Below are 144179 nucleotides of genomic sequence, written 5' to 3' on the forward strand. Positions count from 1 at the left end.
CCTTATTGCACAGCGCGACTCGCGCATGCGCAGTAGGGAACCGGGAAATGAAGCCGAAAGGCTCCACTTCCTGATTCCCATACCCAAGATGGCGGCGGCAGCACCCGAGAGACGATCGAGAGATTGGCTTTGGGTGCCGACATCGCGGGCGCGCTGGGCGGGTAAGTGTCCTTATTTTAAAAGTCAGCAGCTGCAGTATTTGTAGCTGCTGGCTTTTAAAAAAAAAAAACGGCGGGACTCCCGCTTTAACATGGCCAGTGCCCATGTTAGTATACACCAAGTGCCAGTTCTCCCCACAAAATCATCCTCCAGATCCGTTCTGGATGCTTTTTACCACATTCCAGTACAGTTCTGTGCAGGAAAAAAGCAGCAGGTTGCACTTTTTTTTGGGGGAATTGAAAAGCACTGGAATGTACCGTGCTGGTGTGAATGAAGCCATGGAACCCATATAACAGGGATATGCAATTAGTGGACCTCCAGCTGTTGAAAAACTACAAGTCCCATCATGCCTCTGGGTGTCATGCCTGTGGCTGTCAGAGTCTTGCTATGCCTCATGGGATTTGTAGTTCTGCAACAGCTGGATGTCCACTAATTGCATATACCTGCCATATAACCTACTTTCCGCGCTTCTTTGATTCAGGAAAAAAAAAAGCAGTGCTCAGCATGTGGTGTGAGCGGTCGCCAAATGCAACCCATTGAAATTACCAGCACCAAGCTGCAAACATGAGCCAAACTCTTAGCTTGCACTTCAGTATTCCCATTCATTATCCCTGTTCTGCTGCGAAAAAGAAAAAGCATTCAGGACTCAGGAGGTGGCAGCATTGCTTATGGAATGCCTGGCAGCCACAGCTCTACTCCTCTGAATAGCAATCCATTGGAGATTGCTTTTCAGAGAGTCATAGTATAAAAGAGCCATTATAGTCACTGGGTTGTCTGAAATGTTCTCTCACAAACATACTTTTATCTGCATCAGTCAACTCACTTTCAAGGCCAAAACTTTAATGAATGATAAATTGAAAGTCATTGTATGAAGAATAATGGAGGACTCCATACAGCACTCCGGCTCAATCCTGTTCAGACTTTTCCATTTTCAATTTGATCCTACAGAATAAGCCAATAGTGATGGGGGAAAACAATAATTGCTGATCGGAATATCAAGATGATCTTTCATCATTTGGATCATTATGTGTATGGATGAACGTTGGAGATGATGCAAACAATGCACCAAAAAAGTATTTTATCTCAGAACAACCATGCCTGTGCTGCAAAGGTGAAAGGAGTCTGGCTGGTTGTCATAGGCAACCCACATATTCCTATTTGGCACCTTCAGCACACACCAGTTCCACACTGCAGTTTACAGTTAAAAATGAAAGGGTTCTGGCTAGTTGCTATGGAGCCTGGCTAGTTGATATGGGCAACCAGCATACTTGTTGGCAGCATCCGTTTCACACACCAGTCCAGTTAAAAAAAATGAAAGCAACCAGGTTGGTTGCTATGGGCAACCAGTTGTTCTATATTCAGCATCTTCTACACACACCATTTCAGTGCACAGTTGAATAATAAAAGGCCTCTGGCTGATTGCTACAGGGTCTGGCTGGTTGCTATTGACAACCAGAAGCCCTCTAGGCAGCTTCTTCCTCTACTGCACAGTTGAAAAAAATAAAAGGCCTCTGGCTGGTTGCTATGGGCAACCAGATGCTCTTTAGTCAGCATCTTCTACGCACACCAGCCCCCCATTTCAGTGCACAGTTAAATAATGAAAGGCCTCTGGCTGATTGCTATGGACAACCAGATGTTCAGCATCCTCTACACACACCAGCCTCCCATAGCAGTGTCACGTTGAACATAAAAGGCCTCTGGCTGTTTGCTATGGAGTTTTGTTGCTATGGGCAAACAGATGCTCTTTATTCAGCATCCTCTACCCACACCAGCCTCACATTACAGTGCACAGTGGTATATAAAATGCCCCTGGCTGGTTGCTATGGGGTCTGGATCGTTGCTATGGACAGCCATGAGTCCTCTAGTCAGCTCCTTCCTCCATTGCAGTGCACAGTTAAATAATTACATGGCTGTGCTTGGTTGCTATGGGAAACCAGATGTGCAGCATCCTGTACACACCCCAGTCTCCCATTGCAGTGCAGTTGAAAATGAAACTGCTATGGGTAACCATAAGCCGCATAGCCTGCTCCTTCCTCTACTGTATGCACAGTTGAATACTAAAAGGTCCCTGGCTGGTTGCTACGGGCAACCATAAGTCATCTAGCCTGCTCCTTTTCTCTACTGTAGGTACAGTTGAATAATAAAAGGCCCCTGTCTGGTTGCTATGGGCAACTAACAGTTTTGCACTCCGCCCTTTCCCCACATCCTAGGCCGAGATCCTGGGCTCCAGCCAGAACTCCCAGAAACTGGCCCCCTCCCTGGGCTGATCGCGAACACCTGGGACCATCTCCCCGCCTCCCCATTGGCTGGCCAGAGTTGTTGTTGATCTTCCACTGCCCGGCCCGCCCATCGAACCAGCCCAGAGTAGCGGATTGGCCGTGCGGCGAGCACACGCTCCGGCCACGCTCCGGAGACTGTCACCTACGACGGCCAATCGCCTTCGCACGCGGGACCTAGCGTCCGGGAAAGCCAATAGGCGAGTTGTACAGAGGAGAAGGGGGCGGGACTGTAGGAGGACGTGTGCGCGCTGCTGGTAAACACTGAGCGCCTCGTGTGACAGAGAAGAGAGAAGGAGGCTGCACAGCACAGGGGATCCGCACACCAGACGCGGGTAGGGGGAGTGGACGTCTCCTTTAATTCCTTCTATTATAGATATGAAGTGTGTATATAGACCGTATGTAATTTGTTGTACTTTTATCCCTGTGAGAGTTTTTTTTTTCTTGCAGCCCACAGAAGGAGACATCTGAGACCCCGCACAGCAGATTTACATTGGGGGGAGGGGTCAGTCTGCAGTGATCTGGTCATACATGAGTAGATGGCCTGTGTGTAATAACTGCTGCTGGGGAGTTGGGTAACCCATGGCAATGCCCACGTCTGATAGATGGGCGGTCTGGGCTGTTTCTGACCCCACTTGTCATTCAGAGGCCACAGATCGGTCATCCCAAGCCCCCCCGTGTCCTGACAGATTCTGTCCTGAAGGACCTCCAAGGGGGAAACTGCACACAGATGGCGGAGGAAGTCCAATCATCGCCATACACCTTACAACCTGATTGTAAGACCTCCTTTACACCTGATGGCTTCATACAAGTTTAAAGCGGAGGTCCACCCTAAATTGGCACCTTTCAGGGGGGAGGTGGGTGCAGATACCTGTACAGTACAGGTATCTGCACCCACTTCCGGCATAGATATCTGCAGAAGGTACACCCCTTTCCGCAGAATCCACGCCCCTTTCCGAAAGTCCCCCGATGTCTGCTGGGAAACACACGGATCCCAGAGACAGCGGGGACCATCCTTATTGTGCAGCGCGACTCGCGCATGAGCAGTAGGGAACCGGGAAATGAAGCCGCAAGGCTCCACTTCCTGATTCCCATACCCAACATGGCGGCGGCAGCACCCGAGAGATCGGCTTCGGGTGCCGACATCGCGGACGTGCTGGGAGGGTAAGTGTCATTATTTTAAAAGTCAGCAGCTGCAGTATTTGTGGCTGCTGGGTTTAAAAAAATCGTGTAATCAGTACAGTATGTGTCCGATAAAAGTCGTTCGACACAGACCACACATGCTCGGAAACACGAAAATAAACCAGGACACGGGCCACACGTATTTGACATCATTTAAAATACATAGCTACGTACAGCGGAAGATTTTTCCAGAATCGTACGCCAAAAATCTTACACACCTTTTGCACTGTTCTATTCGATCTTAGTTGGATGTAACAAAATGTGAATGATCTGTGTTACGATAATCGGAATGTGTGTATGGGGCATTAGGAGCTTGTACAATCAGATTGTAAATTGTATGGTCCGCTTTAGATTGAACAAAGCTATGTAATACAGGGACTAGACAAAACCGTCCAATCGGTTAGTCTGGGGTTTGCCAGGGTAAAAAGTTGTAAAGGAGATTGTACAATCAGATTGGGTTTATGTGCATTGTCTGCAGATTTCTGCATGTATAATCCTCTTAAAGGAAACCTGCCTGGAAGGAATCCTTCTATGTGTCCCCCATTTATTTAATGGCGGCTCCTTGGCTGCTGTACAGGTTCTCTGTCTTCCCACTTGAAGCTGCTGACCTGGAACCAGCATAGGGATCGAGGATCTCAGGTTTTCTCTGACTCCCATTTGTTGTGATTGTTCCAGGTCTGACTCAGAAGTAATGAAGACAGCCAGGCAGCTAGTATTTTCCAGAGGCAGCGAATGGTGGTGTATCTCTCTATTGTAGTTTGTCTGGTGCTGCAATCCCTGAGGTTGTGCTGATTGCAGTCTGTCAGTGTACGAATTTACGTGTAATTATATGGGGGGGGGGGGGTCCATTCTACTTGCTGGACTTTGTGGCGTGGGGGGGGGGGGGGGGTGGAGAGAGAGATCAGGAGGATTAATTTGGTATTAGAAGATTTTAAGCTGCGGATAGTGAAGATAGTTAAGACCCTCTCCACGCTGATGTTCTTTTGCTACATTAAAGTGCACCAAAAACGCAATAAAAATACTTCCTATGGATCTCTTCCCATCAGTGGGCTAAAAAGTCCCGCATGCTGCATTGTTGGTGACTTTTATAGGAAACGCCTCAAAAAGCACCCATGGTGCGTTTTTTTGAGTGACATGTCCAAGTTTCACAGGTGCATGCTGGGAGTCAGGAATTAAAAAAAAAAAAATGTGTTGTATAATAATCCATATTATGCTTTTTAAGCGCACCATTGTGAAAGGGCCTTCTCACATTCCCAGTGTTGAGATTTGGAGATTTTTGTACAGTTTTTTTTTTGGGAACTTTTTGTAAATTCATTTGACTAAGGGCCCGTTCACACCACATGCAAGTCCAGTACGTTTTTTTTTTTTTTTTTTTTTTTTTTACCTGCATCAAAAATGCATGGAAAGTAGGTTATATGATTTCCAATGGCAAAGTTTACACCAGTAAAGTCAGTTCAAGGGCTTTCCAGTTCCAGAAAAAATGAAAGGATTCACTAGAACGCTTAAAAAACGCAACAGACCCCAGCACTGTGAAAAGAAATGGAATGCATCCGGAAACGCATCAAAAATGTGCATGCCAAAACGTGTCTGGAATGGATCTGGAGAGAGGTTTTTTATTTTTGTGGCGTGAACCAGCCCTAACAGTACCCAGGTTGTCACCTTCTCCTATAGCGGTGGTGGTCAGATTATTTGTTATAGGAGATCTCAAGTCCATCCCCCGACCCCGCCACAGGGCTGCGCATAATAATTCAGTTCCATGTAATGTTACAAAAAACGATTTGGGACGGCAGGCCTGCTTCTGTATATGGCCGGAGACTGACGTACTACAGAGGACTCGGCGCGTGATTGAGGAGATGTTGGAGATGGTCATAGACTGAAGACAGGTTACATGAAACTGATAGAGATTACAGCCCTTCCGATCCTCGCACAGTGGACCGATTGGGTCTACCTTTCCATTTCTCAGGTGGACCCAATCGGACCACCCATTGTTCTCTATGGAGTGGAGGATGTTGGCGGACATGTCCTCTGGCATCCAGTCCGCTAACGGATGGATGGGGATATATTCATTATCCATCAGGCAGATCAGATGGAAACGGGCAGGGGGTCCGTTTCCACCTGACCGCCCCATAGAGAACAGTGGGCTGTATTTGCTCTGCATAGCGGAACAGGCACAAACCTGTCACCCACCTACTCAGTAGGGATCGGAGTAGAAAACCCCCCGCAACCCCCCCCCCCCCCCCCTGCTGAGCAGGCAGATCTGCTTGATGGAGTTCACCCGTCTGAAAGGGGCCCTTTACAGGTCAATAAATCTCTACTACATAGAACCCCTGAAAAGATGCTCCAGATCTTAGGAAAGATTTATTCATATTGTTTAGAATGTTTTAACAAATAAGTTGGAGCAGTTTATTCATAATTCAAGATGATAAATAGTACAGCTCAGTCATTTTTGAAAAATGAGGACTTGCAGGACAGCGGAGTGGCAATGCGGTGTGACCCTTCCATGTACTGTGCAATGTATGATGGGTCCTCGCAGATCTGTCCATACCATCTGGAGGGGTGTGGTGTGCTTTGTGTACAGAAACATGCTGGCTGCTTTATTTTCTTCTCTGCAGAGTTTAAACCTGTTTTGACGGAGAGATGTGACCAGAAGGAGATGACATGCCCAGGCTGACATTCCTGCAACTTTATCATTGCTTCAACACCGATACAGTTGAAGCAGCACATAAAAAAAGACAGTGTAGATTACATTGTTCTGTGTGGCTGGGTAACTTGAACAAATCACTTAGTCTTCTGGGATTTTATTTTTTTTCTTTATAAATTTGGCACTTGGCCCTGGGTTAGTCACTGTTGGCAGAGCCTGGGGATAAGTCTGACAGAGGGAGCTGTGAATCTAGGGCAGACGTGTGTGTGTGTGTGTGTGTGTGTGTTACACAAGCAACAGTTTCAGCAGTACTCTCACACTGACACTCCACAACATTAGATTTGTAATGCAATGAGCACCTTGTCCCATGCAGTCCGTCCTCCTTCCCCTTTTTTGTTTTTTAATATATGGTGTCACAGTGACGGGTTCATTGGATGCCATGTGGTCTTCTGACCTTGGCAGCTCGATCTGTTCAGCTACTCCACTCATGAATGTACTTAAAGGATCACTAAAGATAAATATAGATAATTTTTTATTTTTATTTTTTTAAGTAACAAACATGTTATACTTGCCTCCATTGTGCAGCTCGTTTTGCACAGAGTGGCCTCGAACCCGGTCTTCTGGGGTCCCTCGGCGGCTGTCTCGGCTCCCTCCGCAAGGACTCCACAACTTCAGGCAACTCCCTCGCATGGTGTGGAGTGCTTGCGGGTGCGCTCCCGTGATACAGCCAATGGCTGCGCTGCTTTCAATCCATCCACCGTAACCGATCAGCAACCAGGCTGATCGGCAAAGAGGATGTCGGGGACGAGCACGGGACTTTCGAGGGGTCAGATAAGTATAATGGGGGGGGGGGGGCAGTATTGTCCGATGTGTTTCACCTTAATGCATTAAGGTGAAAACTTTTACCTTTACAACCCCTTTAACTGCTTAAGGACCCGCCTCATGCCGATATACGTCGGCAGAATGGCACGGCTGGGCACAATCGCGTACCTGTACATTGCCTTTAAGTGCCCAGCCGTGGGTTGCACTCACGACCTGAGCTCCGTGACTGTAGGACCCACAGACCTGATCGCCACCGGTGTCCCGCGATCGGATCACAGAGCTGAAGAACGTGCTTCCTAGCGAGGCTGTCACTGATCGTCTGTTCCCTGTTATAGGGAAAGACAATCAGTGATGTCAGACGCCAAGCCACACCCCCTACAATAAAAAAAAAACACACTTAACCCCTACACTGCCCCCTAGTGGTTAACCCTTTCACTGCCAGTGACATTTTTACAGTAATCCGTGTATTTTTAATCGGACTGATTGCTGTATTTATGCCAGTGGTCCCAAAAATGTGTCAAAATTGTCTGACGTGTCCACCGTAATGTCGCAGTCAACAATAAAAATCGCTGATTGCCGCCATTACTAGTAAAAAAAAAAAAAAAAAAAAAAATTAATAAAAATGCCATAAAACCATCCCCTATTTTGTAGACTCTATAACTTTTGCGCAAACCAAGCAATAAACGCTTATTGCGATTTTATTTATTTGGGGAAAAAAGTAGAAGAATACGTATCGGCCTAAACTGAAGAATTTTTTTTTTTTAAATATATTTTGGGGGGATATTTATTATAGCAAAAAGTAAAAAATATAGAATTTTTTTTCAAAATTGTCGCTCTATTTTTGTTTATGGTGCAAAAAATAAAACCCGCAGAGGTGATCAAATACCACAAAAAGAAAGCTCTATTTGTGGGGAAAAAAAGAACGCCAATTTTGTTTGGGAGCCACGACGCACGACCGCGCAATTGTCAAAGCGACGCAGTGCCGAATCACAAAAAGGGGCCTGGTCCTTTAGCTGGAAAATTGGTCCGGGGCTTAAGTGGTTAAGCTGAAGTACATATCTCTTCCCCAACCCCCCCCCCCCTCCCCCCTCTTCTTCTTTTTTTTTTTTTTTTTTTTTTTTTTTTTGTTTGTTTGTTTAACCATTGGGCTGTTGGGTTTTCAAGACATGACCATGCGACAAAAGCTGGTCATTAAACCAGCTTTTGTTAAACAGCGAAGAGTACACGCATGCTGAAAGTTAGCCGCACACGTCTTTCCATATGTGTGTACATGGGCGTTTTTACAACCTTTCCTGAATGATTTAATTTGATAGATAGTGACCCACGTTTTAAATGTTCGTTTAGCCACATTTGTGTTTAGAGGAGTTTCAAATGCTTCTAACCTCAGCGTCTGAACTAATTTTTTTGCTTTCCAAAAAAAGGGCTCTAAACTCAACTGCCAAAAAACTGCATTAAACAAACCTGTGCACATGTACACATTGGATGAATTCAGGGGCAGCTGAAAAAAGCATCCAACTGCCTCTGAGCATCCGTTTACCAGGAGCAGTGCACATGGGGCCTAATACAGGTGTCTGTACACGTCACAATGTTCAATATAGCAATTGTTTAGATGACTTGTACAGTGCATTCAGAAAGTATTCACAGCGCTTCACTTTTTCCACATTTTATGTTACAGCCTTATTCCAAAATTGATTCAATTCATTCTTTTCCCCATCATTCTATAAACTATACCCCATAATGGCAATGTGAAAGAAGTTTGAAATCTTTGCAAATTTATTAAAAATAAAAAAAAATCCCATGTACATAAGTATTCACGGCCTTTGCTTAATACTTTGTTGAAGCATCTTTGGCACCAATCACAGCCTCCGAGTCTTTTTTTTTGGAGTATGATGCTACAAGCTTGGCACACCTATTTTTGGGCAGTTTCTCCCATTCTTTGCAGGACCTCTCGAGCTCCATCGGTTGGATGGGGAGTGTTGGTGCACGGCCATTTTCAGATCTCTCCAGAAATGTAAGATCAGGTTCAAGTCTGGGCTCTGTCTGGACCACTCAAGGACACTCAGAGTTGTCCTGTAGCCACTCCTTTGTTATTTTGGCTGTGTGCTTAGGGTTGTTTTCCTGTTGTAACCTTCGCCCCAGTCTGAGGTCCAGAACGCTCTGGAGCAGGTTTTCATCAAGGGTGGCTCTTCATCTTTCTCTCGATCCTGACTAGTCTCCCAGTTCCTGGTGTTGAAAAACATCCCCACAGCATGATGCTGCCACCACCATGCTTCACTGTAGGGATGGTAATAGCCAGGTGATGAGCGATGCTTGGTTTCCTCCAGACATGACGCTTCCATTCAGGCCAGAGGGCTCAATCTTTGTTTCAACAGACCAGAAAATTTGCTATCTTGATTCAACCCCCTTCACAATCTTAATCCGGCATGCAGAGCCGTTCTCTTCTCGCAGCTATCAAAAAAAAAAACTTTTTTTTATCACATTTCTCATTTTGCAAATTTAAAAAATAAAAAAAAGATTTAAAAATTCTTTCATGTTGCCATTATAGGATATTTGTAGAATTTGAGGAAAATGAATGAATCTAATAAATTCTGACATAACGATGTGGGAAAAGTGAAGCGCTGTGAATACTTTCCGGATGCACTGTATCTTCCAGAAATTGGTTGTGTTAACTGGCCAATTTGATTAGTAAACAATTGTTTGTTGTGGTGCAAGATGAATTCAAATACAGCTACATTTTTTTCCCCAGTGTTATGAAGTGAAAGAAGACAATGGGGTTAATTTACTAAATCTGGAGAAGGCAAAATCTGGAGGCGCTGTACATGGTAGCCAATCAGCTTCTAGCTTCAACTTGTTCAATTAATCTTTGACCAAAAAAAAGAAGCATTTCCTCCGATTCAGTGCAGAGTTTTCTGCTCAAGCTGACAAAAAATATGCGTAATTTCACACAACATTGCTAAAGAGAAACCTTGTAACATATATAATATATATACTGTATTATTTTACGGTTCAAATTTTGAAAGAATTTTCTTTCGAAAATAGTTTCCAAGAATTTTCCTATGAATTTCGCACCATTAGTGGGCTGCAAAAACAGCCGATTTTCGTGCGGAAATCAAACTTGAGGAATCGGACATGTTGGAAATTTTTGGAAAAACTAACGATTTTCTAATCAATGATGGGAGAATCGTGCGAGGAATGTAATAATAAAAGAAAATTTAAGGAGAGAAAAGAAGATTCCCGGTCACAAAAATTTTCTGTAGCAACATGAGGTGAAATTGAAGGCTTGGTCAGCCAAATTTTGAAAATCAATGGTGGCAGGATTGGATCACAAAAAAAAAATAACTTTCTGATTTTGAAAAGAAAATTTGTTTGAAATTCGGCCATGTATGGCCTGCATAACACACACTCCCCCCCCCCCCCCCCCCCTTATAATGGGGGGGGGGGGGGGGGTTAGAGAGAACATGTGCACGTGTTATACGCCGATATAGGCTGACACAGAGGGGAAAGAGGGGCCGAGTGCAGCCGAAATAGACAGAGCCGGATCTCCTGTGTATTCTGCTTGCAGTCACTCAGTCCCGCCCCCTGGACAGCTCCTAGCATTGAGGTCCCGGCATTGGACCAGAGTTATGTCCATCATACGATCTGGGCGTGATGCCGAGTACACAGGAGATCCAGCTCTATTTTGGGAAGGCTGCAGATGGACACTTATCAGGCTGTAGTGAGGAGCAAGGCTGCATTGATGCTCACTGACCACTATTTTGCTTCAAATTGGTTTATTTAAAAAAAAATATTTGTATAATTTTTTTTTTCCCCGAAACCTCCCTCTTAAATTGGGGTGCGTGTTATACGCTGATAAATACGGTATTTTTCTTTTAGATCAAATGGATAAACCTGCCTGTAATGGCCAGTTAACATGATCTGAAAATCGGACCTAAAATGCCACTTTCGATGCACTCGTATGATAATTGGATCGTTGGTACAGAGCTTTCGAGAACCGATCACAACAGTTCATCTGATTATTATCTGATGGGACAAGCACGAAAAAGTTTTTTTGTATGATACCAGACCATATGATTTTTTTTTTTTTTTATTATTTTAATCTGTAGAGTTGTCACCCGAAAACACAATACAAATGCACTACAACACATCATGTCCATTTTTTTTTTTTTTGTAACTTTAGTAACCTCTCCATTTTTGATATGCGACTAGCATGCAAAAAAAAAAAACCAACAAACTGATGATCTGTCGTCTGATTTTTGGATCGTGTGTATGGGCCATTAGGCTTCATGTACACTGCTGCTGGTAAACGGACGTTTAGGAGCAGTTGGGTGTTGTTTTTTTTTTTTTTTTTTTTTCTCTCTCTCCTTCAGCTGCTCTGGACCTCTTCTGTTCTCTTATCTGTCCATGTACACAGGGTCGTTTCTAGGCAGTTGAGTTTAGAAGCATATTTTTTTGGAAAGCTAAAAAATGCGTTCAGAACGCATGTTCAAAGGCATTTGAAACTCCATATGCGTGTAAACTCAGTAACTTGCGTTTCGTTTTACAGGCGTTTTTAATGAAAATGCATTTTTGACTTCTTCCTCCTTGCGATGTTGACAAGACGCTCTCTGGCCGCAATGGCAGGGGCTCGTTCGGTGACTTATATAGGGGTGGGGTCACTGGGTGATGTCACATGGTGACCCCCCCTTTTGATGTCACAGTCCCGGAGGATACTGTGACATCATAAGGGAGTGGGGGGTCACCATGTGACATCACCCAGTGACCCTGTCCCTTGTCCTTATATAAGTCGCCACACAATGCGACCCTGCCATTGCAGCGAGAGGAGAAGACCGGGCTCCTCCACTAGTAAAAGCTAGCAGAAGATAGCTGACGAGTTCGGCGAGAAGACCCCAAAGACGGAAGAAGACCACTGGAGCTGTGTAATAAATTATTTTAAAAACTTGTGTGTGTGTTTTACACTTCTTTTTTTTTTTTCACCAGGTGAATGGGTAGGGGTGCATTGTACCCCATACTCATTCACATAGGGTGGGTGGGGGCCGGTATCTGGGGGCCTCCTTATTAAAGGGGGCTCCTGGATTCTGATAAGCTCGCAGACCCTGACAACCAACAGCCAGGGTTTTTGGGAAGAGGCCCGTGTCCTCATCAACATGGGGACAAGGTGCTTTGGGGTGGGGGGGTCCGCAGGGCCCCCTCTTCCCCAAAGCAGCCCCCCATGTTGAGGGCATGCGGCCTGGTATTGCTCAGGAGGGGGGACCTTGCTCGTCCCCACCCCCTTTCCTGACTGGCTGGGCTGCATGCTCGGATAAGGGTCTGCTATGGACTTCCCCATGCCATTTTTTTTTTTTTTTTGGCTTCCCCTTTAAATCCATACCAGGTGACGGGGCTAGCAAGGTGTCAATCTCGCTGATGGAGGCGGCGACGTTCACTTCCTTCGCTAGTCCCGGCTACCTAGAGACACGTTCAAAATGAACGGTCTTTACTCCGTGTGTGGGCAAGTCCGTTCATTTCAAAAGTCCGGTGGAATCCCGCCATAGTCCGGCGGATTGTCTGCCGGAAAAATCCGGTTGTGTGTGGACAGGTCCGCTCGTTTGGAAAGTCCGGCGGACCTCCACTGCAAAGTCTGGCGGGTTGTCCGCTGGACTAAGTACGGCGGGTTGTGTCGATCTTGTGTACGAGGTATCAGAGGGGAGGACAAAATTAGTAAACAAGTTGTGGCCAGAAAAAAAAGCTGCGGGAGGCCATCATTTTACTGTTCACATTTGTGTATTGTGGCACCCCAATGCACTGTACAGTAGATTGTGATGGACTGCAGCACACCACTACCATATGCTGTGTGTGTTTTTAACCATTGTGGTGCATTGATAGCCCATTAAAAATGAATGAGCCCTTTTAAAGAGATTGGACATTAACCCATTGAAAAAAAAATGCATTAACGCACGGTAGCAGTTCCAATAGTGTGAATGGGCCCTAATAGAATTTTGTTCTGAGCCTTGCCCATCTAATGTTTTTGTCAGGGTGCTTAATTGGTGTGCTTTTGATATGTAGAGGGGGCGGGGTGTGTATGTATATGTGAAAGGAGATCCTTGTAGCCTATCCGCTCTTATCTTGCTGTAGAATTTATGCTTCAATGAAATGCATTTCAAATGAATTCCATGTGGTTGCTTCACGTCTCTGTAGGAAATTTTGGAAGCATGCCTTTTTATCCCACAATGCTGTATGGCTCTGATTGGGTATATATTGCTGAAGAACCTCTGCAAACATGGAATCGGGGGGCATTCCAATCGAATCGGGGGGCATTCCAATAAGTTTTGCAATCTAAACTGTAACAGTTATGTATGCAGAGCTAGAATATGTGAAAATATAGCTGTGCAGCAATTGCAACACTATAGATCATGCAGGCGTGTCTTCTAATGCTCCTTTCAGTAAGTCAGGAGGACGCTGCTGAAGTTCTGCATTAGTAAGGGCTCGCTCCTCATTGCACACGCTGTTTTGGGTGGTTGGGGAATGAGTGGCAGTAGCAGGAGGGACGTCTGTTTGCTCCCGCTCCCTTAGATACATTTGCCCTTGTGGTTCCTAACCTGGTGTCTTACAGGTCTGTATTGTTGTGATTGGCTGTGTTCCCACCTGGCTTATAAATGTCAGTGCTTGTTGGGATGTTGGAGAGGTGCTTGCCAAAGGGGAGTGTTGCAATGGATTTGTTTTCTCTCCCTTTGCTTAAAGTAACATTGCTGAACAGGGATTTGTGACTTTAGGTTTCGAGCAAAAAGGTGGCGCTAAATTGTTAGACTTCATTCTGCAGTCGTTGCAGTAAAGTAAGTTTGGCCATCATATGATGCTGTTCTTATTAAGGTTCTTGCATTTAATTTATTTTTCAGAGCATTGAATGTTTGCCCAGATATTACCCTCAGGCACCCATTTTTCCCCTCTAGTGCATACTGTATCCTAGCTTTAATAAATATTAAAGCTAGGATACAGTATGCACTAGAGGGGAAAAATAAAATAAATAAAATAAAAATTATATATATATATATATATATATATATATATATATATATATATATATATATATATATATATATATATATATATATATATATATATATAATATAGTGTATGTAATAATACTTATAATATTTTTTTTATAATGGAGTATTATTACATACACACTTATTTTTTATTTATTTTTTTCTTATACCTTGTTATTGTGAGAAATGGCTTCTATGACGGGCAGACACTTTGATTTGCTGGGACTCCATGTATGAACTTAAGGTGGGACATGGGAGGAGTTCTGTAGTCCCACAGTTGGTTTCTTTTTTTAGTGCATTAGAAGCACTGTGTCAGCCCAAGAAGGATGTTAGGCTCTCAATGGATGTCTAAAGTCAGCCATAGATGGATCAAATCTTGTCTGGTTTGGCAGGAACATATCGCTCCATCAATCAACTTCAGTACAACTAGCTTAATAATTATTTTTTTTTCTTTCTTTTTTTTCTTTTTTTTTTTTTTTTTTTCTTTCATGTAATGATCATTATGTTCTGCCAGCAGAACACAATAGCGCTACGGGAGGGATTCCCCCTTCAACTGTGTTAGGGGAATTGCATGATTCCCCATGATTCACCTGTGGTGAAAGGAGAGTACTGCATAATCTATGGGCTACTTAAGGGAGAAGTTCACTTTTAAACAAAGTAATGCACACATTTTTGCAGGTAAAAGAAAATGTATTTATTAGCATCCTGTAAAGCATCTCGGGCTCCAGTAGACTGTCAATGTAGCTGTCTGCCTGTACCTCCTACTATATAACAGGAAGGATCAATGAACTACCAAGAGCGCTCATTAGTGTGCTGGTAGTTCATTGAGAACTACAAAGTATCAGCTGAAAAGGGGTTACCTGGGTGACAGTGGGTGCAGGGAGAAGATCCCTGTCCTGATGTCATGATGGGGGGTGGCGGGTGAAGAGGCTGCTCCGTTAATAACCTGGTACACCCGAACTATGGGTGTAATGTGAAACGTGTCCCTAGAATTGGACTTATCCTGTTAAGAATTCAACAGGCTTTGTTACAGTGCCTTGCGAAAGTATTCGGCCCCCTTGAACTTTACAACCTTTTGCCACATTTCAGGCTTCAAACATAAAGATATAAAAAAATTTATTTTTTGTGAAGAATCACCAACAAGTGGGACACAATTGTGAAGTGGAACGAAATCTATTGGATTTTTAAAACTTTTTTTAACTAATAAAAGAAAGAAAAGTGGGGCGTGCAAAATTATTCGGCCCCCTTGCGTTAACACTTTGTAGAGCCATCTTTTTGCTGCGATTACAGCTGCAAGTCGCTTGGGGTATGTCTCTATCAGTTTTGCACATCGAGAGACTGAAATTCTTGCCCATTCTTCCTTGCAAAACCGCTCGAGCTCAGTGAGGTTGGATGGAGAGTGTTTGTGAACAGCAGTTTTCAGCTCTTTCCACAGATTCTCGATTGGATTCAGGTCTGGACTTTGACTTGGCCATTCTACCACCTGGATACATTTATTTGTGAACCATTCCTTTGTAGATTTTGCTGTATGTTTGGGATCATTGTCTTGTTGGAAGATAAATCTCCTTCCCAGTTTCAGGTCTTTTGCAGACTCCAACAGGTTTTCATCCAGAATGGTCCTGTATTTGGCTGCATCCATCTTCCCCTCAATTTTAACCATCTTCACTGTCCCTGCTGAAGAAAAGCAGGCCCAAACCATGATGCTGCCACCACCATGTTTGACAGTGGGGATGGTGTGTTGAGGGTGATGAGCTGTGTTGCTTTTACGCCAAACATATCGTTTTGCATTGTGGGCAAAAAGTTTGATTTTGGTTTCATCTGACCAGAGCACCTTCTTCCACATGTTTGGTGTGTCTCCCAGGTGGCTTGTGGCAAACTTTAGACAAGACTTTTTATGGATATCTTTGAGAAATGGCTTTCTTCTTGCCACTCTTCCATAAAGGCCAGATTTGTGCAGTGTACGACTGATTGTTGTCCTATGGACAGACTCTCCTACCTCAGCTGTAGTTCTCTGCAGTTCATCCAGAGTGATCATGGGCCTCTTGGCTGCATCTCTGATCAGTCTTCTCCTTGTCTGAGCTGAAAGTTTAGAGGGACGGCCAGGTCTTGGTAGATTTGCAGTGGTCTGATACTCCTTCCATTTCAAAATGATCACTTGCACAGTGCTCCTTGGGATGTTTAAAGCTTGGGAAATCTTTTTGTATCCAAATCCGGCTTTAAACTTCTCAACAGTATTGCAGACCTTCCTGGTGTGTTCCTTGGTCTTCATGATGCTCTCTGCGCTTTCAACAGAACCCTGAGACTATCACAGAGCAGGTGCATTTATACAGAGACTTGATTACACACAAGTGGATTCTATTTATCACCATCAGTCATTTAGGACAACATTGGATCATTCAGAGATCCTCGCTGAACTTCTGGAGTGAGTTTGCTGCACTGAAAGTAAAGGGGCCGAATAATTTTGCATGCACCACTTTTCTTTTTTTTTTTTTGTTTGTTAAAAAAGTTTAAAATATCCAATAGATTTCGTTCCACTTCACAATTGTGTCCCACTTGTTGGTGATTCTTCACAAAAAATTTAAATTTTATATCTTTAACTTTGAAGCCTGAAATGTGGCAAAAGGTTGAAAAGTTCAAGGGGGCCGAATACTTTCGCAAGGCACTGTATGTACTGGCTGCATAAGATGTTGAAATGTACTTTTTTTTTGTCCTTGAAATACTTTTATCAGGTAAAATGTTGGGGGGATTTTTCTCCTTCCATTGTACAGCTGCAGTCAGGCTTGGCAGTCATACACGGTCCAATACAAAACATCTAATACGAGTATTGAGTAGAAGATGGGACATTTAAGACTGAACTCCTGAGCAGTAATATGCACTTATGACATTACAAGTTCTCCGAGGATTTTTCATAACATGATTTGTGATATACAACTGATCAGCAATTCTTCCCATCTCTTCAGAGGTAGCCGGGGTCACATAGAAAAATCAACTAATCTGGGGAGGGTTTGGTGTCCCCAACTTATTTAATTAAAGGATTTGGTAAGGCTAGCCATACATGCTTAGATCTCTCCTGCAGGCTAAGTGAGAGAAATCGATCCTCTGTGCTAAATGGCCTAGATGAAGAAATCGCCATTGTCAACTTTTGTATTCAGCTGTCTAAATTCCTGAACAGTGAATGCATCTGATTGGATGCTGTCGCTGTTTAGTCCACCTTTATCCACACGGCTCAGTGGAGTTTTTTTGTTGAGCTGAGTGGTGCTGACATGACAACCTACAGCTGGGGGGGGGGGGGGGAGGAGAGGGGGGGCGCAGACATTTCTCAGCTTGAACAGTGCTTGTATCCAATCAGATGCAGCGCTGGTCAGGTATACTGACAGCTGTGGGTGTGGTACTGCAGATTTGTCCTGTTTATGGTGGATGGGGGGGAATTGAGTGATGTCCTTCATTTTAGCCCAAGGGGCTCACAAGAGAAATCATAACATTTTAATTATATTTAAAAAATTAGCTAGGTCACAGTTTACTTTTTTTATGTAATGTGTAGTTAAATGAGGCTGTAATCTGCTCCAGATTCTCCATCAGACTTTGCTCTGTTTGGGGAAAAGCTGGTTAATAGGATTAAGAAGGCTTTGGGTTTTTTAATTATTGACTATAGGGTGTTTGATCAGGAGTGAGTGCTGGCCGTGGCCATTAGATAAGGTCAGAAAGTTCAGTATTTTATTCATTGTGTTGTAATTAAAGGAAAAATAGATGCCTAATATAAAAGCTGCTTTTACCTATGCACGAAGTGATCTGTCACTGGGGAGAAAAACTAAAACCAAACCTGCCTTGAACCTCGTCTGCTTTTGGAGTAAAAAACTATCCAAAGATGGTTTTCTATTTCAGATACATTAATAATTTAGTTTATTCAGCATGAAATGGAGCTTGGTTATGTACCACAAGGCTGTATATTCTGCAATATTTCAGTTTTTGGTAAACATTTAATGAATCCACGTTCTGCAAGCTGAGATAACAACATGCACTGCATTGATGCATTCACACAATTTCACAGTAATCATGAGATAAAACAAAGTTCAGGAATATTCCTTTATCCCGTTGTTTTGTATGTACACTACAAACTGTATGATTGAATCAGTTTTGATATTGCTGTTTTACTAATCTGATAAATGGGGAAACCTTAATTTTGTTTGAAAATATTAAAGATTATAACTACCAGCAAGAACAAGTCCTTACATTTTAAAGAGCCCCTGTCATTTCTTATCCATCATGGCAGCGCCTGTTAGCCGTTATCCACTCCCCTGCTGCCGCCACGTCCCTCACCTTGTGTCCCCTCCGCATTACCAGCCGTCCCATTAAAGTGAATGGGACTGTCAGTGAGTCAACAGCGGGTCAGAGGAGGAGCTGCTGTGGGACAGAGATGACAGTTGCTCTATAAAAACTATGATTTAAATAGAGTTTATTTTAAATCAAGTCTTTTTACTAGTGATTTAAATCAAATCCACCCTGTACATAACCAAGCTCCATTTCATGCTGAATAAACTAAATTATGAATGCATCTTTAAATAGAAAACAATTTTTATTTTATTTTTTTATTTTTTTTACTCCAAAAGCATTTTATTAAAATTTGATTAAAAATCAGATTTTCTATAAAAAGAAATCCTGTGTGTGTGTGTGTGTGTGTGTGTGTTTTATTTTTTTAATCGATTTTTAAATTGATTTATTTGTAATATATCCACCCTGCGCGCCGAACTAAGCATGTGCAACTTGCTCTATCAGGAGATGGACTGGGGACAGTGGAAAGGGAGGAGGATCAGAGAAGGCAGGATCAAACATACTCTTTACACAATGCTGAGGATTACCTTCTCTGCTGCTCATACTGCCTGTTAAAACAAGATAAACGGCTAAATATACACAGTTTTCCAGTCCTTAGATTAACGCTGACCTATGTGACCAGGAGGGACCTGATCTTGGTCTCCTCCCCACCCTGTGACTGGACAGTGATAAGAGAAGCAGGACACTAATGGAATGCTAACACTGTATGTCACTCTGGTCTCTCCTCTTATCAACATGCTCATTGCCCTGCAGCACACCTGATTGTTTGTGTCCTCCTCCTCCCTCATGTTTTCTGAGCCCTGCTGTATAGGGACTGATGGAATTTGACAGCAAGTGAAATACCAGTACTTGCTTTGCTTACATAAAAAAAAAAATTAAATAATTTGCATTAATGAATACAGACAGGGCTGATAAGGGGATACCACCTGTTGGGTGGGCCTGGGGTATGGGAGGGGGTCCTGGACAGTAGGGGGGAATTTGGATGTTGGCAAGATTGGGGGGGGGGGGGAGGGACAATGACAATGACGACACAATAACAATATACCTGGAGTTCAGAATTGGAAGATTGGTAGTGTCTATCGGTGGCTTGTCATACAGGTGTGATCTGAGCTGTATTCAGCGCTATGAAAGAATAGATCCGCTCTTTTGCTGACCTCTTTGCTGGGAATTGAATAGACAGCGGTATTTAGCTGTGAAATTCCAGACCGGATTCTGTTTTTTTCCACTCCTAGACTCTCATTGGATTTAAGCACTAATGATTCTATTTTTAAGCGGTGTTAATTAAGGGCTTAATTAGGGCAGAGTATGTTTACTTTTTTTGCTTTTATATAAATAGATGACCTATACTTTTGCTAATGATTTTGCCCTGTTTTGAAAAATTGCTTAATGATCTAAATTTTAAATGTAGATAGGGTTTTTTTTATTTTAAATTCTAGAATATGATTTTATTTGGGTTAAAGGGTAATTCCATCTCTCTGCTTTTTTGTCACTTAGTTGAGCCATAAAAAAAAAAAAAAGGGGGGGGGGGGGGGGCCTTTTTTTTTTTTTTTTTTTGCAGCACTGTGCCTGCGCTGCAAAGGATCATTTTTACTATTTTTCTCCCCCTAGATTTGGGCTTTACGGACGGTTCACACCAGAATCACATGAATGAGGTCTGTGTTGCTGTGCGATTTCCTGAGCATTCCTCTGCAGTGTGATTTGACTAGGCTGCAGATTGTACCAGAAGACTGTGATGGTCACTTCAGAACCTTCACCTTTTTCTGCTGTAACCACTGAAGGGTCCACTTGTGCTTACGCTCATTGAAGAGTTGAAGCGCGTCTTGTGTGCGGCTTTCATGCAGAAGAATGCAAATTGTCCGCCAGTATTTTAAGATAACACGCTGCATTCATCTTGCCATCAATTTTCACAAGATTCCCTCTGCCTTTTTTTATTTTTTATTTATTTTTTATTTAAAGCGATCACACTCCCACTCCATGGTAATCTTGTTGCTATAGGCCTGTCGACCCCTCCCCAAACCTAGCGCTTATGGTTGTGACCATTAAAGCTCTATTTTGCTCTTGTAACTCAAGATTAGGGTGCTGTGAGGCATGTCAAGGTGTTATCGGGCATACGGTAACCAGGCTTTTTTGTGGAAAAGGCTTCTTTCTGACAACTTGACCATGAAGCTCATTTGTGTTAAGTATTGTCATTTTGGTCCTTGAAACAGCCACAGCATCATTTTGCAGATCCGCCTATATTTCTCTTGAGGTTACCTGTGGGTTTTTTTTTTTTTTTTTTTTTTCTTTGCATCGCAAACCATTCGTCTGGCAGTTGTGGCCAAGCTTGGTATCGAGATCCCCCCCAAAATTTCCACTTCTTAAGTGATTTGAACAGTGCTTGCAAAAAAGAACTTAAATCCTTGTGCACTAAAACTGTGGGTCATACCTTCAAAGTTAGAGTAGTAGTAGTACAGCTGGCCAAAAACACATGGAGATGTGGTATGGAAATGAACCATACTCAATGTGTTGGATATCAGGACAATGAAATAAAAACAATGGTTTTTATTTCTTCAATAAACAATCGTGATTTAAAAAAATGATAAATAATGAAGGTAGTATTGCCTTGCTAATTTTTATAGCTGACCAGAATTCAGCATTAAAATTCAATCACCATGTATAGCCATTAGACCCGTGGAAAGGGCGGGTGGATCTGGATGATGGACGGTGTTAGCCGGAAGTGCGGAGAGGGTGAAGACCCAGGAACCAGCGTGGATTGCAAGCTCGTCTGTTGCCGTGATGTTGCGTTTTGTGCGGCGCATGCGCCTTGTCATAGTGTCTATGGTGCTGTCCATTAATAGTTAATTTGAACAGTACTGGCTGGCATGTTCAAGGCTTTGGTTAGCTCTTTATATCCTTTTTCCATCTTTTTATAATGTCCTATTGCCTTGTTATGCAGGTCATTTGACAGTTAATTTCTGCGCCACATGGTTCATTATCTAGCCTGCTTGGTGCATCCACATGAGAGCTAACAACAAAGACTAAACTAAAAAGCTAACAAAAGCCAGAGTTGTGGAAAATTTAAAGAGGAACTGCAGGCTCCATCAGGAAAAAAAAAAGTAAGCTACAAATACTGTAGCTGCTGATTTGTAATATTAGGGCACATACCTGTCCAGAAATGAGTGCACTAGAGTTTCCCTTTAAATCCCAATTCTTTATCCCCAGAAAGCAATGACTTGTACTAACCAGGATCGCCTAAATAAAAGAAAAGAAATAAAGCGCAGCGCTTGGCCACTAAATATGAATGTGGCCTAATAAATGTAAAACAAAACAAAAAAAAAAACTGAAGTCAAATATACAAATATTGTGAAAAAACATTAATATAAGATGCTTCTGAAACTCAAGTGTCCAATAGAATCAAAAACGAACTGTGAATCCAAATGATCATAGATAAATTGATGCAGCAAAATAATATAAATGTCCCATGTGAATAAGAAGCAAAGGTAGCTAATCTTGTTTGTTCAAAAATAATAATACTTGACCACATGGACCCTTCACCTCTATAGATCACTAATAAATGTATCACCTAAATGCCATAATAACAGAGCAATTTCCCCTAAAAGTAAAGAATTGCAGAGCTCGGAGCGCTTCTCCCCGCTCTGTCCTCACCCGAGCCAATTATTCAATTGGCTATCAGGTGCTGCAGGCGCCATCTAGACTTGGGGAAACCGAAAAAGACAGAAAAGCGGAACTTTCCCTTTTGGGTGGAGCTCCGCTTTAACCTTTTTAATTACCGTTTTTAACCTGTGTGTCTCGCCTTGTGTGTCCGTACCAAGGTCAAGCATCCCAGGGTATGGAAACTTTTGATCCGGACCATTTTTGTGCCGGTTCACACTAGTGCGATGTCTGTGCGATGCGATTTCAGTCATACAAACTGGCTGAAACCGCATCACAATCTCACACCAAAAAGGCGCAGGACCCTCTTTGTTTTGGTCTGCACTGGAATCATATTGTATGGGTGTTCACACCTATGCGATCCGATTCTTGCACCATTCCACAGTTCGCACCGCGATCTGCAAACTGATCTGGGGGTGTTATGAACTGTACATTGACACCCAAAGCAGTTCACAGATCTCAGAGTGAACCCCGTTGCGATTGTGGTGTGAAGTGGGATACGGCACTGAATCGCAGGGTTTCCCGCTTTGCACCAGTGTGAACCTTAGGGTGATTTCTGTTGGGAGTGAAAAAAGAGCCAACAACTATATAATTCTAATTCATTTGATCATGAACCTTGAATAAAAGCCAGTTTTCTTGGAATGATCAGTCATATTTTCAATATCAATGATATCCACACTTTTGAGCACAACTGTAAAGATGTAACTGTAGAAAAAACTAAAGACAAAATAACGAACAAAAGGGAAGCTTGTTGGGGTTTACATTTAATTTTAAAATTTGTACCAAAACATTCAAACCCTTTTAGGGGGGTACAAGGCAGACACAGGCACTTGCCTCTGGGAAAAGATTTGGGGTGCAAGAAATGTAAAGATCAGAATTTCAGCGAAGTGATGCAAGTTTGTGTGTTTGGATGATTAATGTTGCAGCATTTTGTGACTCCAGCCGTCTGCTCCTCACACGTAGGTTGTGACTACTACCTTGTGGAAGTGTGATACTCCGCACGTTCAGTCTAGTGACTTCATACCCTGTGTGCTCTCCTCCTGCAAAACCCTTCAGTATTCTGCTTTGTACGTGTGGCCAGACTGCGGGGAGAAGCGCTCCGAGCTCTGTAAGTCTTTACTCTTTTAGGGGAAAATGCTCTGTTATTATGGCCTTTTAGGTCATCCCGGTTAGTACAAGTCATTGCTTTCTGGGGATAAGGAATTGGGATTTAAAGGGAAACTCTAGTGCACTAATTGTAATTGTTAACGGGGGTATTCGTACAGCTTGGGGGTATTGGAACTAAATGGTAGTATAGATAAAAGGAATTCTTTGCATTGAATTTGCCATTAAAGTGTAGAAATTGTCTTTGTATCACAGGGGAATGTAATATTGTCAGTAGCTGGACATGTTCCGTGGCTCCTTCACAACAACAGAAAATACAAGTTGTGATCTTGGGTATCTGTGATTTTCTGTTTATATTTAATAGAAGTGATTAAACCCCCTTTAACTGCTTTGTTTCTAGTTCTTCAGATTTAAAGAAAAAACGCTTTTGAAGTTATTTTTGTACCCAATAGGACTGGTGATAATTTTGACAGTAGGAGCTATACAGACACATTGGGCAGCCCTTTGTATTTATTTTCTAAAGAAAAGGCTGAATTGTAATCTGCTTATAGTTTGCTGCCTTTTTTGTTCCTCTGTCCCTCTCGACACACTGAAATTGGAAAAAAAACCTTATTAAAAAAAAAAAAACAGTTATCACTGGGTGCTCCTCTATGCAATGCAGGAAGATCATAACTAGTGGGGGGGCTGGCATGGTGCAGTACATGCCTTCCTGAAAACATCAGTGCCCTGCCACAGTGCTCCCAAGTGCCCTCCACTCTGATGCAAGCAATGGGCTGGCGTTATGCAAATATGAAAATACCTTGATGGGTGGATCTGAGTCTGGAGGAGGGGGTCGTTTCTTGGCCAGTGGCATTTGCATGTAGAGCACTCTGGCAATGCCCACATGTGATGCTGAGCCTCCATGGTTGAAAGAACTGAAATCCAATAAAGTGGGTGGTGGGCCTGTTATAGTTTGAGGACGAAAGGACTAGATCTGATGTGCTGCATCTTCTAATGCACACTGTAATAATCTCACAGTGTGCAGTGTGATGAAAGTGAGTAAGCAATTTCAGAACCACTGACATAGTAGTGTTTTTTTTTTTTTTTTTTTATTATTTTTTTTTTTACATTGGAATTGCCATGTCCTCCTTCAGTGCCCGTTCACACTGTACTATGGAACCATTCTAATAGGAGCGACTCAAGTCGCTCCGACTTAGAAAACAGGTTCCTGTACTATTTTTGGGGCGGCTTTAGGCGACTTGCATTGACTTCTATACAGAAGTCATTTTGCAAGTTGCTGCTGAAGTCGTGTGCAGGTCGCGTCTGTGAGTCGCGCTGCAAGTCGTGTCGCCCCTGTGTGAACCGGCACTTAAGGTAACCTTTATTTTATTTTTTTTGCTTTCAACTGTCACCTTTTTCATGATTGAATTTAGAGGCACTGTCAGCTTGTCCATTAAAGCGGTTGTAAAGCTTTTTCACCTTAATGCATTAAAGGGGTTGTAAAGGTAAATGTTTTTTCACCTTAATGCATTCTATGCATTAAGGTGAAAAAACATCTCACTGCCTGCGCCCAGTCCCCCCGTTTTTTACCTGACCCCTCGAAAGTCCCACGCTCGCCCCCGCTGTCCTCTTCGCCGCTCAGCCTGGCCGCTGATTGGCTGGAGTGGATGGATTGAAAGCAGTGCAGCCATTGGCTCGTGCTGCTGTCAATCGCATCCAATGATGCGGAGCGCCGGGGGGTGGGGCCGTGTGATACAGCCGGCGGCTATATCACAGGAGCGCGCCCGCAGATGCTTCTCACCATGCGAGAGAGCTCACATGAACGTTAGAAGTACTTGCTGGAGAAAGCAGACAGCCGCCGAGGGACCCCAGAAGAGCAGGTTCAGGGGCCACTGTGCAAAACGAGCTGCACAGTGGAGGTAAGTATAACATGTTTGTTATATATATATATATATATATATATATATATATATATATATATATATATATATATATATATATATATATATTTATATTATATACATTTTTTTTTTTTTTTTTTTTTTTACTTTACAATCCCTTTTTAAGGCAGTGGTTCTCAACTCCTTTTCTCAGGGCCCAATAAAAGGTCAGCAAGATGACTGAAATACATACAGGTGATATAATACTTAAAATCTGGCCTGTTAGTTGTGTGTCTCGCTCTCGCTCTCTCGCTCTCTCGCTCGCTCGCTCGCTCTCTCTCTCTCTCTCTCATAGATTGATAGCAGCAGAAGTCATTGGCTTCCACTGCTGTCAATCAAATCCAGTGACGTGGGGGCGGGGCTGAGTCCCACTGTCTGTCGATGGACGCAGCAGCAGGACTCATATTCCGCCCGCATGGTTGCTCCCAGATAAGGGCCTGGAGCGCCAGCTGGGCTGAAGAAGAGGATCAGGGGCTGCTCTGTGCAAAACTATTGCACAGAGCAGGTAAGTATAGGCATGTTTGTGTTAAACATAAGGATTTACAACCTCTTTCCGGGCAGAGTGATGGTGTCTGTGCGGTGGGCCCCTCTGTGACACATTTCCCAATTGCTTGTTTGCTGCTTCTGGATATGGGGGATGACAGCATTCGAATCTCTCTGTAAAGCCAAATTTTCAGCATTTTTATGCAATATTACTCAACTGTTACTCAGTTTGTGTTCTTGGTGTCGCACTAGGGTGGGGTAGAGTGACTTTATCAATGGAGACCATTTATCTAAAGCTGCATGCTTGTTTTCTAGTTTTATGAACAGCTGTGTTTTCCAGGCTTGTTGATAATACGTTCGTTCAGAGTTCAACACATCTTGGGAACCAGGTCCCCTATGTGCCTAAAAATTACAGATATTTATTTTAATTGGATATTTGATTTTTTTTTTTTGGCTGCTAACTATGCTGGTCTCTGAGGTTCCCTAAGGGGGGGGGAGGGGGCAGAGAGAACTTTACCAAGAAACACTTGATGGCTGCCATTACTCTTCATTCTGTAATGCTGCTTGTCTGGCTCCCTCAATCGTCCTTTTGGTTCAATGTTTGGGGTAGTGACCCTAAGCGAATATACAGATGAGTGCTTCTGAATTTGTTAGGGCTTTTTTAATGGCCTGTACACACGATCCAAAAATCAGATGGTTCAGGTTAATAATCGAATATACAAAATTATTAATAATTGTCATTTTTGGTTTTCGGCTGGGGCATCCTGCCTTTTCGGGTACCAAAATTTCCATTTGGTGCACCTCTACTAAAATCTCATCAAACCTTTCCCATATTAATGGAAGTTGTTTCAATCCTTCAATGTATCCTCCATTCACATTACCCCTGGTGATCCTGCCATGAAGAGCAGGCAATCTTTTATTTTATTTTTTATTTTTTTTTTGTTTATAGGTTGACAGTTTCTGTCTCCCAGTTGTGCCCCTGCGTTGCCAAGCTGTCCCACCCTGGTGTAGGCCGGGGGCTGTGCTAACACACATTGCTCAGACAAGGTTCACTGTCCTCACTATCAAGAAACTGGTCTAGAACAATGGTGTACAGCAGATGTAGGAGTGTGCATATAGACAGAAAGTGGCTGAAAGCGGTTGGAGGAGATCAGCGGTAGAGAAATGATAAAATTACGAAAGGTGAAATCAACAGTTTGTGGAATTTAAAAATAAAGTGAGGGTAGCTGTTAGTTGCAATGGTTTAGGACGATTTCCCAGTTGGGGTTTAGATCTACTTTAAATACATGCTGCTGTGTGTGATACAAGATAGTAACCTTTTTGGTCTAAAACATGAGGGGACATTAACGCCCCAACCAGCACTGGTAAATGTCATAAAATGGTTCATAAACTTTTCTTCAAATAAAAACAGAACAAAACCTTTTTTGTTTTTCCCCCCAAACGTTTGTAATAGGTTTTATTTATTTATTTATTTATTTATTTATTTATTTTTTCTCTTTTCTCATTTCAGCAGGTGTGGGAAGTAGCAAACAGCCATCATGGCGGGAGACGCAGTCAAGCTAATGCGAGGCCTGGCTAAGCTCAGTAAAGCCATACTGGAAGTACAGACCGGGCAGCTGAGGCAAGCAGCGATGGGCACAAATGTTGCCAACGTGGCCAGAAGCTGGCAGGTGGCTGCAGAGGAGCGTTTCAGTGCTGCTATGGGTAGAGTACAGGTGAGTTCTGTTTTTTGGGCTTCAGCTAATTAAAGTGTAACTCCAGCCAATAATTTGTTTCCCAGTTTTGAAAAGCATGCAAATTGGACCCCTGTTTATTTAATTGCTGTCTGAGGCTCCACTTGGAAAAGTCCAAAACTTCAGTTGTCACCTCTATGGACACCGGTATGGCAGAGGAATAATTTAATCAATACCTGTTTTGGTGATGGCTGTCATTTAGGATTCTTCCTTGTTTTCCAAATTTTAAAGCCCTTTCCTGATCTGTCTTCAGGACAGGAGGTGCAAACAAAGTCAGATTTCAGCAGAGCTACAGGCGATCATCCATTTTCATTAAAGTGATTGTAAAGGTTTGCTTTTTTTTTTCTAAAATAACAAACATGTTATACTTGCCTGCTCCATGCAAGGGTTTTGCACAGAGCAGCCTTGATCCTCTTCTTCTGGGGTACCCCACCAGAGCTCCTGACTTCTCCCCTTAATCGGGTTCCCACACGGAAAGTCACTTTCCCTGGGGACACCTGTGTGGGCATGTCCCTGAGTCCCGCTGCTGTGTCCATTGACACAGCGGTACTTGGCCCCGCTCCCATGTCACTGGATTTGATTGACAGCAGCCGGAGCTAATGGCTGGTTGGGAGAAACGGCACCTGGAGCATCCCATATGTCCCAGCGAGGAAGCAAAAGCAATGCAACCTCACCATGCTAGCTCAAAATCTGCTTCTGTGCTTAGTGTGGTCAGGAATATCTGGAAAAGGGGATGTCTCTGAAGGTTGCTGGCAGAATCTCAAGGTGTTTACTGAGCCTTATATGCTAAAGCGTAACTCCACTTTTGGAGAAAAAAAAAAATCCCTCTCTGGGTGATCTATGTACATTGCAAGGATTATAACCTTTTGTTTCAGATTTCTACCTTTTTGTTATTCTGTAGAAATCCCTGAGTGGGTCTAATGGGAGTGGTTTCATAATTATCTCTCAGCTGTGCACCTGCAGAGCACTTATGAGGAAATCTGCTGGGCCTGCATCCCTTTAGAGTTCCTATTGGCAGTATCTCACCAAAAAGGACATTTTTGTTGCAGGGGATGCCTGAAATCTGACTTGTATCTTAATGCAGATTTTTTGGAAAATTTGGTGAGCCAATCGCACAAGCAGGAAATGTTGGAATGGTCAGTACACACTGTACAGAACAACTCCAGGTAGCCATATTGCTCTGCAAAGTTACAGCGGCTGCAGATTGAAAAGGAAAGATTGATTTTAATTACAATATGACGTGTCCCAATTGTATACACTATATTATTTCTTTACAATTCCCACTTCCCCCTCCACGAAAGGAGTTGCCATTTAAATAAAACCTCAGTATGTGGTAATGCTGAGGGACAAAGAGTAGTCCAACATTTTTATAATTAAGAGAAGTATGGGATTTTTTTATTTATTTATTTTTTTATCCAAGACTCCTACTTGCCTCACTCGATACAGCATCTGTCCCCCGCCGGCTCTAAGACTGAGACCCAAGCAAACACTCCGATTGCTCAAATCTCAAAGCTCCCTGAGCAGAGAGCTGGTGACTGTCAGTCACTGGCTCTCTGCTGTGCTCCCCCCATGCTCATTGGAGTGCTGGGCTGTGGAGGGGGAGGGAGCAGCTGACTCAGCCTCTCAGTGGATTGCTTTGCTGATCCAGGCATGTGGGTGGATCACGACCATATGGTTGGGATCTTGCTCAAGTCTGGATCGGCCCTGTGAGGTCAGCCTGCTGTCTGCTAAAAACTGGTCACGGGAATGCAAAACAAACTGCACTCCTGTGATCCGCAGGAGAAGCACAGCCAAACAAGCTTTTCTGTACCTCTCCTTTTTAAGGTTATTGTACTCCTGGTCTTGGGCTGAACGAAAAAAATTAAACTGAACTGCACAGGAGGAGCGGCTGTATTAACAATCTGATCTTTCCTGCTGTGCTATTGTGTTCTGACAGGGAGACCCTCCCCCACCAAAACACACTGATCCGCCATTGGCTGAGAGCGCTGATCAGGTGCTAATTAGCAGACCTTTTTCAGGTCGTGCCATTTTGACACAAGCCAGCTTGAAATGCTCGGCTTCTGTCTGACCGGCCTCTGCACACATGAGCCGCCTTTTGACCTGGCTGATGCTACCCGACGTTTGACCCATGTGTATAGCCCTTAGAGAGGAAGTGTAGATGGAAAAGAGAAGGGGTCTGAGGACAGGACCTTGGGGACCCCTTCCGAAAGAAGTGGGTAGGAGGCATACTGTGATGGGTAGGAGGAGAACCGGGAAAGAGAGCAGAATCTGTGAGGTCGAGGGAATGGTGTATTTAGAGGCGGAATGGGTGGTCAACCACAACTGAAAGGTCTAGTAGTGTGGGTATGGAGTATTCATATGAAGATGGTGCAGTCTTCATGGAATGTACCCCTGGCTGATGCATGTTCTTTGGCCAGTTTTTTTTTTTATTTTATTTTTTTGGCTGGGTTCCTTGGGTTGGAAGCAGTTGGTGGGACAGCAGCTACTTCACAATTGGGTGATATTTTTTTTTTTGCAGGCATTTGGAAAAACCATGACTGCTTTTATGCAGCTGTATCATCTGTTATTGAGCCTATAAATAAAACCTTAATTGTGCGCATGCTTTTATCTCTTTGAAAAATGTTAAACCCCCCACCCCCCTTATAAATAAGGAACAGAACACTGTATCCCAGCCAAAAGCTTTTCTATGCACCCTGTGTACGTTTTCTCATGGCTGCTGATCTCTCAGTACAACCACTCTGAGAACAGATGGATAAAAGCAGGATTTTGGAATGAATGTTAAAGTGCACTTGTCCAGGTTAGCAGTGTTTTTGTAAAGGAGCCGTACAAACATTTTATAAGGTACCTGCACTTACATTTAGAGCTCATGCACTTGGACATTTGTGTCCAGTGCACATGGACCATATTGACTATGCCCGCTTAGAGCTGACCTGTAAATATCAACGATATGTAGCCAGCTATGCTGCTTATTGCACACAGTTGGTTTTTACATCTCACCCTGAATAAGTCCTTCATATTGTGGCTTAACCGCAACTGATTCTGAAACTCTAGAGTAGAGGGTCCATATATGCATGTGCCATTAGCATATTCTTACATTGTAAAAAAAAAAAAAAGTCGGTGTGCAGGACAGTGTCGACACACCTTTTTATTAAAAGAAAAGTATGCGATTTGTCAAATTCTCATTCTTCATCTGTCCCCCCGCCGGCTCCAGACAGAGACCAGAGAAATCAAACACTACTTGTTCAGCTCTTTAGTCTTCAGGTTGCAGAGAGTTGGCTGTGGGGAGAGGCGTGGTGGGAGTAGATGGCTCCGTCTCCCAGCGCCTTGTCGAGAGGCTGAACCAGCTTCCGGGCAAAGCATCTGGGTGGATCCTGACCATATTTCAGAGCCTAGATCGGCCCAGAGCAGGCTTTAGCTCACTGTCGGCTGAAAGCTGGTCACAGGAGTGCAGACCAAACTGTACTCCTGTGGTCCATAGAAGTACAGCCAAAAAAGCTTTGGCTATACTTCTTTTACAGCGGAAGTAAAATTCCGGGGTTTAAAAAATAAATAAAATTCTGACCTGCATAATGTGCTAGTAATGCACATTGTTAAACTTACCTGCAACTGAAGCCCTCGTCGTCCCGCTGGAGGCCGCATCCATCTTCTCCTGTCTTTCTTTCGTGTCCATGGTCTCCGGCTATGTAACTAGCTGGAGCCATGTGACATGCCACAAGGTTCTGATGGGGGGGGGGGGGGAACAAAAAAAATGGGTGGCCATTCCTTCCGAGCCCATGCACCAATACTTAGCTGAATACAGAGTACATATCTCCAAAACTGCACACATCTAGGAGATATTTACAGTACCTACTATAGGTAAGTCTTCTTATAGACCTGCCTATCGGTACAAATAATACACATAAGTTTACTTCCTCTTTGTTTTGTTTTGTGCAGCTACCCACTCTGGACAACAATTCATTTGGCACTTAGAGGAGTGTCTGATGCTTGCTGTGGTTTTCTTCCTGCTAAATGTGTCATGTGGTGACGTAAGGGTTGGAGGATTGAAACCACAGCTAAAGGTGGGGTGCACAGACAGACAGTATGTAATTGCAAGTCAGTGACTGGATAGGAAATTAATGTGAGGGATAGTGATGGACGAACTTCCGACGGGACGTTTCGCGAACGCGAAATGCGAACGGACCCAAACGTTCGCGAAACCGACCGTTCGCCGCGGGCCCCATTGACTTCAATGGGAGGCGAACTTTGCAAACCTTCATGTCGAATTTGCGGCCACGTGGTAATTATTAGGGGGTAAAACGTAGTCCCACCATCTGGACAATGACATAATACATGTATGAGGTGAATTTGGGATCGATAACTACAAGCATTTTTATTTTATTTGGGAAATTGTTCTAACAATTCAGGACTATGGAGCTAATGAAGGCAATGGAGGAGAGGGAAGGTCAGGGACCAGGGTAGGCAAAGAAGAGGGTGCAGGAGATGATCACCAGCAGCGTGACATACCGGAATGACACATGCACCGTGATAGAGGCATCTGACAGCAGCACCGTAATACAGAGCACTGACAGCAGCACCGTGACATACAGCGCTGACAGCAGCACCGTGACATACAGCGCTGACAGCAGCACCGTGACATACAGCGCTGACAGCAGCACCGTGACATACAGCGCTGACAGCAGCACCGTGACATACAGCGCTGACAGCAGCACCGTGACATACAGCGCTGACAGCAGCACCGTGACATACAGCGCTGACAGCAGCACCGTGACATACAGCGCTGACAGCAGCACCGTGACATACAGCGCTGACAGCAGCACCGTGACATACAGCGCTGACAGCAGCACCGTGACATACAGCACTGACAGCAGCACCGTAAGCAGCCCCAGGAGGAAGTCAGCACAGCACAGGGATGGTGTGATCCCCTCATAATAAGAACCCCCAGGAGGAAGTCAGCACAGCACAGGGATGGTGTGATCCCCTCATAATAAGAACCCCCAGGAGGAAGTCAGCACAGCACAGGGATAGTGTGATCCCTTCATAATAAGAACCCCCAGGAGGAAGTCAGCACAGCACAGGGATATCATAAGCAGCCCCAGTAGAAATATGACACCGCTCAACCTCTTCAAAGAGGAGGGTAGGGGCATATAGTACGGTGTGCTTTTTTGGGTCAAGGAAGTGAGCCAAATGAATTAAGAAGGTCTGTGTGCTTGATTAAAAAAATAGTTTATAGACATATACATGGTCTACTGGTCACATGTGTTGAATTCCTCCGAGATCCATGCCTCATTCATTTTTAGAAATGTGAGGTAGTTAACACTGTGGTGAGCTAGGCGAGTACGCTTATCGGTCACAATCCCCCCTGCTGCGCTGAACGTCCTTTCGGACAGGACACTGGATGAGGGGCAAGCCAACAGTTCGATTGCAAATTGGGCAAGCTCTGGCCAGAGGTCAAGCCTGCCCACCCAGTAGTCTAGGGGTTCATCACTCCTCAGAGCGTCCACATCGGCCGTTAACCCAATGTAGTCGGACACCTGACGGTCTAGGCGTTCCCTGATGCTGGATCCGGATGACACCTGTCGATGGGTCGGCTGAAAGAATGACCTCATATCCGAAGTCACCAACACATCTTCAAACCGGCCTCTTCTTGCAGGCGCTGTTGGATTGGTACCCGCAAATCCTTCTCTGGGAGTGGGAATTGCTCCTCTGCCAGCGCACGCAAAAGCAGAATGCAGCATTTCTCGAAGCAAGGCCTGGAAGTGCTGCATTCTGACAGCCCTCTGCGACGGCGGTAACATTTCCGCCATTTTGTGTTTGTACCGGGGGTCTAAGTACGTTGCCACCCAGTACTGGTCCTTGACCCTCATGCTTTTTATACGGGGGTCCCTATTAAAACACTGGAGCATGAAGGCCCCCATTTGCACTAAAGTGGAAGCGGTGTGGTGGCCTGGCTCCTGCTCATCATCCAGGATAATGTCGTCCTCTTCATTCTCCTCTCCCCATCCTCGCACAACAGGGATCCCAGAAAGGTTTAAAGCATGCTCTTCTTGCTCCTGCTCATCCGCCCCGGCACCATCCTCCTCTGACTCCTCATCAGACTCCTGTTGTTGACTTGTCTCAGATAGAGTAGCCCCCCCTGGGAATTCATCCAGCATTGCGACTTCCTCATCTTCCCGCTCCTGCTCCTCCACAGCCTGATCAATGACACGACGCAATGCACGCTCCAGAAAGAAGGCATAAGGTACCATGTCACTGATGGCGCCATGGCTGCGACTGACCAGTTTGGTGATCTCCTCAAATGGCCGCAGAAGTCTGCATGTGTCGCGCATGAGCAGCCACTGGCGCGGTGAAAAAAAACCCAGCTCCCCAGAACCGTTTCTTTCGCAGAGTTCATACAGGTAGACGTTAACTGCACGTTTCTGCTGGAGCAGCCTATCAAGCATATAGAAGGTTGAGTTCCATCGCGTCGGGCAATCGCAAATAAGACGTCTGACCGGCAGATGGTGTCGCCGCTGAATGTCAGCAAGGCGAGCCATGGCCGTGTAAGATCTTCTGAAATGGGCCGAGATTTTCCTTGCCTGCCGCAAGATGTCCTGGACCCCAGGGTATTTGACAAGGAATCGCTGCACGACCAAGTTTAAGACGTGTGCCATGCACGGCACGTGCGTGATTTTGCCCTGTTTCAATGCGCTAAGCAGATTGGCACCGTTGTCACACACCACTTTACCAACTGTCAAATTGAGCGGTGTTAGCCACTCATCTGCCTGTGAACGCAAAGCTGAAAGGAGTGCCGGGCCAGTGTGGCTCTTTGCTTCCAGGCACAACAGACGCAGCACGGCATGGCAACGTCTCACCTGGCATGTGGAATAGGTTCTGGGGAGCTTGGGCGGTGCAGTGGAAGAGACGCTAGCAGCGGAAAAGGAGGAGGCAGCTGAGGAGGAGAGGGAGGAGGATGGAGTAGGAGGAGGAGAAGAAGAGTCAGGCCTGCATGCAATCCGTGGCGGTAAAACCAAATCTACACGGGTGCCACGGGTTACATGCTTGACGGCCGTCAGAAGGTTCACCCAGTGGGCAGTAAAACTGATATACCTTCCCTGCCCGTGTTTGCTAGACCACGTGTCTGTGGTCAGATGTATCTTGGCACCGACACTGTGTGCCAGAGATACATTCACTTGCCGCTGAACATGGCCATATAGCTCTGGGATGCCCTTCTCTGAGAAATACTTCCTTCCTGGGACCTTCCATTGTGGTGTTCCAATGGCCACAAATTTGCGAAAGGCCTCCGAGTCCACCAGTTTATATGGCAGTAGTTGGCGGGCTATGAGTTCTGACAAGCCAGCCGCCAACCGTTGGGCAAGAGGGTTATCCGGCGTCATCATTTTTTTACGCTCAAACATTAGGCCCACGGAAGCCTGCCTTTTTGCAGAAAAATGTGAGCTTGGCGTGATGGAAGGTGGAGTGGAGGACAATTGTGAGGAGAGAGGAGAAGGAGAAGTAGAAGACGAGGCTGGACGGTGAGAGCCTGCAGTGTGGCTTTGTGTGTTCCGTTGCTCCCACTGGGCTCGGTGATGGCTGCTCATGTGCCTTCTTAAGGCGGTCGTCCCTAGGTGAGTATTGGGCTTACCGCGACTAACGCGTTGACTGCAAAGATTGCAGATGGCAACGCTATTGTCAGCAGCGGACACGTTAAAAAAAGCCCACACTGCGGAGCCATGTGCCGGTGTCCTGGGAGCGCCAGATGTGACCGTACATGGTCGATGACTCGCTCCTGATACATTTGCAGTCTGCTTTGTCCCTGCTGTGCAATGTAAGTCATTGCTGCTTCTCCTCCCTATCTGCTGGTCCATATCTCCCTCTGAACTCCCCTCCTCTTCCTCTCTTGTGGGCACCCACGTGACATCACTAGACACGTCATCATCAACGTCACCTTCCCCACCGCTATAAGTAGAGATCTCGGAGTAGGCAGCAACACCGGGGACCAACCTCCTCCTTGGGCTGATCTGGGTACTGGCGTCAGACTGCTGAGTAGCGCTTGTTGCTACCTCCTCTTCCTGATCCAATACCAAGAGTGGCTGCGCATCAGAAATGTCCTCTTGATATGGATCGGAAAATAATTCCAGTGACTCAAGCGGAAGGTATGTGGTGGTGGTGGTGGTGGTCGTGTTGTTGGTGGTAGTGTCTTTGGGGGTGCACATAGCAGAGAGTGAAGAAGAGGGTGCAGATCGAGAGGATGAGGAGGGTGCAGAAGAGTAAGGCTGAGCGAGCCACTCAACCAAGTCTGGTGCATCCTTTAAAGTAATTGAACGCACCTTCTGCAACTTCCCACTTTGGCTCAAGCCTGTTGCTCCTGCCCTACCCCTACCACCCCTGCGGAAGGGCCTGCCTCTTCCTCTGCATGTCATTTTTTAAATGACCCTGTGACAAAACTCTTAGTCCCTATACCGCTGAAGGACTGCTGCAGTATAGGTGAGCGGTCAGCAGTGGTGCACGTCAACCCTATCTATTGTGGACCTATAGCGGTCCTTACAGAACAGCAGACTGTACCGCACTCAAGCCTATGTACCGTAGCACCCTATACCAAGTTACCAGTCCTTATAAGAACTTTTGTGGACCAAGCAGGTTGTGTATTAGTGTTTAGCAGACTGTACGTCAGTCCCTATACCGCTGAAGGACTGCTGCAGTATAGGGCAGCGGTCAGCAGTGGTGCACGTCAACCCTATCTATTGTGGACCGATAGCGGTCCTTACAGAACAGCAGACTGTACCGCACTCAAGCCTATGTACCGTAGCACCCTATACCAAGTTACCAGTCCTTATAAGAACTTTTGTGGACCAAGCAGGTTGTGTATTAGTGTTTAGCAGACTGTACGTCAGTCCCTATACCGCTGAAGGACTGCTGCAGTATAGGGCAGCGGTCAGCAGTGGTGCACGTCAACCCTATCTATTGTGGACCGATAGCGGTCCTTACAGAACAGCAGACTGTACCGCACTCAAGCCTATGTACCGTAGCACCCTATACCAAGTTACCAGTCCTTATAAGAACTTTTGTGGACCAAGCAGGTTGTGTATTAGTGTTTAGCAGACTGTACGTCAGTCCCTATACCGCTGAAGGACTGCTGCAGTATAGGGCAGCGGTCAGCAGTGGTGCACGTCAACCCTATCTATTGTGGACCGATAGCGGTCCTTACAGAACAGCAGACTGTACCGCACTCAAGCCTATGTACCGTAGCACCCTATACCAAGTTACCAGTCCTTATAAGAACTTTTGTGGAACAAGCAGGTTGTGTGTTAGTGATTAGCAGACTGTACGTCAGTCCCTATACCGCTGAAGGACTGCTGCAGTATAGGTGAGCGGTCAGCAGTGGTGCACGTCAACCCTATCTATTGTGGACCGATAGCGGTCCTTACAGAACAGCAGACTGTACCGCACTCAAGCCTATGTACCGTAGCACCCTATACCAAGTTACCAGTCCTTATAAGAACTTTTGTGGACCAAGCAGGTTGTGTATTAGTGTTTAGCAGACTGTACGTCAGTCCCTATACCGCTGAAGGACTGCTGCAGTATAGGGCAGCGGTCAGCAGTGGTGCACGTCAACCCTATCTATTGTGGACCGATAGCGGTCCTTACAGAACAGCAGACTGTACCGCACTCAAGCCTATGTACCGTAGCACCCTATACCAAGTTACCAGTCCTTATAAGAACTTTTGTGGAACAAGCAGGTTGTGTATTAGTGTTTAGCAGACTGTACGTCAGTCCCTATACCGCTGAAGGACTGCTGCAGTATAGGTGAGCGGTCAGCAGTGGTGCACGTCAACCCTATCTATTGTGGACCGATAGCGGTCCTTACAGAACAGCAGACTGTACCGCACTCAAGCCTATGTACCGTAGCACCCTATACCAAGTTACCAGTCCTTATAAGAACTTTTGTGGAACAAGCAGGTTGTGTGTTAGTGATTAGCAGACTGTACGTCAGTCCCTATACCGCTGAAGGACTGCTGCAGTATAGGTGAGCGGTCAGCAGTGGTGCACGTCAACCCTATCTATTGTGGACCGATAGCGGTCCTTACAGAACAGCAGACTGTACCGCACTCAAGCCTATGTACCGTAGCACCCTATACCAAGTTACCAGTCCTTATAAGAACTTTTGTGGAACAAGCAGGTTGTGTATTAGTGTTTAGCAGACTGTACGTCAGTCCCTATACCGCTGAAGGACTGCTGCAGTATAGGTGAGCGGTCAGCAGTGGTGCACGTCAACCCTATCTATTGTGGACCGATAGCGGTCCTTACAGAACAGCAGACTGTACCGCACTCAAGCCTATGTACCGTAGCACCCTATACCAAGTTACCAGTCCTTATAAGAACTTTTGTGGAACAAGCAGGTTGTGTGTTAGTGATTAGCAGACTGTACGTCAGTCCCTATACCGCTGAAGGACTGCTGCAGTATAGGTGAGCGGTCAGCAGTGGTGCACGTCAACCCTATCTATTGTGGACCGATAGCGGTCCTTACAGAACAGCAGACTGTACCGCACTCAAGCCTATGTACCGTAGCACCCTATACCAAGTTACCAGTCCTTATAAGAACTTTTGTGGAACAAGCAGGTTGTGTATTAGTGTTTAGCAGACTGTACGTCAGTCCCTATACCGCTGAAGGACTGCTGCAGTATAGGTGAGCGGTCAGCAGTGGTGCACGTCAACCCTATCTATTGTGGACCGATAGCGGTCCTTACAGAACAGCAGACTGTACCGCACTCAAGCCTATGTACCGTAGCACCCTATACCAAGTTACCAGTCCTTATAAGAACTTTTGTGGACCAAGCAGGTTGTGTATTAGTTTTTAGCAGACTGTACGTCAGTCCCTATACCGCTGAAGGACTGCTGCAGTATAGGTGAGCGGTCAGCAGTGGTGCACGTCAACCCTATCTATTGTGGACCGATAGCGGTCCTTACAGAACAGCAGACTGTACCGCACTCAAGCCTATGTACCGTAGCACCCTATACCAAGTTACCAGTCCTTATAAGAACTTTTGTGGAACAAGCAGGTTGTGTATTAGTGTTTAGCAGACTGTACGTCAGTCCCTATACCGCTGAAGGACTGCTGCAGTATAGGTGAGCGGTCAGCAGTGGTGCACGTCAACCCTATCTATTGTGGACCGATAGCGGTCCTTACAGAACAGCAGACTGTACCGCACTCAAGCCTATGTACCGTAGCACCCTATACCAAGTTACCAGTCCTTATAAGAACTTTTGTGGACCAAGCAGGTTGTGTATTAGTTTTTAGCAGACTGTACGTCAGTCCCTATACCGCTGAAGGACTGCTGCAGTATAGGGCAGCGGTCAGCAGTGGTGCACGTCAACCCTATCTATTGTGGACCGATAGCGGTCCTTACAGAACAGCAGACTGTACCGCACTCAAGCCTATGTACCGTAGCACCCTATACCAAGTTACCAGTCCTTATAAGAACTTTTGTGGAACAAGCAGGTTGTGTGTTAGTGATTAGCAGACTGTACGTCAGTCCCTATACCGCTGAAGGACTGCTGCAGTATAGGGCAGCGGTCAGCAGTGGTGCACGTCAACCCTATCTATTGTGGACCGATAGCGGTCCTTACAGAACAGCAGACTGTACCGCACTCAAGCCTATGTACCGTAGCACCCTATACCAAGTTACCAGTCCTTATAAGAACTTTTGTGGAACAAGTGAGTTGTGAATGTTTAGCAGACTGCAGCAGAAGGGCAGCAGTCAAGTATAATATCCTTTCTATATTTGGAAGAAAGAATATTATACATGTACAAGCCTATTACTGTACCACTGATACCAGTCCTGAAAAGAACCTTTGTGGAACTAATAATAACAGCAAGTCTTTAAAATTACCCTCACTGCCTGACAACACTGCTTCCTTCCTGTCCCTATACAAATTGGCAAAAAAAGAGAACGATTAGTGGTTACTGGAACAGCTCTTTTGTGGACCTTGATAGTAACAGCTAATGATGATGATGATGATGATGATGATGAAAGACTAATCTGGCTGTCCCTGTAGCATACACCGTCCTTTCCCTTTCTCTAAACTAACAAAAGACACTCAGGCTGCTGCAAGAATCAGCAGCACAGCAAACCTATCAACACCTAACACCTATACCAGTCCTGAAAAGAACTTTTGTGTACCAAATAGCTAGTGGTTTATCTCTCCCTACTCCACACAGGAACCTGTCCCTATCTTAACAGAAGAAAGAATGTAAAATGGCCACCGGATCGGGTGTATTTATAGGTTAGGGGGAATGTACAAGTGTCCATGTGCTGTCATGTCTCAATTGGCTGTCCTGTATCACATGATAAACGTGTCACCAAAGGTTAAAGTTCTTGTATACATTAAACACGTAAGTCCGCCGCGGCGAACGACGGAAAAAGGCGTTCGAACGTGCGGACCGCGAATGTCGGAAATTCGCCGCGAAACGACCGCCGGGCGAACCGTTCGGCCATCACTAGTGAGGGACAAGCATAATGGCACCATTCCCTCTTGATGTGTTATCAGCCATGCAGTCAATGCATGAACTACATGCTCTTGTTGAAAGTGTCAGTGTAACCTAACCCCTAGGTCCAGATTTCACCCATAGTTATCCTGTTATGACCTTGTAGATGTTGACATTTGTGTAACTTTATTTTTTCTCCAGGAAGTTGGCGGGCAGCAGGAGAACCTGGCTGTGGAGGACATTGATAGTTTTTCAGGACTGACCTCGGAGATTGCTGGCATGGAGTACTCCCCTTCGTCCGGCCACACTCATGAAATCCAGCATGCAGAGGCACAGTCCAGCCAGGAGGACGTCTACAGCAGCCAGGGTCAAGACACCTATTCCTTCCGACCAGACCCCACCTCCAAAATGGACAATGGAACTATGTTTGGAAATCTCAGGGACACTGCGGGACCTTTTGCGGCCACTGGACAGAAAAGAGGCTTTCACCAGGACCACACTTCTGTCAGTGGGCTGACCGCAGAGGACATTGATAAAGCCAGGGAGTCAAAGTCCACTCCAGAACAGAAGCCCTACAAACAGATGGTATGTCTTGCGTGTTTATGCATTTACTAATGTTTGTTGGGGACGTGTTGGGAACCGGGGGGGTTGGGACCTGGAGTTCAACTTTTAAGATTTGATGGAAAAAGTTAGGTTCACTAAATTTTCTTGCTCTGTAGATGCTGTAAACGCCACTTTATGGGCTGCTGTAATATTGAAAAAAAGTCAGACATATATTTGAAAAGACTTCTTCCTTTTTTTATTATTCATTCTGGGTCACTGTAGCCCTTGGGTTTCTTTATGTAGTCTACTCTGGAGAAACGCTGACATAGTTACTAGTCGGTACAACCACTTTTTTTTTCTCTCTGCATCGGGTTGTTAAAAATAGAGAACACTTAACAGCTGGAAAGGACATACAGGCAGGATATCTGACATGAAAAAGGTCATTATAAAAAAATTGTCATAGGGACTATACATATGATTTTAAAACTTTGTAGATTTAAATACTCATTAGTTTATTGGAATTTTATCTGCCTTTTAAATTTAGCAGTAAGTGGATTATATTTATTAAGAATTCAATATAATTTATATTTAAAGCAGACCCATACTCAGCTGTTTGAGGCTAAAGGTTAATCTCCTTATATTTTGCCCTGACATGCATACACCATAGTTAATGAAATGGCAGTCACTTTAATGTTTAGGTCCACCATCAAGTTTATTATTACAGTCATAATTTGGCAAATTTGTATTACAAGGTAAGAGTACTAGCTATCATGTTGCCATACTGTAAGGATTCTCGGAGTGGGTAACGCAGAAATTTTGCTAGCTATGCTTATTATAAAAATATATTTTCAGTATAAATAAGAGACAGTCCAATTTAAAATTTGATAGAATTCCTCTACTTTATCTAATGATATTATGATCTAATGAAGACTCCAAATGTGACCTAAGCAGCAGACCATTAGTTTGCATCCATTAGTTCTGGACTGGCAATCTGTCTGTGAGGAGGACAAGCACAGCCTGGCTCGCTCGGGTCTCTCCCACAGTCCTTCTGCCCACACAGCCAGTTGTAAGAGGAGTCGCCCCCCAGTAACAGCCTGTGTGCAACAGTGAGCCGAGAAGGAAAAAAATCTCTGGGGACTGCGACTCGAACACGTGCTGGTCTCCTCTCTTGTGTTGTCCCATCAAAATAGCTAAAATATTTATAAAAATGTGAGGGGTGTAATCACTTTTGTGAGACATTGTGTGTATGTACGTACATATCTCATGCGTATGTGTGTGTGTGTGTGTGTGTGTGTGTGTGTGTGTGTATATATATATATATATATATATATATATATATATATATATATATATATATAAAAAAAATTTATTAATCTCTATATAAAAAATCTATATCGAGATATATAGATTATTTTTATTTTTTAATACACGTGTATATTGAAAGCAGGAAGTGGAAATGCCCACATGTGATGCAGAGCAAGCATGATTGAAATCCAATGAATGTAAGGAGTGGGCCAGGGATAGTCAGGCTGGGGAGGAAATGGCTAGATGATGCAGGATGTCCATCAGCCATGACTTGCTGCAGCTTCTAATGCACACTATGAGAAACTCTGTGCAGTTTAAGCAATTTTAGTACAGAAACGCTATGTTGTCATCTGTAAAATATCGTAGCTAAAGAATAGTTGAAATTCTTGCTTTTGGTGACATTGTTATTCCCGGCTCCTTGGCGGTGGTGGTCATGTGCCAAAAACCCTGGGCATTTGGTCAAGTGAACTTTTGCTGCAGGATCAGTAATCTTGACTCTGACAGTCATAAACCACCCCTTTAAAAGGTAATATTAATTCTAGGTTTTTTGATAGGGTTACACCGATTTAATAGATTTGTTTTGGCGAGGTACGAGTGCTGATACCGAGGGCCTATACCCTTTTCCATGAGATTTGAGACCATACAATTGCCCCATTGCCTAGAGCTGTGTTTCTCAATGCCAGTCCTCAAGGCGCCCCAGCAGGTCCTGTGTTTTCAGGCTTCCCATTATTTTGCACAGGTGATTTGATCCGTTTCACTGCCTTAGTAATTAACACAGCGGCTACATCTGAGGGAAATCCTAAAAAACATGACCTGTTGCGGCACCTTGAGGACTGGAGTTGAGAAATGCTGGCCTAGAGCTCCACTTTAAGCCAGCTCTTGTCATATAGTAACATTTAGGATTTTTATTTTATCCCCCAGTGCAAATATGTCCATAATTGGCTTCTTCATTCTGCTGAGAATAGTCCACATTCAGCAGTGCCTCCCCCCGATGTAGATGTAAAGGCTGGTACGTGTCGGGCAGATTACCCGCTCTGTGAAGTCTGATGACTCGGGAAAACAGTTTTCCAAACATGTGCCATGCTGCACGTCCCCGTGCCACATCATTTATGTCTGCTGCATCAAACAGGGTGTGAAATCTGAAAGGGGTTATTGGGATTTCCCCTGTGATGTGAGCTACTGACGCTTCCCAGTACTTTTCTATGTAAGGTTTACTTTGATTAAGTTTTTTTATAAGCCTCACATGGCTCATTGATTCCCAGGCAGCCGGTCTATGTACATGGTTGGCAAAATCCAGCACAGGAGGCTCTTTAGCCACTTTCAGACCGGACCATTTTGCTGGTAAATGACCAGAGGTCTTTTTACACTTTGGCACTGCGCTGCTTTAACTGGTAATTGCGCGGTCATGCAATGTTGTACCCAAACAAAATTTGCGTCCTTTTCTTCCCACAAATAGAGCTTTCTTTTGATGGTATTTGATTGCCTCTGCGATTTTTATTTTTTGCGATATAAACGTAAAAAGACCGCAAATTTTGAAAAAAAATGATATTTTCTACTTTTTGTTATTAGAAAAATCCAATAAACTCAATTTTAGTCATACATTTAGGACAAAATGTATTCAGCCACATGTCTTTGGTAAAAAAAAAGTCAATAATTGTATATTTATTGGTTTGCGCAAAAGTTGTCACATCTACAAACTAAGGTACGTTTTCTGGAATTTACGCAGCTTTTAGTTTACGACTGCCTATCTCATTTCTTGAGGTGCTAAAATGACAGGGCAGTACAAAACCCCCCCAAATGACCCCATTTTGGAAAGTAGACCCCCTAAGGAAATTGATAAGAGGCATGTTGAGCCCATTGAATATTTTATTTTTTTGCCTCAAGCGATTGAATAATGACAAAAAAAAAATTTTTTTTTTTTTTTTACACAAAGTTGTCACTAAATGATATATTGCTCACACATGCTATGGGCGTATGTGAAATGACACCCCAAAATAAATTCTGCTGCTTCTCCTGAGTACGGGGATACCACATATGTGGGACTTTTTGGGAGCCTAGCCGCGTACAGGGCCCCGAAAACCAAGCACCGCCTTCAGGCTTTCTAAGGGCGTCAATTTTTGATTTCACGCCTCACTACCTATTACAGTTTTGAAGGCCATAAAATGCCAAGATGGCACAAAACCCCCACAAATGACCCCATTTTAGAAAGTAGACACCCCAAGCTATTTGCTGAGAGGCATGTTGAGTCCATGGAATATTTTATATTTTGCCACAAGTTGCGGGAAAATTACAAACTTTTTTTTTTTTTTTTTTTTTTTTCACAAAGTTGTCACTAAATGATATATTGCTCATGCATGCCATGGGCATATGTGAAATGACACCCCAAAATAAATTCTGCTGCTTCTCCTGAGTACGGGAATACCACATATGTGGGACTTTTTGGGAGCCTAGCCGCGTACGGGGCCCCGAAAACCAAGCACCGCCTTCAGGCTTTCTAAGGGCGTAATTTTTTGAGTTCACTTCTCACTACCTATTACAGTTTTGAAGGCCATAAAATGCCAAGATGGCACAAAACCCCCACAAATGACCCCATTTTAGAAAGTAGACACCCCAAGCTATTTGCTGAGAGGCATGTTGAGTCCATGGAATATTTTATATTTTGCCACAAGTTGCGGGAAAATTACAAACTTTTTTTTTTTTTCACAAAGTTGTCACTAAATGATATATTGCTCACGCATGCCATGGGCATATGTGAAATGACACCCCAAAATAAATTCTGCTGCTTCTCCTGAGTACGGGGATACCACATATGTGGGACTTTTTGGGAGCCTAGCCGCGTACGGGGCCCCAAAAACCAAGCACCGCCTTCAGGCTTTCTAAGGGCGTTACAGTTTTGAAGGCCATAAAATGCCAAGATGGCACAAACCCCCCCCCCCCAAATGACCCCATTTTAGAAAGTAGACACCCCTAAATTTAGGGGTACACTAGTGAGACTAGGTAATAAATGGCGGGTGCCCTGAAACTATAAAAAAATAACTAACCAACCAGCGTCACCTGTAACAGTTATATGGTGATCACTGGTGAAAGGGTTAACTAGGGGGCAATCAGGGGGCTTTATGCGGTAGTATATGGGGGTCCCTGGCGCTATAAAAAGCTGCGGCGAACCTAAATACCTACCTGCCTAACTAGCGTCACCTGTGACACTAATACAGCGATCAGAAAAACGATCGCTTATTAGGCTGGGTTCACACTGGAGCGATGCGGGAACGCCACGAATGCGCGGCGGGTTCCCGCATCGCATGCCTCCCGGCGGCAGTTCACACTGCCCTATGCGAACTGCTGGGAGTGTCAGTGAAATGTTAATGACACCCCCAGATCAGTTCGCATATCGCAGTGCGATCTGCAAACTTGGATCGCATGGTGTGAACACCCATGCGATCCGATTCTGCTGCGGACCAAAAAAAGGGTCCCGTGCGAGTTTGCGGCGGGTGCGACACGAATTCAGCCATACTATCTGTATAGCTGAACTCGAATCGCACAGAGATCGGATGTGATTTGCACTGCAGTGCGGTGCGAATCACATCCGTTCTCATAAACCGCTGCAATGTGAACCCAGCCTTAGTGACACTGGCGACGGGGGGTGATCACGGGGTTAAACCTTTATTGGGGGGGTTAGGGGGGTACCTTAGAACTAAAGGGGGCTAACCCTAACTGCCCTAACAGTTATTAGTCACAAATGACACCTGCCGGGTGATCAGGGGGTTAAACCTTTATTAGGTAATAAATGGCGGGTGCCCTGAAACTATAAAAAAATAACTAACCAACCAGCGTCACCTGTAACAGTTATATGGTGATCACTGGTGAAAGGGTTAACTAGGGGGCAATCAGGGGGCTTTATGCGGTAGTATATGGGGGTCCCTAGCGCTATAAAAAGCTGCGGCGAACCTAAATACCTACCTGCCTAACTAGCGTCACCTGTGACACTAATACGGCGATCAGAAAAATGATCGCTTATTAGGCTGGGTTCACACTGGAGCGATGCGGAAACGCCGCGAATCCGCGGCGGGTTCCCGCATCGCATGCCTCCCGGCGGCAGTTCACACTGCCCTATGCGAACTGCTGGGAGTGTCAGTGAAATGTTACTGACACCCCCAGATCAGTTCGCATATCGCAGTGCGATCTGCAAACTCGGATCGCATGGTGTGAACACCCATGCGATCCGATTCTGCTGCGGGCCAAAAAAAGGGTCCCGTGCGAATTTGCGGCGGGTGCGGCGGGTGTGGCGGGTGCGGCGGGTGCGGCGAATGGCTGAACTCGAATCGCACAGAGATCGGATGTGATTTGCACTGCAGTGCGGTGCGAATCACATTCGTTCTCATAAACCGCTGCAATGTGAACCCAGCCTTAGTGACACTGGCGACGGGGGGTGATCACGGGGTTAAACCTTTATTGGGGGGGTTAGGGGGGTACATTAGAACTAAAGGGGGCTAACCCTAACTGCCCTAACAGTTATTACAGTCACAAATGACACCAATGCAAAAAAAAAAAAAAAAAATGACATTGGTGTCACTGTGACTGGGGGGCAGGGGTAATTGGGGGGGTGATCGGGGGGTAAAGGGGGGGTGTGAGTGTGCCTGGCATGTTCTACTGTGTGTGGGATGTGTTGGTGCAACTCACTGATCCGCTCTCCTCCGTGTCGGAACGAAAAATACCGACACGGAGGAGAGAATACATCACTTCCTCTCCTGTGTTTACATTACAGGAGAGGAAGTGATGTCACCGGGGATTTCCATTCGTCGGGAGCGATCGCGAGGGGGTGGCCATGAATGAATGGCCGTCCCCTCGTCCGGGATCGCTCCCGAACGAAAACCGACCGCCGCAGGCACCGGGCGGGGGCCCGATCGGGCCCCCGACCCGCGGGAGGCAAAGGACGTACATATATGTGCTTATGCCTGCCCGTGCCATTCTGATGACGTACATCGGCGTGAGGCGGTCGGCAAGTGGTTAGATTTACTGTCAGATTTAGTTAATGTAGAAATCGATATGCAGTTTTAACAATTTATGTACAAGAACAGTTAATATGTGCCAATTAAGGTGATGATGATTAAGATATAAAGCCACATTACAGCACCATAAACCACCTGGCACTAACCTAGCGCTGCCTGGGGCGACGCAGACCCTATCTGACCCTAAAACCTAACATCAGGGGGTGAAAGTGTGCCTATGTGTCAGTGTAGTGTTGGTGCACACTTACTATGTCTTCTCTCCTCGCAGTGCGGTCAAAAAGACTGCCTCGAGGAGAATGACATCACTTCCTCCTGCCTGTGTTTACACTACACAGGCGGGGGAAGCTTCTCATTCGCCAGGAGCGATCGCTCATCCCGGATCGCTCCTGAAGTGAAACGGACCGCCGCAGCCAGCGGGAGGGGGTCCGATCAGACCCGCCACCCGCTGGAAGGCAGGAACGTACGGGTACGTGCTTGTGCCTGTCCGTACCATTGTGCCGACGTATTTTTACATGCGGTGGTCTTAAAGTGGTTAATGATATTGAGGTCAGACTGAGATGCCACTCCAGAATATTCACTTTATTCTGCTGTAACCAATGACCGGTTGACTTGGCCTTGTGTTTTGGATCATTGTCATGTTGGAATGTCAAAGTACGTCGCATGGGCAGCTTCCTGGCTGATGAATGCAAATGTTCCTCTGGTATTTTTTGATAGCATACTGCATTCATCTTGCCATCAATTTTGACCAAATTTCTGTGCCTTTGTAGCTCGCACATCCCCCAAAACATCAGAAATCCACCTCTGTGTTTCACAGTAGGAGTGGTTTAACTTTCATCATAGGCCTTGTTGACTCCTCTCCAAATGTAGCGTTTGTGGCCAAAAAGCTCAATCACTCCAAATGACTTTGTGCCAGAAGGTTTGAGGCTTGTCTCTGTGTTTGGTGTATTGTAAGTGGGATACTTTGTGGCATTTGTGTAGTAATGGCTTTCTTCTGGCAACTCGACCATGCAGCCCATCTTTCTTCCTCCTTATTGTGCATCTTGAAACACACCACATTTTTTTTCAGAGAGTCCTGTATTTCACCTGAAGTTATTTGTGGGTTTTTCTTTGCATCCCGAATAATTTTCCTGGCAGTTGTGACTGAAATTTTAGTTTGGTATAAATTTATCAAAAGTATTGGGACACCTGCCTTTACACGCACATTAACTTTTAATGGCATCCCAGTCTTAGTCTGTAGGATTCAATATTGAGTTGGCCCACCCTGTGCAGCTATAACAGCTTTAAAGCGGAGGTCCACCCTAAAGTGGACCTTCCGCTCATTGGAATCCTCCCCTCCGGCGCCACAATTGGCACCTTTCAGGGGGGAGGGGGGTGCAGGTACCTGTACAGTACAGGTATCTACACCCACGTCCGGGATAGCTCTCTGCGGAAAGGGGCGTAGATTACGCCCCTTTACGAAAATCCCCCGCTGCCTGCTGGGAAACACAGATCCCAGAGGCAGCGGGTCCATCCTTATTGCGCAGCGCGACTCGCGCATGCGCAGTAGGGAACCAGGAAATGAAGCCTGAAGGCTCCACTTCCTGATTCCCATACCCAAGATGGCGGCGGCAGCACCCGAGAGACGATCGAGAGATCGGCTTCGGGTGCCGACATCGCGGGTGCGCTGGACAGGTAAGTGTCACTATTTTAAAAGTCAGCAGCTGCAGTATTTGTAGCTGCTGGCTTTAAAAAAAAAAAAAACCGCAGACTCCCGCTTTAACTCTTGTAGCAGGCATATGCAATTGGTGGACCTCCAGCTGTTGCAGAACGACAAGTCTCATGAGGCATAGCAAGACTGACAGCCACAAGTATTTCCAGAGGCAGAGGCATGGTGGGACTTGTAGTTTTGCAACAGCTGGAGGTCCGCTAATTGCATGTGCCTGTCTTATAGGAAGGCTGTCCACAAGGTTTAGAAGAGGGTCTATGGAAATGTTTTTAACCATTCTTACAGAAGCGCATTTGTGGTCAGGCACGAATGTGGGATGAGAAGGCCTGACTCGCAGTCTCCTCTCTAATTCATCCCAAGTGTTCTATCGTGTTGAGGTCGGGACTCTGTGCAGGCCAGTTAAGTTCCTCATGTCTTTATGGACCCTGCTTTGTGCCTGATGATAATGCTGGAATATTAGTGCTGTCCAATCAACTGTGTTCTCAGTGTTGTTGACTCTGTTCTGTTCACCTTGGACTACAGAACACCTCCCCCTGTTTGCTATTGATCCAAGTTAAAGGAGAGGTGTTCTGTAATCAAATCAAGAGCAAGCAGACTAGGGTGACAAATTCACCCCTATAGATCCATAGAACACTGTGCATTGAGCGTATGGTAGCACACTTAAGATAGGCTGGCAGGATCACCAGGTGAAAATAAAGGTGGGGGCGGGGGGGGGAGTTGAAAAAATAAACTTGTATGGTCACAATATATAGGAAGTGGTATACTACAATATATATATTATATTACATTTTTGTTCTTGGATTTTGATACAATTGAAATGACAGATTAAACTTATGGTGTCTCCACCTGGTCTGTAAATGGAGCTGGACAGTTTGTACATCTATAAAAAAACTAAAAACTAAAGTGACAACAGTGATATGAGGTAATGTTTATTTACATGTCCCAATGTACCTTTTCACATAGGATAAGCTTGTATGTTACCCAACTCTGCTTCATTTGTGCTCTTGACTTCACGTGTGACTTTCCCAGACTTGTTTGCTGTAAGGGAGTAATGCCAATTCTGACACTCGATAAATGGACACCAATGAGAGCAACAGGATCCCCGAGACCCTGGAAAGCTCATTCTCTGTCCCTACAGGGATCTGATGTATCGCTGGGACAAGAAAACCTTAAGCTTTTAGGCTGCCGATCGACAAATAAAAAGATTACCACATTTTTTATTTAATATTTTTTTTCAAAATTGTCACTTTTCTGTTTTTATAGGAGAAAAAACAAAACAAAAAAAACGCAGAGGTGATCAAATGCCACCAAAATAAAGCCCTATTTGTGGGGGAGAAAAATGACATACATTTTATTTGTGCATATTGTCGCTTGACTGCACAATTGTTAGTTAAATTAACGCACTGCCGTATCACAAAAAATGGCCTACTCGTTAGGGTGGTTAAAATAATTAGTGCCATCATCCACAAACAGAAATAGAAGGTGAATTTAAATTGAACAGCATGTGTTTAGTACCACTTTAAAGTAGATCTATCAGTAAATTTTACAAGTCTGTCTATCTGAATACATTTTCAGACCTGTCACAATATTGTGAAACAGTCTAAGGTTTCCAAAGCTTCACACTTTTTCAGTAAAAGCCATTGTCTAGTTCCAATCTGGGGACTTTGCCTAGGGTATGGTTATCTGTCTTCAGGCTATTGTCCATCTTGCCCGTCTAGGAATCCACCAAATCCAGTTTAACTGCCTGAAGGCAGAGTTTCCACCAAGTTTGGCTTTACCCATCTCAGGCTAAGCCACTTTACTCCAAAAGTGATTATAAAGTCTTGTTTGTTATTTTTAATAATAAAAAAAAAAAAAAAAAAAAAAAAGTTGTACTTGCCTGTGCTGTGCAGTGGATTTGCAAAGAGCAGCCCTTATCCTCTTCTTCTCTGGTCCCTCTTTGGTGCTTCTGGCCCCTCCCCTCCTGTTGCATGCCCTCTTAGCAAACAGCCTGCTATGGGGGCACCCGAGCCGTGTCACATAGTCCATATAGATGCATTTAGACGCCTTTCTATTCTCATTGGCTGACTGACTTCGACAGCAGTGGGAGCCAATGGTGCCCCACTACTGTCTCAGCCAATGAGGGGAGTCTCGGGCAGCCAAGACATTCCTACAATGTCACTGGATCTAGATCAGGGGTTCCCAAACTTTTGAGGAGGGAGGGCCACTTTAGCGACTTGGTAACGGGTCACGGGACACAATGAGCGTATAGCAGGTGTGCCCACTCTGCATATGTAGAGCAGACACAGATGCAGCCCGCTCTACCTTAAGGGCCCTCTGATCTGCCCAGACAGGCAGATCAGTGGGTGTAAGCAGACCTCAGTCAGTTTACATCTGCCACTCTATAGATGTGAATGGAGGGTCTGATTTGGGTCTGTCTGAAAAATAGACAGGCAAACCCGATCCTACCGATCGTGTGAAAGGGGCCTAAGGCTGCTTTCTCACTGATGCCCAGCGGTTTACCTGCATCTCGAATGACCTTGATCTTCACTTCTTCCTCAGGATTCCTGCAGCTGGTTGCTGCTGTCCCCCAGGTGGTTATAACTGGTGGCTGCTGCTGGCTGTCCTCCAGGGCTAGTACTGCTATTGGATACTGTGGACAGGTTCTGGTACCTTTTGGCAGGTATGCTGGCGGGTACTGCTGGCTGATGTCCGAGATCGCTGGTTCCTGTGCATTAGTGGGACAGAAGCATGCGGCTGCAGTAGAGAGTAGGGCCAATGCTTCCTGTCACAGGAGGAGTACATTTGGTATCGCTCTGTCTGTGAAGGAGCCAGTGCTATACAGGAAGCATCAGCTCTACTTCTCTAGCGGCGGCTCCATTCTTTGCGCTGATGCCTGGAACCCCGCAATCTGGGCTTGCTGACCCGCCATCTTAGAGTAAGACGTGGCGTGCCGCGGGCCACCGGTTGGGCACCCCTGATCTATATGTACCTTATGCAAGTATTGGAGGGCTGCAGCACACAAGGCTTTTTATCTTAATTGATCGAATGCATTAACATAAAAAAACTAGGGCTGTTACTGATTAAAATTTTTGTGAACGATTAATCGACTAATTTCGATTAATTATAACGCACATACAGATCCAACTACTTTTAGCTGATCTCCTTGCATTACAACTCTGCATATGTCAGTGGTGAATGTGGTATACACTATATACAATCACCCGACACTAGTTAGTTTCCACAATCCATGACTTAACTTCACAGTTCACACAAACATTTTAAATTCAAACTGTAGCACTGACGTAAGTAATTTTTATTTATTTTTTTCCCACCGTAGCGTGACAATCCCTCCACCTCTGGTCTAACTAATCACTCTCACCTTATGGCATGGACCCCTGTGCAAACAGGTGGTCATGCATGCGGGTATCAAAAGGGTTAACACGAACCATAAACTTCTCTCACAATCTCAGGTCATGGGTGGAAAGAAAAGATCTAAGTGCTCACCGCTTATGTATAATATTACATTTTTGTGTTCAAACACAAACTACTCGCATAAAGATGAAAAAACACAGCATGTAAAGCTGACAATCATGTTAGTTCCGTAGGGCAGCAGCGGGTGGCGTCATGCGTAGCTCCTCCCCCGTACACGTTACGTTCAATCAGAAACTTCAACTTCACCGGACTCCTCCCCCCCCTTCCCTTAGTTAGCAGATGGAGGCACTTGGGGAAGGGGGGGAGGAGTCCGGTGATGTCACCGGATCTCTGGCGGAACTCCCTGAAAACCCGGGAAGTCGGCGGAGAGGTGAGTACCGGTCAAAAGAATTTTGATCGATCAAAAAAATTAACGATTAATCGAGGAATTAATCTTTAATTTTCACAGCCCTAAAAAAACCTTTCCAATCATTTAGGGCCTTGCATTGTGTCACTGATATTCTCTAGATCAGGGGTGTCCAAACTTTTTTCAAAGAGGGCCAGATTTGATGAAGTGAACATGCACGAGGGCCGACCATTTTGCCTGACATTCTTTGAACCATTAAAATTCGGTCTAAGTGTGTTCGTCCGAGCACTAATACAGGGCCCAACAAGAATTCTCTTGCCTTTGTGGCTGTGTGTGTTGAAGAGATAAGCTCGGGTGTGTTATTTGGATATACCGTATTTATTGGCGAATAAGAGGGAAGTTTCAGGAAAAAACCTTAAAATTTTAAATAAAAAAACTGTGAAGCAAAATAAGGGTCAGTGCCCATCTGCGCGCCCACCATTGGCCAGGAATGCAGCCCCCACCATTGGCCAGGAATGCAGCCCCCACCATTGGCCAGGATTTCACTCACCATTGCCATCAGTGCAGCCTTGGAGGTGACATGGAGGGGGCTGGACGAGCGCCAAAGAACAGGAGAATCTCCTGTTTACACAGCGGCCTCTTTAAGAGAAAGTCCCGCCTCCTTTGATGGACAGAACAGTCGTCCAATGGAGGAGATGGGACTTCCTATTACAGAGGCTGCCGTGTAAACAGGAAATACTCCTGTGTGCACGGCGCTCGTACAGCCTCCTATCTCCAATGCAGCCGGACTATATATCTTTTGTGGCCCCGGCGCTGGGAGATTGTCGGGGGCCACAAAAGATATATAATGTTTAGATTACCAGGCGGGCCGTTCAAAACAGGACCGCGGGCCGGACTTTGGACATGCCTGCTCTAGATAATGAGGAGCTGTTCTCTATTAGAACAGGTGACTGAATTCTTTTATTTTGTACAATGAAGCCTGTGTTCCTAGTATGACCATAGTTCCCACTGGTAATATGTCGTCTTCTTGATCCAAGCTTCCCCTTAAGCATTGGCAACAAACTGCTGGTACTTCAAAGATTCCTCTTGTCCTGAGGAATCTAAACTATGGTCTGCGTTCCGCATGCTACTGGCTAAAAGAGTTGATCTGGCCAATAGCTGATATGCGGGGAAAGCTGCAGACTGAATTTCTTTTCTTTGCCCTTTATTGGTGGCTCAAATTTATTTGAAATTTGCTCAGTTTTTTTTCCCCCCTGTTTTGAATCATAACATGCATTTAAAAAAGCTCCAAACAATATTTAAATGAATACATTCATTTATAAAACTGATTTATTTTAAGCCTGTGAATGTTAAATGTAGGCCCTTGTACTGAAATGTTTGTAGACCCTTCCTCTAGTCCAGTGATGGCAAACCTCTGACCCCTGGCTGGGGCTTCAGCTCCTTCCATTGTCCCTCTAACTGAGCGAACCACTGCTGAACAAAATCTTTTCCAATAGTGTCTTCATCTGCACCTTTCTTACCTGTGGCCAGCACACCTCAAATAGCTGGCTCATAGGCCTAAACTGTCGTGTGTGTGTGTGTGGTTTTTTTTTTTTTTCTCAGATTCTATATTTCAAAGCCAACCAGGAGTTGAGTTTGAAAAGCAGGATGTTTGTGGAAACCTTGATGGACTCATCACTTGCTTCTAAAGTGACAATGCATAAGGAAGCGTATGAGAGAGCCCTTACCTGCCAATGGATTTGATTGGACAGTGAAGGAGCAGACTTGAGGGAATCTGTTCTCTCCACTGGCATGTGGTGCACTCAATTGCTTCAATCTCCTCTACATCTCTGCTAAATTGTTGCAGTGAGATTGTTGTTGCAAAGCTCTAAACCCCCCCCACCCCACCCCACCCTTCTTTCCTCAATCATCTGAGTCTGGATCATGCCAGGCTGAGATTGTCACTGCAGGCAGAAGTAATCATTTCCTTGCGCTCCTTTTCCCTAGTGATCAGACTGCAACATTGTAAAGTCTGTAGTAAGTCACAAGTTGAAGGACTAAAGCAATGGGACAATGCTTATTTACATTCTGTTGAGCTCTCAGGAGACCTGTGAAGTCGCAGTAGTGGGTATTTATCAGTTTTTGTGTAAACCCTGAAAATGGCAGAAAAGATTGATGATTTAGTGAAGTTGCATAGGCATCTCCACTGTGTTTTTAGGTGTATGCTTGGAGCTCCGATTTATGTAAAATATGAAGATAACAAATGATCTGTATTTTCTTATATTTGGACACAATTGTTAATAATATATTCCCCCCCCCCTTTTTTTTTTTTTTTTTTTTTTTTTTAGCTGAGTGAACGAGCCCGAGAGAGGAAAGTTCCGGTAACACGGATTGGCAGATTGGCCAACTTTGGAGGTAAATGCAGCCTGTACATGCTAAAATAAATTCTGGACACCTTTTTAATAAATGGAAGTGTCGCTTTACCAATGATGGGGTACAGTAAGTGTCTCTAGCATAACTGCATCTTTTGTTGAAGGCAGTAACCTGTAAAGTGTTTTTATCAGGTCAAATGAGACTTCCTGGCTTTAGGTCACTTATCCCAGAACCTGGAACAGTGCAGGACCTATTTTTGGCAGATACAGGTAGAGATGGGCTCGAGCGTGTTCGGGATCCTACTCCCAACCCACCTGCCCAATCCTGCCAGGAAGGCGACATTGCACACTGCTAATCGCAGGCATCGACACGTTTCCCGGTCTGTGCAGCTGTGGGCCGGGAAATGTCTCGCTGCCTGTGATTTAGCAGTGTGCAATGTAGTCTTCCTGGCTGGATCAGGCAGGTGGGTTGGGACTAGGTTTCAGAACAGGCCCGAGCTAATCTCTAATGAAAGGTAGTCATTTGAACTGTTAAACACTTCTGGCCTGCCTCCCCAAGACCTGCAGACAAGCTGAACTCCAAGCAGATATGTACAGAAACACAAGTAGGGGAGCTCTTACCTGCCAATGGATTTGATTGGGCAGTGAAGGAGCAGCAACAGACTTGTGAGGGAATCTGCTCTTTGCTCCCTCCTCTTGCATGCAGTGCACTCAATTGGCCCCTAGCCTCCCACACTCTCCCAGTTTGGCACTGCTGTATAGTTCTTTGCAAAAGTGTGATATCCTTGATTAAAGAATAGTCCGCTTTTTACAAAAAATAAAAATGAATGCACTCACATTGAAGGCTATGCATTTACAACTTGGTTGCATTCAGGCCTACAAAACATTGCAACAGTATTTAATGGATTGTGGGTGTAATGCTCTGGTTACAGCAGTATATCTCTCCAGCTGCTGGTCCATACTGGGATATGAACTTTGAGTTCTAAGGTTAGAGGCAGTATTAATGGATTTCAAGTGCTGTGATGACAAAAAATTGTAATGCAGCGTACACACGATCAAACAATCCGGTGGAAAAGTCCGGCGGACTCAAGTCAACTTTTTTTTTTACCCAAAAGTCCAGCAAAACTAAGATTGGAGTTTTGCACATCCATCTGTCCACCGGACTCGCATTTCGGCGGACAGTACGGCCCTGTGTGTGCCAGTCCGCCGTACTTTTGAAATGAACAGACTTTTCCCGCCCGGAGAAAAGTCCGCTCATTTTGAGTGCGGCTCCAGGTAGCCGGGACCAGCGAAGTAAGCGTCGCTGGCCCCGTCACCTGGTATGGACTTAAAGGGGAATTCCTACGCCGAGAAAACGGCGTGGGGGTCCCCCAGGTCCATATCAGACCCTTATCCGAGCACACTACCCGGCCGGCCAGGAAAGTGGGTGAGGATGAGTGAGCGCCCCCCCCCCCCTCTGAGCCGTACCAGGCCGCGTGCCCTCTACATGGGGGGGGGTGCATTGGGTAAGGGGGGGGCCGCGCGGTCCCCCAATCCCAAAGCACCTTGTCCCCATGTTGATGAGGACAAGGGCCTCTTCCCGACAACCCTGGCCGTTAGTTGTCTGCGGGCGGGGGGGCTTATCGGAATCCGGGAGTCCCCTTTAATAAGGGGGCCCCCGGATCCCGGCCCCCCACCCTATGCGAGTATGGGGTACAATGAACCCCTACCCATTCACCTGTTTAAAAAAAACACAACACACAAGGGTTAAAATCGTTTATTGCACAGCTCCGGGGGTCTTCTTCCGTCTTCGGACTCCTATCTTCTGCTATCTCCTTTACTAGCGGAGGAGCCTGGCTTTCTTCTTTGCCACCGCCCTCTTCTTCCGACTTCGGGGGTCTTGTCCCCCTCTTCGGTTGTTCTTGCCGGGCCACCGCGCCTTCTTCTAGCTCTTTTACAAGAGGTTGCCCGGTCTTCTGTCGCCGCCGTCTTCTGTTCTTCTCGTCTTTTCTCTTCTGGAGATGTTGCCTCATCGCTGTCTCCGGTCACTATGACAGGACACGTGGCGTGCGGTGATTTATATAGGGACATCACCGGATGATGTCCCCGCCCATTATGATGTCACAGTCCCAGCATCCTCTGGGACTGTGACAGAAGACTGGGCCACCGCTTGTAAAAGAGCTAGAAGAAGGCGCGGTGGCCTGGCAAGAAGAACCGAAGAGGGGGACAAGACCCCTGAAGTCGGAAGAAGAGGGTGGCAACGAAGAAGAAAGCCAGGCTCCTCCGCTAGTAAGAGCTAGCAGAAGATAGCGGAGGAGTCCGGCAAGAAGGAGCTGTGCAATAACTATTTTAACCTGTGTGTGTGTGTGTGTGTGTGTGTGTGTGTGTGTGTGTGTGTGTGTGTGTGTGTGTGTGTGTGTGTGTGTGTGTGTGTGTGTGTGTGTGTGTGTGTGTGTGTGTGTGTGTGTGTGTGTGTGTGTGTGTGTGTGTGTGTGTGTTTTTTTTTTTTTTTTTTTTTTTTTTTTTTTTTTTCACAGGTGAATGGGTAGGGGTACATTGTACCCCATACTCATTCACATAGGGTGTGGGGGCCAGAATCTGGGGGCCCCCTTATTAAAGGGGGCTCACGGATTCCGATAAGCCCCCTGCCCGCAGACCCCGACAACCAACGGCCAGGGTTGTCAGGAAGAGGCCCTTGTCCTCATCAACATGGGGACAAGGTGCTTTGGGGTGGGAGGCCGCACGCCCCCCCTTCCCCAAGGCAACCCCTCTGTTGAAGGCACGCAGCCTGGTACGGCTCAGGAGGGGGGGGGCGCTCGCTCATCCCCACCCCCGTGCTCGGATAAGGGTCTGATATGGACCTGGGGGGGACCCCACGCCAGTTTTTCGGCGTAGGAATTCCCCTTTTAAGTCCATACCAGGTGACGGGGCCAGCGACTCTTACTTCGCTGGTCCCGGCTACCTGGAGCCGCACTCAAAATGAGCGGACTTTCGTGTGTGTGTGTGTGTGTGTGTGTCCTTTCGTTTCAAAAGTACCGCGGATAGTCTGGCGGACTTACTCCGCCGTACCTAGTCCGCCGCAAAAGTACCATGTGTGGGCAGGTAGCTCGTTCGGAAAGTCCGGCGAACAGTCCGCCAGATAGTCAGTCTGATACGTGTGTACGTGGCATAATTCCCCACTTGGCTACCGATCTGGTAAATATTTAACGTTTCTAATAAAGGATCTCTTTTCTCTCTTCTCCTTCTCCATTTTTTTTTTTTTTTTTTTTTTTTTTTATTTAATCTATCACCAGTTCCTGTAAAGCACAGCAGAGTAAAATGCCATAAATCAATGTAGGACAGCCAAATCTGTTTTTATTCTGCTGTGTTGAGACTAAACAGAGTGATGTGGAATACAGAGGATTCTTTTCTCTCTGGTCAGTAAAGGTCAATTTTAACAATGTCTTATCGGCCTTCAGAATGTGCTGAACAATGGAGGCTTTTCACATTGCAGTATGTAGAAACGCGTAGCTTTTGTTATGATTGAGACTAAATGGTTGAGAGCACACAACAATACCCTTTAATTGTAGGGAGATATAGAAGATAACATTGTTTCTGTTTTGGTTTGTTTTATATCTGGAATGTTGGTTTCAATGGTTGAGAAGTTTTCCCCTTAATGTGAACAAGTCATCGGGAACTTTAAAGTGACCATGATTCTAATGTATGAATTAATAAAAGGAGGCCTGCCTGTAAAGAGAAACATTAATTGTTATCTGCAATGCTTCTTACGTTGCTGATCTTCACTGTCTTTAAAGGGGAACTTCAGTCCTGTTTCAAAAATATTAAGATGGCAGCTACAAATACTGTAGCTGTTGACTTTTAACACACTTGCCAGCCTAGGAGTCCAGCGCTGTCTTTACTGTAGCTGATCCTACACTGGGCTTTGGATTCCTGGCACCACTATTTTGGATGTGGGTGCCAGATGTGTCTTCCTGTGGTTTTACAGCTGGCTTACTCCTGCTCATGTGGAAGATTGCGCTGTGCTTTCAGACTAGTCCCGCTGCCTCCTGGGATGTGACATGTTCCAGGAGGTGGGTAGTGGGCTAAGCTAAAGGAGTTCTTGCCTAGGTAACAATTTCAAAAGTGGGAGCAGGTATCTGTTAGAAAAAAGGTACCCATTCTCAGAAAAAAAAAAAGCACCTATTGTGTTTGAGTGGAGAGGGGATATTACCAAAACTTTTAAGTGCATTTTCACTTTAAAAGGGAAGTATGACAATTGGGGGGGATAAACATTTTATACTTGCATGGGTAGATCCAGCATCGGTCTGATGATGCATCTGTCTCACTCGAGGACCTAGAACTGAGCAAACACCGCTGATCTTTGTACTTGATCTTCAGTGAGCCTATGACTGTCAGTCACCTGCGCTCTGCCCCTCTGCCGGGCTGTGCATGGGGTTTGTTAGGCTGGCTCAGTCTCCCAACAGCTCACTGAGCAGCTGGGCTAGTTGCTATATCTACCCGACATTTAAGTCTGGATCAATCAAGAGCCTGGGCTGGCTGAGTGACGTCAGCGGACTTCAGCCTACTATCGGCTGAAAATGGGGCAATTCATTCTGTCCTCCCTCCCTCCCTCCCTCCCTCCCTCCCTCCCTCCCTCCTCCTCCTCCCTCCCTCCCTCCTCCTCCTCCCTCCCAATACATACAATGTGCCCTCTTCCATCCGACATCTCCAGCAAAGTGCTGAAGTGTTCGGGTAGTAGGTATGTAAAGCTTGGGGAGTGAGATACCACTGTGTTAGGAGCTTGTAATTGGTTTCCTGCACTTTCGTACAGATAGAGGATTTAAGGGCAGATGTTATGATACGCTGAGTCTGGTTCGAAGTAAGCGTACAATTTAATTCCCTCTCCCATTTTCTCAGGAAGGTCAGGTGCGTGTCATCTCGAGGGGCGACAAGAAGGTTATACATGGTGGACAGCGTTCTCGGGAGTACACCACTTTCAGAGCAGTATCCTTCAAAGGTAGTCAGGGGTTCGTCGAACCCTTGCAGGGAGGGCAAAGAGGTAAGGAAGGGTCTGAGTTGGACTGCGGTCCAGAAAGACAGTTTGAAGGGGCCAGAGGTATCCCTCAGTGTCACTACGCAAGGCCAAGAACCATTAGTCCTGAAGTGTCGTGCCTGTGTACAATTTATGCTCAGCATGGCATTCTTAATTTGGGGATCCAAACCTGGAGGGAATTGCGGGTTTTCTATAATAGGGTACAGTGGAGAGTTGGGCAGGGACAGTTAACTGTGTGGAACAGGTTTGTGAGCCTATCCGCAGCGTCATCCCTATCGTAGGGTGTTTTTTTTTTTTTTTTTTTTTTTTTTTTTTTACCCCCTTTGCGAGGTGTGCATAGCACCAGACCGCACCCTGCAAAGGTAAATGCGCTTGTGCTTGCTCCAAACGTGTCCACAGCTTCAGATCTCGGTGCCTGCACCAATCTATAATCCTACCAAGATGTACAGCTTGGTAGTATTTCCTCACATCCGGGACAGCTAGACCCCCCCCCCATTAAACTTGGGCGAGGAAAGCAGGGTTCGGGATAGTCTCGTTTTTTTTATTAGCCCAGATAAATTTAGTGAACAAACTGTGTACCTGTCTAAAATACGATGTGGGGATTACGATTGGCAATGCCTGCATTAAGTATAAAAATCTGGATAGTATGCACATCTTAAGAAGATTGCATCTGCCGAACCAGGAATGTAGGCCTTTATTCCAGGATTCCAGTAAGGTCCAAGTTCGGGTCAATGGCGAAGGGAAGTTCATTTTAAAAGTATAATTTAAATTTGCCGGGACGGAAGTGCCCAGATATGACAACGCCGTAGACGTCCACTTAAAGTGGAAACTAGACTGGAGTGCATGCAGTACGGTTCGTGGGATCTCGATGCCCATGGTCTCCGACTTGTTGTAATTAATTTTGAGGTTGGAAATCTGCCCTTATTCATCAAATTCCCGTAGAAGATTTGGGAGAGAGATTACCAGGTTCGAAAGAGAAAAAAAAGCAGGTCATCTGCATAGGCAGAGACCTTATATTGGGTATCACCAACCACTAGACCCTGGATATTCTGATTGTTCCTAATTTTACACAGGAAGGGTTCCAGGGAGAGGGCAAAAAGCAGGGGGGAGATTGGGCAGCCCTGTCTAGTCCCATTCGTGATCTGGAAGGGGTCTGACAGGATCCCATTCACTTTGACCTAAGCTGTAGGGGTAGTGTATATCTGGGCAATCCATCTAGTCCTTTTTTTTCTCCCAAGCCAATATGATGGAGAACCGTGAACATATAGTCCCAGTTAACCCTGTCGAAGGCTTTCTCTGCATCTGTATTTTGGAAAATTGAGGGAGTCTTCCTCTGGGTAGCTACATGTATTTAAACTCAGCATCTTAATCGTGCTGTCTCTAGCTTCCCTCATAGGGATGAAGCCCACCTGATCTAAGTGGACCAGATTCTGTAGATTGCGGGCTAATCGGGTCGCTAGAATTTTGGTGAATAACTTAAGATCTGTGTTTAACAGGGGTATCTGCCTGTAGCTGCTACAAGCTAACGGATCTTTGCCTTCTTTGGGAATGACCGTGACATGCGCCCGCATGGTATCGTTGGAAAAGGTTACCTCGCTCCCAATAGCATTAAAAAAGGAGACCATATAGGGGCAGAGGGACGGGAATAGTATTTTTTATAATATTGAAGGGTAAAGCCATCGGGCCCAGTGGCTTTCCCTGGTTTGGTCGAGTTGAGTGCCAATTCCAATTCTTCTGGGGTTATCGGGGTCTTCAGCTCGGCAATACTGTGTGGGGATAACGTAGGCATCTGACTAGCAGACAGATAGGCCTCCATCCGGGGTTGCACTCCCGATGAGGTCGGTAAGTTGTATAGGGTTTTATAATACTACTTGAACGTGTTCGCTATATGGTGTGGCAAGCTAACTTTCCTGTTCACCTTCGTGCTAATATGAGGAATATAGGTTTGCCTTTTGATCTCCCTAATTGCTCTCGCCAGAACCCGCCCACATTTATCTCCCGATTCGTAGGCTATGAGCCTACATTTTTGTAAAGCGGCTTTAGCTTTATAGCCGAGGAGGTCGTTAATCTGATTGCGAAGGGAGGAGAGTTTGGCCGGGTGATGCAACTTTATATGGGTAGCCGTCCATCACGAGATGGTGAGGTGCGGCGAGGCTGGCCCGCCCCACCCCCACCCCTGGAAGACTTTAGCCCTGAAGGGGGTTTTCTCTCAACTGCATCCCCCCCCCCCCCCTCCCAGCAGTCGCACATAGTCAGTACTCCAACGCATCCATGCCGGCGTAGATTCAACAATCTGTGTGAAATATAATGGGCTCAAGGGGGACAAAGCACTATGATGTCATGGCTAACAACCGTAGCGAGGGTCTGGTCCGCAACCTAGAGGGAGAATCCCTCACAACTCACGTGTCCCCTCTGGAGTAGCCGCCTGTGATCTTCGGCGCTGCCTCTGAAATCTCGGCTGAATGTTCACCTGCGAGGGGTGTGGGCCTGAGCGCCCTCCCAGCGGTGGAAGGAACATCAGCCAGTTCTGCACTGAGGGGCTCCGTATCCAGGAAGGTGAATAAAGCCGGCAGGTCCCTTGGAGCCCGGAGATGAAACGACCGCTGATCCCTCCGGAATATAACAGACAGCGGATATCCCCAGCGGTCGGTAGCGCACCTCCGGCGGGCTGCCTCCAGCATTGGGCGGAGCATGGCTCTCTGCTGTAGAGTGGCTCTAGAGACATCAGGTAGAACCTTGACCGTCGCTCCGTCAGTCAGTCTCTCCCACCTCCCACGTTCTGCGGATAATCAAATCCTTATGCGAGTAGTGGTGGAGGCGGCAAATGACATCTCTCGGTCTGCTGGTGTCCTGCGACTTCAGTCCTAGCGCTCGGTGAATCCGATCGAATTCCAGGGTCTGGGGCAGGGGATCACTCGGGAGTGTGCGGAAGATAGCAGTGGCAGAGGCCGCAAGATCCTCCGGTCCGGTCGCTTCTGGAAGGCCGCGCAGACAGAGGTTGTTCCGTCTGCTCCTGTCCTCCATCTCTTCCTGGTGCAGTTGGAGCATCGTCGTGGCGTCGATATGGGCATCTTGCAGGTGCTCCAGCGCACTGACTCTGGTCTCCAGGTCCGCTGCAGAGGTCTCCCCCGCCGCCAGCCTAGCAGTCACAGAGCCTAGTTCCCCTCACACCTCCTGCATGTCTTTGCGGTGCTGTGTCTCAAGGCGGCCGATGAGGGACTCTATATCCGCCTTTGTGGGGAGAGCTCTGAGAAGTGCCCTCATCTCGGCCATACCCTCGGGCTCCAGGGAGCTCGCCTGCGGGGCTCCCGATTGAAAAGCAGGGGGGGATATCAGATAAAGAATCCGATTCTATTGAGGCCGTTGGCGATGCCGGCTGGCTCCGCTGATCTGCCCTGCTCACCCCACGTGGGTCTGCCATTGTAGATGCAGCGGGGGGGGGGGGGGGCTGGGATGGCCGCAGAAAATGTTCTATGGAGCCTCCGGAGTCTCGTGGTCTCACCTCCCTGGTCTTCCCCCCCCCCCCCCCCCCCCTGTTCTCCTCTTCTTAGCTGGCATATCTCGATCAATATCTCTGATTCAGAGCATAGTAGGCTCCGCTGGCCGGGAGGAGGACGGGAGCTCGAGACAAGAGCGTCCTCACTCGGCCATGTCCAGGCCATGCCCCCTTGCCCTACTTCTTTAAAGGGATATGCTTGCTGGTGATTCTTCAACATCTAACCCACTTCTGGTAATGTTGGATGTCTGGTCCCCCTTTTCTTGCTGTAATTCATTCTACAGTCCCTACCTCTCTATAATGAGAAATAGACAGTGGAAGGAGCCACAGATTGGTGAGGAGCGAATCTGGTAAGCATTTAATTTTTTGGTGACAGTCTTTGTTTTCAAATTTTTTTTTTCTACCACCTATTTGCTCTAAAGGTGCTTCCAGAAAAAAATTTGAAAATAAACTTTTCAACTTTGCTTTTGTGATCTTAATTGTTGCTCTTGTGACTGAAACCGGTTAAAAGAATTTAAAACGGTCTCAAAATTGCCAAGTGTATAACCAACAAAGGAGTAGAATAATGCAAGGTGCTTACTATTGCTTATACTAGCCAGAAAACCATTCTGTGTGCTGTTAATTTGGTTCTACTGGGTGCGCTAATGTATGGGCTGAACCCTACCCACATGCCTGCACTCTGTCCTAAAACAATTGCCTTAATGCCCACTTGAAATTTGAGTTTAAATCACGGCCTGAGTAGAAAAGCCGGTCCCCTGCCACCATGCTGCAGGGCAGATCCCTTCTGTGTAGTCAGTCAGCAAATACCACACACACTGCTGATTGGAGAGCTCTAGCCCTGACTAAGCAGGGATCTTTTGGATCACTGCATAAAAACCACTGCTTCCACTTTCTCAGTCCTTCTCTGCAGCATGCGTTTAGACAACCACAGCCTGTGAGACCTTGCGCACCTTTTTGTTTTGATGTACCTGGACTGTTATGGCTGATATGAACTGCAATTTAAGTGGGCTTTTTAAAGGTGTTCATTGAATTGGATGATGACAATTGGGAAAAGTTTAACGCAGCGGTCAGGGTTGTCCAGTGTCCACTAGCAAGGGGAAACTCCAAGAAGGGCACAGATTTTGTCTTTTCTGGCTACTGAAGATGTATAGAAAAACTGAGCATAAAGCTCAAAACATCAAGGAAAAAAAAGACTCAAAAAGAGAATTTCCTAATAGTTAAGTGGGAACAATAGGGACTATTGCGGTATCATGTAATAATCAAAAAATAATCAACAATAAAATTCAATCATATTTTATTATAATAAAATATGATTGAATTTTATTGATTATTTTTTGATTATTACATGATACCGCAATAGTCCCTATTGTTCCCACTTAACTATTAGGAAATTCTCTTTTTGAGTCTTTTTTTTTTTCCTTGATGTTTTGAGCTTTATGCTCAGTTTTTCTATACATACTATTTGGGACGATGGTATCCTGGTTAAATTTGAGGCTGTCACATTATCTATGGCTACTGAAGATAATGGGTACTGTCTCTTTTATGCCAGTATCCAGTCCTGCTGTGACTGTTACTCTATGCATTGATCATGTGCATGCTTGATTATATCTTTAAAGTTCACATTTCTTTTTGTTCAGGATTGGCGGTTGGTCTGGGCATCGGAGCGATAGCTGAATTTGCGAAAAAGAACCTAAGTCCAAAATCAGAGACTGGTACTAATGGTAAGTAATTTGTAACAAGCACACAGTATACGTCCTAGTGCCAGCGATCAAGCCTTCCCAAAGGCCATATATAAACAAAGTCCAGGGATTGCTGCACTTAAAATTTATTAATTCCACATGTAATTACATACTTTTCATGCCGTTCCAAATAACAGTTTTGGGCTACAAAGCTTGCGCCCTTCTTCAGATGGGAAACGAGATGTATCCTGACATTATTCTCACTTCGTTTGATATTGTTACATTTCATACCAGAAATCCAGTAGGCATTGATTGATCAATACAAATTATCATTATTTTCATCCTAGATTCCAGAGAGATGGCTCAATGAGATGTAATCGCGCTCCAATAGCATAGAAAAAGTTCCATTTATCCTAGTATTAAAACATACAAATCCATTAACAAATGTCCATATAAAAAATAATGCATTCAAATCATAATCTATATACAATCTCATTTTAGTGATCTATAGAAATAAATGCAAGTCAAAATCCGAGTTTAAACCTCTAGGTGGTAAAGTATCCAATCTATTTATCCATTGTACTTCCATTTAAAAAAAAAATTATAAAGTGTAGCGCTGTATAATTCTATGTGAATCTGTACACACATTAAAATAATAAAGAAAAAGTATAACCACTTGCAATATTATAATACCACAGTGAAGTGCCCACCAATAGTACTGTGTATTAATACTTATTAGCATGCATTCTACAAAAGTGAACACTGTATGTGAAAAATAAAGAAAAAAAACCACTGAAAATCTAAAACATAAAAAGTCCATATAAGAGTGAAGTCCCAAATATAAAATGAAGATTTAAAGAGGCATTCCAAAAATGATTCTCCAGAACCTTCACCCAAATGCCGATACCACAACCTCAACAGATGTAGGCTTACCAGATACTGTTGACCCAAATGAACTTATATTCAAAGGGTCATACGTGCTCATCACTCTGGTTATAAGGAACAGGCTCCCAGCTCACAAATCGATCAGTCAGACCATAGAACTTGCCCTCCTCCGTTTCCCAAATAAACTTGGACTTTATCACTTAAAAGAGATCTCCGACACCAGCCAAAATCCACATAAGACAAAAAGATGTGGCCAACATAGCGTCCTCTACTACTGCCTATTTTATCGATAAGCGCTTGAACAACTACATATATGTAAGTTTGCTACCATTTTTTAATACATTTTATTTTAAACGGTATCACGCTATGCTGGCTATAATCTCGCTATAATCTCTTTTAAGTGATAAAGTCCAAGTTTATTTGGGAATCGGAGGAGGGCAAGTTCTATGGTCTGACTGACTGATTTGTGAGCTGGGAGCCTGTTCCTTATAACCAGAGTGATAAGCACATATGACCCTTTGAATATAAGTTCATTTGGGTCAACAGTATCCGGTAAGCCTAAACCTGTTGAGGTGGTGGTATCGGCACTTGGGTGAAGGTTCTGGAGAATCCTTTTTGGAATGCCTCTTTAAATCTTCATTTTATATTTGGGACTTCACTCTTATATGTTTAGATTTTCACAGTTATTTTTTTTTTCCCTTTTTCACATACAGTGTTAACTTTTGTAGAATGCATGCTAATAAGTATTAATACACAGTACTATTGGTGGGCACTTCACTGTGGTATTATAATATTGCAAGTGGTTGTACTTTTTCTTTATTATTTTAATGTGTGTACAGATTCACATAGTATTATACAGCGCTACACTTTATATATAATTTTTATTACGTTTGTGCTAAAATATCCACATTTAGCGTGTTAGCTGCTCTGTTTGGACAGCGCAGTGTCACATTTGTTGTACATATACTTCCATTTTTTTAAATTTAATTCATGATTACCCCCACCCCCTTTTGTTTAGGGGTACTCCATCAAATGCCATATATTTCACTTGCAATACAGTATACCATCTCAACATAATTTCTCGCTAATAGTAATTTTGTGAGTTTATCCCTTACAGAATACTTATGTCTGGTCTGGCAATTCTATCTTTTACTTTTTGTATTGTTTCACCCACATATAAATAGCCACATGGACATTTTATAACATATCACATAAGACTGGCATGCATGATGTCCTCCTCAATTTTATTGCCTCTGTGGATGTGTCAAAAACGTTCCCTTTTATTACATACATACATACATATATATATATATATATATATATCTCTATATATATATATATATATATATATTTTTTTTTTTTTCTCCAGTATTCATCTGGCATTACATGCAATTGCATTAGTCACTGCTCTTAATGGTGCCCACTGCCCCAACTCTAAAACCTATACACTTATCAGCCACTTTATTAGATACACCTGTTCAATTGCTTAGTAACACAAATTGCTAAGCATCCAATCACATGACAAAAACTCAATGCTTTTAGGAATCTAAACATGGTGAAGACTATTTGCTGAAGTTCAAACTGAGCATCATAATGGGGAAGAAAAAAGTTTTTTTTTTTTTTTTTTCCCCAAAAAAGTTTATTGAAGATTTTGCAATACAAACAAACAGAATGTAAGTACAGTACAATACATCAACAAATGACCGTATAAACAAAGGAGTTCTGTTGCGAGTTGTGATGTGTGGTAGCGTATATATAACTGATGCCCGAATTCTGGGGCAAAACAGAGGTGTACCAGGTTTATCTATTTTCCGTTTTCGAGCAGGCGTCTAGGATGGGATAACACTCGGGTCACAAATGGGGTTAGAGAATCACTGGGGCTTGTGTTATGATCTGCTGTGAATTCCTCGCATCGGGGTTGGCAAAGTCTAGTGGCATATGACCTATGCCGAGGAGAACCCCAGTCAGAGGTATCATGGGATACTGGTAGGGAACCGAGGTATATGTAAAATAAACCATTCAGTATCGCATCAAGCCTCTTTCGTATCCATCCACCCCTAATGGGAACTATCTGTGGACGGAGGAAAACTGTCGGCTGAGTAATAAGGCTCATGAGAAGACTTGACGGGTTATAGTACATTTGTCTCTGATGCCCATCATCATTATATGTTAGTCTGCGCTCCGTTGCTAACCCTGAGCTGAGGCGATATCCAACATGAGGGGAGGGTGGGGGGAGCGATTGTCTGCAATAGCTTGAGTATAGAAATAGTATGTGAGGAGATAGCGATGACTCTCTCGCGTCTTTTTCTATCTTTTCTAAGTATCGTTTATGGTGAAAGAGAGAGTAAGGATGGGAAAAGTCACCTATCACAATGTTATATTAAGTTGAGAGTGGGAGTACAGAGTTGGTGGTATGTTTTGTGGAGGTTCTGAATTTTATCCAGCATGCCCATGTGTGGGTGAACTTAGAGTGTCTGTCATGAGCTTGATGTACAAGTCTTTCCATTTCTTCAGTTTTATCAATCTGTCGGTACCATTCATTTACATTTGGTGATCTTGTAGTTCTCCAATGTCTGGGGATGCATTGGGTGGCAGCGTTAAGCATATGTAAGGTGAGTGATTTCCTATAGCTTCGTTCCGGAATCGACGTGTGGTGCAGCAGGTATTGGGCTGGAGAGTAATCTGGGTGGTATGTAGTGATTTTTACAATGTTATCGTGGACTTCTTTCCAGTACGGCTGAATCAATGGACATTCCCACCAAATATGTAAGAATGATCCCATGGCCGTGTTGCATCTCCAGCAAGTCGGAGGGACGTCGGGGAATAATCTGTGTACTTGATCTGGAGTGTGGTACCATCTAGAATAGATTTTATATCGGTTTTCTTGTGCCGATACGTTTAAAGATCCCTTATGTGTGTGTTCGTATATCCTAGCCCAATCAGTGGTCATGGATGTTGACAGTTCATTGTCCCATAACTGTGTTGTGTGTTTATGTGCCGTAGCGTCTGAGCTCAGCATTGTGGCAATGGTTGAAATTGGGTGTTTTTGAGGTTCTGGACTATTGCATAGTGTTTCAAAAGAAGTGAACTCTCTATGCCATTGCAAGAGTGGTTTAGTAGAAGTGAGAAAATGTCTAAGTTGTAGAAATTTGAAAAATGGTAAATGAAGTTCAGGGAATTTAGCAACCATGTCGGGATATGACAGTATAGCCCCTTGTTCAAAGAAATGGTGTGCTCTGTATGCAGGCCATGGATGGTTGGGTCCCTGACCTGTTATGTCGGGGGGGGGGGGGGAGTCCGAGTTCGAGGACAAAGGGGGTCATGGGTCCCTATGACAAGTTAAGGTGAAGAGTTCGACCTGTTTGATACACTGCACGTATAGATGGACCTATCGGGGTGTGTCCGACATGTTGTGGGGATTGCCTGTTTAGAGATCCAAGGAAGGTTGATCAATTGAAGTGGAGCTATATCTTGCTCCAGTTGAATCCATGCCTTATTTCTTTGGTGTATATGCCAGTCCACTATTCTGGTAAGCAGATTGGCGTGATAGTATGTGTGAATATCCGTTAGTCCCAAGCCTCCAAGTTTCTTGGGTAGTATAAGTTTGGCCCAGCTCAGTCTTGGAGGATGGTGGGCCCATAGAAATTTTCTGCACATGGTCTTGTAAAAATGAGTTGGGGTCTGCTGTGTGGATAGTTTGCAGCAAGTATAGCAATCGTGGGAGGACATTCATTTTTAGGATTGCTATTCTGCCAAACCACGAAAATGGGCCTCTATGCCAATTCAGAAGGTGGTCTTGCAGTTTAAGACGTGTTGGACTAAAATTGTGATCATACAATTTGGACAGGTGACTGGGGATTTTAATGCCCAGGTACGTTAAGGCATGGTGTTCCCAACAGAAGGGGTAGTTGTCGGCATTGGGCTACAGCCTGGTCTGACAGGGTGATGTTCAAAGCCTTCGATTTTTCGAAATGTATTTTTAAATTAGAGATTATTTGAAAGGTGTCCAGGTCTTTTAGTAAGTTTGGAATAGTGACAATAGGGTCTGATAAAAAAAAGCATGATATCGTCAGCGTATGCGGCAATTTTATATGGTTTATCTTTTGATATCTATCCCTTTTTTATGTTTGGGTTTTCCTTCAGCATACGGAGAAGGGGTTCAAGTGTTAAAACAAAGATGATTGGGGAGAGAGGGCAACCCTGACGAAAGAAAAGGGATTTAAGTGACGTTGAACGTGTCATGGTTGTTGGTACCAGATGGGCTGATCTGAGTATTTCACAAACTGCTGATCCACTGGGATTTTCACACACAACAATATCCTAGGGTTTACAGAGAATGGTCCGAAAAAGAGAAAATATCCAGCGAGGGGCAGCTGTGTGGCTGAAAATGCCTTTTTGAGGTCAGAGGAGAATGGGCAGACTGGCTCGAGATGATAGAAGGGTAACAGTAACTCAAACACGTTACAACCAAGGTGTGCAGAATACCATCTCTGAACACATTACACATTGAACCTTAGATGGGCTACAGCAGCAGAAGAGCACATCGGGTGCCACTCCTTTCAGCTAAGAACAGGAAATACACACAGGCTCACCAAAATTGGAAAATGGAAGATTGGAAAAACATTGCCTGGTCTGATGGGTCTCGATTTCAGCTGCGACATTCAGATGGTAGGGTCAGCATTTGGTGTAAACGTCATGAAAGCATGGATCCAACCTACCTTGTAACAACGGTTCAGGCTGGTGGTGTAATGGTGTGGGGGATATTTTCTTGGCACACTTTGGGCTCCTTAGTACCAATTGAGCATTTTTTTAAATACCACAGCCTTCCTGAGTATTGTTGCTGATCATGTCCATCCCTTTATGACTACAATGTACCCATCTTCTGATAACTACTTCCAGCAGGATAATGCACCATGTCACAAAGATCAAACTATCTCATCACTGGACAATGAGGTCACTGGACTCCAGTGGCCTCCACAGTCACCAGATCTCAAGCCAATAGAGCACCTTTGGGATATGATGAAATGGGAGATTCACATCATGGATGTGCAACCAACAAATCTGCAGCAACTGCGTGATGCTCTAATGTCGCTATGGACCAAAATCCCTGAGGAATATTTCCAACAACTTCTTGACTCTATGCCACGAAGAATTAAGGCTGAAGGCAAAAGAGGGGGTCCAACCCGGTACTAGCAAAGTGTACCAAACAAAGTGGCAGGTGAGTGTATATGGTTCATAGCTGCCTACTGGAATATTCGGAGGAAGCGTGCAAAAAGCGTCCCTCAGGACCCAAGTAATGTAAAAACTGAATGCCAACCACTAGCTAGCCACAGTCATTCACAAACTGAAATCGCAGCTAGCCGCCTGCTTTTTTTTTTTTTTTTTTTTTTTTTTTTTTTTTTTTTTGCTCTTCTCAATAAGAGTCAAGATTTTATAATTGCCAGTTTGCCGGCCTAATAAAACCGTGTCAAATTTTTCTGCCAATGGAACTTCTAAGGGAAGTGACCTTTTTTCTTTCTGACCTTTTTTCTTTTTGTTTTTATTTATTTTCTGGAAAGTGACAGAAGGTTTTTCATGTTTTACTTGCATGCTCCTGCAGCCATGTAGAATATGACGGGCCGTGAGTTGTGCTTTGTTGGTTAGTAGTTGATGGCCTTGTACCGGCTGACCTCCAGGGATCCACAAATAGATCAGGCTTAGAGGCTAAGACCTGTCTGTATGTCCGATTGCTGCTCTGTGTGGATTAGACTATCAAAACTCTTGTCATTCAGTGACAAGACGGGTTCTTGGTAGCTAGTTCAGTCCGTACATCCCCATAAACATCGGGCTTTGAAAAAACGCATTTGTCACTATACACTGTCAGGAGCCCAGGACACCAATGTGTTTATTTAAAGACTAACAATAATATTTTAGCATAGGGAAGAGTTAAAGTTTAATCTGCTTATAATTTACTTTATGAAAAGCTGCAATCCTGGTAAAACAAGTTGCTCAAAATATAAACTCCATGTGTATTTATACTTGAATCTTGGAGACCTGTTTATAAAGCAGTGAATTTTGACTTAATTGACAGTGATTTATCTTCAATGGACGCTTGATGAAAGTCCCTCGCTGCTTTTTAAAAATGTCCCTTAATTCTAGAGCTTCACAATTCTGACCAAAATTAGAATTGCGTGTTTATTTATTTATTTATTTTTTTTGAGCTTGTTTGAGACGCTCCATCAATCTATCTGAATTAATCACTCACACACTCTCAATCAGTCGCTCTCAATTTGAGATTGATTCGGAGAGATTAAGCATTTGATGATACAAAAAAATAAAAAATAAAATAAAAAAGTAAAGCAGCTCACATTTCCTCAGTGCTGCAGTCACGCTTGTCCCTGAGACCTCTGTGAAGAAGCAGCATTACTTACCCGACCAATCATATTCTTCTTTGCTGAGTGACGTCAGCATGCTGGCTCTGACGGCTTCCCCTCTGCTCCAAAACAGGGAAACATCCCAGGGACAACATCGATTGGTGCGCGGCGTCGCACACTTTTCATCTCAAAACATTCAAATTAATTAATGGTCGAAATCGCACAAATCTTGAGTTGCAGTTGCAGCAGGTGGAGAATCGAGATGACTATTTTCTGCGATTTAATTGTGCAGTTCTACTTGGTTGTCCATGTATTTCTTCCCGATCTGTGTAGTAGTCCAACGTGAAACAACTTCTGCACTTTGCCTCTGCTTAGGACCTAGCTGTATTAAAGACTGGTCACTATGTACATCATCATAATCTCTTTTCCTTACGTCACTCTAATGATGTTACTGTATCTGATATGTTGTATATTCTGATGTTTTCTCTTATGTTTGTAATATTATTATGGAAATTTCCAGCAAAAATACAATTGAAGGGGGGGAAAAAAAAGACCGGTCGCAGCTGCACTCTCTCCTTGTGCAGGGTGACTGGTCTTGTCTCCTTCCCCCTCCTGTAGTTTTCTGCAGGCAGCCTGTAGTGGGTGGAGCCTGCTGGGTCCCTCCCACAGCTCTACTCTGCACAGGCTATGTACATTACAGTGATGATGTCACTGCTACTTTAACTTTGTGGCCATCAAAGTATGTATATAGAGAGAGAGATTTTATATATATATATATATAATATTATATGAGAGAGAGAGAGCGCGCGCTCTTGAGCTCTCTACATAAAGATGGCCTAGACTATAAGATTGCCAAGACCCTGAAACTCAGCTGCAGCACGGTAGCCAAGACCATACAGCGGTTTAACAGGACAGGTTCCACTCAGAGAGAGCGAATATATATCTTTATATATATATATATATATATATATATATATATACATTATTCTCTTTGACATTGTTGTAGGTTTAGAAACCTCTTAGACATGCGATTCACACCCGCACTGCAGGTGCCCATAACATGCGGTGTCTGTGAGATGCGAGTTTAGCCATACTATTATAGGGCTGAACTCGCATTAAATTTGCAGGAAATAGTGCAGGGACTTTCATACGTTTTATCTATTTACCGTCATGCCTAATAGTGTATAGCTTTCCATAATTAAGTTTTTATGTAGTGTCAGTTGTAGGCAGTGTTCTACAGGGTGCCTGTTATTATTCCATTTCTGTTCCAGAGAAGCTTTCCATCTCCCTCTGACCAATGCCATGACATTGGTTTGCACTGAAGCAGATGAGGGTTATGATTTTCAAGTAGAACTGACCAAGCATTGGTTGTGCCATCTCCTCTCAAGACTGAGGTCTTGGCCCCGATGTCAAGTCTGATGGGAGCTCTCATGAAACCACATTACTTACCCACCCAGCATGCATGGCTCGGCAAATGTTTGGTTTGGGCAAGTAAAACAGCAGCTCTGATCTTTTGAAAACATATTTGCTTGTATTGAAAACATAATATTGTAACAATGGAAATGATAGTGTTTGCACTGCATTTCACAATCCCTATTGGCGGAGTGTAGGTGCCAGGTATTTTGTGTTGTGCCACTCCTTCCTAATGGAACTCTGAATGCACTCCCTGGACATTTATTTACTTTTAACAAATTGTTTCTTTGTATAAGGAAGGTTAACACTATTAATGAATATGTATCTTCCGTATACACCATTGAAACAAGGAACAGACTTAAAGGGCAGCTCTACCTGATGAAACTCATTCTAGTTCTGTGTGGATTATGGCTAGATACAGTATCTCACAAAAGTGAGTACACCCCTGAGATTTTTGTAAATATTTTATTATCTTTTCATGTGACAACACTGAAGAAATTAGTTTGCTACAAAGTAGTGGGTGTACAGCTTGTATAACAGTGTAAATTTGCTGTTCCCTCAAAATAACTCAACACACAGCCACTAATGTCTAAACTGCTAGCAACAAAAGCGAGTACACCCCTAAGTGAAAATGTACAAATTGGGCCCAATTGGCCATTTTACCTCCCTGGTGTCATGCAACTTGTTAGTGTTACAAGGTCTCAGGTGTGTTAAATTTGGTGTTATCACTCTCATTCTTTCATACTGGTCACTGGAAGTTTAACATGACACCCCATGGCAAAGAACTCCCTGAGGATCTGACAAATTATTGCTCTACATAAAGATGGCCTAGACTATAAGATTGCCAAGACCCTGAAACTCGGCTGCAGCACAGTAGCCAAGACCATACAGCGGTTTAACAGGACAGGTTCCACTCAGAACCGACCTTGCCATGGTCAACCAAAGAAGGTGCCTGCACATGCTCAGCCTCATATCCAGAGGTTGTCTTTAGGTAACAGACTTATGAGTTCTGCCAGCATTGCTGCAGAGGTTGTAGGGGCACACTGCATTAAATTGGTCTACATGGCTGTCGTCCCAGAAGGAAGCATCTTCTAAAGACGATGCACAAGAAAGCCTGCAAACAGTTTGAAGACTAAGGACATGGATTACTGGACTCATGTCCTGTGGTCTGAGACCAAGATAAACATACTTGGTTCAGATGTTGTCAAGCGTGTGTGGTGGCAACCAGGTGTGGAGTACAAAGACGCGTGTGTCTTTCCTACAGTCAAGCATGGTGGTGGGAATGTCATGGTCTGGGGCTGCATGAGTGCTGCTAGCACTTGGGAGCTACAGTTCATTGACTGAACCATGAATTCACACATGTACTGTGACATACTGAAGCCGAGCATGATCCCCCTCCCTTCAGAGACTGGGCCGCAGGGCAGTATTCCAACATGACCCCAAACACACCTCCAAGACAACCACTGCCTTGCTAAAGAAGCTGAGGGTAAAGGTGATTGACTAGTCAAGCATGTCTTCAGACCTAAACCCTATTTAGTGTCTGTGGGGCATCCTCAAATGGAAGGCGGAGGAGTGCAAGGTCTCTAACATCCACCAGCTCCGTGATGTTGTCAAGGAGGAGTTGGAAGAGGACTCCAGTGGCAACCTGTGAACTCCATGCTCAAGAGGGTTAAGGCAGTGCTGGAAAATAATGGCGGCCACACAATATTGACACTTTGGGCCCAATTTAAATATTTTCACTTAAGGGTGTACTCGCGTTTATTGCCAGAGGTTTAGACATTATTGGCTGGCTGAGATATTTTGAGGGGGCAGCAAATTGACACTGTTATACAAGTTGTACGCTCACTACATTACATTGTAGCAAAGTGTCATTTCTTCAGTGTTGTCACATGAAAAGATATAATAAAATATTTACAAAAATGTGAGGGGTGTACTCACTTTTGTGAGATACTGTATATTACACACTGGCATTACACATCTGAATGACCAATGTATTATCCCAGAATGTATCATCTATCCTGTTTCAACTATTGTAGTGTCAAACCGTTTTTATCTTCCTTTCTTTGTAAATATTCCAGAATGCAAAATCAGTTGGTGACTCCAGCCACTGGCAATTTCTGCCAAGGAAACCTATGCTTGGAGATGAGCTGCTTTTGCAGACTGCCGGAAAATGCTATTTTCTCAAATCGCCTTTCAGGACAACCCCGGAGAGAGTGTAGCTCCACCTTGTCATTAGGAAACACATGCCCACTTTAAAAACACCTCCTCTTCCTCCATGGCTTCAGTTATTGTGTTTCCTCCTTGGAGGAAGCATGTGCCTGAACCAGGGAGAGCTACACTCTCTGCAGGGGAGTAAGGCTTACCTTAGCTACAGGTTGTTTTTTTCTTTGACCCCCAGCAGCATCTCCAGTGGGGGAGGACTCCTGGAGCTCCTGGTCCCGCCGTCTCACGGGAGTAAGGACCCTCGGAGTGCCGGCGTCGGGTGCCCGGTGTCCGCTGATTTAGCACAGGGAGGGCTCTGTCGCTGGCGGAGGTCGCTGCAGGTCAGCGGCGTGGCTCCGTTTTCGGCGCCGGGTCCCGGGCGGCGACAGCATCTTTTACGGTGACGCGCGGGCGCTCTGAGGGGGCGTGGCGCCGTGGTTCAAGCGCCTGGAACGCAGGGATCATGGGGCGGGTCAGGTGACCGTGTGCTTCCGGCCGGCCCTGATGACGCGGCGGCCGGGAAAATTTAAAAAATGACGGAGCTGTTTGTGATGGCTGCCTTACTCAGCGATGGAGGAGTGTAAGCCAGCTATGGCGGAGACAGGCGCCCCTAGCACCGGTCCAGCCCAGGTACGTAAGGTGCACTGGCACCCTCTGCTTCACTGTTGGGCTATGTCTTTGTCTGTTCCCCCCTCTTGGGGGCCTGTCGCTGCAGGTCAGAGGTGACTTCGCTCTGACCTTTTGCAGCCTAGTTCTGGGGTCTCACTAGTGGTCTATTTGGTGGTGGGTCTCTGCACTGGCTTGGTGTTAAGCGACTGGTTGTTGAGAGCTTTTAGTGAGTTAAGCCTGCATGTCGTTTCAGGAAAAATCACTAGGAAAAGCTAGACCAGGTCAGAGAAAATGTCCTTCTTGCAAGACCCCCCCTCAGATTCGTGGCAGAAGGCAATGTGCAGAAATTGTATCAGAGAATTGGTGGAAGAGGAAACATCCCAACAATATAAGGATTTGTTTTCTTCGGTTAAAGAGCTGACAAACTCCTTGAGTTCAGTCAGGTCCATCCTGATACAAAACCCTCCCGCACAGACCGAGCCTCAGAACTTACCGCCCAGCCCCAGGGCGTCGTCGTCCAGACAGGTGGAGACCGAGGATTCTGGAGACGAAGGGGGTAGTACTCTCATCTCCTTCAGGGATTCTGAGGAGGAGGAAGAGGAAGACGATAGCAGGGGCTCTAAATACAAGCTATCACTAGAGGAAGTAGATGACATTCTTAAAGCAATCTACTCTAGAAATTCAAGAAGAAAAAGTACAACTGTCAATTCATGACAAAATGTACCAGGGGTTGGACGAAACAAAACGGAGAGTTTTTCCAGTCCACAGGGTTCTCTCAGATTCAGTGAGAAAAGAGTGGAAGGACCCAGAAAAAGCCCCTTTCTTCTCTAAAGCTCTCAAGAGAAGGTTTCCCTTCGAAGATAAAGACTTAGAGGTTTGGAACAAAAAACCCAGAGTCGATGCAGCTTTCTCACAGGTATCCAGACGAACGAATCTAGCCTTTGAGGATATGGGGATCCTTAAAGACCCAATGGACAAAAAAAGCTGACTCCATCCTTAAAAAGGCTTGGGAAGCTGCGTCAGTCAGTCTAAAACCAGCTATGGCAGCTACGGTAGTGGCCAGGAATCTGGAATGTTGGGTAGAGAAGCTGAAGAGCCATATTGAGGCGGGGACACCCCGCAAGGATCTCTTAAGCCGCGTACACACGGGCGGACTGTCTGTCCAACTTAGTCCGCCGAAACACATTTCAGCGGACAGTCCGCTCGTGTGTGGGCTTCAGCGGACTTTTTCAGCGTGCAGTCTGGCGGACTAAGTATTTCGGAATTTCCGTAATATTGTCCGTCCAACTTTGGTTTCAGCGGACAGTCCGCTCGTGAGTAGGCTAGTTGGACGGACTAAGTATGGCGCATGCTCAGAAAGGATTTACACGGCGGAAGGTTGCATTGCTGTGTATTGGACGTCCTATTTCTAGTCCCGTCGTACGTGCTGTACACGTCATCACGCAAGCTTTCAACGGACTGTCTGTTCATCGTGTGTGGTCAAGTCCGTTCATTCGAAAGTAGGACGGACTGTCCGTCGGATTGTCTGACGGACTTAGTTGGCCAGACAGTCCGCCCGTGTGTACGCGGCTTTAGAGTCCTTTCCACTGATCCTGAATGCAGTCAAATATATGGCGGATGCATCAGCAGAATCAGTTTAACTTGCCGGCAGGTCTTCGGCTCTTGTAAATTCAGCCAGGAGAGCAGTTTGGCTGAAAACATGGTCTGGGGACACTGCTTCTAAGGTCACGCTGTGTGGTCTGCCCTTCTCGGGTGACTTGCTCTTTGGACCCGATTTAGAGTCTGTGCTGGATAGGACAGCCGATAAAAAGAAGGCTTTTCCAGCTAAGAAAAAGCAGGTTGCCAAAAAGAATTTTCGTGCTTTTCAGCAGTCCCATAAAAAAGACCAGGATCGCAAGAGCAGATGGGGTTCACAGAAGGGCAAAGGCAAGGGTGTAGTCCTCTTTAGATCTCCCCCAGAGCAGTCCCCTAAGAGCAAGTGACAATATCTCCCCAGTGGGGGGGAGACTGTCAGCTTTTCGTGAACAATGGGACAGGCTGTCTCCAAATCTGTTCGTGAAGAGTATTGTCGATCAGGGGTACAGGTTGGAATTTTCAAAACCACCCCCGAGCAGGTTTTATGTGACAACATTGCCAAGGGATCAGGAGAAGGCCTCTGCAATGAAGCTTTTGTTACAGGAGCTGATACAGCAATAGGTTCTGATTCAAGTCCCAGTAAACCAGCAGGGCAGGGGTTTTTATTCACATATTTTTCTGGTGAAAAAACCCTCAGGGAAGTACCGTTTAATCCTGAATCTGAAAGTTCTGAACAGGTTCATTCGGTACAAACATTTCAGGATGGATACAATTTTTTCCATCAGTTATTGACCCCAGAATGCTTCATGGCATCCCTGGATCTAAGGGATGCCTACCTTCATATACCCATTCATCAGGCATCGCAGCAGTTCCTGCGCCTGGCATTGAAGGTGGGGAGTTCAGTATGGCACCTCCAATTAAGGGCTCTGCCATTCGGACTCTCGTCCTCTCCCAGGGTCTTTACGAAGATTATGGCAGAGGCTTTGGAGCCCCTGAAGTTGAAGGGGATTCCAGTCGTCCCTTATCTGGACGACCTTTTGTTTTTTGCGGACTCCAGGGAGCAGGTCCTAGTCAATCTCCAGAGGGCCCAGTCTAACCTCGAGGGCCTGGGGTGGCTTCTAAATCTAGAGAAGTCGAACCTGACCCCTTCACAGGAAATGAAGTTTCTGGGGTATACGTTAAACTCGATTCTCCAGAAAGTTTTCCTGCCGCTGGAAAAACAGGAAAAGTTGCAGCTAGCTGTACAGCGGATACAGAGCAACCAGGCAGTCTCAGTCAGGACGGCTATGGCAGTTCTGGGCCTGCTTACGGCGGCAATCCCGGCCGTTCAGTGGGCCAGGTTCCATTCCAGACCCCTTCAGAGGGAGGTTCTGTCAAGCTGGTCCCATCAGGATCCTTTGGAAAAGCAGTTAAAAATTTCGTCAAGGACGAAAAGGGCTCTTTGGTGGTGGAGAGACCAGGCAAACCTCTCAAGGGGCCTGGTGTGGACCTTTCCTGTGGACAAGCGTCTTACCACAGACGCAAGTGCCTGGGCTGGGGGGCCCACCTGGATGGTCAGACCTCTCAGGGGGTCTGGTCCAAGCAGGAAGCTCAAAGATCATCCAACTGGAGGGAGTTGAAGGCGATCTTTCTGGGTTTGGTGGCCTTTCAGCAGAATTTGAGAGGTCACCATGTCCAGGTGTTGTCAGACAACACAACAGCGGTTACCTACATTATGAAGCAAGGGGGAACCAGGAGCAGGAGCTTGATGGAGTTGGCCAATCTGTTGTTAGCCTGGGCAGAGCAGAACACAGCCTCACTATCGGCAGTGCATCTGAAGGGCTCTCAGAATTTGTTTGCGGACCTCCTAAGCAGGCGCAAATTGCTAGAGGCAGAATGGAGCCTGAATCAGGAAGTGTTCCTGATGATCTCCCAGGCTTGGGGGGTTCCACAGGTAGACCTTTTTGCCAGCCAGCAGAACTCAAAGGTGGACAGATTCTCTTCTCTTCACCGAGGAGATGCAGCAATAGGGTTGGATGCATTTGCTCACCCCTGGCACTACCAGCTGTGCTACGCCTTTCCCCCCTTTTCCTCTAATTCCACTAGTGCTGAGGAAATTCAGGGAAGAAGGGACAGACTTAATACTAGTCACTCCTTTTTGGCCAAAAAGGCCTTGGGTCGCGGGTCTTCGAAACCTAGCCTCGAAGCCCCCATGGAGGTTACCATTCAGAAAAGATTTGTTATCCCAGGGGACAGTAAATCATCCAGAGGTGGAACTTCTACAGCTAACCGCCTGGTTTCTGAAGAGGACCTATTATTAAAAGCCAAAGGTCTCTCAGATAAAGTAGTAAAGACCCTGCTGTCTAGCAGGAAGGCAGTTACACAGGCAATTTACATTTAAGTCTGGAAAAAGTTCAACTCCTGGTGTAGTTCTAGAGAACTCAAGGTCAAGAGCACGGTGTCCGTCTTGGAGTTTCTCCATGAGGGAATGGAGAAGGGTCTCGCAGCCAGTACCCTGAAGACTCAGGTGGCTGCCTTATCAGTTTTCTTTGAAAAGACTTTATCTAAAGAAACTTTAATTTCTTGCTTGAAGTAGACCAGTAGCCCTTAAAGACTTTCCCAGTTGGGATTTGTCTACAGTTTTACAGGGTCTCTCGGGAGCACCGTTTGAACCCTTACAAGAAGCTTCTTTACAGAAGGTGGTTTTAAAAACAATCTTTTTGGTGGCCATCACCTCGGCCAGGAGAGTCAGCGAGCTCCAAGCTCTAGCTATTACAGAACCCTTCCTTAGAGTTTATCAGGACAGGGTGGTACGGAGGACGGATCCAGCATTCCTACCGAAAGTATCCTCAGCTTTTCATCGATCACAGGAAATAGTGTTACCTACATTCTCTGCAACCCCAGCGAATGCAGGAGAGGAAGTTTTTCACACATTGGATGTGAGAAGGTGTCGATTACAGTTTCTGAAAATGACTAAAGATTTCAGAAAATCAAAACGCCCTTTGTGATATTTTCTGGATCACGCAAGGGGGAGAAAGCTTCTAAAAGTACGCTGGGTAGGTGGCTTAAGTTGGCTATAACAGAAGCCTATAAAGCAAAAGGAGAAATACCTCCCTCAGGTATTGCTGCTCACTCTACTAGATCCACGGCAGTTTCATGGGCTGAAAGGGCCGGTGCAACGCCTGAACAAATCTGCAAGGCTGCCACTTGGTCCAGTTATTCGACATTTCTCCGGCACTACCGGTTAGATCTACAGGCAGTAGTCCCGCCCTAGGGTAAGTTTCTCGGTTATCCTCTCCGGGGTTGTCCTGAAAGGCGATTTGAGAAAGACTAAGTTAGACTTACCGGTTACGGTATTTCTAAGAGCCTTTCAGGACAACCGTTACTTCCCTCCCTAGGTTATGCTTAGTAAATGTATTAAGTTCTACCATGGTGTTGTGCTTTCTGTGCTTTGTTTTCCAGTGTCGGAAGGCCACAATAACTGAAGCCATGGAGGAAGAGGAGGTGTTTTTAAAGTGGGCATGTGTTTCCTAATGACAAGGTGGAGCTACACTCTCTCCGGGGTTGTCCTGAAAGGCTCTTAGACTTACCGGTGACGGTATTTCTAACTTAGTCTTTCTGGCTGTCATGCTAATCAAGTGATTTTAAATTTTTATTAACTACTGACCTTGAAGAGGCATGCAGATTTTTCTCTCCAATTTCCTGTGCTTGTTTCAGGCCAGTGACAGAGGATAATGAAGTAACTAGATTAACATGATGGCAAGACAAATGGGCATTTTTTAGGAGGTCAACAATGGTAGCCATCATGTTTCTGCAATGACATGGGCAACACAGAGCCTACTTGTGCAAAACTTTATCAACAGGGAGGAAAGTTTGACCTGTGGTTTATATATATATATATATATATATATATATATATATATATATATATATATATATATATATATATATATATATATATATATATAATAATTTTTTTTTCTTTTAACGGAGGTCACTTGTAAATGTTTACTGAGGTTCATTTTATATTGTGCAGTTCATTAATCAAATGGCATGCAATAAAAATTATATATAAAACCATTATTTGGGAGTAATAGGGGTTGAATGTTTCATTGATGCTGGGGACCTCTTGAGTGCTCCTCAAAAGAAAGGTGCCCTCTGGAATTTATCATGCGTGTCTATGAGTATGCTGGTGAATTTTTAATTGAACTGATCTGCAGGTACGTTTTTTCATTTGAGCCAAGGAGGAGTGTGTAATTTTATTGCCCCCATGCTTTTGCTATAGTTGTTTGGCATCCACCCAGTGCATAGGAGAATCGTTTGTTTTGGAGATTGGCTAGAAAGGGAGTATTGAGATAAAAAGGGCAAGCCAAGGATCTTTTGTGAATGTGAGGTGAACTATGGTCCAAAATCTACTTGGCAAAGGGCAGGTGTGCATTAGATCACCTGCAATGTATAAAGCAGGTACCTGGGTGGAAGGGGTGGAGATGTGCTTGTGAGCACCTTGTATGGTGATTCTGAAGAAGCAAGAGGCAGTTCTGGACCAAGTTTGCTGCTAAACTTGCTTGAGTTTGACACTTCTTACAAGTCTCTTTTTCTATTTGGAAATATAGGAGTGAGCCATTTGAAAGGTTAGACCTGTCCTTTAGGAATTGCATGTTGCTTGGCTGTCCGGAGTCTTGGGGTTTAGTACTTTTGAGAAGATGACCCAGTTGTGAATTCACTGTAACCAAAGTGAATTCACAACTCGTGGCTTAAAGGACAACTGTACCAAAGTAAAGTGCTCTTTCTCTAGGAATGCTATTCTTGTAATTATAGGGGTTGATTTACTAAAACTGGAGCACTCTGAATTTGGTGCACCTGTGAATAATAGCCAATCAACTTCTAACTTCAGCTTGTTCAATTAAAGTGTTTCTAAACCCACAACAGTAAAGTCAGTCTGTATATGCAGAAAAGCATTGTTATACTCCCTGTGCAACCTAAGGGGTTAATCCTCCACATTGTGTAAAAAGGCTGTTTGATCCTGTCTTCTCTGGTCTTCTTCCACAGTCCCCAATCTATCTGCTGATAGAACAGAGGCTAGGGGACGATCTGCACATGCTCAGTTTAGTGTGCATTGCTAGGGTTTTTTTTTTGTTTTTTTACTTTTTTGGGAGAATGCATGTGATCAGCACAGGGCCAATGAGCACTGTCCAGACAGAGGGTCATATCCATGTTCTGTGGAAGACCAGATTTGAGGAATGCAAGGTCCTGGGTTTAGTAACACTTTAAGCTTTGACAATAAAACCAGGAAGCTGATTGGTTTCTATGCAGGGCTGCACCAGATTTTGCACTCTTATATAATCTCTAATTCTCTGAACTTTTATAATAAAACTTTTTACAGGATCTCACACTGGTCATTAAAATCTCCCCATTCCCTCTTGAACTGTGATGCATGAAATTTTTTTAAGTACATTTTTCATTGGGAATGGAGTTTCTTTGTAGAGACTTCGTCTATGTCCCCACAGAAGGTACACGTTGCGTCTGGTGAATAGTACTGGGAGCATAAATGTAAATCGGACAGAGTTCTAAGAGTTGACCTAAACTGCAGCCAAGGTAGTGTGGTAACTTCCCCATATCTCATCGCAATATCCTAGTTCTCATTTTACTAAATAATGGCACTCCAACATTTTCATTTTGGATATGAGAACTACATTATATGCTTATAGATTTACAAAGCGTTGGTAGTTTTGATTGTAAAAATGTGACAACTTAAAGTATATATTTGGGCAAAATATGAAACTATATACAGTTCAAGAACATTCTCTTATGTTTTTCGCCTTTAAAAATACTGCAAGTACAGGAAAAAAGTCAGCAAAATCCAGTGTGGGTGTGGGGACCAGAGAAGATAAAATATAAGCCATTTAAAATTCAGCTTTAACTCATGAGGTGTAATGTACTTGTGTAAATTATATGGTTTACCACCCTTCATGACTTCTTAGTCTTTTTTTAGAGATGAAAGCCCTATATTTCCAGTGATCATTTCACTTCTGACTTTAAAAAAATTGATTTTGTTCCCTTAACAGAGATGAGGTTTTGTAAGAAACAATCATGTAATAAAGATCATCAGTATCAGTGTCAAACATTTTTAAAGAGTATTTATTTTTATTTTTTTATTTGATTCCCGACGTGTGCATCTTGGCAAGTATGACCCTCAACAGTGCCATGTTATGTTTTTATTTCTTAATTCACAAATGATATTAACATCTTTGCTACAGAGTGCTAAATCCTATCTTTGGTTTATTGAGCATTTATTGCAAACTGGACTTTGCCAGAAAACGTATTAAATTTTTTTTTTTTTTGTTACAGCCTCTGATAAGCTTGTTTTCTTACACTTTATCACTGTGTAACCTTGTTATGATGTACTGTATTTGACTGGGAAGTATTTGGCATAAAAGCGTTCAATAACCTTAATGTTTATAGAACCTGGCAGGTAGTCTCATTAAAAGCTGCATTCCAAATTGCATGTTTAAAAGGGAAACTGTGTGTATGTGTGTATGTATGTGTGTATATATAATTTGTATAATGGATCATCTTCTATAAAATACTTTTTTTTTATAGAATGTCCTACTTTTGTATAATTTTTCAATTTGGGGCTGTAGGGCTACCATTTTGGCATATTGCATACATTGGTTTTCCTCCTTGCCTAGTGTTGCTGCATAACTTACAGATTTCTCTTGTGGTAAGGGAGACAAACAAGACTCGCAGTGCTGATCTTTGTTTACTGCAACCCATAGGTGTCTATGGCCTACCTAAAGAAATTCACATGATTCCCACATCAGCACAGGCAGTGCTGAAAGGGGAATCCCTCCTGCTGAGAAAGTATGTCCGGCAGGCTGGTTGTACCCAAGTTGATTGATCAACTTGGTACATTCAGCCTGCCCATAAACGGATGCAGTTCCGGCTGAACTAGCTGAGATTCAAACCATCTATGCCCAGCCTTAGGCTTTAGGTCAGATTAGGTAGCGTGGGCATAGTCGCTTGTATGTGTTGGTTTTTAGGGCTTGGGTAGATTTTGAAATGGGGACTACTTTTGCAGCCTATGGCCCCTTTTCGCAGGGCCGTTCTGTATGTCCCTTTTTCATCCATCCATCCATCCATTGATGGATAAATAACGGACATACCTGTATTTCTATGGGATTGCAAACGATCATCCACTGACATCCGTCTCCGCTAAGCTCTGTTTTTAATGACAGACGAAAACCCTATTTTAAGAATAAAATAAACCCATAATTGAGGAAAAACCTTTAGCGGAAGATCTGCTGACTCATTTTTAAAACCCCCCCCCACTAAACACACAGTATATAGCTGGTTGCTAAGGAGGGGCCTGGGAAGCCAGCCGCCACATCCTTAACCAATGGGGCATCCAAAAAATTTTTTTATTTTTTTATTGCAGGTCACCAGGAGAGGATGGCAGTGGAGAAGACTAAGGCTTTTAAAGGAATTGTCAAAAACCAGCTCTTGGTTTTTACACTTCACTGCCTTTTTGGGAAAAGGGTAGGGGTAGTATGTACCCAATACCCATTCACATGGGGGGAACTGGATCTGGGGGCCCTCAGATTCCTATAAGCCCCTGCCCACAGACCCCAACAACCACCAGCCAGGGTTGTCGGGAAGTGGCCCTTGTCCCCATCAACATGGGGGCAAGGTGCTTTGGGGTGAGGAGGGCAGAGCCCCCCTGCCCCAAAGCACCCACATCCCCCCTCCCCACCCATGTTGAGATATGGTATGATTTTTGGGTATGATTAGTTTTAGTGCCGTGGGACCAACATCCAGAGAGTTTACCTTCTGATGTTCTCTTGGGCACATTTGTCATCATTTTCTGTATTGGTTCACTCCATTTCATTGGCTGCACCCTGCTTTGGAGGAAAATATATTTGCCAGGAATGTGCACCCTTCACAATCCAGCTTGTTGACCTATGGGAGAAGTGGAATGGCTGTTCACAATCGTTTTCTAAGATGACTATGGAATAAACAAAGATTTATAAACCCAGGTTGATCACAAAGCTACCATACATGCATGGCTAAACTGGCATTGTACTGAGCTGAACTAAAATCCATGATATCCTAATTGTTAATGCTAAAGACCTACTCTCCTAAGAACAACTTGCATCTGTACGGACTACATAGTATATAGGTACAACACCAATGCATCATCACCATTCAGGATGCATTAACTGGAAGGGGCAGATTTTGAGGTTGGTTTATTTTTTATTTATTTTTTATTTTTTTATATTCTTTTCCTTTGCCACTGTAGATTTGGAAATACCCCAAAAAAATAAAAACAAACCCTATCTCAATGCCCAGGGCTTTCAGTTGTAACACTACCAAAAGCCTTGAAGAGGAAGGGGGGCTTATCTCCCTGAAATGCATTAGGCCATTTTTATGAACTGGAATACAAATAATTGATTTCTGTCTGGTGTTCTCAAGACTTATTCCCTTTTGGCACGCCTCGCCTATTGCCACAGTTCACAAGACCTTCACAATTAAGCCACCAGAAACCACCTACCACAGGCAAAGTCTATGGATACTTCACATGGACAGTTTACCTGGAAGGAGCACAGCAGAATTCCCTTTAATGTACAATGAAACTGGCAACACGTTCTTGGTGTCTTTTGTCTAAGAGATACGTTATGAGCAATTTGCCTTTAGGCTAAAGAGCTAAGACCCCTTTCACACTGGGGCGTTTTTCATGAGCTTTAGCGTTAAAAAAAGCGCCTGAAAGAAGCCGCAACTGCAATCCCAATGTAAAAGCCTGAGTGCTTTCACACCGCGATCCCTTTCACACTGGGGCGTTTTTCAGGCACTCTAACGTTAAAAAAAAAAGTGCCTGAAAGAAGCTGCAACTGCAATCCCCATGTAAAAGCCCGAGTGCTTTCACACTGAGGCGCTGCGCTGGCAGGGCGTCAAAAAAAGTCCTGCAAGCAGCTTCTTTGCAGCGCTTTTGGAGCGGTGAATACACCGCTCCTAAAGCGCCCCTTCCCATTGAAATCAATGGGAAGCGCCTGTAAAACGCTATTGGCAGCAGCGTTTTGTGGCCGCATTTAACCCTTTATTTGGCCACTAGCAGGGGTTAAAAGCGCCTCAATAACGCTCGAAAAACGCTGGTAAAGCGCTGCTAGCTTAAGCGGCGCTTTACGAGCGTTTTTCGGGCGCTGACATTGTGAAAGGGCTCTTAAAGCACTTGGGCTTTCACATTGGGACTGCAGATGAGGCTTCTTTCAAGCGCTTTACAGGCGCTTTTTTTAACGCTAAAGCGCTTGAAAAACGCATGAAAAACACCCCAGTGTGAAAGGGGTCTATGAAGCTCTTCCAGGAGAAGCTAAATAAAGGTTATTTTAGATTTGGCTTCTTTAAAGCAGATGTTAAATTTGCTTATTTTGTCTTACTTGGTTCCTTCCTACCCCGTACTTGCTCTTAAATGTTTTAACGAAAACCTTTCCTATTTTTAATGGTATACCTTGTCTTAGATCCAGTGATGTCATGACTTTGTCTTTGCGCTTCCCTATGCATTGCAGGCAGACCAGGGTTGTTGGGAGGTGCCGGCAGGATGCTATACATATCTTCCTGAAAACATCCCAGCATCCTTCCCCAGTACTTCTCTCAAGAGCCCCCAGCCCTGGTGACAAGCATTGGGCTGGCTCCTGTGGGAGGTTATGCCAAAAGGTGGGAATTCTTAGACAAGATATATTTGCATGCAGACCACCCTAGGTAAACTTCACATGTGAAGCAGAAACTCCCATGATTCAAAGAACTGAAATACAATGAAAGCGGCAGGCCAGGGAGTCAGGCTGGGGAGGAAGTGGCTAGATGATGCTGGACCTCTTTTTCAGCCAAAAAACTAGGTTGGCGCTATGTGACTTTCTGAAGCACGCAGTGTGCAGTGAAATTGGAGCAAGTAATTTGTGGTACAGGAGAGACGCCGGTACAACTGTGCAAGACTGAAGGCAAAGCTGGAGTTCAACTTTAAATGTCACTAAGCAGTTTTTGATCCTAAAACAACCATATAACATAAAATACAATGTTTCCCTTCATCCCAGTTACTGTCAGAACCACATGGAAATGCTGTGCTGGACACTTCTGGTTTTGAGTGGAAAACTTCACTTTGTGGATATTTATAATAAAAAATAAAAGAAATTCCAATTCTAGCAATTATTTGATACCACTGAAGATTACTTTCATCAGGCGCAGAGGGGTTCCTGAATTTTTCAAGCCAAATGTTTTGTATGTCTGTTTATTTCCAATTCATTTAATTGTGCTGTGCAATCTCGACGCAAGTGTCATGTTCATTGTTATCTTTGTTCCTTTCAGGTAAAAAGGCTGTAATGGACTCCAGCCCTTTCTTATCCGAAGCCAATGCGGAGAGAATTGTCAGGACCCTGTGTAAGGTCCGTGGAGCTGCCCTGAAGCTGGGTCAGATGCTCAGTATTCAAGGTGAGATGCCCACCCATGACCTCCTACTGGAAGGAACATTTACACTAAAGTTCTTTTTTTCTAATCATTTCTACACCAGAAACATGTTCAAATGTTTCTTACACCTTCTTTGTAGATGGGATTGTCTTTTTTATTTTTTTTTTGTAGGTGGGCTTGTCTTATTGTAGGTGGGATTGCACAGTTCTTCTCATCCCCCTTTATACCTGTACTTTGCTTCTACACGGGATATTTCACCCTCTGGAAATGTGATTAGGTTTTGATTGAAAGGTTTTGTTTGTAAATGGTTCTTTAAATGTTAAGCTAGGTTCAGTATTAGTTTTGCAAGTGTAGAGGTGTGCCATACAGTTTGACATAGATGACCTTTTATTTTTTTACAAATTTTTTTTGGTTTTGGAGATGCACAGAAAAATGGCGTCCAAAAATGGTGTTATTGGCATTTTGCCAATTAGAGAAAAAGATGCTGATAATTGTACTGAAAATGCGCTTATTACCAAAATTTGACTATGCTTATGGTGTTTTTCATGGGTCATGCGACTCAAAAACTGCATCAACATAACACTGGTGCGTTATTGATAATTTCTTGCTGCCTTTTCAATGCATTTTAAAGGAAAAGTGTGTGTATGTGGTGGTTGTGTGTGTTTTTTTTTTTTTTTTGTTTAACTTGCCAAAAATGCAGTAGGCACCTATATAGGTGATACACCAGTGATAAGGAATGCCATATTTTTGGGGGAAAAAAACAAATAAAAACTTTTTTAAATTATCCCATGACTTCTGATATCAAAATCTTTTAAATGTGGCTCTAACCCAGGGTTCCCCCAAAGGTTGCTAGGGGTTCCTTCACCATTGAGCAATTTCTGCCTCTCAGATAAGTTCCCACTGACGCCATTGATCTTTTTAGTTATCTGTAAGGTAATTCTTCCCAATAACCACAAGTGTAAGGACCATTCTTCCCCCTGACCATCACACTATTGTATCATGAGTTGTAGATTTCTAATTTTTTAGCAGGGGTTCCCCGAGACCGGAGAACTATTTCAAGGGTTCCTCTGTGTTGAGAAAGGCTGCTCTAAACTCTCTCTCAGCCATTATGAAGTATTTTTTAATCCTTGTGATATTAGCCTTAGTAAATTGGAATTAAAAAAAAAAAAAATTAAAGCGGTGGTCCACCCTAAAAATAAAAATTACATTAACATTCTACAAAAAATATCTAAAAAGTGAAAAAAAATATTCTACTTGCCAGAAATGCCGGTTGCTAGGCAGTCTTCCTAATCTGCCTCTTCTATTCCGCAGCGCTTTTCCTTCACTTCCTCCTCTTTGGCGAGCTGCCCCGTTTTCTGGGACGTGTGTCTCAGAAAACGACAGAGCCATTCACAAAGTGCCGCAAGACATGCGCAGTAGGAAACGGGCAGTGAAGCCGCAAGGCTCCATTGCCTGTTTCCCTTAGTTAGGATGGCGGTGCTGGCATCCGATCTGATGGACGAATTGGCTTCGGGGAGCCGACATCGCGGCCTTGCTGGACAGGCAAGTGCCCTTATTTAAAAGTCAGCTGCTACAGTGCTTTTTTTTTTTTTTTTTTTTTTTTTTTTTTTTTTTTTTTTTTTTGCTTTGAATAGTAAAAATGAATTGTATAGTGTTTTCAGTTTGATGCTCAGATACAGTTTTTAGTTCCGCTTTAAAAGTAGGTTTCACATCTGCTGCCTGTCCTATCGGAGATGTATAGGCAGTTCTTACATTCGACTTGTCCATGATTTGTAACTGTACTTCCTAAGGAACATCCTTCTGTTTACCTGAGTTTACATCAGAAGTGATCACTTGGTCTAGCAGGCGATATCTGGAGGGCTGCCAACTAATAGGTGGAAAAATATCCATCAGCATAATTAATTTGAGAGTGGAGAATCTGTTCCAGGCATAGCAGTGTGGTTTATAGTCCAGGTGGAATGTTCTGTTGAGAGTACGTTGTACCCCGCTGTGTCCCCGCAGTCTGCAATGCTGCTTAGTTTAGTATAGGTCCCAGTGCAACAGGCGACACAAGACAGACTTTAAAACCCCCAGAGGAAATTGCTTTCAATTACTCAAAACGCCTTCCTGCTGTTTGGCTTTGATTCAAGAACCTGAATTCAGATTTAATATTTCCTTACAGCTCATTACAAAGCCATCTTTTTCTTTCTATCTTGTGTTTTTAGCAAATTCTGCTATTTTTCTATTTTAACAGGCTTATTTTAAAGCCAAACTCCATTCTACAAGGCCTCATTCACATGGGCACCGTCAGTTTAGCCACGTTAAAAACGTATCAGTTCTTATCCGTTGCTTCCTCCGTTTTTCCATTCCGTTAATCTCCTTTTTTCTTCTGTTCCATTAACATCTGTTTACCCGTTTACATCAGTTTTTGCATCTGTTTCGATCCGTTTACAGCAGTTTCTGTGGCTTTGATATTACCCAGAAAGCATTGCTCCTCCCATGCTGCATTGCAGTTTTCAGTGAGTGACTTGTCGTTGCTGTGTCCTTCCCTTTTGTCCTTGTGTGCGCCATCTGCTTTGTTTGATGGATTCCAACAATTTTTGGCACAGCATGACATTGTCATATTTCCCTATATGTGGAGAAAGGAGAGCAAGAAAAAGCAGATTGTGATTAGGCGCTGCTCCTGGGAGACATCTCTGGCCATATGGTTCTGCTTGGGGATGTACTTCCTATTATCCAACTACTGCCTGGGTCATAGGTTGAGTTCCCAGATTAAAAAAAAAAAAAAAGCGAAATTTCTTAAACGGATCTTAACTGATCTGACGTCGACAGACATTGTGTGTTAGGCTGGGTTCACACTGCTGCGGGGGGAGATCCGGATGTGATTCGCACAGCAAATCACATCCGATCTCCGTAGCAATGCGAGTACAGCCATACAGATAGTATGGCTGAATTCGCAGCGCTCCCGCAGCAAACTCGCACGGGACCCTTTTTTGGGTCCGCAACAGAATCAGATCGCATGGGGGTTCACACCATGCGATCCGATTCCTGTGCGAGTCGGCAGATCGCACTGCGATATGCGGACGGATCTGGGGGTGTCATTAACATAACATTGACACTCCCAGCCGTCCGCATAGGGCAGTGTGAACTGCCAGCGGGAGGTGTGCGATGCAGGAAAACGCCGCGGATTCGCGGCGTTCCCGCATCGCAGCGGTGTGAACCCGGCCTAAATATCGATTTTCACGGATCTCGAGGTAGGCTTAAAAAAGAAAACGGTAAGATCGGAAGTAGAGTTTAACGGATGCTCATCCGTTTGCCCATAGGAATGCATTGTCGTCCGTTGACGGATGGAAGAAAAATGGCTAGACGGTCTCTCCGTGTGAAAGGGGCCTCATTAAATGTGTCTAAGGCCGGGTTCACACCGCTGCGATGCGGGAACGCCGCGAATCCGCGGCGTTTTCCCGCATCGCATTACTCCTGCCGGCAGTTCACACTGCCCTATGCGGACGGCTGGGAGTGTCAATGATATGTTAATGACACCCCCAGATCCGTCCGCATATCGCAGTGCGATCTGCCGACTCACACAGGAATCGGATCGCATGGTGTGAACACCCATGCGATCCGATTCTGTTGCGGACCAAAAAAAGGGTCCTGTGCGAGTTTGCTGCGGGAGCGATGCGAATTCAGCCATACTATCTGTATGGCTGAACTCGCATCGCTACGGAGATCGGATGTGATTTGCGGTGCGAATCACATCCGGATCTCCCCCCGCAGCAGTGTGAACCCAGCCTAAAGGCAAGTAGTGTAATTTAGTTGAATGTGACTTGGTATCCACCTCCTAGCCATCCCTGGACAGCAGAGCTCAGCCTGGAAGAGGGAAGAGGGAGGAGCACCTACGGCCAATCAGTTGTGCTTTAGTGCTCGTGCTAACAGTAAACATGTTGGAGAGGAGAGCAGAAAAATGAGATCCTCAGTCTGATGCTCTCCCTTTACTGTCCAGTCACAGGCTGGTAGAGGGCCAAGACCTGTAAGTGTTGCCTAACTGCAGCTGAAGAAAATCGGGTCTCGTGTCTGGCCAAACAGTAGATCTGGGATAGAAGTGCCACACCTAAAGTTGTTACAATTTTATTCCAGTGTAAGGTCAGGTGAAAGCTCATGTAAGGAAGTCAAAGCATTTCAACAGCCCAAAATTGTCCCTTTCATCAGGACTTATGAGTAAGGTCATGTCTGTGGACTTAAAGCGGTAGTAAAGCCCACTTTGTGATTTATTTTTTTATTTTACTGCAGGTAAGCCTATAATAAGGCTAACCTGTAGGTAAAATGAATATCTCCTAAATGTGCACCATTTAGGAGAGATTCTCCCTAGATGTAGCCAGTGACGTCACCGGCACATGTGCTCTGAAGGTCCAGAATACCTTGACGAACCTTCAGAGCTTCATGCCGGATCCGAATGAGTGACGTCACAGCTATGGCCAGTCGTACAGCCGGAGCACACAAACCCGGAAGAATGACCAGGGTAAGATGTCAGACATCTCAGCAGTGATAGTGCGCTGCTGGAGAGCTTTGTTTTAAGGGAAGTCTTTTATAATGTGCTAGTATGCGATGCATACTAGCACATCTATGCAATTGCCTTACAGGCGTGGTGTGTGTGTTGGGGGGGGGGGGGGGTTTAATCCCTGCAGTTTACTACTTTAATTGAGGGTGAACTGTTACAATCAGCTGATTTGCTGATGAAATATGTGCCAGACATTCGCTTGATTAAAATAAACTGCACCTTCAGGTCCATATTGACTGTTATTCTCAAAGTGATTTTAAAGACAGATTTATTTTCCTTTTTTTTTTTTTTTTCATTTTAATAACAAACATGTTCTACTTGCCTGCTCTTTGTAGTGGTTTTGCACAGATCAGCCCCAATCCTCCTCTCCTCTGGTCCCCTGCTGGTGCTCCTGACCCCTCCCTCCTGTCGAGTGCCCCTATAGCAAGGCACTTGCTATGGGGTCACCCGAGCAGTCTGTTTTTAGGGTGGAGCATGTAACTTGTTTCCACTCATGCAGCCGCTGCCTGCTCCACTGTTTCTACTGACAGCAGGTGAAGGATCTTCTCCCCCTGCTCGCTGTCAGGGTTTTAAACAAAACTTCCGCCCGGCCACGTCATTTATTCAGAGTTCTGTCAATGGGAACCTACAAGTACCAGAAGCCTTTGTGGCTGTCGGCTTGTAGTTCTCGGTAAACTACCATGGTGCTGTTGAGTGCTCTGGTAGTTCATTATTTTTTCCTTTCAGCGTGTATCTGTCTGTCTGCACGAGGTACAGGCAGACACATACACTGACAAGTCTGCAGGAGTCCTGCATGGCACCAATGATCTGCCGATTGTGGGTGCAATGCTTTCCAGGCTGTAAAACTAATTATAAATGCCCAAAAAGATGTGTATGAGAATTTCATGTTCAGCGAGTTAATTATAAGAGGGTTTGAGTCCAGAGATGTACTGGTGATGCAGTAGTGTAATTACAACTGGAACCTCACGTTAAACATTCCCATTAAAAAAATTTAGCTGATCCATTCCAGTAACCTTAAAACAAAGTGTTTTTTTTTTTTTTTTTTTTTCTTTAGCAAAACTGTATTTTTCTAGACATTTTACCATAAATACTAGATATGAGGGCATTACAGGGAGGATCTTTTGAAAGGTTGAGACCTTTGCTTGTTCCCCTTGAAATATTTGTGCCGGACTTTTGTGTCTAAATTTATCAAAGGCTGTGAGCAGATCGGTAAAGGTCACCAGTGGAGTTTGGCAGAAGATAAGACTTTCATGTTAAATTTTTACAGCCATGGCTAATACATAGTCAGGATTGGAATTAGATGCAATATTTGACTAGGCAGTCATTTAAAGTGGATTTCCACCCAAAAATGGAACTTCAGCTTTAAAGGGAATGTGACACCTTTGGCATGTCATTTGTTTCAGGGGGTAGCAGAACCCCCACCCCCCCTTTTTTTTATTTTTTATTTTTTCTTCCTGTTTAAGAAGGTTCCAGCTCCCACTTCCTCCTGGTACACCCCGTGGTGCCGGAAGGTAGATAATCTCTCCCCCCCGCGGAAATCATCTGGGACACGTCACAGGTCCAAGATGATTGCCCGACCAGTTGCATTGTGGCTCGCACATGCACAGTGCGTGCCCGACTGTAAAGCCACAGCTGGGTGCCCACAGTGACAATACTGGCGCCACAGAGAGAAGGGGGAAGATGAGCGGGGCCTTGTTACCCCGCATCGCTGGACCCTGGGACAGGTGTCCCATTTATTAAGTCAGCAGCTGCAGTATTTATCAGATGTTTTCATTTACTGTATTTGCTGGCGTATAAGACTACCTTTTACACTTAAAAAAAATGCCCAAAAATCGGGGGTCGTCTTATACGCCGGGTATACAGGTATACAATGCTGCCCGATGGATGTCAGCCCCCAAATGTCTGCTAATACTGTATGTGGCTGCAGCAACAAACAGTATACGCCATTGAGCCAATCCCAGCGAGCGATGTATTCTATTGAGAGAGCGAGAGAGAGAGAGAGAGACAAGGGCTGATGATGCTACAGCCTCTGCCAATCCAAGCAGGAGTTGTATTTATTAAAATAATACACCGCTCACCATACTTCCCTGGGTAAATCCATTCACTGATCTCCTACTACTATACATCCTGCTGTTTGCCTTTGAGGTCCCAGGCACCCAAGAGGGACAGGTAAATCTGGGACATATGACAGGGGGGTTATTAAATGCATTTTGGTGGACAATTCCCATAGAATGTAACCCAAAAGTGGTATAGGTTTGGTTAGTGAAAAATTCTACTTTCCAGAGTTGTGGCATTCAATAGATCTGTTTGTGTTATTATTGTTTGATTTACTTTATGACATAACACAGCATGGCGGATGAGTAGTTGGCATTCTTGCTTTGTATTTTTTAATCATTCTAATGTTTTTTAAAAATGGTGTTGCCTCAGAAGGGGGGTAGTCTTATACCGCGAGTATTGCCCAAAACCTATGTTTTCACTTGAAAAATAGGGAGTCGTCTTATACGCCCAGTCGTCTTATACGCCGGCAAATACGGTAAATGCAAGTTAAGTATTGTCAGTGTAATGCTGGCTACAAATCTAGAGATAGAGAGAGCGAGAGAGAGAGATGATATTTTTTTTTTTTTTTTTTTCGTTCAGCCCAGATTGTTGTACTAACACAAGCAATATTGGTGTCGATTGTCCCCCCGCTGTGCTATTATATAGAGCATATAAGTCAGGGATTTCAACCGCGCTCACAATTAAAAAAAATTATATATCTAAAGCCTATAACAGATTAATGTGTATACACTATCTAGTCAAAAATTATAATATAAAAACGCAACTAAGGGAATAATAAAAATATACTCTATAACTCATACAATAATCAAGTGTACAACAAAAATTATATATATATATATATATATATATATATATATATATATATATATATATATATATATATATATATATATATATATATATATATATATATATATATATATATATATGCTCAAAAATTATATATAAGCAACAGTTCCTCATAAAGACATAGTGATGAACATAAGTGCTAAAGTGCACAGAATTTTTGTGAACAATCAGAAATATTATGAATAAAGTGCTCAAAAATTATATGTAAGAAAACAGTTTTTCATCAAGATGTAATCGTGGGCATAACAGTCCAATAATCATAAGTGTTTCTTCTCAAGAAATCCTATGCGGGTGCAAAAGAGAATTTATTTCACCAACACCGTGCTGATAAATGGTAAAAATGCACGCTTACCAAATCCCAGAATCAAAGGCATTTGATATCAGAAATCTTAGGGGTCATCACACAGGGACATCACCTAGTTTTCATGTGGTTGGACCATTCATAAAAGGCAAGCAAAGACTCCCATAGTGTAAAACCGTAAACCAAAATCTTTTATTCCATAATAAAAAACATACTCACAAACATAAAGGTCAAATCAGCGTTAAAGACGATGCCACATATGGCGAAACGTACGTAGGGTGGTCTTGATGTGCTTGACACAAATCACGTGACATTTGGGCGTTCGCTTTGCCGGCCGGCTTTTCTTAACTGATTTGACCTTTGTTTGTGAGTATGTTTTTTATTATGGAATAAAAGATTTTGGTTCACGGTTTTACGCTATGGGAGTCTTTGCTTGCCTTTTATGAATGGTCCAACCACATGAAAACGAGGTGATGTCCCTGTGTGATGACCCCTAAGATTTCTGATATCAAATGCCTTTGATTCTGGGATTTGGTAAGCGCGCATTTTTACCATTTATCAGCACGGTGTTGGTGAAGGAAATTCTCTTTTGCACCCGCATAGGATTTCTTGAGAAGAAACACTTATGATTATTGGACTGTTATGCCCATGATTACATCTTGATGAACGGTTTTCTTATAATTTTTGAGCACTTTATTCATAATATTTCTGATTGTTCACAGAAATTCTGTGCACTTTACCACTTATGCTCATTACTATGTCTTTATGAGGAACTGTTGCGTGTGTGTGTATGTGTATATGTGTGTGTGTGTATGTGTGTATGTGTATATATATATATATATATATATATATATATATATATATATATATATATATATATATATATATATATAAAAAAAAATTGTTGTACACTTGATTATTGTATGAGTTATAGAGTATATTTTTATATTATTTTTGACTAGTTATAGTGTATACATATTATTCTGTTATAGGTTTTAGATTTTTTAAGTGTGTATCACATTGTGTCAATCGCAGCCTTTAGATATTTAGACTGATTGTTGAGCGATTTCTTTAGCGCAGTATTTTTTCCCTAATTATTATATAGAGCACATTGATCCGTGCTCGCATCCATTGGCTGCCAGAGCTGATCAGGTGCTGGTTTTCCAGCATACACGGTTTACTGAAACCAGTTGTGAGACTGTTTTCTGTAAAAGACACACAGGCCAAAACTTGGCTGGTTTGGCAGAACAGGGTTTGGCCCGTATGTACAAGGTGCCACACTTTCAGGTATCCGTTCTTTCATAGAGGTCAGAATACTCTCCCCTGACAATGCTTTCCATCTGCTTTTCTATCCAGAAGTATCTGGAGCAGGGATATGCAATTAGCGGACCTCCAGCTTTTGCAGAACTACAAGTCCCATGAGGCATAGCAAGACTCTGACAGCCGCAAGCAAGACACGCAGAGGCATGATGGGACTTGTAGTTTTACATCAGCTGGAGGTCCAGAAGTGGGGACAGATACCTGTCAAAAATCAGGACGACGCAAACAAGCGGAGAAATGAAAGGAATGGTTTATGGAGACATGTAAAGTTACTGAAGGTGCACTATATAGCAGACAAGTCAGAAAAATACTGGCAAAACAATGCAATGTTTCAAATGAGAAAAAAAGTACGCTTCCCAGGTCTTATTGGTGAACCACCATGCCAGTTTGGCTATTTTTAATGTCGGATGGCTTCATCCCATCCAAAATCAGATACCATTCTGCACATTGTTTACTTAGGGTGATACATGTGCTTTTACCAGGCAATGCCAACAACTGCCCAGAATAGGAGACTTCAAGTAACCAGCAATAACTTGGTACCGTAATGGTCTGTATTGACAGAGGTCATGTGACCAGCTTATCTAAAGGCATGCAGTCAACATTTTCAAATCTGTCTGCAACTTAAAGGGAACATCTGCTGCTGCCTTAGATATAGATGGTTAATCCAGTCTGAAGTGGGGGTACAAGCTATAAAGAAAAAAAGCAAACAATTGTCCGACTTTTTATTATTTATTTTTTTGTCTGTTTCTGATCATGCGCAGTCTTTCGTATGTAACCAGTACACATTAAAGAAAAATTGTTCATTTTGTTCCTGTATGAGAAAATTTTGGAGTTCAGAAGGCCGGAATCTTACAATCATTCCTCGGATAAAAACGTTTGCCTGATTTTTCTTAGTGTGCACAAGCCTTAAATGGCAACACCCATCTAACGCATCTGCCCAGATTTGGGCCTGTTTAGTAACCACCTAATGGTGTGAATGTCGCTATAATGATGTTTTTCACTGCTTTATAAAGTAAATCTACTTTTCTTCCCGAGATCCTGGCGGGGGGTCAGCCATTGTGCTCTGCGGCGATTCAGCCTTTTTCTGGTCTACTCGGCTCACTGGCTGAATACTTATTAACAATCTCCTTTCTGTGGGACTCGCGGTGCTCTGGGGCGCTCAGTGTGTTCTGCCAGCTATGTGTTCTCTTGTATCTGTGCACCGGATTCCTGTGTGATGGAGCACAGTGACCTTACACGCACAAGGTTTTATCAAAGCAGTTTCTTCCTCCGGAAACTCTGTGCCAGTGTATTGAAAGATGTCCTTTTATTTATTTTTATATAGTTGCATTGGCTGAGCCAAAGGGCATTAAAGGTACACTTAAGTCAAGTAAAGAAATGGGGGGGGGGGGGAAAGGGAGCACCCACAGTGCCACATCCGTATATATCAAGGGAGGAAACCTAAGATACTGAATAGATATCAACAGGTCGGACTTTTAAGGCATGGAAGCAAATAAGAAAGTAGCAAAAATAGTTTATTAAAAAATATAAAATGTCATAAGTGTTCAAAACAATATAAAAATCATATAAAATTATACAATTTGTGCATTGATCCCTTGTGTCGAGCCTACACGTTTTGTTGTAAAGGCTTCCTCAGGACACGGAAAAAGGTTCAGACGTGTATATATATTTTGCTCTCTTGCTATATCTTTGAACCTTTTTCCGTGTCCTGAGGAAGCCTTTATGGCGAAACGTGTAGACGCGATGCACAAGGGCTGAATGTACAAATTGTATCATTTTTATATGATTTTTATATTGTTTTCAACACTGTTATGACGTTGTATTTTTTTCTAATAAACTATTTTTGCTCCCTTTCTTATTTGCTTCCATGCCTTAAAAGTCGACCTGTTGATGTCTATTCAGTATCTTGTTTTTCCTCAGTCAAGTAAATGTTTTAAGATGACTGAGAACAGGAGTGTTTTGTAATCTTTGGGACAGTAGTGACTGGCTCTGTGCCATTACACGGGGTGTTGCATACGCCACCATACCTGAAAGTGCTGTGTATCGTCCTCTTTGATTGCAGCTGTATGGAGCAGTAGGGATGTGATGAGCAGGTATGTACTGCTAGAAAGCAGGCTTAAAAGCAAACTCATTTCATTGCTCTGCATGGGAAAAGCATGTTTGCCTTCAGTTTTCAAGCTAACAAACCCATGTTTTGTTTTTTTTAGCAAATAAACTAGTATACACACGTTGTCACAGCCAATTGGTGACGCAGCAACAGTCAGTGCTGGGCTTTCTTACTGTTATCTGTCATAAGAAAGCCCAGCACTGACTACCTGCTTGTGGCAGTGTGTGTGTGTAATTGAATGACACAAACTGATTTGGCTAAAGGAGGGGGAGGGGGTGCTCTTGGTGGGTTTAGCAGCAGAACTTAATTTGATCTTTGCATTAATTCAGGTCTGTTTCATGACCACAGCTGTTTATGCTTTAGAGGTTGCCATATGCTGGCTGCAAGTGAATTTAATTCCTTGCTGCTGTGTACACACAAATATGTATCCTCTCTGTGGCCAGGCCTTGGCACCAAGTGGCTGCATATTTGTGTACAATAGCTCAGATTGAGTTGTGCCAAGAGCGGTCGCCCTGCACACTCCTGGCACAGTTACCGCCAGCTAACCGATCCTGTTCGCAGTTTGCTATCGGGAGCTTTCCGATCATGTGACCACCAATCACTGGTCACATGACCGTAAGCACTGCCCCGCCTCCTTGCATTCTAAACCTCTTTAAAGGGCTGGCAGTAGCGCTGGTCTAAGGCATTAAAACATTAACTTTTAAATGTCATGATCTGTGGTGGGTGTTTTTTGGCTGTGCATCAATGTTGTCATGTCTCTAGGAACACTGAGTACTTGGTGGTTTGGGTGAAGAATGTGCTATGGGAAGGTAAGCGGATTTTGGGCATGTTGTGGCCCCATTATAGAAGATCAATCATTATAATTTTTATTTTGCCCTTTATGGGACAAAGTACATGGAGTACTTTTGTCCCATGTTTCCAAGTGCTTTCCAGCGTATCCCTCTCCCCTCCTGCCACAAAGGAAACAGATCATTCATAGATGCAGCCTCTGTCTCCAAGACAAGTCATGGCAAGTGGACTGCAGAGTGAGGAACAGAAGCTATGGATTTTCTGGAGACTGATTTACTGCTGTGTTGTAAATGGCCCCAAAATTCTATAATTGTAAATCCCCTGCAAATTCAAGTACATTCACAACACACAGCTTAGTTATTCCGACAGCACACCACCTTCTATGGAGTGTATGGATTAGTCGGTTGTACACAGGCAACAAGCATGCAAGTAGTGATGGAATAGTTTAATGGAAATTCTGCCTGCTGTGCAAACAATAGCGACCAGTAATAAAATGATTGAAAAGGATTGGCAGGTTTATTAAAGGTGTAAGCTTAAAAGAAGAAAAATAAAGGATCTGTTGAAAGAACCATTCTATCTTTCTAGAATTGTTAGTGCCTCTAATGATATTGCTGGTAAGACTTCAAAGAATGTTGACACTGAATATTTATAATGGCTTTATGGGACATGGTGACCTCCAATGACCCCAGACAAGCACATGGTGAAGGCCATTGCTTCCTTTCCTATCAGAATGTCGAACGCTTGGGGTTTTTTTTTTTTTTGTTGTCTGCTGGAGTTGAACTTGCTGGGAGTCGATGTGTCTTGTTCTAAATGTGACAGTCTGGATTCTATTGTGGAATGATGGTGACCTCCAATGCTTCAGCTGTTCTGTCTAAATGTGGACATTGCTAAATATTACCCAGGGCATTTCCCAGCTGGTGAAAGATGGGAATTACCAACATTTGTTAGCTTTTTACAGAGGATGATATTTCCCTCCCGAGCATTTGTTACCTTTTTTACATATGATAGTTGCATCTAGAGGTCAGCGGTGTTATTCTCCAGCTCAGATAAAAGGGCAATTCCAGACAACAAATGAAACCAATGAGAGATCTACTATTGCTGTCCAGAAAACCCTGCAGCTGTTCTAAACTGAGATCATTCACTTAAGTGACCTTAGTTCTCACTAATACCCGCAGCCACAGGACATGGAGCACCTTGCTAGATCCCAGATGGTGTACTTCCTGAAGGCTGTGATTTTCTTATGTTTCCTGTGGGACTAGTCACAATCCAACGTCTACAGAAGGTTGAATCTGATTTGAGAAATGGTTGGGAGCCTGAATTTGGTTTGTTTGGTAATGTATGCCCTGATTCACAATTACTGTTTCCAAATTTAAGATGCTGAAAAGATGCTGCCCCAAATACCCGGGATCAGCTGGTGTCAGAGCTCAGAAAGCGATGTTGTCCCCGCCATTATGTGACCAAGCTCAGACATGGCAATGGCACTGAATCATGGGAGGAGTGGATCACCTGCTTCTCTATACATGGGGGGAAAAAAAAGTATTTTGCAGTAGCGGCCCCAGAAGGAGAAATGGCAGGGGATCTCTGGAGAGGTGCTTTCCCGTGTCTGTCTCCAGGTTTAATTTTTATTTTTTTATTTTTTTTTTTGGAGAGTGTCCTTTCCCAAAATGGATTTCTACAATCGTGGTGCTGCATATGGCAGTCCATAATTATGACCGTAAACAATGTATAATCAGCAGTCCCACATGGTTGTTACTTAAGGGAGAGTTAAGGAAACTCAAGGGGCCTGGATTTTGAATGGAAATGAAATATTGTAGGATATAACCAAAATACTCTGCGCTTCGTGACGAGACAATTTGGCCAGCTACACTTAATTGCCAGAATACATTACCAAATACAAACTGAATACAAAATGAGTTGCATTGGCCCTTTTTAAAATTATCTCAAGAGACAAATTCATGAAAAATCACACCAAATTTTCAAAGTGCAGCTGAAAAGAATTGTGCAAAACCATATAAAAACTTAATTATGTCAGATGCACAATCTCTTTACATGTATCAGAGGATTAATATATGCAGTAAGGGGGGAAAAAAAGTGTTTGATCCCCTGCTGATTTTGTAAATTTGCCCACTGACAAAGAAAGGATCTGTCTATAATTATATTGGTAGGTTTATTTTTACAGTGAGACAGAATAACAAAGATCCAGAAAAAAAATTATTAAATTGATAAAATTGATTTTGCATTTTAATGAGTGAAGTGAGCATTTGATCCCCCCTATCAAGATTTCTGGTTCCCAGGTATCTTCTATACAGGTAATGAGCTAAGATTAGGAGCACTCTCTCTTAAAGGGGGGATGCTCCTAATCTCAGCTTGTTACCTGTATAAAAGACACCTGTCCACAGAAGCAATCAATCGGATTCCAATCTCCAGCATTGCTAAGACCAAAGAGTTGTCAAATGTCGGGGACAAGTTTGTAGACCTACACAAGGCTGGAAAGGGCTACAAGACCATCGCCAAGCAGCTTGATGAGAGGGTGATAACAGTTCGTGCGATTATTGACAAATGGAAGAAACACACAATAACTGTCAATCTTCCTCGGTCTTGGGGCTCAATGCAAGATCTCACCTCGTGGAGTTTCAATGATCATGGGAACAGTGGGGAATCGCCCAGAACTACACAGGAAAATCTGGTTAATGATCTCAAGGGGAGCTGGGACCATAGTCGCCAAGAAAAGGAAGGACTGAAATCCTGCAGCGCTCGCAAAGTCCCCCTGATCAAGAAAGCACATGTACAGGCCTGTTTGAAGTTTTCTAATAACATCTGAATGATTCAGAGAAGAACTGGGTGAAAGTGTTGTCAGATGTTACCAAAATTTTGCTCTTTGGCATCAACTCAGTTCGCCATGTTTTGGATTAGGAGGAATGCTGCCTATGACCCTAAGAACATCACCCTCACCGTCAAACATGGAGGTAGAAACATTGTTTTGGGGGTGTTTTTCTGCTAAGGGGACAGGACCACTTCGCCACATCAAAGGGACGATGGACAGGAGCCATGTACTGTCAAATCTTGGGCGAGAACCTCCTGCCCTCAGCCAGGGCATTGAAAATGGGTCGTGGATGGGTATTCCAGCATGACAGTGACCCGGTCAAGGCAACAAAGGAGTGACTCAAGAAGCACATTAAGGTCCTGGCATAGCCTAGCCAGTCTCCAGACCTTAATCCCATAGAAAATATGTGGAGGGAGCTGAAGGTTCGAGACCAAGTGTCGCCCTCAAAACCTTAATGACTCGGAGAGGATCTGCAAAGAGAAATGGGACAAAATCCCCCCCCCGAGATGATGTGTGCAAACCTGGTGGCCAACTACAAGAAACGTCTGACCTCTGTGATGGCCAACAAGGGTTTTGCCACCAAGTACTAAGTCATGTTTTAAATGGTGCAATTAAAGTCTACAGATCATCTGAATAAACTGTGATAGCACTCCACATAATGTGTCCAAGCCATGTTCCACCAGCTGATTGAATACCAGCTCCTTACTAGGTAAGTTCAAATGACTTCCCAAACACTAGATCCTGAGCGCCTGATAAAGTTATACCTCTAAAGATATTCCCTGGCCCTTTATAGCTCCTTCACTAAGATCCCGCCCAAACTCTAATATTGCATGGACAATCCAAAGCATGTAGGAGGAAATAAACTGGATAGTGTGATACCATTAAAATCACCAGTTTAAAGTGGGAGTAAACTCCCATCTGACTTTAACCTATAGTTAAGCCTATAATAAGGCTTTCCTATAGATACTGTAAATATCTCAAATGTGCGCAGGTTAGGGGATATTTACTGTACATGCAGCCGGTGACATCACCGGCGCATGTGGTCTGAAGGAACGGCCACCAATGCCATTCCTTCTGAGTCCTGTGCCGTAAACGACAGCTCTGGCGCACATGTGAGTGAGGGACTTCATCGCAGATCCAGCCAGTCACACAGCTGGAGTCCACAAACCCCGAAAAGACTGGGGGAAGATGGAATCGTCTGCAGTGTTGACTGCGCGGCACTGGAAGGCTTCATTTTCAGGTATGTTTAAAATGTACTAGTATGCAATGCATACTAGCACATCATGACATCGCTTTTTTTCCCCCCCTAAATTGAAAAGGTAGTTTACTACTGCTTTAATAAAGGCCAAAAAAGGGTCTTTACATGAAGGCAAACCGAATAGCAGCACACCGCTCAAGCCGGTGTGCGAATTGACGTCATAACCTAGAGCCACTTTGATGCACTCTGTCTCGCAGGATGTCTTCAGGGGACTCTGCAGCTGCTGAATTCTGTTCATGATCTGTGACAACCATCCATAACTAGCACCCTTTAAAACTGGGACAAATAGTTTTATCTTTGCCGTAACGTGGCAGTGACTTTGAATGGCGTCTCCTGAAGCTAAGTACGTTCTCATTCTTTCTACAGATGATGCCTTTATCAACCCGCAGCTGCAGAAAGTATTTGAGAGGGTTCGTCAAAGCGCAGATTTTATGCCCAGCAAACAAGTTCTGGTGAGTGCCTCCTGGCTTTGTTCGTTGATTATTATCCATTATCTGGTTGCCAGAGCTCACACAGTCCCAGGTATCAGGTAGCCTGTTTGCCTAAAAGATCATTTACTTTAAATTATAATTTTAATTGATGAGGTATTACTGGATGAAAAGGTAAAATCCTTAATATTAACTCTGTAAAATGTTTAATCTTCAACAGAAAACCCTAAATGCTGATCTAGGACCCAACTGGAGAGACAAGCTTGAGTTTTTTGAAGAGCGGCCATTTGCTGCAGCTTCCATCGGACAGGTTCACCTAGCTCGTCTGAAGGATGGCAGAGAGGTTGCCATGAAAATCCAGGTTGGTTGCCAAAAAAGCGAGTCTAGCTCATTAAAGGGTCACTAAAGGATTTTATTTTTATTTTTTTAAATAACAAACATGCTATACTTGCCTCCACTGTGCAGCTTGTTTTGCACAAAGTGGCCCCGAACCCGGTCTTCTGGGGTCCCTCGGCAGCTGTCTCGGCTCCCTCCCGCAGGGACTCCACAACTTCATGCGAGCTCCCTCGCATGATGTGGAGTGCTTGCAGGTGCGCTCCCGTGATACAGCCGGCGGCCATAGCTGCCCGCTGTATCGCTCGGCCCCGTGTCATTGGATGTGATTGACAGCAGCGCGAGCCAATGGCTGCGCTGCTTTCAATCCATCCACTCTAGCCAATCAACGGCCAGGGTGAGCGGCAAAGAGGACATCGGGGGCGAGCGCGGGACTTTCGAGGGGTCAGGTAAGTAAAACGAGGGGGATGGGGGGGCGTGGCGGCACTGTTGGATGTTTTGTCACCTTAATGCATGCTAAAATTTGCCTTTTAAAGTATATATGGAAAAGGGAAGGGTTAAAACCCCTGCTTTTTTTTCTCTCTCTCTCTCTCTCTCTCTCTCTCTCTCTCTCTCTCTCCCCCCTCTCCCTCTCCCTCTCCCTCTCCCTCTCCCTCTCCCTCTCCCTCTCCCTCTCCCTCTCCCTCTCCCTCTCCCTCTCCCTCTCCCTCTCCCTCTCCCTCTCCCTCTCCCTCTCTCTCTCTCTCTCTCTCTCTCTCTCTCTCTCTCTCTCTCTCTCTCTCTCTCTCTCTCTCTCTCTCTCTCTCTCTCCCCTCTCTCTCTCCCCCTCTCTCTCTCCCTCTCTCTCTCTCCCCCTCTCTCTCTCCCCCTCTCTCTCTCCCCCTCTCTCTCTCCCTCTCTCTCTCCCTCTCTCTCTCCCTCTCTCTCTCCCTCTCTCTCTCCCTCTCTCTCTCCCTCTCTCTCTCCCTCTCTCTCTCCCTCTCTCTCTCCCTCTCTCTCTCCCTCTCTCTCTCCCTCTCTCTCTCCCTCTCTCTCCCTCTCTCTCTCCCTGTCCCTGTCTTCCACTGGTGAAATTTAAACTTCCTAAAGATGAAACCGGAAATAGGAGGACACTTCTCAAAAGTGATCTGTTTCTTTGTGTAGTCTGTGCTTATATATGCACAGGAGCTCAGCCATATTTATTTCTCGCATATATAGGCATTCATTGTCCCCATCAAGGGGGATTTGTCCTCACTTCCTGCTTTGCTGACCAAATGGGAAATCAGATTAATGTCCTTAAAGGGGGGTCACAGCTATAAAAAATATGAAAGGGGTTCTAACCCTTCTCTGCTCTATACAAAACAAATAGATTTTATTTAGGCCACCAAGGTGAAAACAGGTTACTGTGGGCTTTTCACTGTCGGTTTTTTCTGTCTGTCCTAATGTGTAAATGTTGTTTTATATCTGTCAACCTCTGGAGTTTGTCTGTAATGAACTTTTTCTTGAATCCTGTTCAGTATCCTGGAGTGGCTCAGAGCATCCACAGTGACGTGAACAACCTAATGACGGTCCTCCACATGAGCAACGCACTTCCTGAAGGTAAAGGGTCTGTATTAGTCTATCATGTGCCATGTCAGAGCTTTGATACTGGACTCTGTCCCAGTGTCACCCCATTCCCCTGAGTTTTCTATCTGGATCAGTGACACATCTAGTCCCACTGCTCATGCCATGGTGCTTGGTGTCTGACCTGTCCTTTCTACCAATCCACTGATCAAATATTGCCCCTTTTTTATCTGCATAACATTTTCAAAATGACACCACCAAAAGACAAATTCACTCCCTCCAATATCGCTCACCTATTATAGCACGCTTCTCATGGCCTTTCCTTTACACAGTCTCTAATGAATACTGCTGCCAAACTCCTCCACCTTACCAATTGCTCAATGTCTGCCACCCCCCTGCCAATCTCTCCACCGGCTCCCACTCACCCAAGGAATACATATAAGAATAACATTCAAAGCAATCTACAATTCTGCCCCTGGCTACATCATCAACCCCATCTTAAAGTGGCCTTTTATCTTAATGCTTTCTATGCATTAAAGTGGATGTAAACCCACTCTCAACCAATAAGGATTTACTTGCCTCCTGCATGTATACTTATCTGTCAAATGTCTCCCCTCTGTCTGATATGAGACCCGAAAAACTGCAGATTTTGTGGGTGGGTCTGTTTTCCAGGGCTCAGTGGGTGGAGTTGTGCTGTCAGTCCTCTTATCAACATGCATTTTCTCCTGTGTATTTCTTACACTGAACTTCTGCTATGATCACTAACATCCAGTCAAAACCCAGAAAATTCCCCACATGACTTCAGCATGCCAAATCATGCTGAGGTGTGGAACAGCCAATCCTTGCAGAGCAGCAGAAGAAAGGAGTGGGAGAGAATTAAAAAATAATGCATGTCTCTTAGGCTAGTGCACGAGATATGTAAATCACCTGTCACTCACAGCAAGGGGGAGGATTTTACAAAGTCTTTCTGTTTGTCAAGATTTAACTCGCTGAACAATAAGAGGATTGCTCAGAGCTGGATTAACTCTTTGTGGCAAGACTAGGCTCAAATGATATGAAATCTTATACTCTATGACCTCAAAGAAAAAATAATGCCGGGTTTACATCCACTTTAAGATAAAAAAAGCCTATGTGCAGCAGCCCCCTAAATACTGAGGTCCATCTAGATCTAACGATGTTGCAGGAGTGTCTCGGCTGCCTGGGACTCCCCTACTCATTGGCTGAGACAGCAGCACGGCATTATTGGCTCTCACTGCAGTCAATCAGTCAACCAGCCAATAAGGAGAAAGGGGGCAAGGCCATGCTGCGGCTCCATGTCTGAATGGACACAGTGAGCTGTGGCTCTGCTTGGGTGCCCCCATAGCAAGCTGCTTGCTGTGGGGGCACTTGACAAGAAAAACTTAGTGGGAGTTTTCAGCTGTTTTAAAATGCTCCAACTCTGATAAAAGCTTAAAAACACTGAAAAACATGGCTATTCTGCGTTTTTAAGCCATAAGCTTTTGTGAGGGTATAGTTTTGCTAAAAAAAAAAAAGCAAAAGGGCTGCAAAACTCGTCCTACAGCTAATACTACTGCTGTTTTTTATAATGTGCGTGTGCATGAGGCCTTACTGTTTTGGGGCCAACCCAAAATTTTAGTTATTTGGGGTTTATTTTTTTTCTTCCTTTTCTGGTGATTACAACAGGACAAATGGGGCGAATCTCCCTAATGGGGGCACAGACAGCAATAAAAACCTGACAAGTGTTATGATTGTTGTTTTGTAACTGTACTGCCTGTAAAATAGAATGGTTGTCCATTCTGTGCTGTTGTGCTTCCATATTGTTCAGTGATGCCATCCGTCATTACCACAGCAGGGAGACTTGAAGGGCAGGTAGGGGGTAGGGCAGAGGTTGACTTGTACAGGAGAGATTAGCATCTCCACCACCTCTGGATCTTCTAATTATTTTGATAACATATTGATTACTGGTTAATGCATATTGTAGAAGCCTCCCCAACCTTTGTCATGGCTAGAGTCCGAGTTGCTGGTTCTGTGCCTCTATTGGTACCAAAGCTGTTTTTGGCCCTTTCTTTCCTCAGCACCATCCTATTGACCAATGAGACTATCTATGATAGTGATAGACCCGTAAGAATGTGTGGGAATGTTATCCTCTAGCTCTGACAGTACCCGGCAGCGTCAATGTATTGTTTCTAAGTATGTCCCAAGATTTGGCCATAGCAAGAGACTTTCAGGTATGCAGTTGTGTGCCTTTCTAGGGGTCTGTTAGATATGAAACCGCTTTATGTTTTTTTTTTTCTCTTAAGACAGTCTCTTTAAAGCCTCGTCTACATGGGCATACTACAGTGTATGCCTGTGTGAGGACTGTGATTGCCCACATGAGGATGCAAAGGTGTTCTGTGCAGGCAGGTCCCATTCATGTGCGCTGGAGTGCAGTGGCTGCACGGACACAGCTACTGCTCCCAATTTGACAGCCATATGGGTGCGGGTGCATGGCCTCGAACACAGACATTGTGCATTCAGGGTTGTGCATCCCAATTGACATAGACCTGCCTGCACTGGGATGCACAGCTGCGTGTGGGTAAACAAAGTTCTCACACGTGTGAATTAGGCCTAATACATACAACAGTGTTCACCATCGTTTATACATGTATAATACAGTAGGTTACCATGGACTACCATAGAGCATCTGTATAATATAGTAGATATCTGCAACTGCATTTGTAGCAAAGTGACTATCTTGTTTTTCATAGGCCTGTTTCCTGATCATCTGATTGAAGTCCTGAGCAGAGAGTTGGCCCTGGAGTGTGATTACAAGAGGGAGGCAGCCTGTGCCAAAAAGTTCAAGTAGGTCCTTACGCCGTGTCTTTCACGGACATGATATGAGTGCTGTCCTATATGCCAAAGTGCAGTTTATCACTGTCTGGTTAAGGGTCAGGTCATCCTAAAAGTAATCAATTGTGCAAGAAAGGAAAAGGAAGGCATGTGGCTTGATGCATGAATCGTTTAAAAAGGAGTCTATTGCAAAGAAATGTTATGTATTCATAAATATGGATAAATAACAATGTTATCACTTGGTAGATTGATATAAGGTGATACCTATACAAGGGATAGTCGAATGATTGGCTACCACGTTTCAAGGATTTTCCTCTTTATCAGAGCCTTAAAGAGACAGATTTTGGCCTGTGTTAAATATGTATAAATAGAGAAGGCTTGATGGGTAGTGTAGCGCTAGATAAGTGGTATAGCTTTGCGGGCGGATTCTCCTTCTCTGTAGGAATTTTCCTTCTGCATTACAGCGACCTCAGCACTGTGGGCGGTGTATACAGATGAGATCGTCTGCTGTTGGTCTTGGAGACCCAATGGTTGATTCTGGTATTGCAGCCTGCGATCAGTGACTAGATGTCCATGTCATTACTGGGCTATTCCGGGCGATCCACCTATGTTGTGGCTGTGCAGTGTCCGCTGCCAAACTGGAGCCGTGTGGTACTCAACGGCATTAACGCCCATAATATGGGTGCCTCGGTGGGGCAGAGGTGAGCGGGAGGGAGCACTTTCTGATCTGGGTCTGGGCCCAGCCGCTCACCTCTGCCCCACACTGAGCGTTAACACCACTGATTGCAATACGGCTGCAGTTTAGCAGTGGACACTGCACAGCCACAACATGGGTGGATCGCCAGAATAGCCCAGTAACGACATGGACGTCCAGTCACAGATCATAGGCTGCAATACCAGAATTAACCATTGGGTCTCCAAGACCACTAACAGACAATCTCATCTGTATACATCCCTCCCCCCCGCCCACGGTGCTGAGCGCTGTGATGCGTAAGAAAAATTCCTACAGCAAAGGAGAATCCACCCGCAAAGCTATATCACTTATCTAGTGCTACACTACCCACCCATCCTTCTCTGTCTAGTTATCCATATTTTAACACAGGCTAGATTTGGCTCTTTTAAGGCTCTGATAAAGAGGAAAATCCTCAAAACGCGGTAGCAAATCATTCGACTATCCCCTGTATAAGTATCGCCTTATATCAATCTACCAAGTAATAACATTGTTTAGGAATACATAGCATTTCTTTGTAATAAACTTTTTTTTTTTTTTTGTAACGATTCATGCATCAGGCCACGCACCTTCCTTTTCCTTCCTTACACCACATTTCGGACTGCCCCTAGTTGGCCTAGGCAGCGGGGCATGCTTGATCACTTTACAAATACACCATCAAGAAATGCTACCACTCTTACCAAGGCCCTCCACACTAGCGCAGGAGAGCATTTTTTCTGTTCATACAATAATTCAGTTCTACATAGTCTGAGAGCCTTTGTGGTGGAAGGGGAAAGGAGGATCTGTCAAATCCTCCTGTCATGGCCTCTGCCCTGTTTTATATAGAGCATAAATAGAGCAGTGCTTGAATACAAATTTTATAAACCTATGCAAATAAACCTCATCCAAACAATCTAAATTGTATTATACAGGAGTCGTCCTACTGCCAGAATACTAAGGCACAGCAGGGAGGACTCTTCCATCCACTTTGATTGTGTGGATGAAAATAAGTTTTTTTTATTAGCCCACTGGATGATCAAAAAAAGAGGCATCAGTAGCCGCCTTAGTCTACAAAAATGCTGCATGTTGTCAGCCCACAAAAGAAAATTGTGAGCGAAGTGCATTTCTGAGAAATCATTGGGTATTTATTTATTTTTTTCTCTGTACTAGCATTTTAAAGAGATACACTGAGCTTGTATTGCATATATGTACCAAGTGTGTGTGTGGTGATGGCATTTGAGATCAAGCATGTTTCAGCCTATGTTAAAGTTGATGTATTTCATTGGATATGTGATCAAAACTGAATCTTAAGCGACCACTCGTGTGTGTGTGTGTGTGTGTGTGTGTGTGTGTGTGTGTGTGTGTGTGTGTGTGGTATTACATTTGCCACCGCTCAAATTTAGAGGTGAAAGCATATCCCTGAGACCCAGAGCCATGGGGTGCAAGTTTGCCCTGATGCCAATCCAGAGAGCTACTAAAGAGGAGCAGATCCCCTGCTACTCCTGACCAGCCCAAGTGAATAAATAAGGTGCAGCCTCAGCCATTATGTTCACTTGGGCTCTTTGGGAGTAGCGGCAATCCGCTCTTCTTTAAGCTCTTATATGTTGACAGTCATGTTTTTAAAAATTTAAATCCATGGTCTCTCCTGTGATCTATTGTTTCAGCAGTGTATAGGAAAACATTTCATATATAGCCTTCCAAGAAGGAAGTGAGCTGTGTAAATTATAATTTCCCCTGGTCTGGCATGAGGCGTGTATATCTGATCTGATGTGTTTTTTTTTTTTTTTGTTTTTTTTTTCTGGCACAGGGAGCTGCTGAAGGACCATCCATTCTTTTATGTGCCTGGTGTTGTAGATGAGCTGTGCAGCCAGCATGTCCTCACCACTGAACTGGTGTCCGGTTTCCCTCTCGACCAGGCCGAGGGCCTCAGCCAGGAAACTCGTAATGAGGTAATGTGCTTTTTATGCACCATCTGAGGACGCTCCAAGAAAAGGTTTCCAGGATATATCAAGTGTGCATTGTTTTTACTGATAAAAAAATTGACTGACTGGTTTTAAATTGGTTTATATCAAAGGTAGGGAGTGGGTTGTTGTGGACCAGTGAGCTGGCACCTTGGAAGCTGCAGGTGAAGGAGACTCAAGTGTGTTGAACGATATAAAGCTGAACTCCAGGCAGATGTAAAAGGCACACACTTTAGTAAAATTATGGCCTCCATAATACAAAAAAAGTGTGTTACCGCACTTAATTATAAGTGCTTCGGCACTGGGTTTCTTGAATCCCCTCACAAAGTCCCACAAATAGCTGTTGATCCTGCCAGGGAAGTCCTGATGCAGCTTCCTGTGATGGTATGGCAATGATGCAGCACTGCTTCTGAATTTGGAGCAGAGTTGTCATTCTTATTGCACTAGAATGGAATGAGAGGTTTTGCAGGGGTCGTGGCTATCAACATTGTCAATGCGGAGTTAGGACAAGCCTAGTTTTTCAATCAGCACCTGGCCGCACCTAGTCCTGCCCACTGATTTCTGGATTGGCACTACTGCCACTTTTTTTTTTTTTTTTTTTTAAACCCTCCCACTATGAGCTGCAAGGGTGAGCATGTGAGAATGATTTGGCTCAACGGGGGGAAGGACATTTTCTTTGTCAAGCTTGTGCACCACGTTAACTGGGTTTGTCGTACAGAAGCCTTTAGTTGTACTTTAACCACTTCAATACCGGGCACTTCCTGCCCAAGACAATTTTCAGCTTTCAGCGCTGTCACTTTTTAAATGACAATTGCACGGTCATCCAACACGGTACCCAAGCTCATTTTTTTTATCTTTTTTGTTCCCACAAATAGAGCTCTTTTTTTTTGGTGGTATTTGATCACCTCTGGGGTTTTTATTGTTTGTTAAATAAAATAAAAAAATGTCTTCATTTTTGTTATAAAATTTTGTAAAGTAAATTTTCTCCTTCACTGATGGGCCCTGATGAGGCTGCACTGATGGGCATCAATGAGGTGGCACTGATGGGCATCACTATAAAGGAGGCACTGGCAGGCATTACGGATGAGCACAGATTGGCAACCCCTTTATTTGGCATAGATTGGCCTCATTTTTGAGAACAGATTGGCATACCTGGTGGTAATCAGTGATGGGACTCCCTGGTGGTCCTGATGACCTCCCTAGAGCAGCCAATCGGTTCGGCTCTACTCGTGTTTGTCAGGCGTGAGTGAGGAAAAGCCAATAAATGGCTCTTCCTGTTTACACCGTGATTGGACACAGCTAATCATGTGGTAAAGAGGCTCCATCAGACTCTTTAGCGAGATCAGTCTTGCGGTGTGTCAGAGTGACACGCAGTGCCCCCTACGGGCATGAGCGCTGGCTGTTCTCCTGAAAGATGTCATGTGACATCCAGTCGGGATAATGGAACCACTGCCCAGCTGTCATGTTTCTATAGACCGGGCAGGAAGTGGTTAAAGTGTAAGTTCACCTTTACAGAAAAAGCTGTAAGGTGAACTTGCACAGGACCCCCTCCCGCTGACCTTCAACACAGCAATCTCCCATTCTGAGCCCTGTTATCGCCACCTCTGCAGTCTGGGGCTTAGAAATTCCCTCACCATTCTCTCTACTTCCTCCCCACTGACAGGATGGGCTACGTGGGATCTCATGGGGGGGGGGGGGGGGTTCTTGTGTAAGTTCAGTAAGGTGAACTTACCCTTTAATGAAGCTCTGTTATCATTAATACACGATTTTATGTATTTAATGTCTATTTAAATATGTAATATTTTATATACTCTTCATTGTGCTGCTTCTTCACTGCCCAGTCACAAACTGTGTGCAGATCCATGGCAGTCTGGGCTCTAAGCGAATTGAATGATGCTGGCCATCTGGAGATTACAGTCAGTTTTGCTGACACACATCATGCACACACTGTTGTCCCTATCAGGAATGCGGCCCAGAGCAATGATATGTTGCCAATGCTAAAATGAGTGCATGTGGACAGAAAGTAACTGAAAGAGGCCCAGAGGAGATTAACAGCACTAAGATGCAAAAAATGATATACAGTGGCAAAAACTGTATTTTATGGCCAAAAAAGGGCAGTTTAAAACACGGGGTAGATTTACTAAAACTGGTGCACACAGAATCTGGTGCAGTTGTGCACCGTAACTAGTCGGGGTCAAGGCTTAATTGAACAAGCTGAAAGTAGAAGCCGATTGGTTACCTTACACAGCTTCACCAGTTTTGGTAAATCTCCCCCCGCAGTGCCTTAGCAATTTTAATGTCATCCAGTTGAACTTTAGATCTGCTTTTGAATTCTGCTCTGTAGACTTAAAAAGAAGTAAACTAAAATTAATGTATAGCTTTTTATTTTTAAGGTTTTGAAAGAGTAGGGCAGGGTAAAACTCCTGTCCCCTTCTTATATTTGATTTTCTTTTACTGTTTTCCTTCAATTTCTTGTACCTGGGATGCAACAGGAAGTTAGAGAGGATCTCCCAGAGTGATGGAGATTCCTCTTAGAAGTCCCCCCATTGGTGGAAATTTCCTGTTCCAGCGTTGCCCTACATTTCCAGATATCAGTGGTCTCCAGGATAGTTGGACAGTTAATCTCCACAATAAAGACATAGACGATAAGCTGACGGGCTCTGACCCCTCATCACTATCCAAAACTAAAATAAAGGGCTACCCAGAGGAGGTCAGATTACATCAAAAGGCCAGACCACAGTGACAAGAATTCTGCTTTTTAAAAGTGCTGCACAGCGATTGTGATGTACCCTTTTTTTTTTTTTGTCTGTATAGTCAGTACGGTAATGCTACCCTTTTAATATGTGTATAACCAATAGTTCTATAGAATAAACCAGATCATGTGCATACTGGTTTCAGTATTTGCGTTTCCCAGTCCTCCTGTGAACATTACTTTTTGCAGACATGTTGTTGCCAGCAGTGCAGAGTTTGTAATTGTGGTACAGGAACAAATATCCTGTTAATAGTTGTCTGGTGGTTTTTTTTTCTTTTTTTCCCTCCTCCCAATGACCAAATGGCCGCCAAGGTGCAAACAAGTTCTCGGTGTCTAAAAAGTTCTCGTCTTCACTGTTTGTTGACAACACACAGCTGTCCCCTTCAATGACCTTGGCGAGCTTGTTCTGCCTGTGTGCAGGGAACGTGTGCGGTGTGTGATAGAGCCTCTCTACAGCTGGTGCTCTGGAAGGCGGCCATGTCCTGCCTATTGGTGGCATAACCTCTCCAAAATAACTCTGCCTGAGTCCTGCTATGTGGTGCAGGGGTCCTGGAAAGTTACAGCCAGTAAACAAGATGACGATTAGCAAGAGGCCTAAGCAAGCCAGAGAATTGTTAGGTGTAGCTACACGCCTAGGGTCATGCTGCCAGGGCTTAAAAAACAAAAGCACCTTTGTGTTAAAAGAAGAAAAATTATATATATATAAATTATTTACAGTAGGCCAAAGTTTCTGTGTCATAGCAGAGAACTGTTTAGTTTACAAGAATTTCTTACAGGAGAGGCAAATATTCTGCAATCTCTTCAGTTTTTTTTTTTTTTGTTTTTTTTTTTACCCATTTGTGACCAGAGGTCGTTAATGGTTAGATCCCCAGGCCAAATTTAAAGTGCTATTAAAGAGGTTGTAATCTCAAAAAATAAATAAAAATAAAAAATAAAACCCTGTAAGACAAAGGCATAATGAGCTAGTATGCATCGCATACTAGCTCATTATGGAATACTCGGCTTCAAGCGAATCTCTCTCAGCGGTGCCCCCACACCACTGAGACAGCTGACCTTTTCCCCCAAAGTTTCTTACAGGTTCGCGGGCTCCAGCGCTGTGATTGGCCAGAGCTGCGATGACATCACGCATGCAAGCGTGAGCTGCCGGTCATGGCACAGGCGGATGTTTCTTCAGTGAACAAGTGTCCCCATTCAGAGTCACAAGGGTACGCCAGTGACATAGCAGCCTGTGGGCAGAACCGTAATGCACAGCGGTTTCAGAACTCCGGGGGTAAAACTACATGTTTCAGTGAGCCACCACTGATGAAGCTGAGCGCTCTGAGCAAGGACTAGAAGTCTATTGGTCATTCCAAAGATCATTTTAAATAAATGTTTTATGTCCCATAGATTGTATGTGTGTGTTCATTTTGGAGTCTTAGCCCACTGTTTATATTCTGTGTAGCAGAAGAGTAGACTTTGCCTTCTAGAAAGGTTTCTGTTTACTTCTCTCATGAAGGTAATAAGTGAGTTCTCCTAAAATTGACTGTCTTTCCTCCCTTTTTGTCTGCTCACAGATCTGTGAAAACATCTTGAGTTTATGCCTACGAGAGTTGTTTGAGTTCCGCTTCATGCAGACGGATCCCAACTGGTCCAATTTCTTCTATGACCCACAGCTTAAGAAGGTAAACCCTCTCATATTCAGCCTATGCAGAGAATTCTGGCATTTGTGGTCCCTTCAAGTACAATTCATTCAAAAATTGTATTTTTCTTTGTTTTGGTTGATAGAGTGGGGGGGGGGGGGCGGCCTCTTTCGGGGTTTTTGTACAGTCCGAGGTCTTGCTATGGACCCCCCCCCCCTCCTCACTTCCTGTCCTTGTGAAACTTTGTCATCTTAAGAGAAAATTCCAGCCGGGACACAGGAAGCAATGAAAAGATGATTGGGAATCTACCCTTCTATACACACCTGAAAATGTCTGTTTTTGTTTTTATTGCCATCTTTTAGATTATCTTACTATTCAACGATGTATACCAAACCTAAAAGAAATCTGTGCTGGAGAAATCCGGAAGTACAATTTGCCAAATTTAATTAAAATGTGGTTTGCTTTTTTAATTGGCGCACCCTCCCCTTGGTATATCATCATGGGTCCTCTTTCTCCAGCATGGGGAGAGTCCTAAAGAGACCCTGTTACTTTCACCCTGTCAAAGGGTTTCCACAAAGTGCATTTCCTGACTCCCTTATACTATCCTTAACTGCAGTTAATGCTGAAATTGGCTTGGTCAGGGAAGCAATGTCCACCCCCTCCCATTAGTCATGTGACCATGCTTGGGCCTAGCAATTGGCTGCTAAGCCCACAAACATTCATAAGGGAGCAAGTCGCATGTTCTTCCATAACCATACGTGCTGTGTTTTATTGCTGGAGAGCTATGGAGAAGCACCAGTAAGGTTAGCAAATTGGGGGGGTGGTAGAGCTACCTTTTGTAGGAATATTGTCACTTTGCCCTCCATGGGGCACAGATCTTTTTGATGGTGTAAAGACTGGTGCTTGCAGCATTCTCCTGTGCGCCCAGGGTTGTTTGACTCATCCCATGGGCCTTGTCAATGATGCCCTGGGCCAGCAGGAAGTGGGCTGAATGACTCTGGACCCCCTTCAACCCAGAATCGGACCAGCATTGGATCAGAAAGAGTTGAGTCTGCGGAGGACCATGGCAGAAATGAGAATAACCATTTATTTTATTTGTCTTTTCTCTCTTTTTTATTTGTTTTTTATTTATTTTTTTATTTTATTTTATTTTTTGCCGTTTTGCATGGCAATTTTTGTGTTTGGAGAAGCTGGAATTTGGCTCATAAATGACTGGGCTGAAGTGTAGTTCACATTTTTGTTTTGAAGTTCCATTTTAGGGATTCCTACACAGACATTGCGTGTGGAGGTTCTGTAGATGGTTGTTTCTGGGTTTGAAACATTATTTCAATAAAAGGGAGTGTCAGATGTGGTCTAAACGGTTCAAACATTCTCTTCAAGGCTTCACCGGCAAAGTGAAGCAATCCCTGTACCTAGTGCTAATGTCTCTTGAGCTGCTGGGCCTAATGCATTTTATACGCAGTTTGCGGCCCAGCTCCAGGGGCAATCTGCAGTCCTCGGGATTGCACAAACCCCCTTTGTCTTCTGTGTGTATAAGGCCTCAGAGCAATAATACCTGGGCATATGAATTAAAGCTGTTAGCAAAAATGCAACTGTATTTCAAGTTTTTCAGTTTCTCACTTGATTATATATCCTGTAGGTGGCCCTGCTGGACTTTGGGGCGACACGAGGCTTTGATGAAGAATTCACAGATCTTTATATTGAGGTGAGACAGGCCAGGCCTGCCTGATGACAAGTGATATTCTTGTTTAGCACTTTATCTTTTGTCTCCTCGCATGACCCTTCATACCTTGACTTTTCACTCTCCAGGTAATCCGGGCAGCTGCGGACAAAGACCGAGAAAAGTTATTAAAGAAGTCTGTTGAAATGAAATTTCTCTCAGGTTATGAATCAAAGGTAGGGATTCTGGAAAAAATTGTCTTTTTGAATAAAAGCCTTATTAGGAAAAAAGTTGCAAAGTAATAAAGCAGTTTCAACAATACATTTTATGCTGGCTCCAGAGTAATGGTAGTCAACTTATTAGATGTAGAAGACTTAAAGTGCAGCCCCTGACATTTCTGAAGGGCAGTATGTTATATATAGTGTAGTGCTGCAGAAAATATCCTATAGGACAGGCATCACTAAATGGTGATCCAGATAGATGCGTGAGTGTCCTCACCTGCTGCTCTCATTCTCAAGAGAACAAGAGGGGAAGTGTGACTAAATAGACGGCAAGACTTCTCAAATTAAGAAGCAGGGGATTGGTTGTTAGGCCATGGGGCTGTCCAAGCAAACCATTCACCTGCCTTTTGGAACATGGAAAGTCCTGCTCTCTATCCAGACCTGCCGTGCCTCCCGTGTTGTGTAGGGGGGTGGGGGGGGGAGAGAGATTGAGTGCTGCAATGTAAATTTAATATGGCGGAAGGGCTGTAATGAAAAAAAGGTACGGGGGTCTGTAAAATGAAGGAAGGGCTGTGATGTGGAGGAGGGGCAGTGATGTAGGCATGGAGGGGCTGTGATGTAAAGGGAGGGACTATGGACACTGATGTAAGGGTTTGTTCACACTTGTGCAGAGATCTGTTTTTCTACACTAGAAAAACACGTTTGTGCAAGGGCACACAGAAATAACAATAGTTTTCTATGTGCCCGGTGCACAATGCAACACACACTGTCCTTGGTTGCCAAACAGTGCCCCTAGGTACTAAGCAGGGCGGTGCGATGAAATGCATATTGTGTGCATTTTTCTGCAAGTGACTGGTGCTCACCTGAAGACACTTAATGTACGGTCTGTTTCTGTGCAACTGAGCTGCCGTGCATAAAAATGAGTGAAATGTAATGTTGACATTGTCTATTTTCTTTTTTTCTTCCAACTTCATTGCACAGTGCAACACACTTCAATAAGCATTGTATGGCCACTTCCTGGACCCTCACCCTGATGGGTGCCCACAACAGTAGAACCCTGCATTTTACCATAAGGGCTAGGGGGGAGGGGGGACAGATGTGTACAAAAAGCTGTAATGTGAAGAATCTGAGTCATATTGTCTCCCATGAGATTCGGACCACCTCTGGAGGAAAATTTACTGATTGGACCTTTGCGGTTTCAGACCATCTCCCATGGTAGGGGTAATGAATTAAAATTCACAAACACTTGGTGCTGGGGCCTGACTACCAAGAAGTACCAAAGAGCCCCAGTTTGTGCTCCAGGTCTGTACCAGGCACTTCTGTCAGTGCAGAATCCGCAGCTCTGCTCTCCTCCCTCCTTTTGGATTGCAATGAATGCAGCATTAATAACTTTACATTTTGTTGATCTCCTGTGTGTTTAGGAGGGTAACCAACAACTCCCTTTCCATTTTTGTGTTACAGGCTATGGAGCTCGCCCACCTGGAAGCTGTCCTGATTCTGGGAGAAGCCTTTGCCTCTGATGTCCCCTTTAACTTTGGGTGTCAGAGCACCACAGAACGAATCCATCGCCTCATCCCTGTCATGTTAAAGCACCGTCTCATCCCCCCTCCCGAAGAGACCTATTCCCTCCACAGAAAGATGGGTGGCTCATTCCTTATCTGCTCCAAGCTGCAAGCCCAAATCCCTTGCAAGAAGATGTTTGAGGATACCTACAGCAATTACTGGAAGGGCAAGGAACACAAGAGATGCTAGAGACTTATGGCCACAGTTTGTCCCCTTTGTAACAATTCAGTCTTCTTTCACTGATAACTACATTGGAAACCCAAGCTGGAAGTCCTCTGCTGACTTTGTGCAGACCTCCTCATATATCACCAGCTCCTCCTGGGCCCCAAAATGACTGTTGAGGTTAAGGAGCCTATGCCAGCTTTTGTGCTTTTTTTTTTTTTTTTTTTTTTTTTTTTTGTGTTTTTTTGTTTTTTTTGTTTGTTTTTTTGCAATTTTGTTTTTTTAAGGACATTGGGAAAGTTTGGTGATGAGGCCTAGTAAATCTGCTGTACAAAGGAAGGTGTGAAATCTTGGGATAGAAAGGGTTCCCCACATAGGATTATGGAAGATAATTGAGTGTATGCGGAAGAGTAAGAGGGTACAATAGGGAATTATGGACTGACTTTTTTTTTTTTTTTTTTGCCTAGAAGTTCAATGTAATCTTTATATATATTTTTTTTCTTTGGTATTAATAAGTGGAATTAAATGCTTTTTGTACTGTGGAAATTGATTTGTCATGAATGGTCAGCCTAATCGCAATGCATATTGCCTTTTAGCCCTCTGTTGCAGAGGTTGAATTTTTTTTTTTTTTTTTTTTTGCGTGGATGAACTGTGAATTGTGTAATTTCTATTTCATATCATGATTGTATGCACAAGTCACCTTATGATGACAGCCTGGTCCTGTGATGGGGTGAATAGATAAAGGGCTTCATACATTAAATGCTTTTTCTCTATCTGATAATTCTGAATCATTGTCAATGCTCTGAGGTCCCCATGTGGATTTAGTTTAGTTGAGATCATACACAGGTTCACATAATGCCAGTCCCTTTCGTAAATACCAGCGTGTGCCTTCATACTATTGTAGGAGTAGTATTTTAAAGAATTTAACCCCAAAAATGTTTGTATTGTATAGCATAGGGTTGGAGCCCCCCCCCCCCCCTCCCTCCCTTTCTCATTAAAAAAAGAGGGCACACACAGCAAGAAAATCTTGATAGAAGTTCAAAACCAGTGATAGTCAGCATACCAGATATGGGGGGGCGGCACACGGGCTGCGCATAGTATTTGGAATATGTAACATTACAGAACACTGTCAGTCTGCAAACATACTACAGGAGATGGCTAGAGCAAGGTGGCAGATGTATTATAGGAGATGACCAGAGACTGCAGTCATATTATAGGAAATGGTCAGACATTGTAAACCTACTACAGGAGATAGCCAGAGACACTGCAGTCATATTTCAGGAGATGGCCAGGGTGGAAGTAGCCAGGGTCTTTGTTGCCAGGGCGGAAGTAGCGTGCGGGTGCAAGGGGAGTGAAAGACCCCCCCCCACCGTCCTCTGGGGAAAGCTCTGATTCCGACTCGGGTCCCGCGGTGACAGGGGCCCCTGTTCTGATGTATCGGAGGATGTGGACCAGGACCGTGAGAATGACTCTGGGTCAGTGCAGAAAAAGGCGCTTGTAGGAGCACTTATCACAGTGGTGCGTGATACCCTAAAAATGGAGGCTACAGTGGGTGCATCTACAGAGGTGTCGGGCCTTTTCCCAAGTGTTCTTCCAGGACAGCCCTTGAGAGATGGAGCTCCTCCCATCGACACAGGAAACACATTGCCACAGTTCAAAAGGCGGTCCCTCAGGTCCCTGGTCAGTCATTTGTGTTTCCTCCGTCGGAGGAACATGTTGCCAGGAACCTGGAGGCCCCTCTCAGGGGCTGCCTGAGAACCTGTAAGCCATAAGGGACCGGGTCCTGTTTTTTGGCTGCAGTTGGGTCCATACCTTTTTTCTTGTGGCTCGGGTACCGTCCAGCTGAACCGGAGCAGACCCGTTACCCTCCTCCTTCCAGTGCTGAGGTGGCCAGGGGCAGAATGATGCCGGTTTCCCCCAGGAGCGGTGAGTGGAACCTTCCATCTCTGCTCCTTGTTGCGGTGGGGTCGAAGACGCCGAGCGTCATTTCCGGCGGAACTGCGTCATCACTGTGTGCCGAGACTTCCGGTTTCCGGGTCTCTAGGGTACAAGGAGGAGAGGGAGAGCCAGCGCTGTGCCTGTACAGTCCCGACCAGCGTCCAGCAATACCGGACTAGCGGCGGGATCCGGAGCGGCAGAGGGGGACCATGGAGGCTATTCCCCAGGACACTCCGGCGGAGACAGGCACCAGCCAATCCCAGGTAGGCTGCTGGGCATGCTATTACTCTGGTGGAGTGGTGGTGTTTGTAGGCTGGGTTCTGTAGTGCCCCACGGTGGTGGTTAACTCACAGTTAAGGATGTATGCAGTTGGGTGATTCTAAGGAGGGACATAGAGCTGACGCTAAAAAATTCTTTGTCTTCTTATTTTCAGGCTAAAGAGCTACCAAAGGAAGACAAGGCAGGCCGCAAAAGTGCCCTAATTGTGGGAATAGGTTGTCCTCTGGCTCTAACAAAGCCCTATGCAAGCAATGAATTGCAAGCTTGCTTAAATCTGAGGCAGATTCCAAAGAAAATTTTTTCGTCCCTTTAAGGAACCCTCTAAATCAGAGAAGAGTTCAACCTCCAAAAAACATTGGTCGGGACATAAAGGGAAAGGGGGCATACTGTTTAGCCGCCCCAATCAGGATCCCAAACCCCAGTGACGTCAGGGTTCCTGTGGGAGGAAGATTAAGCAAATTTCTTCCACAATGGGAAGAGACAACCTCGAACGAGTTTGTCTTAAATATAATAAGGGGTCATGCGCTGGAGATCCACAGCAGCCGTTCCTCAAAGTTTTTGGTAACAAAGCTCCCAAGTCGCTCAGAAAAGGCCAGGGCCTTACCTTTACTGATAGGGGAAATGGTGGATCAAGAGGTATTGACACCAGTCCCTATTCAGGAACAAGGAGACGGTTTTTACTCGCACATTTTTGTGGTAAAAAAGCCGTCAGGGAGGTTATGACTAATTATGAACCTCCGACCACTGAATCGCTCCATCCGATTTCGGATGGAGTCCATTTATTCCATAAAGAATCTTCTCCAGAAAGAGATATTTATGGCCACCCTGGATCTAAGGGATGCTTATCTGCATATTCCAATAAGGGAGGAATGCCAGAAATTCCTTCAGATGGCAGTGCAGATAGACACAAAAGTTTACCACTTTCAGTGCAGAGCGCTCCCCTTTGGTCTGTCATCCTCCCCGAGAATCTTTTCCAAGGTTCTCGGAGAGGCTTTAGTTCCACTGAGGCTTCAATCAGTCTCAATTATTCCCTATCTAGATGACCTGCTCCTAACAGCACACTCGGAGAGTCGTCTTTCTCAGGATCTGGAGTTGACTCAACTCTGCCTGAGTCGATTAGGGTGGATAGTCAGTCAGGAGAAATCCAAGACAACCCCAACACAGGAGATCCTGTATTTGGGTTACTGGATCAAGTCTGTAGATCAGAAAATTATACTGCCGGAAGAAAAGATTTTGAATCTGTGGCAGAGAACATCTTTTCTTCAATGCAGCCCCAAATTTACAGTGAGGGAAGTAATGTCGGTCTTAGGTCTTATGACGGCAGCCATTCCAGCCGTACAATGGGCCAGGTTCCACCAAAGAGACCTTCAGGGATTTCTGTTGGAACAATTAAAGGGCAGAGATCTGGAGGAGGAGGTATCGATCCCCTCAAAGATAAAACGCTCCCTCTGGTGGTGGAAGGACAGAGAGAACCTAAACAAAGGGGTTCATTGGGTCCTTCCTATCACTTCAACACTGACAACGGATGCGAGCAGCTGGGGCTGGGGAGCCCATCTCGGCTCAAGCTGGGTCCAGGACAAGTGGACCCCGGAAGAGAAATGTTTCTCTTCCAATTGGAAGGAGCTAACAGCGATCCTAAGAGCTGTTTTAGCCTTTCACCCCACAATACAGGGTCACCATCTACAAGTCCGTTCAGACAATATGACGGCTGTAGCATACATAAACAAACAAGGAGGTACCAGAAGTCCTCGTTTGATGTTGGTAGCCAGACGCATTTTTCAGTGGGCAGAAGCCAATCTGGAATCCATTTCTGCAGTTCACCTGAAAGGGGAGCTGAACAGCACGGCGGACTTCTTGAGTCTACAAAAAGTTTCGAACCAAGAGTGGTCCTTACACCCGGAGGCATTCAATCTCATAACTCACTGGGGAAAACCAGAAGTAGATCTTTTTGCGAGCAAAGAGAATGCAAAGGTTCCCAATTTTTGCTCGCTAAACCCAGGAGATCAGCCCCTGGCTGTAGATGCCTTGCAAACTCCATGGACTTTGTCTGGCGTATGCATTTCCCCCTCTTCATCTCATTCCGAGGGTCCTAGCAAGATTCCTCACGGAAAAAACCTGTTTGATTCTAGTAGCTCCATTCTGGCCCAGGAGACCATGGTTCACAACGTTGCTACAATTAACAGACTGTCCGCCTCTAAGGCTTCCCTGCAGACAGGCCCTCCTGTCGCAGGGACCTCTTTATCATCCACAGGTGGCCACACTGAAGCTTTCAGCGTGGTTACTGAGGAGGAAATCTTAAGGAGTAAGGGCCTGTCAGATGAGGTAATTGCGACCTTACTACAGAGTCGCAAACCAGTCACGAGGGCTATTTACAAAAAAGTCTGGAAAAAATTGAATAGCTGGCTGAATAGCCGTGACATAAATACGGCTAATCTACAGTTTTTACAGGAAGGTGTAAACAAAGGATTAACCCTAAGTACTATTAAGGTTCAGATAGCTGCCTTAAGTGTGTACCTAGATGAACGCTTACAGGAAAATCCTTTTGTCGCTAGATTCTGTAAGGCAATCGCTAGACTTAAGCCGGTTAGAGTCAGCAAAGTCCCATCCTGGGATTTAGCAGTTGTACTAAAAGCTTTCTTGGGGTCACCCTTTGAGCCTATCTCAGAGGCCTCCCTAAGGCTTATTACATTTAAGACAGTACTCCTGGTGGCAATCACTTCAGCCCATAGGGTCAGTGAAATCCAAGCCCTTTCCATCAGGGAACCTTTTCTACAGATCCTAGAAGACAGTCATACTAAAAACAGACCCTGGGTTCTTACCAAAAGTAGCTTCTAGCTTTCATAGGTCCCAAGATATTGTCCTACCCTCATTTTGTCAAAATGCAGCAAATGAGAAAGAACAACGTTTTCATTTATTGGATGTGAGGAGGTGTATTCTAGAATATCTTAAAGTGACAAATCCTTTCAGAATCTGACTCCCTTTTTGTCCTTTTTTCCGGGCAGCGTAGGGGGCAAAAAGCTTCAAAAGTAACCATAGCTAGATGGATTAGGCTAGCTATAGCAGAGAGGTATAAGGCCTTGAATAGAGATCCTCCTGAGGGTGTTAAAGCTCACTCAACAAGAGCGTTGTCTGCATCCTGGGCAGAAAGAGCTGGTGCCACCCGGAGCAGGTATGTAAAGCAGCCACATGGTCAAGCTTTTCCACCTTTACAAGGCATTACCGACTAGACCTAATGTCTAGTCAGGATCAGGCCTTTGGGAGGAAAGTCCTCCAGGCCGTGGTTCCCCCCCCCCCTAATCTGGTAAGTACTTGGGGATCCTCTCAAGGGCTGTCCTGGAAGAACACTTGGGAAAACTGGAGTTAGTATTTACCGGTAACTCCTTTTCCGGTGGTCTTCCAGGACAGCACGATCCCACCCTTTATTTGTTTATAGCGATGTACTAATGTTATTACCTGTTATGGTTTATATGTTTTTCAGTTCCATCCTTCGGTTCTTGGTGAATGACTGACCAGGGACCTGAGGGACCGCCTTTTGAACTGTGGCAATGTGTTTTCTGTGTCGATGGGAGGAGCTCCATCTCTCAAGGGCTGTCCTGGAAGACCACCGGAAAAGGAGTTACCGGTAAGTACTAACTCCAGTTTTCGGGTCCCACAAGCCGGCCTGCACGGCTAAGGTGTTTCCTTACCCAACTTATTTTGATAAGTTTTTATAAGGAGTGGGGAAAACCGCAGCGGGCCTTTTCAGCCCTGAAACGCATGGCGGTGCGTTACCCCTCTGAGGAGAGTCTCCTGAAGAAATGGACATCTCTTCCGATTGTGGACCCCCCGGTATCCAGGTTAAATAAGTTAACCATGATTACGGTGAAAGGGATTACTGCTTTCAATGACCCTGCCGACAGAAGGACCAAGGCGGTTGCCTGGTCCATGTTTACGGTGGTGGGGTCAACATTGCGGCCAGTGTTTGCGTCACCAGGGCTGTGGTATGCCTTAAGTATGTCTGTGATGCGGCCTTAGATACGGCCCCCTTTCTCTCTAGAGCTTCGGTATCAGCAGTAGTGCTACGTCACTTGATTTGGCTGAAACGCTGGTCTGCAGACCAGGTATCTAAGAAAGCACTGGCGGACTTGCCCTTCCAGGGAGAGGGGCTATTTGGAGCCTCACTCAATGACATTATTAAGGATGTTACTGGGGGTAAGAGTACGTTGCTCCCACAGTCGAAAAGTGAAGGAGCCACGCCGTAGGCAAGGGCCCTCCTTTTCCGCTCAGAAGCGGATTTTTCGTCCGCCCGGGTCGGCAGGTAAGCGTCCCCAGTCCGACAAGGTGCCTGCTGAGGGACAAAAGCATCCCTGGTTTTGCAAGACAAGCAAATCTGTTACCGCATGAAGCTTTGGGAGTTTGCAGCCCAGTGGACCTCCCTACTTTCCGACAAGTGGGTATGCGAACGGATTTCCACAGGGTACAAGATAGTTTTGTTAGCCAAACAGATTATTTTTTATATATATATATATATATATATATATATATATATATATATATATATATATATATATATATATATATATATATATATATATATATATATAATTTTTTTTTTTTCCCCTCCAACCTTCATTTTCTTCCGGCTCGTCGGGGAGGCCCTGCTTGGGGCAGTACAGAACCTGCTGCTGCATGGGGTGATAGTACCTGTACCGACGCCGGAAAGATTTCAGGGATTCTACTCCAATCTGTTTGTAGCCCAAAAGGACTGGGTTTGTCTGGTCCTGGACCTCAAGGCCCTCAACAGCTTTTGTGAAGGAACAAAGGTTTAGGATGGAATCAGTTCTCTCAGGCATCCCTGGACATCAAGGTGGCATACTTGCATGTCCCCATATGCATCAAGCATCAGAAAGTTTCTGCGATTTGTGGTCGGGGACGAGCACTACCAATTTGTAGCTCTCCCTTTTGGCCTGGCGTCGGCACCGAGGGCCTTCACCAAGGTGCTAGCCCCAATTTTGGCTTTGCTAAGGCAGTGAGGGATCGCAATCATGGGTTACCTGGACGACCTCCTCCTGAGGGAAGCTTCCACCTCAGAATTAAGGGAGGATGTTGCAATCACCATGCAAACTCTTCGGGAGTTTTGTTGGGTACTGAACCTACAGAAGTCGGTGTTGGTATCGACTCGATGCCTGGAGTACCTGGGCCTGCTTCTGGACTCCTCGGAGGTGAGTCTTTCTTTCTTTCTTCCCACTCAAACTTCTAGCACGTCTGCTTTGCAGAGTGGAGGCCGAGGGGATTCAGGTAATTCCGATTGCCCCAGATTGGCCTCGGTGTCCGTGGTACGCCGACATGGTACGAATGGTGGCAGATGTTCCTTAGCGACTGTCGATGCGAGAGCACCTTCTGTCGTAAGGTCCAATACTTCATCCTGCTTTACCGTCACGGCTGTTGAAAGCCAGGTGTCGAGGACACAAGTCATCTTCTCAGAAGATTTAGCATCGTACGTGGAAGGCTACATCTCCATCTGAGGAGATGGGGTGGCGTCCACGTTACATATTCAGTTTGCAGGATCCTGCGGTTTTTGCAGCGAGGCGTGGATCAGAAACTTGCATTAAGCACCATTTAAGGGGCAGATATCATCAGCTTTGGCTGGCTTTTTTTTTATTTTTTTCAACACCCCTTGGAGACTCATTCATTGGTGAGTACATTTGTTCAGGGGGTCTGACATGTGGCCCCTCCGGTTTGACCACTGCTACCTCCGTGGGATTTGAATCTGGTGCTCCAGAAACTGTCCTTTGAAAACCATTAGAAACCCTTATTGACACTGAGTAGTCTTTCTAGTGGCCATTACATTTGCCAGAAGGGTTTCTGAGTTGGTGGCCTTGTCTTGCAAGTCTCCCTACTTGATCCGCCATAAGGATAAGGCAGTGCTGCGTCTACAGCCTTCGTTTCTGCCAAAGGTTGTTTCGGCCTTCCTTCTAAATAAGGAAGGAAGCACAATGTCCTCGGCTGTCACACCCTAAAGAGGTGGCTTTGCATTGCTTGGACGTGGGTCGGGCCCTGTGGCTGTATCTGTCTGCTACGGCTCTTTTTTGGAGGTCAGAATTGCTGTTTGTATCGGTGGCTGGTCCGAAGAAGGGACTGGCTGTCTCATTGGCCACCATCTCTCGTGGATCAGACAGATTGTAGTTCATGCTTATGCCATAAGGGGACGGGCATGCCTCTTTCTTGTCACGGCCCATTCTACCAGGGCAATTGGTGCCTCTTGGGTTTTCTGACATCAAGCATCTGTTTCTCAGGTGTGTAAGGCGGCGACCTGTGCATCCGTTCACACTTTTACAAGGTTGATGTGAGCGCATCTTCGGATGCTTGCTTCAGCCGCAAGGTTTTGCAGTTTAAGATTGCAACTCCTCCATTGAGGAGCTCTGTTATGGGTTGAAGTTATTTTTTGCTGTTCCCACCCCTCGTTTCTTTGACACTGCTTGGGGACGTCTCTAAGGTCAAGATGAGCTGCTGTGTTTGTCAATGAACGATAAAGAAAATAGGATTTTTGTACTCGCCGTAAAATCCTTTTCTCTGAAGTTCATTGACGCACACGGCACCCACCCCTCCTATTTAGGTTTGTACTGCTTTCGATGAACTGAGCTGCTGGATGCAGTGTGAGGCGTTATAGCCAGTAGGACCACCCCCTGGGCGGTACTGTGCAATTGTTGCTGGTTTTTAACACTTTCTGCCTAGTTCTCTCCTAAAGGGGCAATTATAACCCTAAGGTCAAGATCTGCTGTGTCAATGAACTTCAGAGAAAAAGATTTCACTGAGAGCACAAAAATCCTATGTTTGTTTTTTGGGTTAACAAACACTTTTTAGTAGAATCACTTAAGCTAGCTTTAGCTCCCTCTAGGGCAGTGGTGGTCAGCTTGAAAATTATAGAGGGTCTCAAGCAGAGCTCCTGACACTTCAAGAGGGCTGCACTATGGCAGTGAGGTTTTGTACATTGCATCAAGTTTGACATTCTGAATTGGCTGTATCACACCTTTAACCTTAATGTGCCCCATACCCTGCTGTGTGCATAGTGTCCCGCTGTGTGCCCACTGCCCCCATGTGTTGCTGTGTCCTGATGTATGCCCCATGATGCCTGTGCCCAGATGTGTGCCTCATGCCTTGCTGTGTGCCCCATGTCCTGATGAGTGCCCCTTTGTGCCCTCCTGTATGCCTCATGCCCTGATCTGTGCCCCATGTACTTATGTGTGCCTCATGCCCTGCTCTGTGTCCTGATGTATATGCCCAGTCAGCACCGATGTGAAACGTCACTTCCCTGAAATGAGTTTTTGCAGGTTGGGATGTCTGATAAGGTGTAGTGCAGTATGTGAGGTGCCATATGCAGTACAATAAGAAATGAGGGGTGAGGTATAAAAAGGTGTGAGGTACTTTGAGGTATAAAGTCCGTATTGAGGCAAATCCTCTCTCCTATCAATAACAGTAGTGACTTCCCCCATATTTAGCAGTGAAGCCCATAATATACAGGCCCAGGGGAATCCCTCAGTATAACCATGGAAACAGGAGGTTGCAGGCCATTTTGTTGTAGTACAAAGGAACAGTTGGAGACTGGTGGCTCCTCTGGATTGGGTCTGGACAATGGTATGGGTTTATTATTATTTTGTGTCAGTATATGGTAACAAATGAGAAGGAGAGATGTTAACACTGTGCAGACTGTATATCTTACTGGTATAGTGAGGTATAACAAGGTTTGAGGCATCATGGGGTATGAGGTACAATCAGTACTGAGGTATATACTGTGCCTTGATAAAGTATTCATAACCCTTGAAATTTTCAACATTTTGTCACGTTGCAACCCAAAATGTAAATGTATTGAATGCGATGGATCAACACAAAGTGTCACATAATTGTGAAGGGGAAGAAAAATGATTTTCAATTTCTTTTTTTTTTTTTTTACAAATGTGAACAGGGGTGAGCATTTATATTCAGCCCCCTTTACTCCTCTGATATCCCTAACTAAAATCTAGTAGCACCAATTGCCTTCAGAAGTCACCTAGTTAGTAAGTGGAGTACATCTGTGTGTAATTTACAGCATCAGGAAGGCCAAGAAACACACCAGACAGGTCAGGGATAAAGTTGTGGAGAAGTTTAAGGCTCGGTTCACACAGGGGGCGACACGACTTGCCGCGCCGCGACCTGACAAGTTGCCCCCGTTCTGTACTACAGAACCGTTCTAAGAGGAGCGACTCGAGTCGCTCCGACTTAGAAAAAAGGTTCCTGTATTACTTTTGGGCGACCTCGGGCGACTTGCATTGACTTCTATACAGAAGTCGTTTGCAAGTCGCTGCTGAGGTTGCGGCAGGTCGTGTCGCCCCCTGTGTGAACCGAGCCTAAAGCAGGGTTAGGTTATTTAAAAAAAAAAAAAAAGGAAAAAAAAAAAAATATCCCCAAGCTTTGAACATCTCACAACATACTGTCCAATCCAACATCTGAAAATGGAAAGAGTATGGCACAACTGCAATCCTACCAAGACCAGGCCTTCCACATAAATTGACAGGCTGGGCAAGGAGAGCATTAATCATAGAAGAAGCCAAGAGGCCCATGGGAACTCTGGAGGAGCTGCAGAGATCCACAGCTCAGGTGGGAGAATCTGTCCACAGCACAACTATTAGTCTCGCACTCCAAAAATCTGGCCTTTATGTAAGCGTGGCGAGAAGAAAGCCATTGTTGAAATAAAGCCATAAGTCCCTATTGCAGTTTGTGAGAAGCCATGTGGGGCACACAGCAAATGTGGAAGAATGTGCTCTGGTCAGATGAAACCAAATTTTAATTTTACTTTGGTGTGACAGAAAACTAACCCTGAACACACCATCCCCACTGTGAAACATGGTGGTGGCAGCATCATGTTGTGGGGGATGCTTTTCTTCAGCAGGGACAGGGAAGCTGGTCAGAGTTGATGGGAAGATGGATGGAGCCAAATCTCTCTTAGAAGAAAACCTGTTAGTCTGCAAAAGACTTGAGACTGGGGTGGAGGTTCACCTTCCACAATGACCCTAAACATACAGCCAGAGCTACGATGGAATGGGATCAAAACATATTCATGTGTTAGAATGGCCCAGTCAAAGTGCAGACCTAAATCCAATCGAGAATCTGCAACAAGACTTGAAAAATAGGATTTTTTTTTGTACTTGCCGTAAAATCCTTTTCTCTGTAATTCACTGGCCTACACAGCTCTTCTCTTTAGCCATTGGGTTGTTACGCCACCTTTAGGAGAATACTAGGCATTACATGTTATGTAAAACACAGAACTTTCCAGTTCCGCCCAAGGGGCGGACCCTTAGGTAACAACCCCACAGCCTGCCATGCAGTGATCAGTATGTCAACAAGCAGTATAACGTAAAGGAAAACAGGAGGGGTGGGTGCTGTGTCAGTCGGTGAGTTACAGAGAAAAGTATTTTACGATGAGTACAAAAAAATCCTATTTTCTCTTATATTCATGACTGACACAGCTCCTCTCTTAGCCATTGGGACATCCCCAAGCAGTGCCAAATAAGGGGATGGGAAAACATCATAGAAACTTCATCCACCATGACAAGTGGGAACTAGTGAACTTTACCCACAAAAAACAGTGCGTGGGAAAAAAACACCACAAAACCCAGGGTGCCTTCAACAAGAGGTAATACCCACAACCGCACCAAAAACCTGCGGAAATTAATGCAACAGTGCATTAACTTAAAGGTACTGTGTTTTTACCCCCCAAAAAATAAAATAAAAAACAGGAAAAAGGGAATTATTGCAAACACAATTGCAACTATACAGCCGTCTGCAAAACTTTGCGGCCAAAACAGGCATCAGCCGATGCACTGACGTCTGCCTTGTAGAACTTGGTAAACGTGTGGACAGACGACCAGGTCGCCGCTTTACACACTTGAGTGACAGACGCTTGGTGTCGGAAGGCCCAAGATGTTCTGATTGCCCTGGTGGAATGGGCTGTGACCGGAAAGGGGGCACCTGCCGCTTCAAGGCGTAGGCTTGTACTACAATCTGTCTGATCCACTTGGAAATGGTGGCCGACGAGACCGCCATGCCTTTCTTTGACCAGCCACTGAAACAAACAGTGAGTCCGACTTCCGAAAGGGAGCCGTGGCAGACAAATACACTTTTAGAGCCCAAACCAAGTCCAGAGCATGAAGGGCCGGCCACTTCCTTAGGATGTGTCAGCTTAGGACACAAGGATGGTAACACAATGTCCTCATTGATGTGAAACGCCGAGACCACCTTCAGCAGAAAGAGCGGTTGCGGACACAACACCACCTTATCCTTGTGGATCACCAGATAGGGTGACGTGCAGGACAAAGCTGCCAATTCCGAAACCCTCCTGGCCGATGTAATGGCCACTAGAAAGACCACTTTCTGGGAAAGAGTCAACAGGGGAATCTCCCTGATATTTTCAAATGGCGGTTTTTAAAGCACCGATAACACCAGGTTCAGATCCCATGGGGGTAAAGGTGGATGCACCAGAGGGACTACATGTCACACCCCCTGAACAAAAGTACTCACTAGTGAGTGAGACGCCAAAGGTCATTGAAAAAAAGACAGCCAAAGCTGATATTTTTCTGTTAATGGTGCTTAGCGCCAATTTCTGGTCCACCCCTTGCTGAAGAAACAGCAGTATCCTGGATATAGGATGGCATCCGCGCTCCTTTTCTTTCTCCTCACACATGGAGATGTAGGCCTTCCAGGTACGATGATATATCTTCCCAGAAGAAGATTTCCGTGCTATCAGCATAGCAGGGATCACCGAGTCCGACAGACCCCGGTTCCTCAACACCTGGCTCTCAATAGCCATGCTGTTAAAGCCAGCGATGGTAAATCAGGATGGAGAATCGGACCTTGAGACAGAAGGTCCTCTCGCAACAGCAGTCGCCATGGGGTGTCTGCCACCAGGCGCACTAGGTCTGCATACCAAGGACACTGAGGCCAATCTAGGGCAACCAGAATTACTGGGATCCCCTCGACTCCCACTCTGCGAAGCAGACGTGGTAACAGTTTTAGTGGAGGAAAGGCGTAGATCAGCTGGTACTGATCCCATGGAGCCACCAGCGCATCTGACGCATCTGCCCACGGATCTCTTGTCCTGGGTACGAACCTCGGAACCTTCCGATTGAGACGGGAGGCCAGAAGATCCACGTCTGGTGTGCCTCATCGCAGGCACAGTAGCCTGAATACCTCCGGATGCAACGCCCATTCTCCTGGGTCCAGCATCTGGCGACTTAAGTTGTCCGCCGGCCAGTTCTCCACTCCCGGGATGTAAATGGCCGACAGGGCCGGTACATGTCGCTCTGCCCCCTGAAGTATGTGAGCGACCTCGCATGCGGCAGCTGAGCTTCTTGTTCCTCCTTGGTGAGTGACGTATGCCACCGCAGTGGCATTGTCTGACTGGATCCTGATTGGACGCCCTTGCAGCCTCATCGACCATGTGTAGAGACATAGCCTGATCGCTCTTAGTTCGAGCAGATTGATCGGCAACTTGGATTCCTCCGTCAACCAGAGGCCCTGAGCCGACTGAACCCCCATCAATCTACCCCAGCCGATTAGGCTGGCGTCCATTGTGATCATTGTCCATTTCAGAGGTAGGAACGACTTCCCGGACTGAAGCACCAGGGACCTCAGCCAACAGATCAGGGAATCTCTGACCAACTGGCTCACCTGCATCTGTCAAAAACTCCTTCTGCAGAACTCTGGTGTGGAACTGGGCATATGGTACTGCCTCGAAGGAGGCCACCATGAGACCCAAGACTCGCATGCAGAAGCGAAGCGACGACCACTTGCGGTTTATCAGCAGTTTCACCACAGCTCTGAGAGTCTGCAGCTTGTCTGAAGGGAGAAACACTCTCGCTTCTCTGGAGTCCAGCAGCAAGCCTAGGTACTCCAAACGCAGTACCACCGACTTTTTTAGGTTCAACAGCCACCCAAATTCTTGCAGGGTCTGCATTGTGATTGCCAAATCCTCTTCTAACTCTGAGGCGAATGATGCTCTCAGGAGGAGATCATCTAGGTATCCTGCAATCGTGATCCCGCGTATATGGGTACGTGCAGGTATGTATCCTGGATGTCTAAGGACGCCAGGGAGTCCCCTTGATGGAGTGCAGCGACACTGAGCGAACTGATTCCATTCTGAACCTCTCCACTTTCACAAAGTGGTTGAGGGCTTTAGATCCAAGATTGGACGTACCCCTTCCTTCTTGGGAACTACAAACAGATTTGAGTAGAACCCCTGGTAACGTTCTGACTCCGGAACAGGTACAATCACCCCGCGATTCAGCAGGTCCCTTACTGCCCCCAAGAGGGCCTCCCGGCGAGCCGGGAGAATGGGTATGCTGGAGGGGAAGAATCTGTCTTGCAGCCAAGAGAGGAACTCTATCTCATAGCCGTAGGAAATCAGATCGCAGACCCATTGGTCGGACAGTAGAGAGGACCACCGGGCTGCAAACTCCCGTAGGGGACCCCCCACCCGAGTCATGGGTGGGGGCAAATCTTCATACGGTAGCACTTTTGTTTGCAGGCTTGTTAGGCTTGCGATTCCAGGGACGTTTCTGTCCTTCTGTGGTCATCTTGTCAGGCTGGGAGCATTTTGCCGAAGCTCTAGGCGGACGAAAAAGCCATTTGTGAGCAGAAAATTGGGGCCCTTGCCTACGGTGTGGCTCCTTCGCCTTCCTGGCCTGTGGGAGTAGTGTACTTTTACCACCTGTGGCATTTTTAATAATGTCCTCCAAGGAGCCGGTCGCCAAGGAAGGGAAAATCCGTCAGGGCTTTCAAGGGCCTGGTCGGCAGACCAGCATTTTAACCAAATCAGGTGCCGCAGCACCACTACTGACACTGAAGCCCTGGATAACAGGAGAAGAGTATCCAGGGCCGCATCACAAACGTTCTTAAGGTCTTTCACTAGTTGGGCTGTGTGACAGGCCTAGCCGGGACACAGGCTTTTTGAGAGGACTGAGTGCCAGCCTCTTGCCGAACGATTATGGGCCCTGGATTTTAAGGGGCACAGGGTGAATGAGAACCCCACTATAATCTGTGCTAGTCAGACTCAATGCTTTATATATGTATATATGATGTGTGTTGTCTCATGCTGTTGGGACACACACTGTCAGATGCTAATGTCATTAACTCCAGACACATGTCTCTTGTGTAAATGAGTCTGGCTTGCAAGGACATTCCAAACGTTGTTGTTTGTGCTAATTAACCCTTTGTTTATAGTAATGTTTATTACATTCGGCAGGAGCCGAAAAGTCTTATCCCTCAGTCAACTAATCTGAGTGTTGATTTAGATAATTAGCTCATGCTCCTGATGTCCTCTAGTTCTTGGGGGTTTCTATAGCCAGATCCATTGGACTTGTGTTCCAGGACTTAGAAAGCGGTATATAGACGGAAGCACTCAATCGGAGTGTGGGATCGGTTCCATCACATTGGTGGCAAGCAGTGGGTTGCTTCCTGCAGTCTGGGACATACAAACCTCCACTGGGATCAAAGATCAGGATAGCAGACTTAGGTCACCCCAGCGGAAATATGGACCTGCCTGGCATCAGAGTTCCCGGGACTTCTGCGGATGGTCCTTTCAGCATACACCAGGACTGTGTCTGAGGATGAATACCTGGAGCTCTGGATTGGAGCCCTCCAGCTCGCTGGTATAAAACAGGGCAAGTGCTTTCCAACCCAAGAACAACGGGCCAGTGACCAACGGGCATTGCGGATGGCATTCCTGGGAGCACGGCCCCAGGAGCAATGGGTGACTGATTTGAACAGGCTGGTCCAGCAGGAGATAGAGCTGGACAAACATTATCGGGCTCTGCAATGGCACGCAGAGCAGGGATATTTAGGGGAGACGACAGAATTCTCTCCGGAGGGATATGACTTTGAAGGCCTTGGATTGCTGTGGGAGAGCCTTACAGATCATTTTGTGTTTGGCGATGAAGGGGACCCTACCCTTGAGGACCTGCGAGAATATAGAGAGGCTATGCTCGGTCTTGCAGGGGTCTCGGAGCTTAAACCTGATCTGGACCATTTGTTAAGGAAGGAACAGCATCTGGAAAGGGCATACAGGAAACTGCTAGAACACGTTCAACAGCATGCCAGAGGATCGGCAGTGGAAACTCCAGAGATTGTCGTCCCCAAACCTGAAGTGCTGACAACAGGGCAGAGTTCTGCTAACTTCTGCCCACCACCAACAGTGGCTTTGGCTTTCTTGAGAGAAGAGGTAGTTGGCCTTTCTCCCACAACACTGACAGGGACATGTGATTTTCTGCCAACAGCATCTATGGAGTTACAAAAAACTTCTCCAGCTGAAGATCTGGTAACTGAACAGAGGGCCCAAGACCTCTGTCCCGAACTTTTAGCAATTCCAGAGACTGGGGATTTAATAGATGTTTCTGTAGAAGAGGAACCACCTAGCAAACCCCCAGCAGAAGTGCTGGCAACCGGACAGAGGGTCCAAGACCTTTGCTCCACACCTGCCGCAATTCAGGAGGCCCAGGGTGAGGAGGTGGCAGTCTATCACGAGCTGCAGATCAGGATCCATGGAGAGAATGCAGTCGTCACCTCACAACTGCAGCTTTATCTGGTGTTAGTGGATGGGCCTGTGGTCTCTACTAACAGAACACCAGCAGAAGTGCTAGCAACCGGGCAGAGTGCTACCAACCTCTGCCCAGCACCGGCAACAACTGCGGAGTTCCAGGGAGCTGGGGCAGTCAGGCTCTCTCCCCAACAGTTAGCTGGAGCAGATGATATACGTAAGCTCCTACGCCCAGCTGAACTGCTGGCAACGGAGCAGAGCGCTCCTGGCCTCTGCCCACAACAGAGGACAGATTTCATGTAAAGGTGGAGGGGACTTCACTCTTCACCTGTATACCCCAGGGATTCTGGACAGTAGGCCCAGATGCCCAACAGCATGACGGACTGACCCCAACCACCCTGTCTTCTCTCCTGCGGCTAAAGGGACTCCAGGGGGCAGGACTGGTCCACACTTCCCCCCAGCAGGGAGTATGTTCTATGAGAGGCAGAGGTTGGCTGGGTGACTAGTACTTTGTTTGGGACACTTTATTTGGGGTACTGTGTGGATACCAGCATTAGAGGACTGGATCCCCAGACTAACTTCGGAGTCAACCCGTCTGGGGTCTCCTCCTGTGTTAGTCTCCTGCCGAAAGGGGAGATGTGTGACAGACCTAGCCGGGACACATGCTTTTTGAGAGGACTGAGTGCGAGCCTCTTGCCGATTGATTATGGGCCCTGGATTTTAAGGGGCACAGGGTGAATGAGAACCCCACTATAATCTGTGCTAGTCAGATTCAATGCTGTATATATGATGTGTGTTTTCTCATGCTGTTGGGACACACACTGTCAGATGCTAATGTCATTAACTCCAGACACCTGTCTGTTGTGTAAATGAGTCTAGTCTGGCTTGTAAGGACATTCCAAACATTGTTGTTTGTGTTAATTAACCCTTTGTTTGTTTATAGTAATGTTTATTGAATTCGGCAGGAGCCGAAAAGTCTTATCCCTCAGTCAACTAATCTGAGTGTTGATTTAGATAATTAGCTCATGCTAATTAGGTTAGGTTTTAGTCACCCCGCTGTATATATATTTTGTGTGAGATAAAGGTGATTCCTGATGTCCTCCTAAGACTGGTGTCGTCTAGTTCTTGGGGGTTCTTATAGCCAGATCCATTGGACTTGTGTTCCAGGACTTAGGAAGCGGTATATAGACGGAAGCACTCAATCTGAGTGTGGGATCGGTTCCGTCACAGTCTGCTACCCTGTTTCCCCGAAAATAAGACCTAGTGTGACTGTCGGTGATGGCTGCAATATAAGCCATACCCCCCAAATAAGCTCTAGTTAAAGTATTTGTAGGTCTTATTTTCAGGGTAGGGCATATTTTAGGGGAAATGGGGTAGGGCTTATATTGCAGCCATCACCAACAATCATGCTAGGTCTTATTTTTGGGGAAACAGGGTAGTTCCACACAGACAGGAGAAGCCTGTTGTTCTCCCAATTCGCGGTGCAACAGCTTTGCCCACTCAGTGTCTGCTACACAAGTGTGGATGCCAGTACTGGTTGCACGGCTGACCCCATAACCGTAAACAAGGAACGAGCCACTGCCTCGGCCTTCCTGTCCTTGGGATCCTTAAATGCAGTTCCCTCTACCGGGATCATGGTTACTTTGTTTAATCTGGATACTGGGGGGGTCCACGACCGAAGGCTCTCCTCAAAAGGGCAACGTACCGTCATGTATTTGGGGACCGAAAAGGTCCGTTGTGGGCGACCCCATTCCTTGTAAATTAACTTGTCAAAATAGGTCAGATACGGGAACACCTTAGGTGAAGGGGCTGGCTTACGGGACCCAAAAGGGGCCGCTACATCAGCAGAAGGATCTGCTGGCTCCTGAATCTTCAGGGTATCACGCACAGCTTTTTAGCGCCTTTGAGCCCATGCATCGCCTCCATCTTGGCAACGAACAAATTGAGGACCGCCGACAAGGTGTCCAAAGGCACTGCGCATTCCGCAGGCAAACCGGTTGCAATTGCCTGGATTTCAGGGAAAAAAAACACCAGTTTCTGAAGCCTTGCTGACCTTACCCTGTCTGCCACCCGAAGGGGACTTAGGACAGTGACAGTCCCACCCTCCTTGCTGCTGGCTGAGGGGCTCTTTCCCGCAGGAGTCGCCACCCTGAAAGATTCTGCCCTATCCAGCACTTTAAGCTCTGCTGTTCAGAGACTGCAAGGTGCTGATAGCCGGTCAAATTGAGCTACTTACACATGGCTGTGTTAAAAAATAATAATACATTGAAAGTATAAAGCGTTTATAATTCTGTTTTTTTTTTTTTTTTTTTTTTTTTTTATATCTGGCTTGAATTCAGATTTAAATCAATGATCTAAATACAAGCTGTAAAGGACTTGTGGATGTAGAAGATTTTAGTTTAGGTGAATAAATTAAACCTACAAGTTATTGTGTAAACAGTGCATACTGATGCTTCAAAATGTGGGCATCCTGGCATCAACGACCCCTGGTCATCAATGGGTAGAAGAACTCCGCCCACAACTTTTTAATATTGGACAGTATGGGATTAAACACGTTGGGTATTTATCAATCCATCTTTTGTTTCTTCATGAAGATTACCCTGCTTTCCCAGTGACAGTTTTCTATTTCATTGCCTTTGCTGCCATCTAGTGGCTAACTAGAGACGTTGACTGTAAAATGTACAGTAGGACACGTTACAGTCCTACTTTGATGTATTTGTTCTATTGTTTGAAAGATACCTTGTAAAATGTTTACATAAATGACACCCAGCCAGTGGCCATAGTAGAGGCTAGCTTTTTTTTTTTTTTTTTTTTGACAAAAATAATTTGGAGCTAATAACGAAAAAGAAAAAAAAAACAACACTTCTAACTTATTCAATGAGAATGGCACTCTGAAAGAATACGCTTAACTTATCTTAACGCTTACTTAAAGTAGAACTTAAAATTAACGCAGCTCTGTATTAACACACCATCTAATTTCATTTGTTTATACAAAAGCAGCTTTAGTACCTGAATATGACTTGGTATCGGCTTTCTGCAGTTCCTGTACAGCAGAGCTCAGACTGGTTCAGGCAAATGTGTACTGCTTCTCCTTTCAGCGTTTGGTCACAGGCTGGGGAAGGGACAAGACCTGTAATTGATACTAAACTGCAGGAGAAATAAATTGGGTTTCCTGTCCTACCAGATGATGTTGTATAGAAGAGCTGTGTAAATTGCAGGACTGGATGGATAGAAATGTAAAAATGTCAGTAGTCCTTATTTCCTGTGGGGGGGGGGGGGGGCGCTATGGACTTGATAACTACAGAGCACTCAACATCTTGAGTCTGACCCCCTACTGGACATTGTTCCCAGGCATCTGCAGGCTGGTACCTGGCAATCAATATACACCTATTGAGCAGTCTGTTAGGAACTCTCTACTCATACTGGGTCAGGACTTTCTTTGCTGTCAAAACAATTTTAATTCTTACCAGCCTGGATTCTACATTCCAAAAATTTTCTTATGAGACTCTGCTCCATGTAACACGATTGCATCTCTCAGTTTCTGAAGATTTGTCAGTTTCACATTCATTCTGTGACTCTTCTGTCCTATCACATCCCAAAGGTAATTATTAGATTCAACTCTTGTCTACCATGTGTGTGCCTCAGAAGAAACCGAGGGTCATCAGACTATGCTACATTTATTATATTTTGGTCATCTTGTACCCACCGCGGCCTCAGCTTTCTATGGCAGTAGCCTCTTGCCACTTACACCACTGATTGCTTTTCAGAGGGTCATAAGCACAACTTTTTTTTTTTTTTTTTTTTTTTTTTTTTTTTTTTAATACAATAAATTTATGTTGCTACACTAAGAGATTGTCCTCCCTCTTTATATGATCCATCCACAGCGGAAAGTCTTTCTGCACCCCAGAAGGATTAGGTCATCTGGATTAAAGATTCTACAATGCTTCTGATCTCCATAATAGTGGGGTTATGAGTGACAGAGGTGAGCAGATGATGTCACAATCTCTGCCTCAGCCAATCAGAGGAAGCTTTTGCATTCCTTCATAGAATACAAAGCTTCCTGTGAATGGCCGAGCAACACTCAGGCCAATTCTATTTCATGCCAGAAGGGTTCCCTCTGCCAAAACACAGAGCTGGGGCTACATACAGTTAATACATCTTGTCCAGCAATTGCACCTGTTAGTGCAGTAAATAGTATGTTTGGGACAGCTTGGTCCAAACAAACTATTTAAAGGGCATTAAACATGGAGTTAGGCTTTTAAGGACATCTAAACCCAAGAACTAAAATGTAATGTAATCACATCTAAGGACTGGTAAATGAGAATATCATTTATGTGGACATTCTGGCAATTAGCTGCCATTTTTTCAGGCTAAGAACATTTTCAGCAAGTACAGAAAATACCCGTTGGTCTTGCTAGAAAGGCCGTGTCCATGTTATTTTTGCCCTCTGGACCGAACATCAGATATACAATTTCATGTTAAATGCATACATGCCAACAAACATGTAACCTTTCCAGGTATTTATTACCTCTCAGAGATCAATTATTCCCCTGGCAATGCAATCAAAATATCCCAAGGATATAATTCCTGGAATACCTGAGCACGCCCGATCACCTTGGGTACAACCAGCCTGCCAGATTTGCTTTTGATGCAAGAGGCCGCTATAAACGCTAGCAATAATTACTGTCTTCTCCCGGAAGGGCGGCTCTCTCCCTCCCACCGGGAGCAATTGATCGGCAGGAGAGATTCCCCTGTCAACATTGTCTGTGTTGATGGAGGAATTGTGCAAATTTCTTTCTTGCAACTCGTGGTTGCAGGAAAGAAATTGCACCGACTATGGCCTGCCTTGCTGCCAAAATTGTGATCAGTGAAATAAAAGCCCCAAAAATATTGTGAAGTAGTGTCGGGCCACCACTGTGCTCTTCCTCTGCTCCCATAGTTAGCACACCGCACTCACCAGAAGTTGTGGACCCCTTTAGTTAAAGGTCAAATGCACTTACAATTAAGTCATCTGTTCAGCCATTTTATTGGGTTCCCCTAACAACATCTTCATCTGTTTTTCTCTCCAGAAGGATGGAGTCATCTTTGTTTAGGCATCACCCAGGGCAATGTTAATTTTGTCATCAAATTTTGATTTAGTTTTAGTCTTTTGAGTAAAATGCCATCTTAGTCTTAGTCATCTGTAACTGTTTTAGTTTTAGTCATAGTCTTCAACTAAAATGCCATTTTAGTTTTTGTCATCGTATTTTAGTTGACTAAAATCTCCAGTACATTTTAGTTGAATAAAATTGAATGTAATACCTCGTGTGTTGCTACCCTCTTCTGGCTGAACCTGGAACTCTATCGAAATGGCTTCTGTTGTCTACCTACTAACCATGGGGGGGGGGGGGCTCTGAACTCTGATAATTATACACATGTAATATGGGAATTATGTGCATTTGACATTGTTCCATCTGACGTTTATTTGATCTAACAATAGCCATGTAGAATGTACCCCCCCCCCCTTTTTTTTTTCTTTTTTTGTTAAAACTTAAGAAAATGGCTTCTACAACGAATTAGTTCACATATGCTGTTGCAATGTGCAGGTAATGCCCCATCGATACTTCTTATCTACAAAATCAGTCAACAGTTACTAACTACATCAGTTATTTATGGTTTGGCTTTTGGCTTCAATTGTTACGCCAATTGACGTTTTGTTCATTGGCACATATATAGTAAATATATATATTTACTGTCATGCATTTTATCTCATTGTTATTTCCTAATATGCTGAACATCAATTTTCGATTGTTTGATGGCTAGTCTCAGTACCTTTTTGTTATGGAATGTGATTGGTCAAGGTACCCCCCCCCCCCACAAGCATTCCCAAGTGTTTACCATGATACTTAAATCCAATGCTCACCTGATTTGTCTTCAGGAGACGCATTGGACTCCTGAACACATTGATCACCCCAAGAAGCCTTGGCTGTAGTGGACGGGTCATTCTTGTCATTCCTCTTATTCTAGGAGGATATCCGTATCGGTGCACCTTTCGGTCTCATGGGAGTGTGTGAAGGTTCAGGCAGACCCCCATGGGAGATATGTCTTTATCTGGGCATAGCTACATGCACTCCCATTTGTGATTATGGGTATTTACAACCCCCTTCCTGCTAATCTACAGGTGGTTAAAGAGAATGTTTTTTGCTGCAATGTATCCAGAAGCCTATGTTTTATGTTTAGGGGATTTCAACCTGCTCTTGAACCCGGTCATGGATAGACATGGTGATCCACTGGCCACACAGTCCCGGACTTTGTCTGCTTTCGGTTCCCTGGTTTCTGAGTTAGGTTGGAGTGACTTATGGCGGGTTTCCAATCCCAATACCAGGGCATATTCATGGTCCATCCCTAGCAGAGGCCGTCTCTCAAGAATTGATTTGGCATTAGGTAAGTTTCTCACCAAATTGTCCTCTATCACGCATCTGCCTAGGGGAGTGTCAGACCATTCGCCTTTGTCACTGTCCATTGATACTGGGGCCACTGCAATCCGCAGACCTTGGCAGGTTCAGCTCTTTTGGCTGTCCCTGATTGAGTCCAATGACAGGATACCAGATCAACTAGCGGCTTTCCTGGAAGCCCACGGCTCTGAACATGGTTTAATGTTTTGGGACGCCTCAAAGGCATATTTAAGAGGGGCTCTTAAGTCCACTATATCATTTATTAAATGATTAAGACAAGCAAAGATCTAGCAAAAAAAAGTACCAAACAGCTGAAGCGACTTATTTGACAGCCCCAACTAACTAACCGTATCCACTGGGAGTTTATGTCTCGTTTATATTCAGACCATATGTTTGCCGCTGCAAAAGGGAAATCATTCTATACCCAGCAGAAATATTTTGAATGTGGGAACCAGTCCAGTCAATTACTAGCCCATATGGCTCGACAGCAATCAGGTAGATCTGTAGTGAATAAAATAACACATCCTGACGGTACGGAGGCCTGTTTGGCTGGAGATTTACAGTATCTCACAAAAGTGAGTACACCCCTCACATTTTTGTAAATATTTTATTATGTCATGTGACAACACTAAAGAAATGACACTTTGCTACAATGTAAAGTAGTGAGTGTACAGCTTGTATAAGTGTGAATTTGCTGTCCTCTCAAAATAACTCAACACACAGCCATTAATGTCTAAACCTCTACAAAACCAACAAAAGTGAGTAGCCCCCTAAGTCAAAATGTCCAAATTGGGCCCAAAGTGTCAATATTTGGTGTGGTTACCATTATTTTCCAGCACTGCCTTAACCCTCTTGGGCATGGAGTTCACCAGAGATTCACAGGTTGCCCCTGGAGTCCTCTTCCACTCCTCCATGATGACATAACGGAGCTGGTGGATGTTAGAGACCTTGCGCTCCTCTACCTTCTGTTTGAGGATGCCCCACAGAGGCTAAATAGGGTTTAGATCTGGAGCCATGCTTGGTCAGTTCATCACCTTTACCTTCAGCTTCTTTAGTGGT

At 44.7% G+C, this 144179-nt stretch overlaps 1 protein-coding gene across 2 annotated transcripts; it reads left to right on the plus strand.

The window, feature by feature from the left end:
• Positions 1 to 2626: 2626 nt before the first annotated feature.
• On the plus strand, positions 2627 to 120705 carry COQ8A (coenzyme Q8A). 2 transcript variants are annotated; one of them, XM_077485862.1, is made up of 15 exons: positions 2627 to 2770; positions 27099 to 27303; positions 39986 to 40369; positions 54431 to 54497; positions 64599 to 64682; positions 88007 to 88129; positions 104512 to 104597; positions 104794 to 104934; positions 106403 to 106484; positions 109196 to 109289; positions 111794 to 111935; positions 116253 to 116360; positions 117958 to 118023; positions 118128 to 118214; positions 119661 to 120705. In XM_077485862.1, exons 2-15 carry the CDS (start codon positions 27127 to 27129, stop codon positions 119949 to 119951), a joined length of 1932 nt encoding a protein of 643 aa, XP_077341988.1. In that variant the 5' UTR covers positions 2627 to 2770; positions 27099 to 27126; the 3' UTR covers positions 119952 to 120705. The 2 variants fall into 2 exon arrangements, with proteins under 2 accessions (XP_077341988.1, XP_077341989.1); XM_077485863.1 differs by having other exon boundaries at positions 2670 to 2770; positions 27102 to 27303.
• The last annotated feature ends 23474 nt before the right edge of the window (positions 120706 to 144179 follow it).

Source organism: Lithobates pipiens, unplaced genomic scaffold, assembly GCF_037356315.1.
Source record: "Lithobates pipiens isolate NorthernLeopardFrog02 unplaced genomic scaffold, aLitPip1_a1.2 Scaffold_18, whole genome shotgun sequence".
Classification (NCBI taxonomy): Eukaryota; Metazoa; Chordata; class Amphibia; order Anura; family Ranidae; genus Lithobates; species Lithobates pipiens.

Coding starts and splice junctions, on each gene's coding strand:
- COQ8A (XM_077485862.1), top strand. CDS start 27,127: ATGGCGGGAGACGCAGTCAAGCTAATGCGAGGCCTGGCTAAGCTCAGT. Junction 104,598..104,793: donor TGCCCAGCAAACAAGTTCTG/GTGAGTGCCTCC, acceptor AATCTTCAACAG/AAAACCCTAAATGCTGATCT. Junction 109,290..111,793: donor GCCTGTGCCAAAAAGTTCAA/GTAGGTCCTTAC, acceptor TTTCTGGCACAG/GGAGCTGCTGAAGGACCATC.